The sequence below is a fragment of the Gobio gobio genome (assembly GCF_949357685.1).
Source record: "Gobio gobio genome assembly, chromosome: 7".
Taxonomy (NCBI): domain Eukaryota; kingdom Metazoa; phylum Chordata; class Actinopteri; order Cypriniformes; family Gobionidae; genus Gobio; species Gobio gobio.
This window is the reverse complement of record NC_137103.1, coordinates 9,376,185-9,520,363: the sequence shown is the minus strand read 5'-3', so window position 1 is coordinate 9,520,363 and position 144,179 is coordinate 9,376,185. Positions and strand designations below refer to the sequence as shown.

At 40.6% G+C, this 144,179-nt stretch overlaps 2 protein-coding genes across 3 annotated transcripts; one reads left to right on the top strand and one right to left on the bottom strand.

Moving 5' to 3' along the window:
- The first annotated feature begins 88,922 nt into the window (after positions 1-88,922).
- On the top strand, positions 88,923-104,038 carry hnrnpa3 (heterogeneous nuclear ribonucleoprotein A3). Its single transcript, XM_079821887.1, has 11 exons — positions 88,923-89,005; positions 90,082-90,204; positions 91,937-92,083; positions 94,285-94,495; positions 95,032-95,121; positions 95,259-95,345; positions 95,461-95,514; positions 98,246-98,380; positions 98,615-98,761; positions 98,844-98,917; positions 103,526-104,038. The coding sequence occupies exons 1-10, from the start codon at positions 89,000-89,002 to the stop codon at positions 98,897-98,899; spliced, it is 1,056 nt and encodes a 351-aa protein (XP_079678013.1). The 5' UTR covers positions 88,923-88,999; the 3' UTR covers positions 98,900-98,917; positions 103,526-104,038.
- An 8,454-nt stretch (positions 104,039-112,492) lies between these two features.
- nfe2l2a (nfe2 like bZIP transcription factor 2a) lies at positions 112,493-138,331 on the bottom strand. Of its 2 annotated transcripts, XR_013816891.1 has the most exons (6): positions 138,081-138,275; positions 126,086-126,358; positions 117,905-118,000; positions 117,638-117,784; positions 113,174-114,453; positions 112,493-112,880 (listed from the first exon to the last, which is right to left on the bottom strand). XR_013816891.1 is itself a non-coding variant. In XM_079821777.1 (5 exons), the coding sequence occupies exons 1-5, from the start codon at positions 138,120-138,122 to the stop codon at positions 113,245-113,247; spliced, it is 1,767 nt and encodes a 588-aa protein (XP_079677903.1). In that variant the 5' UTR covers positions 138,123-138,331; the 3' UTR covers positions 112,493-113,244. The 2 variants fall into 2 exon arrangements, 1 of the variants encoding a protein (XP_079677903.1); XM_079821777.1 differs by having other exon boundaries at positions 112,493-114,453; positions 138,081-138,331.
- Between the last annotated feature and the right edge of the window lie 5,848 nt (positions 138,332-144,179).

The following is a 144,179-nucleotide window of genomic DNA, read 5'->3' as shown; positions in this document are numbered from 1 at the left end:
ACACAAAAAAAAACAATTTACAGTTTCAAATGATGTCTTACTCTTATCTGTGTGACCATAAATGTATTTTAAGTATTTTAAGTTGTTTCCGCTGTTATAATGAGATAAAATAATTTGGCATTGGGCCGATTTGTGCCGTGGAAGTCTCACTACAGTCCAGTGATGAAATATGTGTGTCCTGTTAATGGGAAGCCTCAGGTGCCGCTTCACTCGCCGTCTCCTTGTGGAAAGATGAAGTAGGCTCTTCTTCTCCTTCACGCTCATCTTTCCGTGATTTCTTGAAAAAGTGTAATAATGAACATTGTGCATCCGCCATTGTCACCGCATGCTCATGAACTCTCACATGCAGGTGAAACTAATCTAAGTTTTATTTTTCATTATTCTATTTATTTTGTACTTTTATAACACAAGAGATGCTTTTCAGTTTTGTAGTGGATTGTGACCAAATACCAAATACTCTTTTGCAAGAGTGCATTCTGTTTGCTTCGTGCTTAATAAGAGGCTGTACTGGGACTAAATGCCACTAGGTGGAACAAACTGTAATTTGCACTACTGTCTGTTCAAAATAAATTAAAAGAAACCTAGCATTGGGGATTTGAACCATGACCCCAAAACCAAGGTACGTATAGAACTGTGACTAGACAGCAAAGTTATGCTGCCTTGTAAGATACTATAAGAAAGCATTGCATGTATACTTTGTGGATAACCCTTGCGACAAAGAAGTGTGGTTAATTGGTATTGAATGTGCACTTAGTGTACTTCAACCTTAAAAGTGTATTTTCTTAAGTTTACTCAAAGAGAGTACACTTTAATAACTGTTTTTAAGACAAATAAGTAGTAAAAAGTGCACTTTGTAATAATGTCAAAATTTTACTTTAAAGTGCATTTTAAATCATTATGTTTGAACATACTAAAGCACATGTAAAGTACTTAATTATAATTTTAACTGTAGTGTGATATTTGATATTACATTTAACATTTTAAATGTACTAAATTGCAACTGCATCTTTAAAAATGTGTAATTACAAATATTTTTCAATAGTAAAGGAATTGATGTATATTTTAGTTTACCATAAATGCTTGTCAGTATATTTGGCAGTACACTTTAAATGTAAAATGAAATTACAGCAACACTTTAGTTTAGGGTCCAATTCTCACTATTAACTATTAGCTTATTAGCATGCATATTACTAGGATATTGTCTTTGTATTAGTACTTATAAAGCACATATTAATGCCTTATTCTGCATGATCATATTCTACATCCCTTAATCACCAAATACCTTAATTTAACATCTATTTTACTAACTATTAATAAGCAGTAATTAGGAGTTTATTGAGGCAAACATTTTAGTTAATAGTGAAAATTGAATCCTAATCTAAAGTGTGACTGAAATGACATATAAAAATGTGCTTATGTCCCACTTAAGAGGGTCAAAAAGCAAGTTCAGCTAATAGCATTCACTGTAAATTTAAACTGCATTTTTATTTATTTGCATTTAACATGCTATTAAGTCTCTGAAAATATTGCATTCAGTTCACACTTAAGTATATTCGGTTACTCTTAATTCCGATGGTCCAATTTAGACATTTACTAACTTTGCAACTACAGGTCAACTACTAGTCATTAGACTATTCGTAGAGTGTAGTAGACTGTTAGGGTTTGGGTTAGCAGAATAAGTTGACATGTAGTTGCAGAGTTACTTATAGTCAGTGATGTCTGTTGAGGAGCATCAAAATAAAGAGTTAGCAGATATTAAGCAGACAGTCACTAATACTCTAATGAAAGTTAGTTGACATGTAGGTGCAAATTAGGATAATGTTACGTTGGAATAATGTTAGGTATAATCTTTTTAAAGTATATTATTTCCATAATAATACTCTTTTTAAAGGTATGCTGAAATGTACTTCTTTTTCCCAAGAGAAGGCAATGCCAGAATGCACTGTGGCATCATTTTTAATCCAAAATGTTGAATGTGTAGTAATATATGATTCAAGCTAGAGAGAGATTCGCAAGCCTCAGGCGGCGAACATGACATCGTTATAAGTGAAGTAATTTAATTGTGACACCATAAATCACACTGTTGCTCTCTTTGTTTTAGTCCTCAGTGATACTGCAATCCAATTAAACTAATTGCAAGTTCTGTGTTTTTATTTTATTCTGTAATTGGACATTAGAACCTGGGAGCATATATCTTGGAGAGTAATTATTTATTTGAAACACCTCTTAATATGCTAATGTCTTAAATTAAACTGCTGTCGCAGTGGCAGTAACTGGAACAATAAAGAATATTGATTTAGAGAGATTCTTGTCCAATCTTGGATATTATGTATCCTGGTGGGGGCATAGCGATCGTTGAACAGGGAGAGAAGGACATCAGGCCAAAGGGGGTCGTTATAGGGACTAGCCACCAGGACGGTCCCCGAGAAATAAATGTTCCCCTAGGGCCGTTCTCATGGTTGCATTCGCACCAGCAGTAGAAACTCTGAAGTGACCTAAGCCGTCATTGACGTCCTGCCACTCTGGTTGTTGTGTGGGACTTTTATTTTGATGGCACTGAGAAACCAGAGCCTGAGCACACAAAGCTCCCATTCTCCATCTTCATTGGTGTACGATCTGTTTAACAATCCTATCTAATATGTTAAGAAAATAAACAGCATGAGAAAAAGCATTATAGCGTTTTCCGTGTGGTTGATGCCCAGGGTTGCTAGCTGAGCAGAAATACATAATCATGTTTCGCTTGGTCCCTTCAAGGTCACGTTGGATTTCCTCCTTAGCGTAAAGGTTGAGAAGTGCCTGGACTCCGACGTCGGTTCATCTATCTCCGTTTTCCATGTTTGTGAAGTAAATATATATGCTATAAACTGTTTACACAGCTTTTTACAAATGGCGGGTGCCAGTCATCGACGGTTAAAAAAGATAGACAACACACCTTCACTCTCTTCCATTGTAGAAAAGTGAAGCCGCCAATGTCCCAATATGCCGCTGACAGACTCGGGTCCCGAATCAGCGCAGTAGTGCGCGTCAAGTGGAGCCGTGGTATCAAGGCCCCGGCCCCCACACTCCCGCAGAATTGATTAGCACAGTACAATGCATTATGTAGGTGTGAAATAAACAGTTATGGAAATTAAAGTTGAAGCTCCAATCTCCTGCCAAAAAATCCAGAAAAGAGTCAGTTGGTGACGCTCAGAGAAGCGTCAATCTCACCTGTCAATCATGACGTCACACTCCCATTTTTATAGAATCAAATAGCTACTTGAACACTTGCAAAAACTACCTAAAATAACAGAAACCTGGGGGTGGATAAGCTATACTGGGTCCAGCCACCTGGGGGCGATCGAAACGTTTTGGCTTCACTTTTCAAGACTTGTGCAGCACGCTTGGTGCTGGTGTTTTGCATGCGTTCGGCCAATCAACGTACACTTACGTCACTGTGTTGGGTTAGACCTAGGGTGCGTCTACAGTGCATTTGAATTGGAACTTACTTCGTGACAGTTATAAAAGTAAGTTCTAATTAGCATGAATGTGTGTAGTATGAATGTAATCTGGACGTTCTACATCCACTATGACGTCTTTATCATGTGACCTACCAGCTTTAGTTCCTTCGCTTCACTGCCATTCATTAATCCTCTCCTGTGGCTTCATGGGATAGTTAAGTGTCCATCGTATGTCCACTTTAGAATCTCACCACAAGTACATTTACATTTATGCATTTGGCAGACGCTTTTATCAAAAGCACCCGTATTACAGGGACAATCCCCCTGGAGCAACGTGGATTGCCTTGCTCAAGGACACACTGGTCGCGACTGCTGGGATCGAACCAGCAACCTTCTGCATATAAGTTCAGTGGTTTACACTACTCGGAAAAAACACTGGTCTCGCAAAGCCAGACTTTCAGACTAACGGCAGAAGGTCTGGACTCCTGCAGCTTTCATTGGTTGAGGGCTTCCCAGAGGCTTTGACTGACATGTGAAGCAACCAATCACAGTTTGTTTAGGGGCAAGGAAATGTAACATCGATGTCCCTACAATAACAGACCGGTGTGCAAAACTCTTGGATGTATTTTAAAGAGTCTATGACGCAAACTTTACATACTTTTAAAAATCCATCGTTTAGTTGATCCTGATAAGCACTTCCTTCTTCCGCGAGGGGGTTTGGCATCACGCCCTCTTTGTTTCCAGACGGACCGTTCAAGAACGCGAAACACACTTCTCCTGGAAATCCAGTAGAATTCAACCAATCAGATGATGGCTGTGAAACTCCGGAAGTCTTTGCAATTTTTTGGGCCATATGCATCAACGGTCCGTGGGCATGACGTCTGAGGCTGAGACTAGACCCTACTCTGAAGTAGCAGCTTATTTAGCCCCACAAAAAGTGTTCCTATAACTAAAATAATTTCCAGTTCCTGTGGTGCGAACCGGCTAAATGCATGTACTTCTGCCAATAGTTAAAGGAACGATGAAAGCGTTCCTCCAGTGTGAAAGCCCCTCAAGAGAAGAAAGGATCTATAACCTAAAAGTACTGTGTTGGTATCATGGTAATATGATGGTTTCAGATGATGGTATACTCTGACATAAGCCAGGGTACTCAATGCCTTAATCCCATGACAAAATTATGTAACCCCTTTGCAGTCTTCTCAAACAACAAGTCAAAAAAATAGAGATCATGTAAATATCGAACTTCAAGAAATCAAAACCAAAGTTTGAATTGCCACAATGCATTGTTTTGTGTATTGAACATTAAAACATACACAGGAATTCTTAACCCATCCCTGCTCCGATCATTAAAACTTCCTCCTAGAACTGGAGAGTTGCCATGGTAACATCTATCCAATTATGTGAGGTCAGCTAGCATTGTCTGTCTTTCCAGAGAGAGAGAGAGAGCGAGAGATGAGGAAAGAGAGACATGAGTATAACAAATACAAAGCTAGATTATTTTTGTGTGATTTTCCCGCTGAGCAAAAACTTGTATGTGCTTTACGTTCTTCAAATGTTATGTTTTGAGGAAACCGTCAGTGAGCTGCTCAAGTACTGAACTTCACATTAGCATTGCCACAGAGATGCCAGACAGAATTAGCTATTGATTAGCACAACAATGTGAGATAGAAAAGGAGAGAGAGAAAGGCTGGCGCCAAAGAGGAGGAAATGTTCCTGTGCTGCGATTTACTGCATGCTGGAGGATCTCAACAGCCTACAATCCCCACTGGAGCCAATTTACACACACAGGACACACACACACAGTGTCTGCAACAGTCAATAATGGAAATTGGATGCCCCTCTACATCGCCATGGCGACACCCCCAACTCCTCATTAAAGCACCTTGAAAGTTTTAGGCCAATCCATGATCCTGATAGATTTCCAATGGAGCCGAGAACCTCACATTGCCAAGGAATTTTAGACAGGTTACCTATGTTTCAGAATTAAAGACACTTTTAAAGGGGACCTATTATGCTTCTTTTTACCAGATATAGGCCTAATATAAGCCTCAGGTGTCTCCAGAATGTGTCTGTGAAGCTTCAGCTCAAAATACCCCGCAGATAATTTATTACATCATGTTGTAAATACACATTTTTGAGTGGAAGGAAAAACATGCTGTTTTCGTGCATTTATCTTTAAATGCAAATGAGCTCTGCCCTATCCAGAAGAGGACGGAGCCTGTACAGCTCATGCCTCGGATACTCTGCCAAATACTAAAACCTCTGTGTGGTTTTGATGATCATCTATATCACGCTCACGTGACATTGCAGTTCTTCATCATTATGAAAGTTTATTATCTGCATGCGTTTTAAAGCCATATTAGTCTAATCTTCTGATATATATTGTTTTCTGAGCGCACACACCCGAAGCACGCACACAGAAAGATGAATGTCAGGCAGCGTGTCCAGTGAGTATTAAATGAAGTTCTCTTTCATGTCTTATTGCGCTTAAACTGTCAAATACACACAAGGTTATGTCAAAAGCACACAAAATGCACACAAATACAGTTGGTTAAGTCTGTGAACGTAAACAGCAGGGAAAGAAATCACGTGTATAAATTAGATCTGTGTATTAAAGTGACAGCTGAGTAATATACAGTACCTACTATTATATCTGCTGTTAATATGAATCAAAACAAAAGATAAACAGGAAATCGCTCACTGCTCTTGACTGAATAACTTTAGTAGCTTTAATAAGAACACATTTCTTACTTGAATGCTCTGACGAGGAGATAAACATGACTGTGTACAGCTATCTCAGGGGAGGGGCTATGTTAATAGGGTGGAGTCTGTGCCAGTCGTGGGCGCAGCAAGCAATGTGATGTCACATTGGAACACATTCCTGAATGGCTCATTCTGAGACACCGTTTCAGATTTATAGGGAAAATAACAAATGGAGAGGATAGATTTTTTACCACAAAAGGGTGACTGTGTACACACACTGAAGACATAATAATTATCTTTAAAAACAATATAAAAGTGAATTTTGCATAATAGGTCCCCTTTAAAAGGTCAATTATTGTCCTCAAAAATGATAAAAGATTAAAAAGATTTCCCTCTGATTTTAGGGATAAGTTATGGATAAGGTTAGGACTAAACTTCAACAAAACATATCTTACTTGGGAAAATCACAGTGACCCCGAAAGAATGCAGGTTAAAGTGTTTAAATGCCAGGCAAAATTGAGGTAAAGGGCAAAAATCAGTGTCAGTCAGTTTATGCTTAAGCTGGAATGTCCAATGAGAACAAATTTTCAGTGGATTTTGTTTTGCTAATTATATTGATCATACTGAAGATTAGGGATCTGAATACAGGGAATCTGTACAACATACTGGAATGATAGCTCATATCATGCAGCCTGTTGAGGTGATGGGGGCTGTTGATACTTTTCTGAGCGATCAGACTTATCTTAACCTAGCCGAGGAAAAATAATATTAACCAGTTACACAACCTTCCAAAAGTTTGGGATCTAAATAATTGTTTAATACTTTTGAAAGTGTCATATGTTAACCAAGTTACATGTATTGTTTATATTATATTATATATCCTGTGAAGAGATGACTCAACTCCTGCGAGGACTTCAGATGACCATCACCTGTGAAGAGACGTCTCCAACTCCTACGAGGACTTCAGATGACCAACACCTGTGAAGAGACGTCTCCAACTCCTACGAGGACTTCAGATGACCATCACCTGTGAAGAGATGACTCAACTCCTGCAAGGACTTCAGATGACCAACACCTGTGAAGAGACGACTCCAACTCCTGCGAGGACTTCAGATGACCATCACCTGTGAAGAGACGTCTCCAACTCCTACGAGGACTTCAGATAACCAACACCTGTGAAGAGATGACTCCAACTCCAGCGAGGACTTCAGATGACCATCACCTGTGAATAGACGACTCCAACTCCTACGAGGACTTCAGATGACCAACACCTGTGAGGAGACGACTCAACTCCTGCGAGGACTTCAGATGACCAACACCTGTGAGGAGACGAATCCAACTCCGGCAAAGACATCAGATGACTAACACCTGTGAAAAGACGACTCCAACTCCTGCAAGGACTTCAGATGACCATCACCTGTGAAGAGACGACTCCAACTCCTGCAAGGACTTCAGATGACCATCACCTGTGAAGAGATGACTCAACTCCTGCAAGGACTTCAGATGACCATCACCTGTGAAGAGATGACTCTACTCCTGCGAGGACTTCAGATGACCATCACCTGTGAAGAGACGACTTCAACTCCTGCGAAGACATCAGATGACCATCACCTGTGAAGAGACGACTCCAACTCCTGCAAGGACTTCAGATGACCATCACCTGTGAAGAGACGACTCCAACTCAGGCGAGGACTTCAGATGACCAATACCTGTGATTAGACGATTCCAACTCCTACGAGGACTTCAGATGACCAACACCTGTGAAGAGACGACTCCAACTCTTACGAGGACTTCAGATGACCAACACCTGTGAATAGACGACTCCAACTCCTATGAGGACTTCAGATGACCAACACCTGTGAAGAGACGACTCCAACTCCTGCAAGGACTTCAGATGACCATCACCTGTGAAGAGATGACTCAACTCCTGCGAGGACTTCAGATTACCAACACCTGTGAATAGACGACTCCAACTCCTACGAGGACTTCAGATGACCAACACCTGTGAAGAGACTACTCCAACTCCTGCAAGGACTTCAGATCACCATCACCTGTGAAGAGACGACTCAACTCCTGCGAGGACTTCAGATTACCAACACCTGTGAGGAGACGAATCCAACTCCGGCAAAGACATCAGATGACTAACACCTGTGAAAAGACGACTTCAACTCCTGCAAAGACTTCAGATGACCATCACCTGTGAAGAGATGACTCAACTCCTGCAAGGACTTCAGATGACCATCACCTGTGAAGAGATGACTCAACTCCTGCAAGGACTTCAGATGACCAACACCTGTGAATAGACGACTCCAACTCCTACGAGGACTTCAGATGACCAACACCTGTGAAGAGACGACTCCAACTCCTGCGAGGACTTCAGATGACCATCACCTGTGAAAAGACGACTCAACTCCTGCGAGGACTTCAGATTACCAACACCTGTGAGGAGATGAATCCAACTCCGGCAAAGACATCAGAGGACTAACACCTGTGAAAAGACGACTCCAACTCCTGCGAGGACTTCAGATGACCATCACCTGAGAAGAGACGACTCCAACTCCTGCAAGGACTTCAGATGACCATCACCTGTGAAGAGATGACTCAACTCCTGCAAGGACTTCAGATGACCAACACCTGTGAAGAGATGACTCTACTCCTGCGAGGACTTCAGATGACCATCACCTGTGAAGAGACGACTTCAACTCCTGCGAAGACATCAGATGACCATCACCTGTGAAGAGACGACTCCAACTCCTGCAAGGACTTCAGATGACCATCACCTGTGAAGAGACGACTCCAACTCAGGCGAGGACTTCAGATGACCAACACCTGTGATTAGACGATTCCAACTCCTACGAGGACTTCAGATGACCAACACCTGTGAAGAGACTACTCCAACTCCTGCTAGGACTTCAGATGACCATCACCTGTGAAGAGACGCCTCAACTCCTGCAAGGACTTCAGATGACCATCACCTGTGAAGAGACGACTCAACTCCTGCGAAGACATCAGATGACCAACACCTGTGAAGAGACGACTCCAACTCCTGCAAGGACTTCAGATGACTATCACCTGTGAAGAGACGACTCCAACTCCTGCGAAGACATCAGATGACCAACACATGTGAAGAGACGACTCCAACTCCTGCAAGGACTTCAGATGACCATCACCTGTGAAGAGATGACTCAACTCCTGCAAGGACTTCAGATGACCATCACCTGTGAAGAGATGACTCAACTCCTGCGAGGACTTCAGATGACCATCACCTGTGAAGAGACGACTCCAACTCCTGCGAAGACATCAGATGACCATCACCTGTGAAGAGACGACTCCAACTCCTGCAAGGACTTCAGATGACCATCACCTGTGAAGAGTCGACTCCTGCGAGGACTTCAGATGACCATCACCTGTGAAGAGACGACTCCTGCGAGGACTTCAGATGACCATCACCTGTGAAGAGTCGGCTCCTGCGAGGACTTCAGATGACCATCACCTGTGAAGAGTCGACTCCTGCGAGGACTTCAGATGACCAACACCTGTTAAAAGATGACTCAACTCCTGCGAGGACTTCAGATGACCAACACCTGTGAATAGACGACTCCAACTCCTACGAGGACTTCAGATGACCAACACATGTGAAGAGACAACTCCAACTCCTGCAAGGACTTCAGATGACCATCACCTGTGAATAGATGACTCCAACTCCTGCGAGGACTTCAGATGACCATCACCTGTGAAGAGACGATTCCAACTCCTGCAATGACATCAGATGACCATCACCTGTGAATAGACGACTCCAACCCCTGCAAGGACTTCAGATGACTATCACCTGTGAAGAGACGACTCCAACTCCTGCAAGGACTTCAGATGACCATCACCTGTGAAGAGATGACTCAACTCCTGCAAGGACTTCAGATGACCATCACCTGTAAAGAGATGACTCAACTCCTGCGAGGACTTCAGATGACCATCACCTGTGAAGACACGACTCCAACTCCTGTGAGGACTTCAGATGACCATCACCTGTGAAGAGATGACTCAACTCCTGCGAGGACTTCAGATGACCAACACCTGTGAAGAGATGACTCAACTCCTGCGAGGACTTCAGATGACCAACACCTGTGAAGAGACGAATCCAACTCCTGCGAGGACTTCAGATGACCATCACCTGTGAAGAGACGACTCCAACTCATGCGAGGACTTCAGATGACCATCACCTTTGAAGAGTTGACTCCTGCGAGGACTTCAGATGACCATCAGCTGTGAAGAGACGACTCCAACTCCTTCGAGGACTTCAGATGACCATCACCTGTGAAGAGACAACTCAACTCCTGCGAGGACTTCAGATGAACATCACCTGTGAAGAGACTATTCCAACTCCTTCGAAGACATCAGATGACCATCACCTGTGAAGAGACGACTCCAACTCCTGCGAGGACTTCAGATGACCATCACCTGTGAAGAGACGACTCAACTCCTGGAGGACTTCAGATGATCATCACCTGTGAAGAGACGACTCAACTCCTGCGAGGACTTCAGATGACCAACAGCTGTGAAGAGACGACTCCAACTCCTGCGAGGACTTCAGATGACCAACACCTGTGAAGAGACAACTCCAACACCTGCGAGGACTTCAGATGACCATCACCTGTGAAGAGACGACTCAAACTCCTTCGAGGACTTCAGATGATCATCACCTGTGAAGAGACGACTCCAACTCATGCGAGGACTTCAGATGACCATCACCTTTGAAGAGTTGACTCCTGCGAGGATTTCAGATGACCATCACCTGTGAAGAGACGACTCCAACTCCTTCAAGGACTTCAGATAACCAACACCTGTGAAGAGATGACTCAACTCCTGCGAGGACTTCAGATGACCATCACCTGTGAAGAGACAACTCCAACTCCTGCGAGGACTTCAGATGACCATCACCTGTGAAGAGACAACTCCAACTCCTGCGAGGACTTCAGATGACCATCACCTGTGAAGAGACGACTCCAACTCCTTCGAGGACTTCAGATGATCATCACCTGTGAAGAGACGACTCCAACACATGCGAGGACTTCAGATGACCATCACCTGTGAAGAGATGACTCAACTCCTGCGAGGACTTCAGATGACCATCACCTGTGAAGAGACAACTCCAACTCCTTCGAGGACTTCAGATGATCATCACCTGTGAAGAGACAACTCCTGCGAGGACTTCAGATGACCATCACCTGTGAAGAGACGACTCCAACTTCTTCGAGGACTTCAGATGACCATCACCTGTGAAGAGACGACTCCAACTCTGTGGCGAGGGGGGCGTGGTTTAGCGAAGTCTGCGACGGGAGAGAGAGTCAGAGGACGGGCGGCACGTAAATGGATCAAGCACAAATGATGAACACCTGTCTCTTGTTGCAGTAATTGGCGTGGAGAGAGTATATAGACTGGGAGGAAACGAGGTCACAGGGAGAGAGAGCTGGAGACGGAGTGACAGACTGGGACACCGTCTCCAGCTCTCTCTCTCCCTGTGTCCTCGTTTCCTCCCGGTGTTCATCATTTGTGCTTGATCCACTTACGTGCCGCTTGTCCTCCGACTCTCTCTCTCCCATCACAGACTTCGCTAAACCACACCCCCCCTCGCCACAAACTCCTTCGAGGACTTCAGATGACCATCACCTGTGAAGAGACGACTCAACTCCTGCAAGGACTTCAGATGACCATCACCTGTGAAGAGACGACTCAACTCCTGCGAGGACTTCAGATGACCATCACCTGTGAAGAGACGACTCAACTCCTGCGAGGACTTCAGATGACGCAGCTCTGCATCAACACACACCCATGCTCATTTCTATATACCCTAATCATTAACAACATGTATTCTTATTTCACTTATTTCTGTGCCTTAATTTAATTATTATATTGATTAATAATACATTGTTAGCTAATCTGTATGCTTTGTATATGTGCTTTTCTGAAATACCTAACGTGGACAAATCACTTTAAATTGTAATGTAGACACATGCATTTTCTGTGAAGCTTCTTTGAAACTATATGTATTGTGAAAAGCTCTTTACAAATAAATGTGAATTGAATTGAAATTGAGTGGGAAAAATCATTCCGTAACCAAGAATGCTGAAAAGGTGGGCGGTCACTCTTGCATCTGTATTCTTTTTGGTGCTGCTCATGGCGCAGAAACACTGCACCTTTAAAAACAAAACTAGTACTGATACAGGATACAGTAGTGGCACACTCAGATGTGGGGCTGAAATCATCCATGGCAGGCAGTGAGCACTGATGCCATCAAATACAAGCATTACTGCTAAATTACGGCTCCATCATCAGTGGCGCAGTGACAGCTTCATAAACTTTGATTTAATCAGATGGGGGAAATTGAAGCATTATATGAGATAATGTACGGCTGAGCGGTGATATATCTGCAAGACTGGCCACCCACGACTCCTATCAGAATTCATTATGTCCTCGCACTGGACACCGCAGCAGCTTTTAACACCTAAACATGAACCTCATCCAAGAAACACTGAAAGAAGCGGGAGACAAAGAGAGCGATCGACACAGAAAGAGAGAAAGACAAAGTGTGTGTGTGCGCATTAATTAATTCAGGTTGAGACCAGTCTGTGCAAATTGGAGCGTGATGGAGACACTGGCCCCTGTGCTGCCGGGGTCAATGTCATCCCTTTGTTTTTGTCTTCTAATGCAATCAATGAAGTTCTTCCACTATCTATTGAAAGTCAAAGTGGACATATCTGCCGAGCGGCTGAGGGCTCTGTCAGATAGGAGAATCAAGCCCATATTTCTTACAGTCATGTTGTGCCCGCGCTCAGTCTCGTCTGTGTGCGCTCGCTCCTAATATACAAAAGGATCTATTGAAATATGCATGAGGGCCATGATGGCAGCTCTAAAAATACTCTCAGATGGGGAATACATCGACAGCCCTGTCATTGAGCTCTCCTTGAGATACAGCATCACACCTGATCCAGCGAGACTGATCTTTCTCCCTTATTCCCAGCACTCTCTCTGTCAGAAACACTCTGTCGTACATGAATGCATAGGGCAAACACACACATGAACACACTGTGGCTCTGTTCCAAATACTTCTGAACTGCTGTCCATCTTCTAAGGAGCCTTATAAAATCTCTTGAAACTCCTAGCGGTCACTCGAACACTAAACAGCCATACAAATCGACTAACACTTAAGTAGGTCTCAAGTACATCTTTATATGTAATGTCATAATTACTTATATTGTCTTTGAAATATGGTCAAATAAAATCTACTTGAATGTTATTTCTATTGAAACTTGTACTTGTAAACATGTATTTATTTGTATTTAAGTATATTTGTAATTACACATTTGTGAAGTCAATTTAGTACATTTAAAGGCACAATAAGTATGATTTTTGGATTAAAATATCTAAAAACCACTGGAACTATGTTATATATTTTGTTGAATTGCGTACTTACATTATCCCAAATGTTTCCAACAACGTTTAAATCCAGAGAAATACGTTATTTTAACCAGTGTTATGGACCTTCGCCTGTCAATGACGTCATATCCGCGCTACCCTTGATTTCCTTAAAAAACATGGAAACACCAAAGACGCATTAATACATGATGTGTTTTATTAGACAGGTGAGCAACTGTTTGGATCATTCATTGACAAAAAACGAATAATTGTTATACAGCGCAACAAAGTTAGTCTTATTGTTTAAATCGCTTTAGTCATCTTCTTTTTATTAATATGATATTCTAATATGGATCTAGATTACTGCAAAATGCAACAAATCTCTACCAGCCACCAGGCGAATGTTATGATGTTATAACATAACTTTCAACTCACTCAAATGTATTCAGTATGATTGTTTTAACCATTTAAAACAGCACTGCGTTCCCCAAAAATACAACGTCAAGAGCGGAAGCGGCGACTGCAGCATAAACAGAATAAAAGTTCAGAGACTTGTTTTGCGTAAATCTCTTAGCATTAAGATTCAGGGATCCATTTCAGGGAACTTTGATAATGTCATGTTGTAAATAAGTACATGTAAATACCTCAACAATGTCGTAATTACCAGTGGGAAAATTCATTGAGCCCCAACTTCCCAATTTGTCTTGATAGAAGCTACACAATAATTTATAATTTAGTTGAATTTACTTTGCATGCATCATGTACTGTTGGGGAAGAGAAAGAAACATTAAATTGCCTTACTTTTATTCCGACCAATATTGCAATTGCAATTTTTCTAAATTGTAAGAAAGAACTTCCAAGTAGGAATTTCCCAGAAAAGCAACATTAGATTTATATTTTGCCCAAACGTATGGCTATTATAAGGCATCTTAACAGGCTTCAGGAGCAGCCACTCGCTCTCCTACAGGCGCTCTCCAGTCCCCCGTCAGATGGACTCTGTTAAAGGCGAGCGCCGCTGCGAGCTCCCCTACAGCGCAGGCTGGGTTTCGGCTCCGGTAACACCTCTGTAATTGGGCTGATTTTTCCGGAACCGGTGTGAAATATGCCTGTGTGAGTTTAATAAGTTCCAGAGTGTGTGTCTGTGTATGCAGCTATTCCCCTGGTGCAGCTGAGAGTTCACCAACATTCATCACCTCCGTATCCAGCAACACTCAGCTTAAAGCAGACTAATGCCTTCCTGCTCCTGTGGCCCCTCAGTTGCCCGCACATCCAGGCCAACAAATAGGCCTCTAATAGTTATCTATGGAGCCCCAAATATGCCTCTAATAGTTATCTATGGACCCCCTCGCACCCAATGAAAAGTCACATTCATTTCGTTGCTCTATCCAGTTCGGGGCAAGTGGATCAATTGAGGCAGACTACGAATTCAGCAGGTTTACACAAACTATCAGCTGTAAAGCTGAGCTTGAGTGATTATCTGGCTTTGCCTGACGTCACTCTGAACTCATTACAGCACCCGTACTGGAAACTACAACCTTGGCACATGACTATGCGTGCTAATGGCCCTCAGATTGATTTTTAATTAGTAACACTTTTAGATCAGGGCCAATCACATTGGCCTGTTTTGCATAACTAATCTGCGAGTGAGGGTGGATATTCGTGGGAAGTTGAGGGAGGCTGAAAGTTTAAGACTGAACTCATCTTCAAGAGACAAGTATGACCACTTTCACCTTCAGGCCAAATCTGGACCTGTTCCAGTGAGGAAAGAAGACAATTAATGCTCCTCCGGCCCATAGAATAGGTGCTCATATAAAGGACAAGAGATCCGAGAGATGTTTCTATATTGTTGTGACATGGTTCGTACATTGCAAGATACTGGAAATGTCAGAGTGACTGGTATTGTCCTTCTTAAAAAGAGAATCAAGTACAGACACTCTTGAGAAAAAGAAGTACACTTAAAGGATTAGTTCACTTCCATCTCATCCAAGATGTTCCTGTCTTTCTTTCTTCAGTCGAAAAGAAATAAAAAATTTTTGAGGAAACATATTGTTACGGTTCTGGGTGGCTTAGTAAGCACACGACGAAGGAGGTGAGGAATAACAAAGGTTTTAATCCAAACACAGACTTAGAAGGCATAGTACACGCTCACACAGACATGTGTAGACAAACAATAACCGACAAAGGACTGAACAGAACAGGGAGTATAAATACACAAGGTAATGGAGGGAACTAGTTAGACACAGGTGGAGTTGATAAACTAATCAGGGATAAACGAGAACAGGTGAAGACAAGACAAACGTAACTGTAACACATATAATACGCCATAAAGTGCATATCATATGCACGCGAAAAACAGCATACCATATGCACGCCAAAACTCATTTTGGAGTATACATTCTACGAGATTGCACACTCGTATTATTTATACGCATGTTCGTGAGATCGGGCTCCACAGTCACTCCCACGAGCCACTTTGGCGGGTTGAATTTTATTGTAGTCTTCTCAAAAGCCATCTGTTATAATCGCGTTCCGCATTATAACCAATCACACGTGATTCTGTTGAGTTTATGAATGCAATGTCTAATAATGAGAGGCGTTCAGATTAGCCAGGAGTTTTGTTCAGAGCGCGCTCTCACTCACTGAAATCTGCACTCAAAGCCGAGATAAACGTAGGATGTCCGCAGGAGATTAATTCGTCATACAGTGGTTGACTGTTTTCTGACACAGCAGAACCACAGCGCATCTGATATGACTGGCATAATGCTGGCTTGATGTCCAATATTCGCAAATTTAGGGACCATCTCTAAAGATATAACATTGGTATACACATTTCTCACTACAATTAAATATGAAGAGAATGACTTAGTCATAAAACTGACTTTAAAGTGTTTATCTGGGTGTCAGGTGTGATGCACACCTTTTAGATTTTTGATATTTCATAAAATAAACTGTCAAATCATATGAAAATATGGATATGCATTTCACTAGGATACTGTATTGGCTCATACACACAATATGCTAGATTTAAATGCTTCGTAGCTCAATGAACACTGTTGACAATTTTGCTTGAGAATATACGTATTTACAAAGATTATATTTGAGATTATATGTACACCCGAAAAAATTGTAGGCCTATTTTCTTTTCAGACAAGCAGCTGTTCGTGTTTCTCTGTCTAGATTAGAGCTTTACACATAACCTTATCAGAGCTAAATAGGCCTATTTGATGACCTGTCATGTTATATATTTCATGTAGACTTGATTTGGGTGTGTCTAGTGGTCATTTACATATAGACAACAACATTGCGTCCAGTGAAAATGCCGAGTGGCTAGTAACTTTGGAAAACCACTAGCCACAGTGGCTGGTGAGCAGACAAGTTAATGTCAAGCCCTGCATATAATGTATTTAAATGGAAACCAACTGGTTAAAGGTCCAAATCAATGCGGTTTCAAAGGAAGGGCTTCAGAGGCTCTGCATGATCCCAGCCCAGGTAACACGGTCTCACTCCTATTCGTCACATACTGACGCTTAGTCAGTTCTCTTGGGCGTCACTTTTTAATGCACAGAATACCCCTTTAGTGTCGTTTTTCAACGTGCAGTACTCCATTGATTTCAATGAGAAACCTTTGGCGTCATATACAGGCGCATTGGGCATGGTTATCGTCATGATGAAACTATATATTGGGTTATGATTTTGCCATTATGATATGGAGTGTGATTCTCAATTTAATCAGCCAGCATTATTTTATTTACATTTATTTTCTTTTTTCATCTTCTCAGTCGGTCTTCTCCCTGGTTCTGGCCGGTCTCTCCACTAAGGCTCCCCCCTCCATCGGCTCCACTGTGGGCCTTTATCAAGGTTCTGCTCTGGGTCATCTTCTGGCTCCTCCCAACATCATCTCCTCCCTGGTCCCCTTCTCATTGTTTCATTGTCTTGTCTTGTTCTGTTTAATTTCTAGTCATGGTCTCTTTGTCACTGTTTTGCCTGTGTTTCATTAATGATCTTTCCTTGTGAATTTAAGCCCTCAGTTTTCTCACGTTAACATTATAGAGTGTAGTTTTATTGTTCTCAATGTTTAATAAAAGTGATTATATCGTTCATTCTGCATCAGGTATCTCTTCTGTTGGATTTCCTATAGCTTATTATGGAATATTATAATAAGAACTCCTTTTAAAAGTATGCTAAAATCTACTTTTTCACAAAAGCAGAGCACTTTGCAGATGTGTTTTGTTGACCAGTAAAAGCAGCAGCATTCACTACCTCTGCTTTAAGAGTCAGTTTCCCTGAAGATTACAAGGGGCGCTAGTGATATTTGAGAGGTGTAGTTTGTTTCTCAGGAGGCTGAGAGTCTCTTTGAGAAGATCAGGTTATCAATAAAGGAAGGAGACTCAGTAACACTCATTTATTACAGTAATGAAGTAACAAATCCAATTACTTTTACAGGACTGTTAGAGACGCTTCATACTATGATGCTGGAGCAATAGGCTACTATGTGGCACTCAGTACAGTTTTGCCAGATTTAGCCACATTGTGTTTGTTTAGCTACAACTGTTCAGTTTTAGGATTAAATAAAATACAATTAAAATATAAAGGTTTCAACATTGTAGAGTGACCAAACACTGCATAATCATTATTTTAAATGTATCATTGTTTGCGAAATGCGAGCTGTCAAAAGTCTTCTTTTCAAATGATATGATTAAATATATATCATTCAATAGTTCCTTTATGCCAGGGGTGTACAAACTTTTTTTTAAAGGGGGCCAGATTCGATGTTGTGGACACACCCGGGGGCCGGTCCCTTTTCTATTTTATATATATATATGTTTTGTTTCTTGGGAACATGACAGATTTGATAAAAGCTTGAGCTGACCTGACAGTAGAGTATAGCTTGTGATAGGACACAGATGTAAATGTATAGATATTTAACAATATCTGTAAAACTTTCATCAACCAAAATGTTTTAATTGGTAAAATTTTAATATTATTATAGAGTTAGAACTCTATTCTTATTTAAATTAACGAGTACTCTATTTAGATCACCACAGGTAAAACCACACTGCAAAAAAAGCTTTTCTTCCTTAGCATTTCTGTCTTGTTTCCTGTCCAAATATCTAAAAACTCTTAAATCAAGATGCATTTACTAAGGAAAATGACATGCACATTTTTTTTCTTGATTTCCGGGGAAAACAAATCTAAATTAATTGAGTTTTTGCTTAAAACAAGCAAAATTATCTTCCAATGGGGTAAGAAAAATAATATTTTTTCTGTTTAGGCTGTTTCCACTAGATTCCAGAAAATTCTGAAAAAAAAGATTTTTGTCTGTATCATGTATGCCAGATTTATGCAAATTAATCTGAAGGGAGTATTGCATTCATACCACTGTATATGGGAATGGGGGGGGGGGTGGAAATTACATAAAAAAGGTCACATTCCTCCATTCAGATTCATTTGAATAAATATTGCATACATGATCCACACAACAACAAAAAAATCCAGTATTTTCTGGAATCTAGTGGAAACAGCCCAAACTGTCTGCAGGGTGCTAGAGCACATAGGGCCTGAGTTACACACTTTCAAAAATGAATTTATAACCCCAAAAAATAAAAAAGCGTCTCTTTTTTGGGGGGGATATTACTGCTCAGACAACATATACTTACATGTTTGCCACTTTTAGCAGTGTTTTATGTAACTTCAAAGGGTTTCCTGTAAAATGACACCACAATTGTGTATTTAGAGACCACTGTATGTGGGTATGGGAAGCTTTTCAATTTGGGGAGGCCAAATCCAGACGGAAATGGTGGTACCAGAGTAATTTAGGGTAAATAACTTACTTTTTGTGTAAAACAAATGATGCATATCTCCAGAAAGTAGAGACTCTAAGCTTTCAAATGGCACCACAAATTAGCTCAGAGCTCCTCCAGAGACATTTAACATTGAAAGTATATACATGATGATGTCATTCCAAACCCTGTAAAGGGTCCGCAGAGTTTAAGTGGTTAATATTTATGAATTTAACATGTGTGTTTAGCATTATGACAGGAGTAATCTAAATGTAGATCTAACCTCACATGCAAATTAGTGATGCCTCTGGCAACATCAAGAAAAGGCAAATGTAATTTCAGACCAGATGAGATGAGCCTGTGCAAATGCACGCATATGTGGTTTTCCTAAGTGTTTTTTTGTTGATGAATAAAGTATTGTTGTAGAGTCACACTCGCACAACCCATCAGAAGTGTGTATTTGTGATTCAATAACAGAAAGTGTGTCTCAGATTAACTATAAAGAGGAAGAGGTCAGTTCAGAGCAGGACAGTACAAGGTCCCTCATGAGTGACTCTTGACAGAGTATAAGAACACTGCTCAGATTAATCCTAATGGTCGATAAGGTGCTGAGACCCTGTTTCAATGGGGTAATAAATGTGCTCCCTGATTCCTCTTCAGTGTCTCCACACAAAGGCCAGAGCGGTTTTAATTTAAAAGGAGTGGGAGGACACAGGGACAGAGAGAGCAGATAGAGATAGATTCTGTCACAGTGAATGTACCGGGAGAGAGTAAAGCTATTCTATCCATCACATCTGAATACATTCAATTAACTCCCACCAAACGTACAGTAGCAGGTTTCTCCTCTTCACACAGGTCTTCACCGTCTCCCTCGCTCGCTCCACTGCTCTCCTAATTCAATAAAAATGCAAATATGGACAGTCAGGAGAAGAGGAGAAACGATCAATGGCAAAGAAACATTTTATAGCCCCACTGTCAGACTAATGACCGCTGGGCAATTTTCTTCAGAAAACAGTGAAAGACATTAGCATATCATCTCCTGAGATTATGAATGCGTGCATCTATGGTGGAATTTAACATAAATTAGACATTTGTTGAATTAATCGTGTCCATACAAATTTATATTTGGAGTTGAAAGTGAAGTTGAATCTTGAAATGAAATGAACCTAGATTCATATTTTTCCAAAACCATGTAAGCTACTAAATTATAGTGAACAACCCCTTCCAAAAATGACAGTAGTTTAATGGTACATTGATGTATCAGATGGTAATTATGCCATAATAATTTGATATATATCATAGCACTGTTTCTGGTTTCTGTATTGCTTGTTCCTTTATTTTCAAAGATATGTTTTATAACCATAGACTAAATTAATACTTTGATGCAGCAAGGATGCATTACATTGATCAAAAGTTAATATAAAGACATTTATCATGTTTCAAAAAATTATATTTCAAATAAGCTGTGATCTATTAACTATGATTTTTGCCTCAATAAACTCCTAATTACTGCTTATTAATAGTTAGTAAGGTAGTTTTTAAGTTTAGGTATTGGGTAGGATTAAGGGATGTAGACCACATGTCCTCCAACCAATACGCCGATATAGGTTGTTTGTCACTTCCCTGAAATACGACCCATAGGAGCGTTTACTAAAATTGCGCCCCTATCGACAACAGGACACTTTCATTTTAATTCATGAAATACAACTCATAGGAGCGTTTACTAAAGTTGTGCCCCTATCGACAACAGGACACTTTCATTTTAATTCATGAAAAATTACCCATAGGAGCGTTTACTAAAGTTGCGCCCCTGCCGACGACAGGACACGTTCATTTTAATACATGAAATACGACCCATAGGAGCGTTTACTAAAGTTGCGCCCCTACCGACGACAGGACACGTTCATTTTAATACATGAAATACGACCCATAGGAGCGTTTACTAAAGTTGCGCCCCTACCGACGACAGGACACGTTCATTTTAATACATGAAATACAACTCATAGGAGCGTTTACTAAAGTTGTGCCCCTATCGACAACAGGACACTTTCATTTTAATTCATGAAAAATTACCCATAGGAGCGTTTACTAAAGTTGCGCCCCTGCCGACGACAGGACACGTTCATTTTAATACATGAAATACGACCCATAGGAGCGTTTACTAAAGTTGCGCCCCTACCGACGACAGGACACGTTCATTTTAATACATGAAATAAGACCCATAGGAGCGTTTACTAAAGTTGCGCCCCTGCCGACGACAGGACACGTTCATTTTAATACATGAAATACGACCCATAGGAGCGTTTACTAAAGTTGCGCCCCTACCGACGACAGGACACGTTCATTTTAATACATGAAATAAGACCCATAGGAGCGTTTACTAAAGTTGCGCCCCTGCCGACGACAGGACACGTTCATTTTAATACATGAAATACGACCCATAGGAGCGTTTACTAAAGTTGCGTCCCTACCGACGACAGGACACGTTCATTTTAATACATGAAATACGACTCATAGGAGCGTTTACTAAAGTTGCGCCCCTATCGACAACATGACAATTTAATTTTAATACATGAAATACGAGCCATAGGAGCGTTTACTAAAGTTGCGTCCATATCGACAACAGGACACATTCATTTTAATACATGAAATACGACCCATAGGAGCGTTTACTAAAGTTGCGCCCCTATCGACAACAGGACACTTTCTTTTTAATTATATGAAATACGAGCCATAGGAGCGTTTACTAAAGTTGCGTCCATATCGACAACAGGACACGTTCATTTTAATACATGAAATACGTCTCATAGGAGCGTTTACTAAAGTTGCGCCTCTATTGACAACAGGACACGTTCATTTTAATTCATGAAATACGACCCATAGGAGCGTTTACTAAAGTTGCGCCTCTATTGACAACAGGACACTTTCATTTTAATTCATGAAATACGACCCATAGGAGCGTTTACTAAAGTTGCGCCTCTATTGACAACAGGACACGTTCATTTTAATTCATGAAATACGACCCATAGGAGCATTTACTAAAGGTGCGCCCCTATCGACAACAGGACACTTTCATTTTAAATCATGAAATACGACCCAAAGGAGCGTTTACTAAAGTTGCGTCCATATCGACAACAGGACACGTTCATTTTAATTCATGAAATAAGACCCATAGGAGCGTTTACTAAAGTTGCGCCCCTATCGACAACAGGACACGTTCATTTTAATTCATGAAATACGACCCATAGGAGCGTTTACTAAAGTTGCGTCCATATCGACAACAGGACACGTTCATTTTAATTCATGAAATAAGACCCATAGGAGCGTTTACTAAAGTTGCGCCTCTATTGACAACAGGACACGTCCATTTTAATACATGAAATACGACCCATAGGAGCGTTTACTAAAGTTGCGCCTCTATTGACAACAGGACACGTTCATTTTAATTCATGAAATACGACCCATAGGAGCGTTTACTAAAGTTGCGCCTCTATTGACAACAGGACACTTTCATTTTAATTCATGAAATACGACCCATAGGAGCGTTTACTAAAGTTGCGCCTCTATTGACAACAGGACACGTTCATTTTAATTCATGAAATACGACCCATAGGAGCGTTTACTAAAGGTGCGCCCCTATCGACAACAGGACACTTTCATTTTAAATCATGAAATACGACCCAAAGGAGCGTTTACTAAAGTTGCGTCCATATCGACAACAGGACACGTTCATTTTAATTCATGAAATAAGACCCATAGGAGCGTTTACTAAAGTTGCGCCCCTATCGACAACAGGACACGTTCATTTTAATTCATGAAATACGACCCATAGGAGCGTTTACTAAAGTTGCGTCCATATCGACAACAGGACACGTTCATTTTAATTCATGAAATAAGACCCATAGGAGCGTTTACTAAAGTTGCGCCTCTATTGACAACAGGACACGTCCATTTTAATACATGAAATACGACCCATAGGAGCGTTTACTAAAGTTGCGCCCCTATCGACAACAGGACACGTTCATTTTAATACATGAAATACGACCCATAGGAGCATTTACTAAAGTTGCGTCCCTATCGACAACAGGACACGTTCATTTTAATTCATGAAATACTACCCATAGGAGCGTTTACTAAAGTTGCGTTCCTATCGACAACAGGACAATTTCTTTTTAATTATATGAAATACGACCCATAGGAGCGTTTACTAAAGTTGCGCCCCTATCGACAACAGGACAATTTCTTTTTAATTATATGAAATACGACCCAGAGGAGCGTTTACTAAAGTTGGGCCCCTATCGACAACAGGACATGTTCATTTTAATTCATGAAATACTACCCATAGGAGCGTTTACTTAAGTTGCGTTCCTATCGACAACAGGACAATTTCTTTTTAATTATATGAAATACGACCCATAGGAGCGTTTACTAAAGTTGCGTCCCTATCGACAACAGGACACGTTCATTTTAATTCATGAAATACTACCCATAGGAGCGTTTACTTAAGTTGCGTTCCTATCGACAACAGGACACTTTCTTTTTAATTATATGAAATACGACCCATAGGAGCGTTTACTAAAGTTGCGTCCCTATCGACAACAGGACACTTTCATTTTAATGCTTTGTTTCCTTTTATTTGCAGGGTTTTGCGTAGCTCAATTGGTAAAGCATTGCAAAATACAACATCATGAAATCATGTGATCATGCAATCATAAAGTGTATATACACTATAAATCACTGAGTAGGTTTAGGGGTGGGATGGCTGTAGTTGTTAATAAAATATGTTTTTGCTAAATGGAAACATGACAAGTGGTGGTAAAAAAAGTCCACACATTGCATTTAAATGAACACGCATTTTCATTGATTTCATGACGACAGACGTAACACGACACTGTCATTATTTTTACGGCAGCTAGAGGGCGCCAGCTTTAAAATGTAAATAAAGATTGTAATAAGGTGCTTGAAAAACGACCTATAGAGTCTTTTTTTTTTTTTTGGAGGACAGTCTGGATGTAGAATATGGTCATGATGAATAAGGAATTAATATGTGCTTTATAAGTACTAATAAACAGCCAATATCCTAGCATGATAATAAGCAGTGTGGGGGAAAGTTACTAAGTACAATATTGCTTGTCTCTCCTTTAAAAAGTAAATAATTGAGTTACTTAGTTACTTTTGAAGAAAAGTAATGCGTTGCGTCACTTTCACGTTACTTTTTCTCACCTGGGCTGGGCTGGGCTGGGCTTGTTTGTTTATTTTTTATAACAAAAAAGTTATATTTTTGTGCAAATGTAAAGACCTGTTCACACCACAATTTAAATAATAAGCCTCAAGCTGAGGTAAAAATGCAAATTCACACATGTACAATAGAGGGCGCAGCTCAAACGAACCTTTCAGCTGCTGCCATTCTGGATAATGGAAGAATAGGACGCAGGAGAAAAAAGTTTAACACTTAAATTCACCAATAAAAAAACAACAAATCTAAAGTCATTTTTGCTCATGGTTTAAATGAATCATCGAAGGTTAACAGCAAGACATTGGTCAATAAAAGTATAAAATATTTGTTTTATTTAATGTTGAATAATTGGAGGTTTGCATAGTACTCTGATTTTGCATTTGACTGATTTTATTCATTTTGAGGAGTACTGAATCTTTATTGTGCAAGTGAGATGAAGATCTCTAGATCTCTAGATGAAGTGAGTCTAGATCTACAATTCACACAAAGCCTGTGCACTTACTCTCGATTTCTCTCAACATGGGGACAGGACAGCTGTCAGTCAAATAAATGTGAAAATGTAACTTGCGTTATTTTGCAGATATTTTGTTGTAAATTTTGTCGAAATGCGTTACTTTACTAGTTACTTGAAAAAGTAATCTAATTACGTAACTCAAGTTACTTGTAATGCGTTACCACCAACACTGATGATAAGCAACTAGTTAATAGTGAGATTTGAACCTTACACTAAAATGTTACATGATTTTCTAGTCATCAAAGAATCCTGAAGAAAAATGTATCAGCTTCCACAACAATATGAACATTACAACAATATCACATTTACAGTATATACTTTACATATTGTTTAAAAAAAAACAATATTTAGTTCTTCATGTACTAGTAGAGACTGGGACATTGGAGATGTGGTGTGGTGGATCTCTACGCTGTAAAATCCTTAATGTTGGAACACCTGGGCTGAGGTCATGTGACTGTGTTGCCAGGGCAATGAGAACAATGGGAGTTCACCCATAGCCCATTTGTTATAATGCGTTGATTCTCACCCATAGTTCGGCCAGCGTCCCCGGAGTGTCGTTATCGGGCGGTGAGCCATTGACCTCTGATGACTACTGGAAAACCTTAGTCTTAAGCAGAGTAATCAAGGAAGAGTCATTGATCGGCTCTGTTCCCCAAGTGGGCATCTGGCCAAGCAGCTGCTGATTATTCAACTCATCAAATCTTTATTAGTAAACAAAGCACAGTCACATCGCCAATCTATAATTATTCAGCACAGAGTGGTTATTCATTCTGTAACTATCATCATGTGGTGTTTATGGAAATAGTGGATTGCAGTGAAAACAGGGGTACATCACAATTTAACCATCAAGCTAGGATCATCAACAGTGATCCTTATCCGATCAGCCAGAAATCATGGTTCACGTGGTTTACTGTCTTTGATGGCCAGCTGGCCACATTGCAATTACACGGACATGTAGGTTTGCGTTACACAACATCAGGAGCTGAGCATGCAGGAAAACTTCTCGTCCTTGTCATTTCTAGACTGGACAATTGCAATGCTTTTGTGGCTGGACTTCTAATCAAACCTCCACAAATGATCCAGAATGCAACAATGTGTGGGTGCCCTGTGGTACCATCACAGAGAGGCACAAAACCCTATCCGGAGAGCTGTATACTCTTTGAAAAAACACACTAAAAGGACTCTGCCAACAAGCAGATGCCTTCTCTGCCTGCGTGTAATGACATGACTTACTATATCAGCAGGTCTCAATAGCCCATATTCGTCTTTTAAAAGGGGAAACCGAAATTAGGACTGCAGATGCAAACCGTAAACAAAGCTTGCTTAGCATTTTAAATATCAATTATGTTGATCACTCCAGGCAGCTCATGTTATGAAAATATTTGTGCGATGCTCAGGTAATGACGTAAAATTAGAATAGCCTTCTGTCTGTGCCGTCTTGACTTCTTTGCTCGCTTTCATAACTTTTGAAGTTCACTAATATAACTGTAGTATAACATCTATAACATACTGAATTCTAAATTCGACTGGAAGCCAATGGAGGGATGCTAATACGATACACTTGCATATATACTTGCATATTTCCTAGTCCCAGTCAAAAGCCTAGCAGCAGCATTTTGAACTAACTGCAGAAGTGAGGCATGAGAAACACCATGATACAATGAGTTACAATCTGTACATAATAAAGCATGCATAACAACTCCCAAATCATTAAAAGACAAAAAAGGATTCAATTTAGCAAAATTCCTTAATTGGAAGAAACCACCTCTAACCACTTATCAAACTTGAACTCAGCATCAAAAATAACACCAAGACTCCTTGCTCCTTATGTACCTTGGATTTAAAGAGGTTTGGATTTAATTGAATAATTATATGGATTTAATTGATTAATTATTTGGTTGAACTTGGAGGGCCAAACACTATCAATTCATTCAGGTGGAGGAAATTGGATGCCATCCGCTCCTTAATATCATTAAAAACAACCAAAAAGGGACTGCAGAGCCAAATTATCCCCCAACTTTAAAGGGAGATAAAGCTGAGTGTCATCAGCATAAAGATCATAATATACTAGGGGTGTGACGAGATCTCATGCCACGAGATCTCGCAAGACTAAAATGTGACCGTGGTGGAGGATTTGTTGTTCAGCACCACCGCTCCCTATTCACAGAGTACGCACGATCGCGAAATTGAAAGTGAAAGTAAACGCAAGTGTGCATTCAAAAGTATCTTGCTTGAAGAATAATTTGGTCTCTAATTGCACTTTGAATATTGAGTACTTTGATTATGGTTGCACTTATTGTTTGCACTTGATCTACGACCAATTTGTAGGAAGGAGTTCAGTTAGGAGCTCAAAAGTTGTAGAAGCTTATAAATCATGTGCAGTTCTAAGGCCTGAAGAGACAATCATACATGGAAGAAGCCAGTCATTTGAGTTTGTGGCAAAAACCTTTTACAGTGCTTGAGTATTGTTGTTTTTTACTGCATATGATAATTCATACTCAGAAAGTAGAACTGAAATGACATTCATTACAAGATGATGAGTTAAAACATTTCAAATGCACCTGCAGACTATTTTTCTAGTCATGGATTTCATCATTGAGGATTTCTTATACTATGTAAAAATTTTGTCTCGTCTCATTCTCGTGAACCCAATCTTGTGTCACTTCTCGTCTCGTGAGATAAGTCTCTTGTCACACCCCTATAATATACATTATGTTTCTGACAGATATCAGCCAAAGGAAGCATGTAGATGGAAAATAAGACTGGACCCAATATCGGCCCTTGAGGAACCCCGAATTTCCTAATTCCACAGAAAAAGTTTTCCCTGAAAGATTCAAGGCAACCAATTAAAAGCTTTTCCTCAAATCCCTGCCCAATGCTCCAGAAAAATATCATGTACTATAGTGTCAAATGTCAACCTAACTCCTGAATCGACGGCCAGAAACAGAAACTAGCTCAATAGATGCTTATCAACGGACTGGCATTGGCCGACAGCGGACTGTTAGCTTGGTGTGTCACAGCCCTTAAATCCCTCCCTGTTGTAGCTTGTACTAATTTAACCCTGTTATGCCCACTAATTTCAATTTAACCCTATTTTATTTTTAATTATACTCTTTATTTTTATCTTTCAATATTTTTATTTTATTAAGGCTGTCCGGGTGGAAGAGGATGAGAGACGGGGAGCGATAAATAAGTGGGGTGGATAAACCATAGGTGGATGACTGATTCTGTGGTAAATGCAACGTGATTGAAATTTTGAGAATTTTGAGATATCACGTGGGTGAGGAGGCCGTGCTGTGAGCCGGTTAAAAACCACAGAAGCAGACAGCCAATATGGGGAAGTCCTAAAGTAAGTGTACTGTCTAAACTCACAGTTACCTAACAAATATTTTTTAAGTAAACCTGACTCTCCATTTTCATCCACAACAGATAGGGGTTTTTCATCTTTTTTTATTTATTTCTTTTCATTCCTATTATAATTGTTTTAATTCACTTACGAATATTTTTATTTCATTTCTGTGTTAAGCACTTTGAATTGCTACTGTGTATGAAATGTGCTATACAAATAAACTTGCCTTGCCTTGCCTTACTATTCTGGACAACGTTTGAAACTTTGCACTGTACTTCTCGTATTATTTCCTCCTTAAGATGAATTAGTCGTTGTATTGCTCATTTGTAAGTCTCTTTGGATAAAAAAGTGTCTGCTAAATGAATAAGTTAAATGAATGTTTCTGTCTCCGTTTCATTACAGGGTCTGAATCAGGGATGCGAGAACCAGACCAGTCTTAGGGGGTTTTCTCACAAGGGGGTTTGCTACATGAGGTCCAAATCAGAGTGTGATTATTCCTGAAGCCCCTCACAGTATTGGCCTGGATTCAGATTTAATTCATTGTACCAAACCCCGATGCATTTGTGTTCATCTCACAAAACCAAAAACATGATAGAAAACATAACACAGGTCAATACATGAACGATACTTGGGTCTACTGCAGAGGTTCCCAATCCTGTACCTGCAAAGTTCAGCTCCAACCCTGATCAAACACAACTGAACCAGATTATTAAGATCTACAGGCAGTTGTGTTGGATCAGGGTTGGCGCTGAACTCTGTAGGTAGGTAGATCTCCAGGAACAGCATTGTGCATCCCTTGTCTCTCCTTGTTTATACACACCACATGAAGGTGGTTTTCTGATGCTTGTAAGCAGAATCTTTTGAGGAGAAAGCTGACTCCAAGCCATTCTGTTTGCAATCTGCACGATGTAACTGCACATTCACTCTTGCTCATATCCAAGGTAATGCATCACCACTGTCATCCCCTACATGTGTTTTGCAGAACTAATGACGTCGTCATTTGCTAAAATGTATACATGTTACTTTGCTTCCTGAACAAGTGTGCACATTGCAAATTGTGCTACAATTCCAGTCCAACCGAATTCAGATCACCTCATACAGGTAGTCTCTGTGCCGCGGTGCACTCCTCAGTCAGCATGACATTACCAATTTTTCATGCAAACCATGCTCTGCTTCAAACTAAACTGCCGGTGAGAAAGCACCCTTAATGCCAGAACCAGAGTGTGCTGGGGGGTTTTGTCTTCTCCCCAGTCAGCGGCTCTTTGCTCATCCTAAATTTGTCACCAATAGCAGTTGCATTATTTTTATGCCAACTGTGAACCACACCGGAGTCCACATGAACCGTACCTCAGACCAAGGAGGTCTATAATACCTGCAGAAAGCAAATAATTGGGATCCCCATTCATCTCAATGTCTGTTGCAAAATTTTGTGGCCTACATTGTGCCATCTATACTCATGGGCACTCCATTCATCTGATCCAGGTTTGCTATGAGGCTAATCACTCTGAAGCCATAGGAAAAAGATATCCTGACAAGCTAACCATGCTGATTGGCAATCCTTGTCCTGCTTTACGCCCGGTACACACTGTGCAATTTTGGGCTGTCCCAGACAAAAGATGACTAATTTCTGTGGCCGTGGCTCCTAAACACTGGTCCTACGTCGTACAGTGAGAGACATTCAAAGACGCCAATTGTCACACTCGTGTGACCAAAGATATCCTGCGATAATTTATCTTGATCATCTCACAGTGTGTTTGCTGCTACAACCTACGTCTACTGACTAGCCAATAAAAATGCTTTATGAAATGGCGTATTGATCAATGCCACATGGCGCTTAAACTCACAACTACTCACCTCAAACTCCATTAGCAAAATTGGCATGCCAAGTTGGCCTTTTTTCCCCAGCCATGACCGCATCCATATTCTCCTCTTTCAGTTCCTCGTCTTTTTATCAGTGCACATAAAAAACACAATTGCCAAAGTGCGATTCATCTTGCTCTATTTGTTTACCACTAGCGCATGCTGATGACGTTTTATTCTTCTATATTAGCTTGCGTCGTAGGCTACGATTCAATGTCCTCATCGTACAGTCTACAAATACTGTATGTCATACCCAAGTTTATTAGATCCATGTCCTACAGTGTGATTTGTAATGGCCTTATAGGATTGCAGAAATTCCACAGTCTGTAGCAGGCATTGCACATTCCCCCACACTCTTATCTGACACACTGAGCTCAGTCGAGCTCTCTCCTAATGAGCAGATGATCTGAATCAGGTGTGTTAAATATGGGAGACATACAAAATGTGCAGAGCGGTGGGTCCCTGGGACCAGGATTGAAAACCTCTGGGCTATAGAAGACCTTCAGACACTGGTAAAACATATACTATAACATTGTGATTTATGTGTCAGAATACATTATCAAAAGATGCTTTTTGTCCCCACACCGGTGTAGATGTGTCATCTACCAAGCAGGGGACTGTGCAAACCAGCCAAACCTTGACCTCTTTGCCCCGAAATACTTTATGAACGTAGTTTTCACACCAACCAAATGCACCAATCTTTGATGGGAAACACTCTGAAGTCCACAACAAATGCCTAAAAACAACAAGTGAGTCGATCCAAACAGGTTCTTTCAAAGCCTTCGCCGATTTCCCCGTGAGTGTATATGATTACTCTACAGCACATCTGTCTGCGTCCCTGCACGAAATCAATCTGGCTGCTTGCCTTATTATTTGATGGTGAAATAACCTCTTCCCCTTTACTTGATTGCATGTGGTTATTGGAAGTTGAAAATATAGCACAAGTAATTACAAACCTCATCCATAATACACTTAAACCGCATCACTGCTGGCCCGAGAGCTGAGTCTATCGCGGAGCTTCCCGGATCTCTGAGCGGTGATGATGAGTGATTGTGTGTTTTAACCCTCTGAATTTCTTAGGGAGCTGCGCTACGGCTGCACTTATTGAAAGCAGAACGGGTAGACGAGTAATTAAAGCCCTGCAAACGGCAACGAGGATGAGCCCCAACCGCTCGACTGAGGCCGCGGCATGAAAAATTGCCCCTCTGCTATTTCAATTAATCAGTTGTATTTGGCGTAATGCTGTTTGACGTTGGCAGGGGAAATGTCCTCCGGGAGGGTTCGGCCATTCTCATTGGATTGCGTGTGCATGTGCGTGACTGTGCCGATCACATGCCAATGACCACACGTGTGATATTAAGCATATGTAAGTGCCAAAACCGACAATCTCTTTTGCTTCATCAAGGCTCTCTCGTTGGGCTGAGTTGATTATGAAGGCCACACAGCACAGCACCAAGACCTGATTAACCTTCCAGTGACTCTCCGGCGTACGGCGGTGGACACAAACACCCCCTCACCCCCTTCCCGTCTCCCTGTGATAAATGAAACAATGGAGGAATCCAATGGCCCAGCAATTACCAAACACCTTGGACACACTCACATTTTTCAGCTCTGTCAGAGGCTTGTCTTGTGCGGTGGGTTTTCGCCTGATCTCCGGCGGCTCTTCGCTCTTCCTAACTTTGTTTTTTCTGATGTAGATTAGATCTGCCACCCCATTACAGATTCATTTTCCTAATTTTTCATGTCTGCACCGCGCCCCATCTGTGGCTGGCTGATAATTGTGAGGACCAGCCCTGGTGATTAGCATCAGCAGAATTAATTACAGCCGCCATTAAGGCTGCAGGTTGCACTCGGTGATCAAGAGAAATGAACTTCCTCCCAAGCCTCTAAATCATCTCACCTTTGGCCCCTTTGACAGAGGCACGCCCCACTCTCACCTCCTAAACACAACACGAAACACACACAAACATACACACAGGACCTCACACTTGGCGCATCCGTGGCAAGCGCGTCAGCTAAATGCTACACACGCGAGTGCGCTCGCACCCGGAGCTCATTAGAGGTGTCCTCGTGTGTATTAGCTCCAGCGCGGTGCGTTCGGGTTGAACCGAGTGAGGGTTTGAGTTTGGGCCCCTCTACAAGTTGGGAGCAGGGCCCTGTTGTCATGGACACAGAGGGCATGGGAGATGATGATGATGATGGCTTTATTAATGAGCCAGGCACCTAAAAACAGCACTTGGAATATTAATGATAAAATACGGCTAGCTTGGATAGCTTGGCATGTTGTCACAATTCACTTCTTTTGGGGTAAATAAAAAAAAATACACTGTATTAATGAAACTAGGCCACATATGTATACTAGACATGTGACATTCATGTGGGAAAAATACTTTTCACACTTTATATTAGGTGTCTTTGTACCATGTACTTACATTAAAAATAATAATCGTTAGGTACAATGCACTTTGTGTTGTAAAACACTTGTGCTCCAGTTGAGGTGATACGGGTAAGTTTGGTGGTATGGGTAGTTTAAGGGTGGGTTAACAGGTAAGGGAAGGACAACAGTGTCATTATAGATGTAGTTACAGAAATTAATTACATGCATGGCTGTCTCCAGCTATGAGGTCACTGAGGTCCGGACCTCTGTATTTTCCTGAGGTGTAAGTAGTAAATGTTGTAAAGTTATTGGCTAATATTAACACTACTTTAGTGCTGCAAGGATATTGACACCACCAATATCTTTTCATCTCAGCTGTCATTGGTCTGTCACCGCTCGTCAATGTCAAAATATTTGAGATGACCAATCAAATCAAAGTAAGCGGGCTTCGCAGCGCAAGTCGCGCAATGCTTCATCGGTCATAAAGTGCGAGATTTAGTAGAGAAGTAGTTAAACCAAATATTTCATATTTGACAGCTGTTTTAGGATAGAGATGGTAAACGACCGCTAAAATAATTAGGCAAACTAATACAATTTTGTTTAATCTTGCCTTTATGAATAAAAAAATAGGCCTATATAATTTACGTGATTCGTGTAATGTAATGATTAGTGATTGTCAATGTGTGAGGACAAGAAACTTTAATGAAGCCGTTTTCATCATATTAGGTATAAGATTAATATTGAATGTATACATATTGTTTATGAATTTAATACAATTATTTACCTAGCATAATAGCCTTCAGTAAATTAACTTAAAAAAAACATAGGCTAAATATCAGTTGACTATATGATTGCTTTCTTCACTGACAAAATGAAAATGAAAAGACTATCAATCAAAGTTCACTGACCCAGCGACATGGTTTTAAAGCTATTTCTTATCCATATTTTTGGACATATGTAGATCATTGCCAATTAACCCCCTTAACAAAATTTTGGACCTCTGTGATTATAAAACCCTGCCTACGGCCTTGATTACATGCATGCATTTTAAAAATATAAATACACTGTAAAAAACATGCATGTACACATTAAAGTGCATTGTGACAAATAATTAATTAAAATATTAGTGCATATTAGTTCAAAGCACTTAAAGGTCCGCTGAAGTGCCTTGAAACGTGCAGCATTATTTAATGTGTTCACTGAAACAGGAAGGCAGGGCGGGACATATCGAACAGCTTTTTTAAACAGCCAATAGCATTTAGTTTATATCACAGCTCAGCCTGAGCCATTGTGCTCAGTAAAGCCTCCGTTTCCTCCTAATCTCCTCCATAGCTGTCGTGTCTCTGGACCGACTCGATCACATGATCCGCTCTGTGCTGTCGTGACTCTGGACCGACTCGATCACATGATCCGCTCTGTGCTGTCGTGACTCTGGACCGACTCGATCACATGTTCCGCTCTGTGCTGTCGTGTCTCTGGACCGACTCGATCACATGATCCGCTCTGTGCTGTCGTGTCTCTGGACCGACTCGATCACATGATCTGCTCTGTGCTGTCGTGAGTCTGGACCGACTCGATCACATGATCCGCTCTGTGCTGTCGTGAGTCTGGACCGACTCGATCACATGATCCGCTCTGTGCTGTCGTGACTCTTGACCGACTCGATCACATGATCTGCTCTGTGCTGTCGTGACTCTGGACCGACTCGATCACATGATCTGCTCTTTGCTGTCGTGAGTCTGGACCGACTCGATCACATGATCCGCTCTGTGCTGTCGTGAGTCTGGACCGACTCGATCACATGATCCGCTCTGTGCTGTCGTGACTCTTGACCGACTCGATCACATGATCTGCTCTGTGCTGTCGTGACTCTTGACCGACTCGATCACATGATCCGCTCTGTGCTGTCGTGTCTTTGGACCGACTCGATCACATGATCTGCTCTGTGCTGTCGTGACTCTGGACCGACGCGATCACATGATCCGCTCTGTGCTGTCGTGAGTCTGGACCGACTCGATCACATGATCTGCTCTGTGCTGTCGTGAGTCTGGACCGACTCGATCACATGATCCGCTCTGTGCTGTCGTGACTCTTGACCGACTCGATCACATGATCTGCTCTGTGCTGTCGTGACTCTGGACCGACTCGATCACATGATCCGCTCTGTGCTGTCGTGTCTTTGGACCGACTCGATCACATGATCTGCTCTGTGCTGTCGTGACTCTGGACCGACGCGATCACATGATCCGCTCTGTGCTGTCGTGACTCTGGACCGACTCGATCACGTGATCCGCTCTGTGCTGTCGTGTCTCTGGACCGACACGATCACATGATCCGCTCTGTGCTGTCGTGACTCTGGACCGACACGATCACATGATCTGCTCTGTGCTGTCGTGACTCTGGACCAACTCGATCACATGATCCGCTCTGTGCTGTCGTGTCTCTGGACCGACGCGATCACATGATCCGCTCTGTGCTGTCGTGTCTCTGGACCGACGCGATCACATGATCCGCTCTGTGCTGTCGTGTCTCTGGACCGACTCGATCACATGATCTGCTCTGTGCTGTCGTGTCTCTGGACCAACTCGATCACATGATCCGCTCTGTGCTGTCGTGACTCTGGACCGACACGATCACATGATCTGCTCTGTGCTGTCGTGACTCTGGACCAACTCGATCACATGATCCGCTCTGTGCTGTCGTGTCTCTGGACCGACGCGATCACATGATCCGCTCTGTGCTGTCGTGTCTCTGGACCGACGCGATCACATGATCCGCTCTGTGCTGTCGTGTCTCTGGACCGACTCGATCACATGATCCGCTCTGTGCTGTCGTGTCTCTGGACCAACTCGATCACATGATCCGCTCTGTGCTGTCGTGTCTCTGGACCGACGCGATCACATGATCCGCTCTGTGCTGTCGTGTCTCTGGACCGACGCGATCACATGATCCGCTCTGTGCTGTCGTGTCTCTGGACCGACTCGATCACATGATCTGCTCTGTGCTGTCGTGACTCTGGACCGACTCGATCACGTGATCCGCTCTGTGCTGTCGTGACTCTGGACCAACTCGATCACATGATCCGCTCTGTGCTGTCGTGTCTCTGGACCGACGCGATCACATGATCCGCTCTGTGCTGTCGTGTCTCTGGACCGACGCGATCACATGATCCGCTCTGTGCTGTCGTGTCTCTGGACCGACTCGATCACATGATCTGCTCTGTGCTGTCGTGACTCTGGACCGACTCGATCACGTGATCCGCTCTGTGCTGTCGTGTCTCTGGACCGTCTCGATCACGTGATCCGCTCTGTGCTGTCGTGTCTCTGGACCGACTCGATCACATGATCTGCTCTGTGCTGTCGTGACTCTGGACCGACTCGATCACATGATCCGCTCTGTGCTGTCGTGTCTCTGGACCGACTCGATCACATGATCTGCTCTGTGCTGTCGTGACTCTGGGCCGACTCGATCACATGATCCGCTCTGTGCTGTCGTGTCTCTGGACCGACGCGATCACATGATCCGCTCTGTGCTGTCGTGTCTCTGGACCGACTCGATCACATGATCTGCTCTGTGCTGTCGTGACTCTGGACCGACTCGATCACATGATCAGCTCTGTGCTGTCGTGTCTCTGGACCGACACGATCACATGATCCGCTCTGTGCTGTCGTGACTCTGGACCGACTCGATCACATGATCTGCTCTGTGCTGTCGTGTGTCTGGACCGACTCGATCACATGATCCGCTCTGTGCTGTCGTGACTCTGGACCGACTCGATCACATGATCTGCTCTGTGCTGTCGTGACTCTGGACCGACGCGATCACATGATCCGCTCTGTGCTGTCGTGTCTCTGGACCGACTCGATCACATGATCTGCTCTGTGCTGTCGTGACTCTGGACCGACTCGATCACATGATCCGCTCTGTGCTGTCGTGTCTCTGGACCGACGCGATCACATGATCTGCTCTGTGCTGTCGTGTCTCTGGACCGACTCGATCACATGATCTGCTCTGTGCTGTCGTGACTCTGGACCGACTCGATCACATGATCAGCTCTGTGCTGTCGTGTCTCTGGACCGACACGATCACATGATCCGCTCTGTGCTGTCGTGACTCTGGACCGACTCGATCACATGATCTGCTCTGTGCTGTCGTGTGTCTGGACCAACTCGATCACATGATCCGCTCTGTGCTGTCGTGACTCTGGACCGACTCGATCACATGATCTGCTCTGTGCTGTCGTGACTCTGGACCGACGCGATCACATGATCCGCTCTGTGCTGTCGTGTGTCTGGACCGACTCGATCACATGATCCGCTCTGTGCTGTCGTGACTCTGGACCGACTCGATCACATGATCTGCTCTGTGCTGTCGTGAGTCTGGACCGTCTCGATCACATGATCCGCTCTGTGCTGTCGTGAGTCTGGACCGACTCGATCACATGATCCGCTCTGTGCTGTCGTGTCTCTGGACCGACTCGATCACATGATCTGCTCTGTGCTGTCGTGAGTCTGGACCGACTCGATCACATGATCCGCTCTGTGCTGTCGTGACTCTGGACCGACTCGATCACATGATCCGCTCTGTGCTGTCGTGACTCTGGACCGACTTGATCACATGATCTGCTCTGTGCTGTCATGACTCTGGACCGACGCGATCACATGATCCGCTCTGTGCTGTCGTGACTCTGGACCGACTCGATCACGTGATCCGCTCTGTGCTGTCGTGTCTCTGGACCGACACGATCACGTGATCCGCTCTGTGCTGTCGTGTCTCTGGACCGACACGATCACATGATCCGCTCTGTGCTGTCATGACTCTGGACCGACTCGATCACATGATCCGCTCTGTGCTGTCGTGTCTCTGGACAGACTCGATCACATGATCAGCTCTGTGCTGTCGTGTCTCTGGACCGACTCTATCACATGATCCGCTCTGTGCTGTCGTGTGTCTGGACCGACTCGATCACATGATCCGCTCTGTGCTGTCGTGTCTCTGGACAGACTCGATCACATGATCTGCTCTGTGCTGTCGTGACTCTGGACCGACTCGATCACATGATCCGCTCTGTGCTGTCGTGACTCTGGACCGACTCGATCACATGATCCGCTCTGTGCTGTCGTGTGTCTGGACCGACTCGATCACATGATCCGCTCTGTGCTGTCGTGTCTCTGGACCGACTCGTTCACATGATCCGCTCTGTGATGTCGTGTCTCTGGACCAACTCGATCACATGATCCGCTCTGTGCTGTCGTGACTCTGGACCGACGCGATCACATGATACGCTCTGTGCTGTCGTGACTCTGGACCGACTCGATCACGTGATCCGCTCTGTGCTGTCGTGTCTCTGGACCGACACGATCACGTGATCCGCTCTGTGCTGTCGTGTCTCTGGACCGACACGATCACATGATCCGCTCTGTGCTGTCATGACTCTGGACCGACTCGATCACATGATCCGCTCTGTGCTGTCGTGTCTCTGGACAGACTCGATCACATGATCAGCTCTGTGCTGTCGTGTCTCTGGACCGACTCTATCACATGATCCGCTCTGTGCTGTCGTGTGTCTGGACCGACTCGATCACATGATCCGCTCTGTGCTGTCGTGTCTCTGGACAGACTCGATCACATGATCTGCTCTGTGCTGTCGTGACTCTGGACCGACTCGATCACATGATCCGCTCTGTGCTGTCGTGACTCTGGACCGACTCGATCACATGATCCGCTCTGTGCTGTCTTGTGTCTGGACCGACTCGATCACATGATCTGCTCTGTGCTGTCGCGACTCTAGACGGTCTCGATCACATGATCTGCTCTGTGCTGTCGTGACTCTGGACCGACTCGATCACATGATCCGCTCTGTGCTGTCGTGACTCTGGACTGACTCGATCACATGATCCGCTCTGTGCTGTCGTGTCTCTGGACCAACTCGGTCACGTGATCCGCTCTGTGCTGTCGTGTGTCTGGACCGACTCGATCGCATGATCCGCTCTGTGCTGTCGTGTCTCTGGACCGACTCGATCACATGATCCGCTCTGTGCTGTCGTGACTCTGGACCGACTCGATCACGTGATCCGCTCTGTGCTGTCGTGACTCTGGACTGACTCGATCACATGATCCGCTCTGTGCTGTCGTGTCTCTGGACCGACTCGATCACGTGATCCGCTCTGTGCTGTCATGACTCTGGACTGACTCGATCACGTGATCCGCTCTGTGCTGTCGTGACTCTGGACTGACTCGATCACATGATCCGCTCTGTGCTGTCGTGTCTCTGGACTGACTCGATCACATGATCCGCTCTGTGCTGTCGTGACTCTGGACTGACTCGATCACATGATCCGCTCTGTGCTGTCGTGACTCTGGACCGACTCGATCACGTGATCCGCTCTGTGCTGTCATGACTCTGGACTGACTCGATCACGTGATCCGCTCTGTGCTGTCGTGACTCTGGACCGACTCGATCACGTGATCCGCTCTGTGCTGTCGTGACTCTGGACTGACTCGATCACATGATCCGCTCTGTGCTGTCGTGTCTCTGGACCAACTCGGTCACGTGATCCGCTCTGTGCTGTCGTGTGTCTGGACCGACTCGATCGCATGATCCGCTCTGTGCTGTCGTGTGTCTGGACCGACTCGATCACATGATCCGCTCTGTGCTGTCGTGTCTCTGGACCGACTCGTTCACATGATCCGCTCTGTGATGTCGTGTCTCTGGACCAACTCAATCACATGATCCGCTCTGTGCTGTCGTGTCTCTGGACCGACTCGATCACATGATCCGCTCTGTGCTGTCGTGTCTCTGGACAGACTCGATCACATGATCTGCTCTTTGCTGTCGTGACTCTGGACAGACTCGATCACATGATCTGCTCTTTGCTGTCGTGTCTCTGGACCGACTCGTTCACATGATCCGCTCTGTGATGTCGTGTCTCTGGACCAACTCAATCACATGATCCGCTCTGTGCTGTCGTGTCTCTGGACCGACTCGATCACATGATCCGCTCTGTGCTGTCGTGTCTCTGGACGGACTCGATCATATGATCCGCTCTGTGCTGTCATGACTCTGGACCGACTCGATCACATGATCCGCTCTGTGCTGTCGTGACTCTGGACCGACTCTATCACATGATCCGCTCTGTGCTGTCATGACTCTGGACCGACTCTATCACATGATCCGCTCTGTGCTGTCATGTCTCTGGACGGACTCGATCACACGATCCGCTCTGTGCTGTCGATTTTGGACCGTCTCGATCACATGATCTGCTCTGTGCTGTCGTGTGTCTGGACCGACTCGATCACATGATCCGCTCTGTGCTGTCGTGTGTCTGGACCGACTCGATCACATGATCCGCTCTGTGCTGTCGTGTGTCTGGACCGACTCGATCACATGATCCGCTCTGTGCTGTAGTGACTCTGGACCGACTCTATCACATGATCCGCTCTGTGCTGTCGTGATTCTGGACCGACTCGATCACATGATCTGCTCTGTGCTGTCGTGTGTCTGGACCGACTCGATCACATGATCCACTCTGTGCTGTCGTGTGTCTGGACCGACTCGATCACATGATCAGCTCTGTGCTGTCGTGTGTCTGGACCGACTCGATCACATGATCTGCTCTGTGATCTGTGGCTGGAGCCGTCTCTTGACGCTGGTCTGTGGCTGGAGCCGTCTCTGGATGCAGGTCTGCGGCTGGAGCCGTCTCTGGACGCAGGTTTGCATAGATGTCACCTTCCTCCACGACACCCACAGTAAATGTAGAGCCGCTCACCTGAAGGGCATAGTCAAGGAACTCACTCAAGGACCCTCGAGGACCATCACGGATCAGTTTGGTTTGTAAGTGTTAGTTGAGTCCATAGCAAAAAAAGTCAATCAACATAAAGTCCGGGAGGTTGGTGGTGTTTGAGATGTTCAGAAAGTCTCTGATGTGGTCCTCGAGTGAGTGAGTTCCTTGGCCTAGTTGAACAAGGGTGATTGCTGCTGGATCCATTGTTGGCGAAGTCTTCTGTAACGTACTGCTCTGAGATAAAAGGTAGAAGATCCAAATGCAGCTTTATTAAAGGGTAATCCACACTCGTAGTCATCAAACAGGCAAGAGGTCATAACATTTAATCAGTCCAATAAGGCAAACAAGGCAAGAGAGACAGGCAAACGGGTAATCCACGGAACAGGCAAGAAATCCAAAACCAAGAGACAAGAAACCAGGGAAAACGCTCAGAAATGCAGTGATACAATTAACAAGACTTCGCAGTGAATGAAAGAGTGAACATGGTTTAAATAGGCTAGGGTATTGGAGTAATGAGACACAGGTGTAAACAGTGAATGCTAATGAGTCCGGGCAAAGGATTATGGGTAATGTAGTTTGTGATGGAGTGACAGGTGGTAATAAGGGGCACTCTCACTGGTGATTGTGACAGTAGCCTACATGCGCACTGTACAAAAAAAGGTGCTTTAAATCTCTTGACAAACTAAAAGAAATAAATGACGTGTATGTATTCAAAATAAAATATATGATCGCACTGAATGTCAGTATTAAGTCCACGTGTCATGCAAACAAGAACCTATTCCACAGGTCGAGAGCTGTCGTTCCAACCACAATTTTACAAGGCTGTTTGCGATTGTTCATTGGAACTATGGTCTCGGGAAACACAGACTCGTTGAACTATGTTGATAACGATGGAACTTGTGACCATAGTTGACTAACGATGCTTTTGCATATTCATTTAATCTTGCACAAACAATCTAAATTGGTACGTTTCTAGTCATTGTCTGTGTTTTATATGTGCCTTATAAATACTTGCCCTCTGTAGCTACTGGTCCATTACCTGGTGCTCTGAAATTCAGTGACTAAGCCAAGGTAAAAAAAGTAAAGTGTTACAAAGAGCCAACATTGTGACAACAACGGTAGAGTTAAGCCATGGTAAGTAAACAAAATGTTTTCTGTAAACTGTAGACTGATTTAATAGTTAGGTGAAGTTTGATATCTGGCAATAATTGTGACCTGTGGCATGCTACAGACTATCTTTACATTAGCGCTTTCACTATGATAACAGTAGATTGCGTTTTTTTTCTGACCCCATGCTTCGCGCGCACCCAACCAAGGTTTTCGATGTTTACAAACATTGAAGGGGTCTATTGGTGGCAGATGAAGAAACTATTAAAGCTTCTTGTAACACTACTATATTGCACAGGTATCGGTATATCCTATACACAATCATTCAGATCTTTAAATTACAACTTCGTAGACACCAAACATGCCATACACATGATTTTGTTAACCATAGTATGGAATTCTGAAACATAAATCCAACAGAGATTAACACATAGATCAAACCCTATAAAAACAAATGAGATGGATATACGTTTATATATTTCTCAAGTGGTTATATATAAGCTATATGGGTTTAAAATGGTTTCTTTGTAAAAAGAATGAAGTGGGTGTCACAGCTCTCTGCAAATTCTTTTGGGTCATAAACCTTATCAGTTCCCATGTGTCCTGTAACCAGAGGCCTCTTCTTGCTCTTATGGGTCTTTTGGGGGGTGGGTCCATAGACCTCAGAGTGAGCTTTAAAGATTATTTGTTAAATTGGACAAATAATTGTGTCTGATTTGTCTCTGTCGCTACACCTTGTATTCTCTGTGTACAAGTGCTGTTTTGTTAATTTCCCTGTTTTGTTAATTTTTTTGTCTGTGATTATTAACATTATGCATGCAAAGAGTTTATGTTTCTCCTGAGATTCTCCTACATTAAAGAGGATTTTGACTGAATTCTGATATTCTTCATGTTGTCTTACCAGCAGACCGTTACCAAAGACTTTATATATAGGAAGAAGATGCACTCTGATTGCTTAGGAATGAGAGAGAGAGAGCAACGCCCAATATGGTGAATAAGCCCCGCCTTCTAAATCAAAGAGCCAATCGCTGATTAGTAAAGTTATGCATCACTGCAGCTGCCCCGGTTGCTATAGAAACAGGCAGTGTTTTGATACGCGCGTTTAGGACTGCGCATGCGCAGCTTTGTGAAGGCTGAAAAATGCATTTTCTTCTCATGATTCGAGCATTTAGAAACAGAATTGGCAGATTTAATTGGTGATTTCAAATATGAAATTTAATTTTAAATTTAAGTTTTTGGAGAATTTTACGTTTCCCCATTCAAAGAGATAGGAGCTGCACTAGCATGACTGAGAGGCATTTTCAAGATGGCCGCCGAGTGAAATGACTCATGTTAAAGGGACTTTGACCGTTACACATAGGATGCTGTACTTACAGAACATACTTTTTTAATGGTCACAAAGTTCATTCTTCATCAAATGTAGTACCTACTCAGACAATATGTCATTATGGATGTAGCTATTGGCCTAACTTTAGGCTGTCTATGATTGCCAACACATCTAGTGCATTAACGAAGAATTCACATTATGCGCAGACACAGTTTATCAGGTTATACAGAATATCAGCTATTTTACAATGGCTTCAAATGTGACTCATTCAATCAGAACTAAAAATTTAACTATCGGTTGGTTTTATTACCAGGACCCCCTGAGAAACTGAGGTAAAAGTATTAAGAATGAATTACTTAATTTATTTTTAATTTGTTGTTTAATCTGTTGAAAAGCAAATTCACAGTGACAGGTCTTCAAATGATAAATGACTCTGAATGACGTAGCGGCTGTAACAGAGTGTTGCAGAATCTGTAAGGTACGGTGTGTAACTGTGTGTGTGTGTGTGTGTGTGTGTGTGTGTGTGTGTGTGTGTGTGTGTGTGTGTGTGTGTGTGTGTGTGTGTGTGTGTGTGTGTGTGTGTGTGTGTGTGTGTGTGTGTGTGTGTGTGTGTGTGTGTGAGAGAGTGATGTATTTGTAAGTGATGTTAATGGCACGGCCCTTGGGCCCCGCTGAGAGCTCTATGGAGCCGGTGCGGAGTAAGATAAGCAAATTGCGGCTGGATCACACTGACTTGTCAAGGTTAAGCAGAGAGACACAGCAGCAGCTGCAGCTCTGATTACTGAATTACACACACACACTCGCTCTCTGGCCTTCCTCTCACACACACTGACAGAGAACGCTTCGGCACGGTAATCCACAGGAGCCTAATCGTCACTGGTGGGTGTTATCATTAAAATGAATGTGATTTAGTTGTTCAGGATGAGACGGGATGCTGAGCGCCTCTGAAATCTCTGCCAGTGTACTGAGAGAGGAGTACAATAAAACACACATGTGTGATTAGTGTCAGCAAAGGACTTTATAAAGCTGCATCACACATTTCATAACACACACACAGTAGAGAATTAAACCAGTGCCAGAGTTACACTGCACGAACAAGGCTGAGAAAATAATAGAAACACATCAAAACAAGGCCGTCAATAGACTAAAATAATTTAGAATTTGCTGAAATTGGTTTGAAATTAATATAATATACATTATACGCTTATTATAAATAAACATTTCCAAAGAATGATTTGTCCATGGACTGACCATTACTGCTATGGAGGGAATCTAACTTAATCTTTAATGTGTTCATCAGACTGTAAGGGGGAATAATCGTCATGTAAGCAGCTCGATCTGTGAAGCAGCCTCGTATTCCCAAGCCGGAGCATTCATCAAACCAAATGACTCTCATCAGAAAGCTGCCAATAAGGTTATGGATCCCCGACCGATTGTAACTGTTTCCAACAGAATTGTTGATGGAACAATCCATTACTGGTGATTGTATTTTTCCAAACAACACTGCAAAGACAAAAAGACAAAAAGCAACGACATACACTATATTGCCAAAAGTATTGGGACGCCCCTCCAAATCACTGAATTCAGGTGTTCAATCACTTCCATGGCCACAGGTGTATAAATCAAGCACTAGGCATGCAGACGCTTCTACAGACATTTGTGAAAGAATGGGTCGCTCTCAGGAGCTCAGTGAACTCAAGTGTGGTACCGTGATCGGTTGCTAGGCCACATAAAATCATAGTGCGTGGAAGTCGGCAACTTTCTACAGAGTCAATAGCTACAGACCTCCAAACTTCATGTGTCCTTCAGATGAGCAATATAGTGTAATTTCCAGTGTTTAATTCCTTTTTTGAGTCACAAATACTAAGAATTGGTTCGTTCTTCAAAACTTCTCTTTTTGCATACTGAAGAAAGTTGGTTCGCAGCAGCATAGGTTAGTAAATGGTTTTCATTTTTAGGTGTACTAAATTTGTATTCCTTCAAGCAGACAAAAAGGGAATTAAAGAGGTTCTGTGCAACTAAGAAAAAAAATGCAATATGACAACTCTATGTGCATGTTCTGTTTTTGTCTCTCTCCCTCCCTCGCTCCCTCGCTCTCCCTAGTGTTATCAGTCTCCTCTCCGGCAGCACAGCTGTGTGCTGATTTAAAAGGTTAACAGACTAGTCAGCAATTACACTGCACTGTGCAGTAAAACACAATTACATTACAGCTGAGGACAAATGCCAGGCACTCCATTCAGAAGAGAGAGAGAGAGAGAGTCACTACACCACACTGCTCTTTTGTGTTTCCGCAAAGACTCAATCATCTGCATATACATGTACGTGTGTTTCATTGAGGGAGAGAGAATGTAGAAACTCGTTTGGTAACTTTAGTAACAGAATCAGTATTTTAAAACAGTGGATCTCAGCTGAAAAACACCTTAAACTGGACTAAGGTGGTTTGCTGGTCAGTCTGACCAACCCTTGTGAAAATTTATATATTTTTAAAGAATATATATGTTTGGCAGCGGTTATTTAAACTAAGTGAATATTGTGATATATTCTATTTACTCCATGTAAAAGTAGCAGTTCTTTTCAATATGTGTAAATAGTAATTAGATGCTATTTATACTTTATTTTGACAGATACACTATTTGCACCTCAGTATTGTTGTACATTAACAGGATGTAATAATAACATAGAGTGTAAATTATTATATTTATTAAAAATATTAAATGGATGCCACCTTAATGGGACAATAAAAGCCTTCCCTACACCGACCCCTAACCCAACAGAAAAATGCTTTTTTTTTTATTAAACATTTCGTCAGGCAATTTATTTCCACATTTAGAACCTTTTCTTCATTTTTATTGAAAGTAAATGCCTTTCCGATGTGATATGTGATGGGAAAAGAGAGAAAAGCAAGTTTGGCAAAAGGCGGATGCAAACCCAGATCGATCGCATCAAAACCGGCAAAAGGCGGATTCGAACTGGGGTCGATCGCATCAAAACCGGCAAAAGGCAGATTCAAACTTGGGTCGATCGCATCAAAACCGGCAAAAGGCGGATTCGAACTTGGGTCGATCGCATCAAAACCGGCAAAAGACGGATTCGAACTTGGGTCGATCGCATCAAAACCGGCAAAAGGCGGATTCAAACTTAGGTCGATCGCATCAAAACCGGCAAAAGGTGGATTCGAACTTGGGTCGATCGCATCAAAACCGGCAAAAGGCGGATTCAAACTTGGGTCGATCGCATCAAAAGTGGCAAAAGGTGGATTCGAACTTGGGTCGATCGCATCAAAACCAGCAAAAGGCGGATTCAAACTTGGGTCAATCGCATCAAAAGTGGCAAAAGGTGGATTCGAACTTGGGTCGATCGCATCAAAACCAGCAAAAGGCGGATTCAAACTTGGGTCAATCGCATCAAAACCAGCAAAAGGCGGATTCAAACTTGGGTCAATCGCATCAAAACCGGCAAAAGGTGGATTCAAACTTGGGTCGATCGCATCAAAACCAGCAAAAGGTGGATTCAAACATGGGTCGATCGCATCAAAACCAGCAAAAGGCGGATTCAAACCCAGGTCGATCGCATCAAAACCGGCAAAAAGCGGATTCAAACTTGGGTTGATCGCATCAAAACCGACAAAAGGCGGATTCAAACTTGGGTCGATCGCATTAAAACCGGCAAAAGGCGGATTCAAATCTGAGTCGATCGTGTCAAAACCGGCAAAAGGCAGATTCAAATCTGGGTCGATCGTGTCAAAACCGGTAAAAAGGTGGATTCAAACTTGGGTCGATCGCATCAAAACCGGCAAAAGGCGGATTCAAACTTGGGTCGATCGCATCAAAACCGGCAAAAGGCGGATTCGAACTTGGGTCGATCGCATCAAAACCGGCAAAAGGAGGATTCAAACTTGGGTCGATCGCATCAAAACCGGCAAAAGGAGGATTCAAATCTGGGTCGATCATGTCAAAACCGGCAAAAGGCGGATTCAAACTTGGGTCGATCGCATCAAAACCGGCAAAAGGCGGATTCGAACTTGGGTCGATCGCATCAAAACCGGCAAAAGGTGGATTCAAACTTGGGTCGATCGCATCAAAACTGGCAAAAGGCGGATTCAAATCTGGGTCGATCGTGTCAAAACCGGCAAAAGGTGGATTCAAACTTGGGTCGATCGCATCAAAACCGGCAAAAGGAGGATTCAAATCTGGGTTGATCGTGTCAAAACCAGCAAAAGGTGGATTCAAACTTGGGTCGATCGCATCAAAACTGGCAAAAGGCGGATTCAAATCTGGGTCGATCGTGTCAAAACCGGCAAAAGGTGGATTCAAACTTGGGTCGATCGCATCAAAACCGGCAAAAGGTGGATTCAAACTTGGGTCGATCGCATCAAAACCGGCAAAAGGCGGATTCAAACTTGGGTCGATCGCATCAAAACCGGCAAAAGGCGGATTCGAACTTGGGTCGATCGCATCAAAACCGGCAAAAGGAGGATTCAAACTTGGGTCGATCGCATCAAAACCGGCAAAAGGAGGATTCAAATCTGGGTCGATCATGTCAAAACCGGCAAAAGGCGGATTCAAACTTGGGTCGATCGCATCAAAACTGGCAAAAGGCGGATTCAAATCTGGGTCGATCGTGTCAAAACCGGCAAAAGGTGGATTCAAACTTGGGTCGATCGCATCAAAACCGGCAAAAGGAGGATTCAAATCTGGGTCGATCGTGTCAAAACCTAGTTCCATGAGTCTTACTCTATGACTACACCACTGAAGACGTTGAAACACTATGCGTCTTTTTTAATATTGTGTGGTCGCATGGACACGGTCCATGTCCTGCTTAAAATTGTTTATTTCTCTGGATTTAAACTTTTTTGGAAACATTTGGGATAAAGTAGTCAACAAAATATATAACATTGTTCTAGTGGTTTTTGGATATTTTGATCCAAAAATCTTACATATTGTGCCTTTAATTTTTCATTTTGCATGATAATCTAATTTTGAAGTCCAATAAAATATCTAGGATCTGAAGCAAAACTGATATAAAGCATGTCTCACACACACACACACACACACACACACACACACACATGATTCACCTTTAACCACCAACACTCAACAAATCACCACTCAAGACTTCATAACTTCAGAGGCCGCGTGCGTGTTCAGCGTTGCGTTCAAGCGCGTGTGGTTTCCCAGACCAGTGGGCACCAGGACGGAACAGGCCCGGTACGGGGGTCTGGAGTGTGTCTGCGGGACTGCTGAGGGTCTGTGTGCTTTCAAAGATCCTTCATGAAAGAGGAGAGAGGCTGTTCATTAGGGAATCCTCCCTGTGTGAGAGCTGCGGTCTCAGCGGCTGATTTATGATTCACCGCCGCTCTGCTCATGCTACGCTAACAATGCTCATTAAAAAGAGGATGTCATCACTCTGCGACACCGCGGGAGTCATATGTGTCACATGCATCCTCAATACAGCGAACTGCTGACCAATACCGTCCACAACATCCTGTAAATCTGTCATCACGGCCTCGGCCACGGAAACACACACACACACACACACACACACACACAGAGAGAGACTATTAAACTGCAGTGATAGAGGATCAGAGGTTAATGTGGAGCTGTTTGCTGGTGTTTAGTGTAGAATTAGAGGATTTTACTGCGGTGTGTGTGTGTGTGTGTGTGTGTGTGTGTGTGTGTGTGTGTGTGTGTGTGTGTGTGTGTGTGTGTGTGTGTGTGTGTGTGTGTGCATTCATGTTTTAACTGTGTGGCAAGGATCCAATATTCAAGATTAAAAGGAAATGTAAAAATGCACTTACTATAGAGTTGTGTTTATGGTTAGTTACTCTATAGTTAGTACAAGTGTGAATAGTGAAATAGTGTAAGTGTGAACTGAATGTACTGTTTCCAGACACTTTATTGCATTTTTAAATTCATATGAAATGCCATTCGAGTGCTTTTGACCCACTTAATTACATATTTAAATGTGATTTCATAATGAAGAATTCATGGTAACTATGTATGATAATATCTTTTCTATTGAAACTTGTACGTCGTGTATTTGTAGTTACACATTTGTAATGATGAAGGTGCAAATTATTTAAAATATATTTAAATGTAATATCAAATAGCACACTAAATCAAGTGCTTTACATGTGTTTTAGTATGCTAGACAACACACAAAATAAGTGCACTTTAAAGCATGCCAAAAAGAGTATTAAAACATACTCTTTTAAAATGTACTTTAAAGTGCACTTTTCTACTAAAGTGTGTTTAGAAAAGGGAAACTCTTTAAATTCTCTTAAATTACCATTTATCTGATTAATATTATATACTTGTAAGATTTGAAATGCGTCACAAGTGCACATTCTTTTTGACAAGGGTATTAAGAAATCAAAACCTCATGTTGTAAATATGTTTGTAAAAATTGTATAGTTACAGCCCTATTGTGTGTGTGTGTGTGTGTGTGTGTGTGTGTGTGTGTGTGTGTGTGTGTGTGTGTGTGTGTGTGTGTGTGTGTGTGTGTGTGTGTGTGTGTGTGTGTGTGTGTGTGTGTGTGTGTGTGTGTGTGTGTGTGTGTGTGTGTGTGTGTGTGTGTGTGTTTAATGTTGAGGACAGTAAGCAGCAGTGTTGTTGGAGCGTTTTTAATAAGTAATTCACATGTTAGGTGTTTTCTGAAAAGAGTCTATGGCCTGGTTTCGACAGTGACTGTGAGTGTTTGACTTTCTCTCTGGTTCCTGGTTGGAGGTTTGGGCTCTGGGATCTGAGCAGACCTGCTGCTGTACACTGAACAGATAAGCAGCACAGGACAAGATAAGAGAGCACTGCCAAAGCAGTCACACACACACACACACACACACACACACTCATGTCCAATTCGCTATCTTTGTGGGGACGCTCCATAGACGTAATGATGTTTATACTGTACAAACTGTATATTCTCTCCTCTTACTAATCCTATCCCTAAACCTACCCATCATACACAACTACAGGCATTTTACATTTTCAAAAATGCTCAATCTGTAAGATTTATAAGTTGTTTTCCTCATGGGGACCGAAAAATGTCCCCACAAGGATTTCGGAAATTGCCATCTTTGTAGGGACATTTTGTCCCCATAATGTAGGGTTTAACAGGACACACACACACTCAAACAAACACATGCATACTCACACACTCACTCACTCACACTAACAAACACACACACACACACACTCATACACACAGGGGGAAAAGGTGTCAAAATTGTACCTTTAGGGGTACAACAGCTTGTCACTGGGGCAGTAAAAGGACATCTTTGAAAAATTTTCACCACAAAAAGGTTCATAGTAGAATCCAAAAGTGATTCTAACTTACACATTTTAGTTAACTTTATTGTAAAAAATCTAGTAATCTGTACTGTTCACATAATATTCCTTGTTTACTCAGAAAACCCAAGTTCAGATTAATTGATTGGTTTGAGTGCCATTTTGTCAAGCAAAAAAACAAAAAAAAAAAACATTATGGTGATCAGTGTTCACTTTGGTCGGGCACTTGGAACAATCATATCATTATAACTCTGTTCCTATTGATGCAGTGATACAACAAGAAGTTATTTAGTTTCAAAGGTAGAGAAGTAATTAATAGTTTGCTTTTAAAAGTTGACCTTGCTTTTTTGATTTAGTCAGAAATTAAGCTCACCTTTTAAAATTAACCTGTAATGTTTCCCTTTATGTCGTATAATGATCATTTACAATTTTATTGCTAATGCTTACGTCATAAACACATGTGAAACTGTTAATCGGGTTGATATAATGCCTCTGTATTTGTAATAATATCTTGCAGTTGATCATGGTTGAGTCACACACACACTTCAGCATTCAGCAGAACACAACAATGGTAACAACAATGGTAGCAAGTCAAGAGTAAATCTAAAGTTAAGATCAAGTTCTCTCTACAGTTCTTTTTTAGTTACTAGAACTCTTGTGTAAGTAAACTACTAACTAAACATGTGTTAGCACAACATACTATTCCTATTTCACTTTACTTGGTTTTTTAAGGCAATCGGTTTTCTTTTTTAAGTAAGTCTAATTAATTCGATTTTACAGTGTACATATTTGTACTTTAAAGTACTAACATGCACCTTTTAGGAGTAAAAAAGATACAAAGATAAAAAGATGTACTTTTAAAGGTACAATTTTGACACCCTTTTTCCCTGTGTGTACTGACACACACATATTCACATTCACTCACTCACACACACACTCACAAACACACACACATACACATACACACACGCACACATACTCTCACACACACACTCACAAACACACACTCAAACACGCATACTCACACTCACACACACTCTCACACACACAAACACACACACACACATACTCACTCTAACACACGCACTCTCACACACACACTCAAAACACACACACACACACACACATACTCACACACTCACAAACACACACACACACACACACACACACACACACACACACACACATGTTTGTTTTTGTGAAATGTGAGGACATTCCATAGGCGTAATGGTTTTTATACCGTACAAACCGTATTTTCTATCCCCTTACACTGACCCTGCCCCTAAACCTACCCCTCACACACACACACACACACACACACACACACACACACACTGCCCCTGCCCCTAAACCTACCCCTCACAGGAGACTGTGCAGTTCACTTTCTGTGAAAAAAAACTTGTTCTGTGTGATTTATAAGCATTTTGAAAAGTGAGGACATGGGGAACGTCCTCATATTTCACCCTCTTTTTGTAATACCTGTGTCATACCCATGTCATTATACACATCTGTGTCCTGATATTTCACAAAAACATGCCCACTCAAACACGCATACTCACACTCACACACACACACACTCAAACACACTTGCACACACAAACACACACATACTCTCACACACAAACACACACATACTCACTCTAACACACGCACTCTGACACACACATATTCACACTCACACACTCAAAAACACACACACACACACACACACACACACACATACTCAAATACTCACACACACACACACACTCAAACACGCATACTCACACTCACACACACACACACACACACACTCTCACAAACACACTTGCACACACAAACATACTCTCACACATTCAAACACACACATACTCTAACACACGCACTCTGACACACACATATTCACACTCACTCAAAAAAACACACACAAACACACACACACACACACTCAAACATTCACAAAAACACACACTCACACACACACACTCAAACACGCATACTCACACTCACACACACTCAAACACGCATACTCACACTCACTTACACTCTCACAAACACACTTGCACACACAAACACACACATACTCTCACACACACACACAAACACACACATACTCACTCTAACACACACACTCTGACACACACATATTCACACTCACTCACACACTCAAAAAAACACTCTCACACACACACACACACACTCACAAACACACAAACATATACTCAAACACTCACAAACACACACACTCAAACACGCATACTCACACACACTCTCACAAACACACTTGCACACACAATCACACACATACTCACACACACACTCAAACACGCATACTCACACACACACACACACACACACACACACACTCAAACACGCATACTCACACTCTCACAAACACACTTGCACACACAAACACACACATACTCTCACACACACAAACACACACACTCAAACACGCATACTCACACACACTCTCACAAACACACTTGCACACACAATCACACACACACACACACACACTCAACAGACAGCATAAACCCTCTTTTCAGCTTCTTCAGACAGGATCATCCTCTGGTTGAAATCCACTCCACAAACCCTCAGAATTGTTCACAGAAAACACATTTTCTGCCTGATATCTGATCAGTTTTACGGACATTTCCTTGAAACGCAAAAGACAAAACAATGCAATGCGTAAAAAGTCTCTATGGAAAATTCCTTCATATTACAGTAGCACTTTTACATATGCCACTAACAAACACCATTCAAAGACTGTTCAGCTGTTATTTAGTCATTCGAAATTATGTAATTTTTTCAGTGTAACACAAAACATCAAGCTGCTCTTTTCCATCCAATGAAGCTGAACTTTCAAACTGTTACAATCGGTGAAACGAGACCCAGTCCTGGTGTGGATCAACTTCAGTCATATGTGTCCGATGGCACCATCGACAGATCCTGCGATTTTACGCATTTGTTGTATGGAAAGAAAGTTGAAGATTTGGAAAGACATGCGAGTAAATGATGACTGCATATGAATTTTTGGGTGAACTGTTCAGCCCTGCACCAGAACTCCTGAATATACTGCAAACAACAGACTAACTGAAGCTATAAATTATAATGCAGGAAAAAAAGAATAACAGAATAAATAACCAGAGACACTCTTTTTTGCATACCAATGACAGGCTTTGGCTTTATAGTCCATGTTTCTTTTCTTTTCTTTTACAGTTTTTTACGATTGTTTACACACTAAAATTAAAATTTCCACACAATTAGCAAAACTTTACTCCAATGAGCAAAACACCTCCACAGATTTGCACAACATTACACACAATGTCTGCTTCACCCTTTTTGCAAAACATTACACACAGTGATTTCTTTTTTTTTTTTTACATAGGATTGAGGGTCGAGGACACCAAGGATGGAAGGGCCCTATGTTTAGTCGTGCACAAGAGGCCGCCATTGTGAACATGGTTTTGGCCAATAATTGTATCAGGCTACGAGAAATCCAAGCCAATATCATCAATGATGACAATATTTTCAATAACATCCAACGAGTCTCTCTGTCAACATTAGGTCGAATCCTAAAGAAAAATCAAATAAACATGAAGCAACTGTATCGGGTACCATTTGACAGAAATTCAGAGAGAGTGAAACATCTGCGCAATGAGTATGTGGAGGTATGCATTGTTCATCTGACTATGGCGTGGTATCATGCACTGCTCATAATGCTCTGTCACAAAAAAAATACTGTGCTATAGATATTGAATAGCATCCTATTTTCTTTAATGTGTTTCAGAGAGTCTTGCAAATGGATGCTGCTGAAATTCAACATGAATTTATATATGTGGATGAGGCTGGATTTAACCTTGCAAAAACAAGAAGAAGAGGGAGAAATGTAATTGGGCACAGGGCAATCCCCAATGTGCCAGGGCAGCGAGGGGGTAACATCACCCTTTGCGCTGCTATCACACAAAATGGGGTCCTCCACCACCATGCAAATCTGGGACCCTATAATGCAAATCTGATACTTGCATTTCTTGACCGATTGCATGAGATTGTCACAGCATTACACCAAGTGGACCAGATGTGGTACATTGTCGTTTGGGTCTCATTTCATCGGGCTGCTCTGGTCCAGAACTGGTTCCATGATCACCCTGATTTTGAAGTTTTATACCTTCCCCCATACTCCCCCTTCCTGAATCCTATAGAAGAATTTTTTTCAGCGTGGCGGTGGAAGGTATATGACCTGCGGCCTTATGACCGTTTGCCCCTCATTCAGGCCATGGAACAGGCATGTGATCTTATTGAAGCAGCTTCAGTGCAGGGGTGGATTCGTCACACAAGGCGATTCTTCCAACGGTGCCTTGCCAATGAAGACATAGCCTGTGATGTTGATGAAATCTTATGGCCTGATCCAGCCAGACGGAGAGATGGATAGTTGCAGTATTCTTGTTGCTTTGAGTTTTCTTTCATTTCTGTTTACTTTTACTTTACTTTTCTTCAGAGTCAAAGTGTATGTACTGTAATTCATGCAGTAATTTTTATTTGTCTATAGATTTTATTTGTTTACAGTAATTGATATCATTGTTGGTTGATTACTGTAACTTACAATACTGTAAGTATTGAAATAAATACTTGAAATATTCAGTCTGCAGCATCAAGTGTTGTGCAGTGCAGTAAGGTTATAGTAGGCCTACAGTATTTGTCTACATTCTCCTATCTCAAAACAAATCATGAATAATGTTGTGAGTTTCTCACTATTTTTTGTCACCTAAATGATCTCTTACATACAGTAAGAATGTCTGGCTAAAAATCGTTTTTTTTTTTTTTTACAAATGTGTTTTTTATTTATCACAGCAGTGAGAAACTGGCTGCAATAGTGTATGATCATTGATGACTGTGTTGGTTAAATGAAAACAAATAGCATTTTCACAAATATGTGTATATGTTTTGACTGAAGTGTGTCATTTTTCAAACAATCTAGGAATTTTGCTAATTGAGTGTGGTGTTTGGATAATTGTGATTATATTTTGACAAAAAGAACTCTGTTTTCAAAATTGCGTGTAAACAATTGAAAAAAACTGTAAACGTGCACTTCTTCTTCTTCTTCTTCTTCTTCTTCTTCTTCTTCTTCTTCTTCTTCTTCTTCTTCTTTCTCTGTAGTTGCTTGGGAATCCAGAAAGAAAAAAGGCAGAGAAAGTTGAGCGCGCCCCAGCCACATGTGTTGTGTTGTGTGTGCGGGATGAGAATTAGGGGGGAAATCAATTCAGATGCTAATGAGAGCGTCTCTAATTTATTAGCTGCTGAGGAATGCGTGTTACATTAATTCCAACTGTAAACAATTATTTCACCTGAAGATTTATGAGCATGTGGGGCGGCTGCGATGCACACACAAAGCAGCTTTTCATAACGCCTTCAAAGCGTGTTACTTTTAAGATAAGATTAGCTTCCCGTTTTCAATAAGCCTCAAAGGTTTTTGAGCGTAATATTGGAGTCCATCTATTACTGTCAGACGCTCGGACTCCACGACTCTGCTCAAACCGATGTGCGTTTCCTCATGTCTGCTATTGCGGGGAACCTCTGAGGTACAATAAGACTTTCGTGAATGAAAAATTGATTCTTAATTTCATGTGCGATGGTAAACTTCTCCAGCCATAGTGTGCTCCAGCCACCCGTGTTGGGTGGAGGCGGTGTGATCAGGCTGCCCTCTACTGATCCCCACAGGAACTGCACTTCCACAAAACACACGCCATTTTGAGAGCTATCACCTTTCAGACTATCTAATTAGAGGATTTTATAATTGCGGTTTAATCATTTTCAAATTATCGCATTCAATTATCACATTTAAACCTCATGTGACGTGGTCTCTTCATCCGTTTTCTATAGAGCTACATTGAATTAATATGATTCTTGAAGATGCGGGGCAAGTTGTCACACGAGTGAATTTTACTCCAGTGAATAATATATGTACGTTATTTTTGAAAGTCACCATCTGTATAGGCACATGGCTTAAATTCTCATCAAAGCTATTTAACATTTCAAACATTTTTGGAAATAAAAAAAGCTTCATTGAACACGTGGCCTTTTGTGACAACATGCCCCAATAGCAATGCATGCAGTTAACTCTCAATGGGAAAATGCTTTTGACACTGATTTGACAAAATTATATATATGCTAATGCTATATATAGAATCAATAACCACTCGTTTTGGAACACTCCTTTTTGCATATATATATATTTACATTTAGGCTATATTTATGTGTTTGACAGATGCTTTTATCCAAAGCGACTTATATTGCATTCAAAGTACACATTTTATATTTTTGCTTTCTCTGGCAATGGAGCCCATAACCTTGGCGTTCCTAGCGCTATGCTCTACTGTTTGAGCTACAGGATATATATATATATATATATATATATATATATATATATATATATATATATATATATATATATATATATATATATATATATATATATATATATATATATATATATTAGTGCTGTCAAATAAAAGTATGTGTTTACATAACGTATGTTCTGTGTATAATTATTATAAATACACACACATGCATGTACGTATATATTTAATAATGTAGCTAAATAGGCTATGTATACAGTATATACATGCACATATTTCTTACATATGTAAATGCATATGTAAGTATAAAAATATACATACTAATTATACATAGTACACACACTGTGATTAATCGACTTGTATTAGTGTTGTCAAATGGATTAATCCAAAATAAAAGTTTGTGTATGTGTATTATTATTATGTATATATAAATACACACACATGTATGTATATATTTAAGTTTTTTTTTTTTTTTATATATATATATATATATATACAAAATATTTATATTTATATAAATCTAAGATAGATTGTTAGATGCAATCTAGCATCTAACATAAAAATATTTGTTTTAACAATTTATGTGTATATACATTATTATATACATACACATGATGTAGGCTACACACACACACACACACACACACACACACACACACACACACATATGCATGTATGGGTGTGTGCATATCACTGATAAGAGACAAAAACATGTTTTAAAATGTTAAAAATAAAAACTAATACTACATTATTAAAAATTTGTATTTTTGTAGACGATGGTCTCAGATAATGAACCCTGTAAGGGAACCGGTTCGTTTGTACATATTTTTTCTAAAAAATTATATTTATTCAGTCCATAACTTAATTTGTGTCAACTCCGTCAGACACACTAAAAAGCATGCTAATTAAATTTAATCCATCCAAAAACAATGTAAAATATTCCGTTATGTAATACTGGTGTTCAGTAAAGGATCTAAATCATAAAATACATTATCTGTTTATTTTTTGTTTGTTTTCACACTATTATTAACAACCCAGTTTCTGACTTCCTTAATTCTCCTCCATCCTTTTAATATTAAACAAATATCACCAATGTTCTTAGGTAATTAAGACATAATATAATGTGGTTCCATTGATGTTTTTACATTTTTACACAATAAATTGAAAAAAAAAATTACTTAAAATTAACAAAAACCTTCACCTTCCAGTGTAAAATACTGACGCGTTGACAAATACTTACGGTGTTGACGAATACTGACAGGTTGACAAATACTAACGGTGTTGACAAATACTGACGGGTTGACAAATACTGACGGTGTTGACAAATACTGACGGTGTTGACAAATACTGACGGGTTGACAAATACTGACGGTGTTGACAAATACTGACGGGTTGACAAATACTGACGGTGTTGACAAATACTGACGGTGTTGACAAATACTGACGGGTTGACAAATACTGACGGTGTTGACAAATACTGACGTGTTGACAAATACTGACGGTATTGACAAATACTGACGTGTTGACAAATACTGACGGTATTGACAAATAATGACATGTTGACAAATACTGACGGTATTGACAAATACTGAAGTATTGACAAATACTGACGTGTTGACAAATGTGTTGACAAATACTGACGGTGTTGACAAATACTGACGGTGTTGACGATGTTGACAAATACTGACGGGTTGACAAATATTGACGGTGTTGACAAATGTGTTGACAAATACTGACGGTGTTGACAAATGTGTTGACAAATACTGACGGTGTTGACAAATACTGACGGTGTTGACGATGTTGACAAATACTGACTGGTTGACAAATACTGACGGTGTTGACAAATACTGACGGGTTGACAAATACTGACGGTGTTGACAAATACTGACGGTGTTGACAAATACTGATGGTGTTGACGGTGTTGACAAATACTGACGGTGTTGACGGTGTTGACAAATACTGATGTGTTGACAAATACTGACGGGTTGACAAATACTGACGGTGTTGACTAATACTGACGTATTGACGGTGTTGACAAATACTGACGGCGTTGACAAATACTGACGGGTTGACAAATACTGACGGTGTTGACAAACGCTGACGGTGTTGACGGTGTTGACAAATACTGAGGGGTTAACAAATATTGACGGTGTTGACAAATGTGTTGACAAATACTGACGGTGTTGACAAATACTGATGTTGACAAATACTAACGGTGTTGACAAATACTGACGTATTGACGGTGTTGACAAATACTGACGGGTTGACAAATACTGGCGGTGTTGACAAATACTGACGGATTGACAAATACTGACGGTGTTGACGGTGTTGACAAATACTGACGGGTTGACAAATACTGACGGTGTTGACAAATACTGATGGGTTGACAAATACTGACGTGTTGACGGTGTTGACAAATACTGACGGGTTGACAAATACTGACAGGTTGACAAATACTGACGGTGTTGACGGTGTTGACAAATACTGACGGGTTGACAAATACTGGAGGTGTTGACAAATACTGACGGTGTTGACGGTGTTGACAAATACTGACGGGTTGACAAATACTGACAGTGTTGACAAATACTGACGGGTTGACAAATACTGACGGTGTTGACAAATACTGACAGGTTGACAAATACTGACGGTGTTGACAAATACTGACAGGTTGACAAATACTGACGGTGCTGACAAATACTGACGGTGTTGACGGTGTTGACAAATACTGACGGGTTGACAAATACTGACGGTGTTGACAAATACTGACGGTGTTGACGGTGTTGACAAATACTGACGTGTTGACAAATACTGACGGTGTTGACGATGTTGACAAATACTGACAGTGTTGACGGTGTTGACAAATACTGACAGTGTTGACAAATATTGACGTGTTGACAAATACTGACGTGTTGACGGTGTTGACAAATACTGACGATGTTGACAAATACTGACAGTGTTGACGGTGTTGACAAATACGGACAGTGTTGACAAATACTGACGTGTTGACAAATACTGACGGTGTTGACGATGTTGACAAATACTGACAGTGTTGACGGTGTTGACAAATACTGACAGTGTTGACAAATATTGACGTGTTGACAAATACTGACGGTGTTGACGGTGTTGACAAATACTGACGGTGTTGACGGTGTTGACAAATACTGACGTGTTGACAAATACTGACGTGTTGACGGTTTTGACAAATACTGACGGTGTTGACGGTGTTGACAAATACTGACGGGTTGACAAATACTGACGGGGTTGACGGTTTTGAGAAATACTGACGGTGTTGACGTGTTGACAAATACTGACGGTGTTGATGTGTTGACAAATACTTACAGTGTTGACGTGTTGACAAATACTGATGGTGTTGACGTGTTGACAAATACTGACTGCGTTGACAAATACTGACGGTGTTGACAAATACTGACGATGTTGACAAATACTGACGGTGTTGACGTGTTAACAAATACTGACGGCGTTGACAAATACTGACGTGTTGACGTGTTGACAAATACTGACGGTGTTGACAAATACTGACGTGTTGACGTGTTGACAAATACTGACGGCGTTGACAAATACTGACGTGTTGACGGTGTTGACAAATACTGACGTGTTGACGGTGTTGACGTGTTGACAAATACTGACGGTGTTGACAAATACTGACGGTGTTGACAAATACTGACGGTGTTGACGTGTTGACAAATACTGACGGTGTTGACAAATACTGACGGTGTTGACGTGTTAACAAATACTGATGGTGTTAACGTGTTCACAAATACTGACGTGTTGACGGTGTTGACAAATACTAACGTGTTGACGGTGTTGACAAATACTGACAGTGTTGATGGTGTTGACAAATACTGACGTGTTGACAAATACTGACGTGTTGACGGTGTTGACGTGTTGACAAATACTGACGGTGTTGACGTGTTGACAAATACTGACGGTGTTGACAAATACTGACGGTGTTGACGTGTTGACAAATACTGACGGTGTTGACAAATACTGACGTTGTTGACGTGTTGACAAATACTGACGGTGTTGACAAATACTGACGGTGTTGACGTGTTAACAAATACTGATGGTGTTAACGTGTTCACAAATACTGACGTGTTGACGGTGTTGACAAATACTAACGTGTTGACGGTGTTGACAAATACTGACGGTGTTGATGGTGTTGACAAATACTGACGTGTTGACGGTGTTGACAAATACTGACGGTGTTGACGTGTTGACAAATACTGACGTGTTGACAAATACTGACGGTGTTGACAAATACTGACGGTGTTGACAAATACTGACGGTGTTGACAAATACTGACGGCGTTAACGTGTTCACAAATACTGACGGTGTTGACAAATACTGACGTGTTGACGGTTGACGGCGTTGACAAATACTGACGGTGTTGTATATATACATATATATATTTGTTGATATGTTTGAAACCAACTTGAGCATTTGGACTTTTGACTCAAAACTTTCCGACTGCTCTGTCATTTGACAGCTAGTCTTCCCTATGGATGAATATTGTGTTTTCATATAATAAACCTTCATCAGAGATGTGCAGCGTATGCTGTGTCTGGAGAGGTGATCTGAATGTGATGCAGATGACTAATGAAGTTTGTTTGATGACTCAGTGAGAGTCAGTGGGATGGTGTTAAACGGCTGTTTGCCGTCCTCCTGTGTAGATGTCAGGAATGGGAGAGGAGGCAGGTGTTTCTGCTTTATAAAGAAGCTTTGCTGAAGAGGCTGTTTGACACGGTGCGGGTCCGCAGAACCATTTCCTAAAGCAACCCGTCTCCTTCCCTTTACTGCCCTCATCAGTCCTGCACAAGCGCGAGGCTGCAGCCTCCCCTGCCGACGCTAAAAGATGAATGTCTGTTATTGTTTGTGTGATGACAGAGTGTTTCAATCAGGTCCTGTGCAGAGCTAGAGCGCTGAGTCAGTTCCTCTTCCATCGATCCATCACATGGCCTGCAGCCGGCAGGTGTAGTTGCTTTCTCCCTGGGGACGCAGGAAACACCTGCCCTGCCCGACTCTCCTCGCCTCTCCTGGTTCAACGGCACAGCGGCCGCAAACTGTCAGGACAGCACTTTCCTGCTCGTTTGTTGTGCTTGTACAGGTATTAAGGGAGTGAGGTGGGATCACGTAATTTCAGGCTGACTCTGCCAGCTTTTATAGGGGTCCTTCCTATTACGCAGTGCCTTCTGAACTCTGTAACATTCACAAAATGAATATGCATGTGTTGCAATTGTGCTGCAAGAAAGTATGGCACAATTTAATTGTATCATCCTTTAAATTCTGTCAAACAGGAGGGAATGTTTAAAAGTGAGTATAAACCAACTGCTAACACAAAAATCTATTGTTAATACTTGCCAAATTATCTAATATTTTAATGATGTTGTTTTCCCACTGAAATTATGTAATTTCCTGCAGGATGATGTCAGAGAGTGCTGCAGGAAAGACATACACTATATTGCCAAAAGTTTTGGAATGCTTGCCTTTACATGCACATGAACTTTAATGACATCCCATTCTTAATCCGTAGGGTTTAAAACGGAGTCGGCCCACCCTTTGCAGCTCTAACAGCTTCAACTCTTCTGGGAAGGCTTTTCACAAGGTTTAGGAGTGTGTTTATGGGAATTCTTGACTGTTCTTCTAGAACTTTTGTGAGGTCAGGCACTGATGTTGGACGAGAAGGCCTGGCTCTCAGTCTCCGCTCTAATTCAGCCCAAAGCTGTTCTATCGGGTTGAGGTCAGGACTCTGTGCTGGACAGTCAAGTTCCTCCACACCAAACTCACTCATCCATGTCTTTATGGACCGATGCTTTGTGCACTGGTCAGTCATGTTGCGACAGTAAGTAACAGTAAGCCGTCCCCAAACTGTTCCCACAAAGTTGGGAACATGAAATTGTCCAAAATGTCTTGGTATGCTGAAGCATTAAGAGTTCCTTTCACTGGAACTAAGGGGCCAAGCCCAACCCCTGAAAAACAACCCCCACACCATAATCCCCCCTCCACCAAACTTTACACTTGGCACAATGCAGTCAGGCAAGTCTCGTTCTCCTGGCAACCGCCAAACCCAGCCTTGTCCATGGGATTGCCAGACAGAGAAGCGTGATTGGTCACTCTAGAGAACACGTCTCCACTGCTCCAGAGTCCAGTGGCGGCGTGCTTTACCCCACTGCATCCAACGCTTTGCATTGCACTTGGTGATGTACGGCTTGGATGAGCTGCTCGGCCATGGAAACCCATTCCATGAAGCTCTACACACTGATCTTGAGCTCATCTGAAGGACACAGAAGTTTGGAGGTCTGTAGCTGTTGACTCTGCAGAAAGTTGGCGACTTCTGCGCACTGTGACCCTCAGCATGCGCTGACCCCGCTCTGTGATTTTACGTGGCCTACCACTTCGGAAGTGATTGAAACACCAGAATTCAATGATTTGGAGGGGTGTCCCAATACTTTTGGCAATATAGCGTATTTTTGTACGCTAATACCCAGAATTAGCATTTAAGCTAATTTTTTTAAGCTTTTATTTGTTTTGAAAAAGGCGGGACCACAGAGGTTGTCCGGACATTAATCAGGTAAACTCATCAACTCATTTTCACAGCCTCATACGTTTAATTATTTATTGGCATAACAGCCTGGTTGTCTGGAATTGTTCTTGGTGAGCTAAACTACAATTATAACACTGAGAAAAACATGCAAAAAACATATACATATATGCATATATATCCCAAGCATTACAAAGAATGAAATACTGATGCATAAATACCAGAAGAGTTAAGAGCATGAACCATCCTACAACAAGTGCTGTTCAAGAAATGTGCAAACTTGGTTTTAATTGATCTAAGTCATCTGCCTGAAGGAAGAGGAGTTAAAAATGTCTTGCCTGGTGTGTGGGATCTCTGAGAATTGATAGACCTTTTCTCTGAAAACGTGAGACACAAATGTTGTCAATGGTAGAAAGGTCACAAACTATGATCTATGAGGCAGGCCGCACTATATTATGAATCTGACTTTTTCTGCTGGACTGTGGAGCTGCCAAACCACACTATTATTGAGAAAGTCAGCACACTTTCTATCACAGCTCTATAAAACCTGGACATACCAGCTTTAGACAATCCAAACTTTTTCAGCTGTCTTAAAAAAATACAGTCTCTGGTGGGATTTATTAATAATGCCTATCAAGTCATTGGTTGTTTCAAGTTAAAACTCTCAACATTTTCAATGACCTGATCATTAGTTAATGGCATAACAGCATTTTTTCCCAGCCGCAAGTCAAACACCATTTCACCAACATCCAATTTCAAATTATGGGTGTAACTCTATTCAATCAATGTCGATACCTCCTTTCTATAGTCAGATTCTGTTATCAAACCAATTATTGTAGTGTCATCTGCAAACTTGAAAAGTTCAACTGATTTACTGTGCGAAACACAATCATGAGTGTACATGGAATATAATACTTGTGACAAAACATAGTGTGGCGAAGTTGGCGAGCGAGAGACGTGGGAGGAGCGAGCGAGACCGGTGCGTGATTGAGGTCTGCCTCTATCCACCTGCGAGGCACACCTCGAGTCCTCCCATGAGGGAGCCCGGAGGCATATAAGGACGAGCGACACCAGTGAAAGACGAGAGAGGACCAAGCAGGTGACGCTCATTCTCGATCAGGCACTGGTCTCGCACGCTCCTCCCACGTCTCTCGCTCGCCAGCCTCGCCACACACAGCCTTGTGACACTCCCATACTTATTGTTCTAGGGCTCAAAATCTTGTCGTTAATTTTGACTACTTGTGATCTATTCTGCAAAACAATCCAGAATCCAAAGAGCAAGGGAGTGATGAACCTCCAATTGCTCTAGTTTAACAGAGTTTTGTATTAAATGCAGATTAGAGAAAAAGAGCCCTTGCATAAGTGCCAGGAGTTTCACATTGTTGCAAAATTGACAGAAGACACAGAGCAACAGCATCGTCAACCGACCTATTAGCCTTAAAGGCATTGTCTTTATAATCACACTCTTGCTAACTTTTCTAACTCAAACTTTTTGTTTCTCAATAAAGACTGAAAGAGTTGTAGGATGCTTAGTGGCTACTAAAGGCTAATATAGTGCATATATTTAGCGAAAGAGTTGATTTCTCTAGTGAACTAACAGCCTGTGGACACTGAATGACTTCTGAGGTAAATGTAATGCTACGTGACATTGTTTACAAGCTGTTTTAATATTGACGCCTTTCCACCAATGAAACACTGATTACATGATGACAATATGATACGTTTCAGTAAGATGCAATGTATCCTCGACATACCTTAAGATATTATTTCATGTTTATTCTTTAGGAAGAGAAGATCTTGCGTGCGCCGCGGCTGCTTGAACTGACGCGCCTATACAGTGATCATTCACGCCGTATTAAAGATCGTCAAAACAGCATTTATCGTTTGAATTTCGTGATAATGGACTGAATACTTAATATGTTCGTGTGGGAACTCGGATTGAAGTGTGTTCCAAGCTTAAAGGATTAGTTCACTTTTAAGTAAACTTTTGCTGATAATTTACTCACCCCCATGTCATCCAAGATGTCCATGTCTTTCTTTCAGCAGTCGAAAAGAAATTAAGGTTTTGAATGAAAACATTCCAGGATTTTTCACCATATAAAGAACTTTAATGGGCTCCAAATGGTTCAAGGTCCAAATGACAGTTTCAGTGCAGCTTCAAAGGGCTTTAAACGATACCAAATGATGAATAAGGGTCTGATCTAGCCAAACCATAAGTTTCTGCGAGAAACCCAGCAGTATTTATGCTATTATTTTACCTCTTATCAGACGAACGTGATCATCTCTGAGCTCAGCCATTACTTCCGCTAAGTGAGGTCAAAATATGAGCGTGGTCATAGATTTATCGATCGTAGATTCCTCTTTCTATTGATCCGTACAAGCGCTAATGAGGCATCTACGTATACATCTATGACCACGCTCGTATTTTGACCTCACTTAGCGGAAGTTATGGCTGAGCTCAGAGATGATCACATTAGTCTGATAAGAGGTAAAATAATAGCATAAAGACTGCTCGGTTTCTCGCAGAAACTTATGGTTTGGCTAGATAAGACACTTATTCATCGTTTGATATCGTTTAAAGCCCTTTGAAGCTGTACTGAAACTGTTATTTGGACCTTGAACCGTTTGGAGCCCATGGAAGTCCATTATATGGAGAAAAATGCTGGACTGTTTTCATCCAAAACCTTAATTTCTTTTCGACTGCTGAAAGAAAGACATGGACATCTTGGATGACATGGGGGTGAGTAAATTATCAGCAAAAGTTTATTTAAAAGTGAACTAATCCTTTAAAACAAGCCAACTGTTAACTGTGAAAGATTGCATTCAGAACCCGTGCACCGAACCGAAAGCCCTGTACCGAAACGGTTCGGTACGAATACGTGTACCGTTACACCCCTAATATATATACATTTAGACCACTTAACTTAGTGATTGCGCTTAGGATGTGAAGAGACTTTCAATCAGCATAACAAAACATGTTTCTGGAACAAATCGCCTACTCTGCCTTTAACTAAATTTAGAAGAATATGTGGGCATGTTTTATGCAAATTACTGACTACAGGTACATTGCCTCTCATTTAGGATCATCCGAATTCATTAACATTAGAATAAAGTTACAAACCAATTCAGGTGTATGCATAAAAGCACAAATAAACCACTCAGACACTTGAGAATGAGACTCAGTATTGGCATGTTTTGTTTGAAATCCGATTAGAGAGCCGTGGTAGAAACGCCTGGGATATTTCTCAATTGGCCTAAATTAGTATTTTCACTTTAGAAGCTATAGTGCAAAATGAAAAACATCCAATCAAACCAAAGTAATGAAATTACAGTCCACCCCAAATTTGCTTAATTTTGATAAAAGAAAACGAACTAAGATGATCCGTTAAGATTGAGTGTTCAGTATTTTAACACATACTATGGGGACTTTAAATGTTTAGCATTAGAGGAACGACCCCTGGAGATGAACACGCATAACCCTGCTCGCTCATCACAGTCAGAGATGATTTTACTTGACAACGACTTCCTAAATGAATAGCCAAGCAAAGTAATTACATCTGAGAGAAGGGTGCGTGTGCGGACCGGGGGCGAGGAATCGCGACTGAGGCTCCCTGCAGTCAGCAGAGCTTTATTACAGTGCAGTATTGATGTCCCCTTCACAAACATCAATAGCGCCGCTCCATCTCCACACGCCGCTATCTTCAACAGCAAACTGTGCGGCCTGCCTTTGAAAAGGACGACCCTCTAGCTATGACTAAATTATCGTTTTTAGACATTTCTGTTTGTGCAACATTTTCCTCTACAGTTATTCATCACGTCTTCGTCAGTCTGTGGCATTTATTAGAGCTCTGGGAAGAGGCTTTGCTGTAGCGCGGCTCTGTGTTCACGGCCCGTGGCGCGAGCTCATTATCTGTCAATACACTCCAAAACCACAACGGAGATATACAGTAAAATCAACTTGGATTGTATTCAGAATTATGCCAGTCCTCTTGACAGTGAATCTATAGGGCTATTGTTTCATAAAGAAACAAAGAAGGGCCTTGAGATCTGAAACCTATACTAGCTTTATTGTCACATGCGAAACATTCATTGAAAAATTCTATTGGCGCACGAAAGAATCATTTGTTTCTCAGAGAAAGCATTTTTCATACAAGTCAGGGGAAACATTAAATCTGTTCCAAAAGCTAGTGAGCTGCCTAACCAGTTGACCAATCAAGAAACACTACTCCAGCCGACCAATTAGAGCACACCGTGTTTTTCAGAAGGAGGGGCTTCATAGAGACAGGAACTAAACAGAGCTTTACTGACAGACTGCGAAGAGAGGAGCTGCAACAATGGGGAATAAAAGTGTGTTGGATTTACATGATTTAATTGTGAACATCGCCCCCACATGAATCAATTAAGTCAATCAAACATAATTTGTTCATGTAACTTCCACATCATGGAATGAATACAATTAAAGGGTTAGTTCACCCAAAAATGAAAATTCTGTCATTAATTACTCACCCTCATGTCGTTCGACACCTGTAAGATCTCCGTTCATCTTCGGAACACAAATGAAGTTATTTTTGTTGAAAGCTGATGGCTGAGAAAGGCTTCAGATAGGCCTCCATTGGCATTCAGTACATTTACACTCCCAAGACCCATAAAAGGCACTTCAAACGTTGTTACAATGTCCATCTTACCACAGTGACTCTACAATAATTTTACGATGCGACGACAATAGTTTTTGTGCGAAAAAAAAATCAAAATAACACCTTTATCCAACTTGTCTTCCGTGTGTGCCTCCACGACGCATGCGCGAGAATATGACGCAGATCCGGCGTTCGGACACATGACCCAGAAGCGATTTGTTTACAATCAGAGGAAGACGCGTGTGTCTAAGCTGTTGAATTCTACATTGATCATGCTTTAGGTCTCGGTGTAGTTCTCAAAATGGGGCTTAAGTGTGCATTTCATGGATTCCCGAACCCCGGGGCTACGTCATATTCTCGCGCATGCGTCGTGGAGGCACACGCGGAAGACAAGAACAAGCTGGATAAAGGTGTTATTCAGATTTTTTTTTCCGCACAAAAACTATTGTCGTTGCATCGTAAAATTATTGTAGAGTCACTGTGGTGAGATGGACATTGTAACAACGTTTTAAGTGCATTTTATGGGTCTTGGGAGTGTAAATGTACTGAATGCCAATCGAGGCCTATCTGAAGCCTTTCTCAGCATCAGCTTTCAACAAAAATATCTTCATTTGTGTTCTGAAGATGAACGGAGGTCTGACGGGTGTCGAACGGCATGAGGGTGAGTAATTAATGACAGAATTTTCATTTTTGGGTGAACTAACCCTTTAAGTAGTGAATTTTAAATGGTTCCCTGACATGATTCAGGCATTCAATTTCACATATTCATTCATTCACTTTAATTTCATATACGTTAATATTACACAACTGAGTTATAATACTGCACTAGCTAGTTGACAAACTTTAAGCTAGTAATAACACACATTAGCAAATTAAATACCAAGCGTTAAAAGCCCCATCGGCTAAGCCGTTGTGACATTAGTTGTTTTAGTCCACAGGAGGACTAAAAGTTAGGACGATTCTAAGGGCCCACGCACTTTTAGGGCCCCTAGAGATTGGTTTTATTAGTAGTAACAGTACTAGAAGTAATGTAATAGAACTTATAAATGTATAATCTACCAAAGAGTTACAAATATAACAAAATTATGGCTTATTTCTGCATTTCCGGCAAAATACACTCACGAACCACTCACGCTCACAGGTAAAACGACATTTGCTCAAATCCCATTCCAATATTTCTCTGTATTGTAGGCTACTGTACTTGTTGCAGTCATTAAGAAAAGGTATTTAGTTTTATTTTATGTTTAAATATTATAAAGTTATTTTTTATGTCTAACTATGTTGTCAATCTATGTTGATTATGAAAAGTGAACAGCATAAGTGAGAAAGGACACATCATAAGATGCGCAATGCCAGGAGACATAGAGTGGGTCAGACATGATTTTGACCACTTCATTAAGTTCTGTTTTGTAGAAAGCCTTTCTTTAAAGTGAATTTCGTTTTGTATAAATTGTATCTAAATTTTAATCAATGCCAATTTCATCAGCCAATTGGGGCATTCTGGGTTGAGCGAGCGGAGCTTAATTGGTCAATATTATTAAATTGCAGACAAAAATTTTGGATAGCTAGGTTGGTGCGGTAGGGGCCCAACATCATATTCTTTCAGAGGGCCCAAAATTGCTAGCGGCGCCCCTGGGATTAAGTAAATTATATTTAAGTGGATTGAACACAATCAAATTAAGTTAGGACAAAATGTATAACAATAGTGTTGCTTTGGCTCATTTTAACTAAGCAATTTGAACAAGCAGTGCAAATATTTTTAGTGTATGGGGGAAATAAGTTTTGGAACATTCAAGCATGAAAACCTATTTTAGTAGAGTCCAAACACAAAATCAAGACCTTGTAAAAGGCCTATTTAAAGCCGCGTTTCCACCCAGGAACTAGGGACTTTGGGGTGGTACTCTGTGTGTTTCGACCGCAGAGTCTGAAGTTCTGCATAAAAATATTTTTTTGAAAGGATTTAAAGGATTAGTTCACCCCAAAATGAAAATGTCCTGATAATTTACTCACCCCCATCTCATCCAAGATGTTCTCTCTTTCTTCAGTCGAAAAGAAATTATTTTGTATTTTTTTATATGAAGTATTTTGAAGAAAACATTCCAGGGTTTTTCATCATATAATAGTTTTCAGTTGCAACCAAAATGCTGAAGGTCTAAATAAATGCAGTTTTAAAGCGCTTCGATGGGCTCCAGAGGCTCTGCGTGATCCCAGATGAGGAATAGGGTCTTATCTAGCGAAACGATCGGTCATTTAAAAAAAAGATATTTAAAAAGATAAAAAGATATAGAAAGTGGGGGAAAATACTATATGGTAGTCAATGGCTGCCGAGATCAGCTTGGTTACAAACAATCTTCCAAATATCTTCCTTTGTGCTCAGCAGAAGAAAGAAATGAATACAGGTTTGGAACAACTTCAGCGTGACTAAAAGATGACAGAATTTTAATTTCTGGGTGAACTATCCCTTTAAGTCATCCTGCATGCCCCTTGAAAGTTTGTTGAAGCTCTCTAGTAGGCCCCAGGCCCCTGGTTGAGAACCACTACTCAAGATGCCTCAGTTTGACCAAAGTCTCTGTTCAGGAAAGTCATTTCATTTGGTGGCCATATTTGCAACACTTCTTTTGTGCATCCAAGACCAAGTCCTATCTACGTGATTGGGAAAACTACTAGCCAAACTCACATTCAAATAACATATTTCAAACCAGCAACAAAATGTGTCCCATAAATGCTGTTTCTTATGCCCAAATAGCATTAAGAAGCTTATAAAAAGCTTGGTTAGGCCAACAGTGAGGAGGCTGACTGTTTATATTGCGAATGGCTCTTATATTTTGCGTTGCACTTTCTCCTTCATAATAACCAGTGTTGCCACAGTTACTTTGAAAAAGTAATCTGATTACTGATTACTCCTTTAAAAAGTAACTTAGTTACTTTACAGATTACTTGATTTTAAAAGTAACTAAGTTAGATTACAAGTTACTTTATTAGTTACATTCAGCAGTTGCTGACAACACCCCTGCCGCCTCAACATAAAAATGACAACCGTTTTTTCCAACACTCACTTTATTGGAAGTGCATTTTTAACAGTAACATCAACAATATATCTCCTGACATTTTAAATTGAAATTAAAAAATACTTCCTTAAAAAAAAAAAACATGTTTTAATAAAAAATTAGTCTTTCTTGACTTCACTTCACAACATAAATACTCTCCCTGAGACGCAAGAAGAAAGCAAAAATATATATTTTTTACTAAGGAAAATGACAAAAATAGTAACTCACAGTGACTTGGATAAATTACTTTAATCTGATCCCTGGTTTGGAAACAGTAACACGTTAGATTACTCGTTACTGGAAAAAAGTAGTCAGATTAGAGTAACAGGTTACTTAGTATGTTACTGGCATCACTGGTAATAATATAATGAACCATCTTGGCATTTCTAATGTCTTTGGGCCAGATTTACAAACAGCTTGCTCCAGCGCAAACCCTCTTTTGCTGTTAAAAAACAACTGTCAGGATTTAATAAAGACACGCAGTGAAACATTAGCGCTGAAAAGCCGTGGAAAGGGTTAATTATTTTTGCGGCTGATCTGATTGCATATGCATTTGTATGACTTTCCATTTCAGACGCAGTGTTTATGGGAGGAGAGTATTTAAATGAATCACGTGAGGTGATTTACTAAGGTTTGCGCTTGTCAATTTACTGGTGTTTGCGGCATTATTTACCGCCCAAAAAAAGCATGTCTTAAACCAGATGCTAATTGTTAGATTGCGTTGGTCATTATGATCTGCTGCGTCTGTGTTCGTCAGTAGATCACACGCAGAACTGTCCACTCCATCGGCCCTTATGTGGGATTGAACTTTCACACTAATTTGCCCTGTTTAGTAAATCTGGCCCTTTAATTTTGGCCAAATATGCAACATTGCCTATACCTTTCATGAATTAGGCCATTCAAAATTTAAATTTTTCACCCAAGATGGCAGACAGAGTTGAGAAAAATGTAGTCACATATAACTGAAGTATCCCAAAAAAATGACTGTTGGTGAGCTATATGTTTTTATGCATTTAAATGCGCAGTGTTAGCTTAGCGACGTGCTAACATCAAACTCTATTGGAATGAACTGTGAGCCTCTTTTGAGTAATAAGGAAAGCTATTTAGTGTGGCGTACAGTTGCTGCCAGTCACTTATGAGGTGTCATTTCGGTTATGATGCTTCCTTTGAAAGCAGATACCTAGAAGGCAGCCACCGAACTAGTGTTTGAGCAAGCAGTCCAGCATTTAGCCAACGGTCTGTTCCTTCATGCTAAACACTCTCCGCGCTGCTATTAACAGCGACAGCTGAAGGATTCGTGCGGCGCTCATCGCTGCGGGCTCTTGGCCTCGGAGAAACACCATGCAGAGCTGTTTACGAGATTCTGGGACCAAGATCGCGCTGCTGCTTGAATTTCCATAAACTCTCCAAGCTATTCAGATGTGTGATTTAATACCCACTGTTTAGCCAGATGGCACTGGACATATTTCAATGCATAATTCACATTTTATTTGTATCAATAGAGAATAGGCTAATATACATTTGGTAGCAGCCAAGCAGTCGTTTTTCGACAGATTACATGGCAGGCTTCGCTCGACGCGCTATATTTTCATCTCATAGCAAAAGTAAACAAACAAATATTAAATAATGTGATTTGCTAAAGCCAGACAGTTTGAGACAGGGAAAGACTGGAGCTAGTTGTCACTCAGGAAAGTTGTGGTAAGAGTTGAACAAAGGTGATAAATGTTGGTTTTTCAAACACAAAACTCTCTTATTAGGCAAATTCCAGTATCGTAATATTTGTGTAATGCCATTTGGTTAACAATAAAATCACAATGACAGACAAGAGTCAACTATGATGAAGGGATAAGATCATTTCCATATTTGGGAATGTCAGATTGGGGAATGTTACATCATTTTTCAATAAGTTATCATGTTATGCTTTTAATTAATTACAGTTCCTGCTTAGCTAAACAATATTTTTTGCATATAATGTCCATTCTGATTCATTGTTTTGTTCCAAATAAAGCCTAAACTTTGCTGAAAAGTCATGAATACTGTTAAATCAGTAGTGACAACTTACCCCGTAGTGTTACAACATGTCCATGGAGGGGTTAAATGTCTACCTTTTTTTTTCTTTCTTGCGCAATAAAGTTTGAATTTTAAAATGTTGTTGACTTAAATATGTGACTATAAAGAATTTTTATTAAAAAAATTTAGTCCAGTCTATAGCCTGTTGTAGGAATGCCAGTGTAAATGTGTGCCAGGCATGGAAAAAAAATACTAAGTCCGAGCCTCCAGGATCATTGTGAATAACAGTCCTGATTCTATTTTGGTTGGGTGTGATTTACGTCCAGCTTCCTCTATGTGCTGTGTGAGGAAACAGATGCGCGGGATTGTGCTTTTCCTCAATTCCTGGGAGAGAGATTCTGGCCCGGACCGATTCAGGCTCCTGACTCTCTGCTCTCGTGAGAGAGGGTGGTAAACTCTACTTATATTGACTCTTTGGTTCCCTTCTCTGCAATTCTCCGTTTCCTTCTGGTTTCCACTTGCGTATGTCCGCGTGGGCCGCTCGGGCTTCCCCCCGATCAGCGCGGGACAGGGCAAGGTCAACAGCGCCCGCCCGCCCGCCGATGACGTCAGCAGTGAACGCTACATAGGGCACTACACACATATGGAATGAATAGGCAGCGAGTTCGAACACACCCGCCGGACACAGCGGCCCTTTGATCAGGGGGATGTAGGTCTGCGGGTCAAGCGGCGTTGTGATCACTCCAACAAATGCGTATCATCGACTGTGCTAATGAGCTGTGAGGAGACGTCTTCAGATCGTGCTCCAGCTCAAAGGCTGAAACTAGAAGGATGGTTAGGGGTCACTGACGCTTGATTTCATGATCCACAACAACAAGAAAATCTATGAAATGTGAATTTTGTTATACTTCTTATCACAAGTCAAAAGTATGCTACTATTTAAATGCTTCTCATTACATGATTGCTAGGCTTCTCTTGCTGTGCTATATTTTCATCTCACGTCAAGGCATAGCAAAAATATTGAATAACATGATTTGCTTTGAGATGGGCCTAGCTATGTCACACAACATGTTCTCATGAAATGCGTATAGCACGAATTGTAGGCTATTTATCGTGCGATTTATATGCCAACATGTGTTTTTTGGGTTTAGTGGTGTGGGTTACGTGCATATAACACGTTATTAAGTGCGATGCACATGAAAACTGTGTAACATATGCACGTAAAAACTACACACTAGCACAATAAATACAATTTGTGCTAAACATACGCATTTTCATGAGATCAGGCCGTGTCAGAAGTTGCAGGAAAGTTCACTCAAAAAAATAACTCATTGGACAAACTCAATTTAATCGAGGGCAGGTTTTCCATCCAATAAATATGTGTAGCCCCAACTCATAAAATGAGTGCAATTAATGCAATGAAATGTAATCGAGTTGGTACAACTCAATTTTATCAAATACAGTTGAAATTATATTTAGACACTTATAACATGACTTTTTTATACTTGTCAAACTTAAATTAAAAACTTTCATTGGAAAAGCAATTATAAGCAGTTTCATTCATCATCATCATACTGTACATATAATGAAAATATAAGAAAAGACTGTCACTCCAGAATTTAGCATAGATCAAAAACATTACAGAAAATCCCCTAATGTCCAACATAACTGAACATTAAACACTAACATTAACTAAACACATCTTTCCCTTTACTTGAAAAACACATAAAATAACACTTTAATTGACTTTCCTAATGGAGTCCCTTGCAAAGCATGCTGGGAACTACAGATCCACTGCCCAGTTAGTTATGTCAACACAAATATTTCATGTAGTTTTAACACAAATGAATTAAGTTAACTTTAGTTTTAAATATATTAGGTTGATTGAACACAATTAAATTAAGTTGTGACAAAATTAGATATGTTTAAGTAAAGTGAACTGAATTTAAATGTGTCATATCTGGGGCCTGAATACATTTTTTTGAGTGTTGTCACAATACCTATATTTGTAAGAGCTGAATGCAGATGATATACAAAAACTGCTGGGTTGTTTTAAGCCAAATTTGGGTCAAATTTGGACATATAAATTTAATAAAAAAAATTAACCCAACGGCTGGGTTTGTCCATATTTGACCCAAATTTGGGTTAAAACAACCTAGCATCTTTTTAGAGTGTTGGTTTCAACTCTTAGTTCAAAACTCTCATATAATGATTCAGATTCCAATATCTTAATATTTTATTGTAAATAGCATTTGGTTAACAATGAAAGACAATAAAATCGCAATTACATAATTCAGACAAAGAGTCAATGATGACGGAAAACTGAAGATTTCCAGAGGTTTAATTAATTAGGCCTACAGTTTCAGTTTTGCAAAACAACATTGTTGCATATAATATTGTCCATTCTGATGATTGTTTTGTTTAATAACCTCTTCATTTAGCATAAACTTAGCTGAAAAGCCATTAAAAAAGTTAATTAATTTAAATGTTGTGGAAGATGACGTTTAGGGCCTATTACTAAACCTGTAAAAGGTATTCTTCTCAAATCAGGTAAGAAAGATTAGGCTGTTACTAGTTTATTATTATCAAATATTCATTATTTTGCATTTAAGGTGCACTGGCACTTATAAGGCTAATTAATGTCTTTGTTTTCTTATTTGTCAATGACAAATCCAGTATAAAGTTCAGTTTTCGTGGATAAGAGCGCCATCTACAGGAGGATTTCAAAACAACACACTGCGGATTCAATGATGTGTGTGAGCTCATTAAATCACTATGGTTGTTATCAGTAATCCATATGCAATATGATCTTAGATTCTTTTTAGTCACTTATTCTTCATGTTGCAATAAATGCATGCTACTTTTAACATGATTTGTAATTCATTATTTTAGAAAATGTTGAAAAACCTTACAAGCACCAGAGGTCTTGCTAGTTATTCACCTCATTTATATGCCTTGCTTACTAAACCTACCTTTGCAATACAAAGTCATGCCATTTGACGGGACTATAAAGAAAATATGAAAAGATAAACTTATGTTTAGAGTGGGTTTTCCAAATCACACGTTGCATTTATTGAGTTTATAGCTACAGTTGTTTTAAAAACATCTGCATGTGTAGTACATATCCATGCAGATACTTTTTCATAGATTTTCAAAATATGGAATGGTCCATTTAACCATATTATTCCATTTCTTTGGTAAACATAATCATATGCAGACAGTGCTTTTATAATGAGTTCTTCAGAACTGCAGCAATGAAGGGAAAGTATGTTTGTGAACATGTTTAGGAACATAAGCACCTATTGTTTTTGAATCATGGTTGCACATTATGCTCAATCAAGGGCTGCGTCCAAAACCTGGAAAATGCTGCCTTCGGAGGGCACGTTTCAAGGTCGGAAGGCATCAAGGCACGTCCAAATCCAATGTTAGCTTCACTTCCTGTCTCCTGAGAGACCTTCATCTGATTGATTTTTGAAGGCAGCATATATGTATCCTTCACTGCCTTTGATATCCCACAATCCTGCGTTCCATTCTGTGACAGTTGAGCTGGGAAAAAAGAAAGATGGCGTCTGAAAGTTGTGTTTGCTGGTCACTTTATGTGTAAATGTACGTTTTTGTACCAACATTTTCCACTTCTGATGTCATTTCTAGCAAGAAATTACTAATGTAGTAATTAAAGGGTTAGTTCACCCAGAAATGAAAATTCTGTCATTAATTACTTACCCGCATCTTCAGAACACAAATGAAGATATTTTAGTGTAAATCTGGTGCTCTGAAAGGCCTCCATTGGCACAATGGCACGGTTCACTCTCAAGACTCTTAAAAGGTACTAAAGACGTCGTTACAAAGTCCATCTCACTACAGTGGTTCTACAATAACTTTATGAATCGGCGAGAATAGTTTTTGTGCACAAAAAAACCCCTAAATAACGACTTACATAGTGATGACGATTTCAAAACACAGCCTCATGAAGCTTCAAAGCGTTATGAATCAGTGAGTCGAATCATGATTCGGATCGCGTGTCAAACTGCTGAAATTTGGCGATTCAAACTGCTGATTCGACTCACTGATTCATAACGCTTCAAAGCTTCATGAGGCCGTGTTTTGAAATCGTCATCACTATATAAGTCGTTATTTAGGGTTTTTTTGCGCACAAAAACTATTCTCGTCACTCCATAAAGTTATTGTAGAACCACTGTAGTGAGATGGACTTTGTAACGACGTCTTTAGTACCTTTTAAGGGTCTTGAGAGTGAACCGTGCCATTGTGCCAATGGAGGCCTTTCAGAGCATCAGATTTACACTAAAATATCTTCATTTGTGTCTGAAGATGAACGCAGGTCTGACGGGTGTCGAACGACATGAGGGGAAGTAATTAATGACAGAATTTTTTCATTTTTGGGTGAACTAACCCTTTAAATATTTGTTTAGTTCTCACCAAAGCTAGCTCTCTCTATTTTGCTGTAGATCATAAACGGTTACACTGACTCAGAAGTCTGTCTGAAATTAGTTTTGTGAGGTGCCTTCAAGCACAAACGCTGCCTTACAAGTCATTGTCTGATAAGGCAGCGAGGCAACGAGCCACTGCCATAGGTTTTTGGATGCAGCCAAGAGCAAATGCACAGATTGTCTGTGTAAAATGACTGACGATCAGATGAGCTCGGCCTACAGCTCCACCTGCTGGACATAATGAGAGTCTATCTGATTTAGGCTGGACTCTTCATTTATGCACTATAATAGCTGTGCAAGTGATCAGAGCATGACAATATTGGCTAATTGTTGATTCAGAGATGACTGCAGGGTTTTAATGCTTACACAAGAAGACCCAGGCCAGGCTTCTAACTGATGCTGGTTATAGATGTAGGATTTTTTTAATCTACAAAATGAATGTCAACCTTTTTCTCTTTAACATACACTCTCAAAAAAAAAAAAAGAGTACAAAATGTTACCTTTTACGGTACAAGTGGCCTTCACTGGGGTGGTACCCTCAAGGGTACATTTTTGTACCTCTAAGTCAGGCGTAGGCAAGTTTCGGTCCTAGAGAGCTGATGTCCTGCAGAGTTTAGCTCCAACCCTAAGCCACCATAAAACTCATGGCTCCCAGCATGCATTGCAGCAAGTATGTCACCATTGTTGAGATTCATATGCTGATTTGATATCTGTGTGCGTCTAAACTTTTTTCACCTTCTAATGTATTTAAAAATCAGAATCCAGAATGTCTGACCTGTGGCATTCAAATATTGTTGATGAATATTATTTAGTAATGTTTTTAGTCAGTGATGAGTTTAGTCAAACATTTTTCTTCATTATAATTTTTGTTTATGGCTTCTTTTTATTTTGAACAGATTATGTGTTTGGTTATCACTCTATCAAAAACCACAAAAAACATAAAAAGCCAAGAGTCAAACGGTCCAACTAAAGAAAACACTGATCGCCATAATGGTGACCAATCATTTTCAATAAAACATCAACATCTAAACCTCTGTTAATGCTCAATAAAAGCTTCTATAGACGTCTTTCAGGGTTGGAGCCAAACTCTGCAGGACTGCGACTCTCTAGGACCGAACTTGTCTACCCCTGCTCTAAGTAGAGGAACACTATGGTATAATTGTACCAATTGTGTACCTTTAAAGGTACAGTTATACGTTTTGTTCAACAAGGAACAAAATTGTACCTCTACAGTACCTTTTTTTCTGAGAGTGTGCATTACTGTTGCTGTAAGATTTTTTATGTTTTTGAAAGAAGTCTCCTCTGCTCACCCAGACTGCATTTATTTGATTTATTGCAATTTAAAATAGCTGTTTCTATGTCTTCATAGTCAAGTCTTCAGTCTTCAGTGTCACATGATCCTTCAGAAATCATTCTAATATGATGATTTGAACCATTGTTGAAAATATTATTGCGGATATTATCACGATTCCTAGGTGAACAAATCACTGAAAAGAACAGATTGATTTAATTTATTCTTGCTGAAAAACAAAGAAAGCTATTCAAATCTCCTGTAACTTTTGCTATTTTTATTGTATGCAACTGGAGAATGACTGGACTAATGTATTTGCTGAGAATCAGCTATTTTTACACAAAGCACCTCACTTTTTCCTCTAAAACAGGTTGTGATAATGTAACCAGCTGAGATAAAAAAAAAAGTGAAGATGTTAAAGGGGTTTTCAGGTCCATCAGAGACGCATCCTCCTCCCTGGAAAAAGAGTCCGGAGATTTATTTAGAAGACTTGCTGAGCGCAGCTGCTGCCACACAGAGCCGGCGTTACATAATTCATTTACTTTTAAGAGGATATAAAACTTTGGTTAATTATTGCCTTAAGTGCTGTCCTAAAGAAGATCGCGTCTGAGCCGTGAGTGACGTCATGAGACGACAGGTCAGGCCTGTCATAATTCAATTTTGGGCTGCATCAGTATTTTTATATCTCTTCATTTAATGATTTTTTTTAGCTAGTTGTGTTCAGATGGCAAAATACACCTGCAGGACGTTGTTTTATTGTGATTATTTCAGCATAAATGTTATGAAAAGTGAATCGCTGCAACTGTGAAATGACTTGTTAAAGGCCCTCTCTCAGTTTTACAGGGGTCCTCGTTCAGGCAATTATTTCACCAGTTAGAAAATACGTTCAGTCAGCAGCTCAGGGCCTTTGGGACCCCAAGCATGTGATGAGGTTATGAAGCAGTCAGCCTTATGATGGTGTGTGTGTGCGTGCGTGTGTGTGTGTGCGTGCGTGGGATTTGATGCATCCATTGTCAGGCGACTGTCAGCTCTAAACTCTAACAGAAAGGTGTATGATCAACAGCTGAGTGGTAGATCTGACAAAGTGTGCCAGCAAGAAGTCACACTCAAGACATCAATCATACTACATCTGCACAGCTCAGATACTGAACAACACACGAGCAGCCCACAGACAGTCACCGGCGCTACAGTGTGTGTGGAGATCTCAAAAGACCCAATGGATCAACGTCACCACACACTCAGGAATGAAACGAGAGGCAAAACAACATAACAGCAAAAGAACAACATAATAAAGTGCCAGAGGGTCACATTATATCTGTTTTGGCTGTATTTGAAAAAGTTCTTGATGTTTCATTAGGCCTTTGGGTTCGTCAGAACATAGTTGTTTATTGACGGGATTAAAGTCACTGTGAAATCTAAATTGACTGTTTAAATGGAATATTGCAGTGTATATTATAAATGATTTAATTAATGTGCCTCGTAATATTGAATCAGAATATCTTCCCCTCCCTCTTGCAGTCTCTCTTCTCTGATGACGAGGGCGGGGCAACATGAGATCCACCAATAGCAAACCAATTCCCCACAGACAAAATCAAGCCCCGCCCTACATTTGTTCTTGTTTGCGACTTTCACTCGGATATGTCACAATAAGGAAAAAAACGATGAGCGTAACTTCCATTAAGTGGTTATTCATCTTATAGCTACATGAAACTGTAGCCTATTGTTTGCCTTTCATTTATGTTCAGATTATTCTCGCATTATTAAAAATAATTAATTATATGAATATACAAAAATATTATGAAATGACTGCTTGCTGAAGCATTTTGTGTATTTCCACATGACGTTGCTTCCACCAGGTCTTATAATTACTATTTCACACGGACACAAACAGTCACTGTGTCCGAATATGCCTACTATAGTATAGTATGTGAAAAACAGTATGTGAGTAGAGTATTAGCCCATGTCCGAATGCATAGTATTCATAAACCAGTGAAAAGCACCTGATGATCTACTTCTTCTGGTGAGATTCTGAAGTCCGAATACAATGGGCATTCCTTTCATTTAAATGGCATGAGACTTTGTGAATCTATTGGTATACTTCATACTTCAATGCAATAAAATTGCTAAAAAAAAAAATTATATTAATTATATAATAAACCCAAAAGCAAAACACGTGAAAAGAACTATAAAAGGGAGTGGAAATGGCAATTGAGTGCTCCTCTGCTTCCATCTACTGGTTATAGTGGTCATTTCATGTCATTTTCATGATAAAAGTGTGTTTGTTTTCCAGCAGGTGAAAGAAATCCTCCACTAAAGCATGGCACATTTTCCATCTTCTTTCTAAATGTAAATTAATTTTACTGCACAAATGTAGAGTTAAAAAATAATAGTGTATTACCCACATATTGTCAATCTAGAGACCATTACAGTAATATAACGTTTGTCTATATTCTTAATGAATATTAATGAATATTAGCTGGTTATTTAAAATTATTAGAAATGAATTCAGTGTTCAGGGATTGGCTTGATAGGTAGTGTAGAACCAACTGTATTGTTAATGCATAAAATAAGCATTTTTGTCAGTCTTCTATGCATAGGTTTCTGTACTTCTGAATGGGCTGAGGCTGGGATTTAGTGGGTTTGAAAAGTGAAAGTATTTTATGAACGTATACTATATGTGGAGAGCATTCACTCAGTATCGTTATCTCATTTTTGACTGAAGTGGCTTTTAGAGGCTTTTGCATCTGCACTCTTCAAATATTCATATATCGCCCCTGTCGGATGCATTATCCTTTTACGAATCTAAAAATTATGTTAATTTCAACCCAATATCAAGGGAAAACATGACTTTTTTATGAAAATGTATGATTTCTTTTTAGGGGGGAAAAAATCTAAGCGTGAAGGTCCACCCTTAATCATAACTGTCAGTGGGACATAAGTAGATTGTACAAAAAAAAACACAAATGAGATTGTACAAATTTATACAAATTAGCCACTTTTTTCTTTAGCCACTTTTTGTCTTTTTTTTCTTTTTCTTCAGATTTCAGATTTGCCAAGAGATTATGTTGGTATTACCAATGGTGTGAATTGAAATGTTAGCATATAAAGCTTACTATTTAAAAAAAAAAAAAAGGCATGTGAAACAGTACACAGTATGCTATGACAATGTTTCAAACTGTAGCTACACTTTTGTCACATGATCTCATCATGTTTATGCTGTAAACATGGGAACGCCTAATTTGACGTTCCCTGTCAGAAGTGACCTGTAAAGTGTAGCTGTTATCACCAAGATCATCACTATAAGATCAATAAAGCCTATGATCAATCATATCCAAAAAATAAACAGCTACAGAACCTGTGCTAATTGAAAGAGAACAAAAGATTGATTATTTGGTAATAACATAACAAGAGATTTAGCCGAATCCTTGCAGTCGTATTCGATTTATTTTTATTTTTATAAACATAGGCCGAAACAATGTCCATAATAGACCTATATCATAGGTTATAAAAACAATATAAATAATAGGCCTTGATTGGAAACAGTCTTGACTGCTGTTGCCTTCTGATAAACCGTGTGTCCACGTACTGACCTCTGAGAGAGAAGTCTAGAGCTCTTGCTTTATGTGTTCACAACTGGATACAGCTGTTAAAACAGTGTTATTGCTGGAGAACAGGAGACCTGAGCTGCATTTCTCTCGGCTTGAGTGACGCTGACACTTTTATAGCACTGAATGGACTGTTTACAATCAGAATAAATCAGATTATCACCCACAGACATTAGATAAAACGATCCGCGAGACTCATTAAAGGTCACAGTGTTCGGCAGAACATAATGTCACCCTGTCCAAGAGCTTTTAGCTGTTTAATTAAGAAACAAATGAGCTGGAACTAACATGCGTTTACCAGTCCAGCATGTTGCAAAGAGAGATAAAGAGAGAGAAAACCTTCCTCTTCCGTCTCTTCTTTTAACTATAACAAAATATGCGTCTCTAATAAATCTGAATCAGACATTTGCCAATAAATAAAAGTGCTCTAATATTGAAAGTGAGAGTGGCTGTTTTATTATGCTAGTATTTCATCTGTCACATTGTGGTAATGATGACACACATTATAACCATCTCATAAAACTGCTATAAATCATCATACACCCCTGCATTCACTCTTCTGCCAGAGAGCTTTTTGCCAAGGCCATTTACGTCGATTTATTCAACTATTACAAGTAGGATGCTGCGTACATGTTAAATGACTTTTGTCATATTCGTTCAAACATGACGACGTGATTCGAAGCTCATGGATGGCCAGCAGGTGGCGCACTGTACCCTGTTTTCATGGCCTTTTTTATGATCAAACTCGTGTGTAAAACCAGTCTGACTGCATCTTTTCCGTGTTCTGTCAGCACAGGTCTCGTGAATTAGTCTCCACACAAACTGATTCTGTGATTGGTGGATCATGTCAGTGAAACTGCGTGATGAGGTGGTTAGTTGCATATGAATGTACTTCCCTAACTTCACTTTCTAAGTATATTACGTAAGTAATTACTTTCTAAGTAAGTAATTGTAGCATCATATTATGTAGATACCGATTGTCGAATGTCCTCATGAACACAATGGAAGAATATGTACAGACATTGCTTTCTAGAGAAAGTCTCTATATCAAATATCAAATAAGTGGCATTTCTCTTAAAGGGATAGTTCACCCAAAATGAAAATTGTCATCATTTACTAGCACCCATGTCATTCCAAACCCGTAAGACTTTCTTTTTTTTAGGCTTTTATTCACATATAAACATTGATCAGCAAACATAAATAGAAGCTTAAGTGAACCTGCTTGACGCATGAGAACAAAGCTCATTGGTTCTTGAGGAAGCTCAAACGTGCTGCGTAACACGAGAATGAACCTCATTGGCTCTTGAGGAAGCTCAAACGTGCTGCGTAACACGAGAATGAACCTCATTGGCTCTTGAGGAAGCTCAAACGTGTGGCGTAACACAAGAATGAACCTCATTGGCTCCTGAGGAAGCTCAAACGTGATGCGTAACACAAGAATGAACCTCATTGGCTCCTGAGGAAGCTTAAACGTGCTGCTTAACACGAGAATGAACCTCATTGGCTCTTGCGGAAGCTCAAACGTGATGCGTAACACAAGAATGAACCTCATTGGTTCTTGAGGAAGCTTAAACGTGTTGCGTAACACGAGAATGAACCTCATTGGTTCTTGAGGAAGCTTAAACGTGCTGCGTAACACGAGAATGAACCTCATTGGCTCTTGAGGAACCTCAAACGTGATGCGTAACACAAGAATGAACCTCATTGGTTCTTGAGGAAGCTTAAACGTGTTGCGTAACACGAGAATGAACCTCATTGGCTCTTGAGGAAGCTCAAACGTGCTGCGTAACACGAGAATGAACCTCATTGGCTCTTGAGGAACCTCAAACGTGCTGCGTAACACGAGAATGAACCTCATTGGTTCTTGAGGGACCTCAAACGTGCTGCGTAACACAAGAATGAACCTCATTGGTTCTTGAGGAAGCTCAAACGTGATGCGTAACACAAGAATGAACCTCATTGGCTCTTGCGGAAGCTCTAACGTGCTGCGTTACACGAGAATGAACCTCATTGGCTCTTGCGGAAGCTCTAACGTGCTGCGTAACACGAGAATGAACCTCATTGGCTCTTGAGGAAGCTCAAACGTGTGGCGTAACGCCAGAATGAACCTCATTGGCTCTTGAGGAAGCTCAAACGTGATGCGTAACACAAGAAAGAACCTCATTGGCTCTTGCGGAAGCTCAAACGTGCTGCGTAACACGATAATGAACCTCATTGGTTCTTGAGGAAGCTCAAACGTGATGCGTAACACAAGAATGAACCTCATTGGCTCTTGCGGAAGCTCAAACGTGCTGCGTAACACGAGAATGAACCTCATTGGTTCTTGAGGAAGCTCAAACGTGCTGCGTAACACGATAATGAACCTCATTGGCTCTTGCGGAAGCTCAAACGTGCTGTGTAACACAAAAATGAACCTCATTGGCTCTTGCGGAAGCTCAAACGTGCTGCGTAACACCAGAATGAACCTCATTGGTTCTTGAGGAAGCTCAAACGTGCTGCGTAACACAAGAATGAACCTCATTGGCTCTTGCGGAAGCTCAAACGTGCTGCGTAATCCCAGAATGAACCTCATTGGCTCTTGCGGAAGCTCAAACGTGCTCCATAACACGAGAATGAACCTCATTGGCTCTTGCGGAAGCTCAAACGTGCTCCATAACACGAGAATGAACCTCATTGGTTCTTGAGGAAGATCAAACGTGCTGCGTAACACAAGAATGAACCTCATTGGCTCTTGAGGAAGATCAAACGTGCTCCGTAACACGAGAATGAACCTCATTGGTTCTTGAGGAAGATCAAACGTGATGCGTAACACAAGAATGAACCTCATTGGTTCTTGAGGAAGCTCAAACGTGCTGCGTAACACGAGAATGAACCTCATTGGTTCTTGAGGAAGCTCAAACGTGCTCCATAACACGAGAATGAACCTCATTGGTTCTTGAGGAAGATCAAACGTGCTGCGTAACACAAGAATGAACCTCATTGGCTCTTGAGGAAGATCAAACGTGCTCCGTAACACGAGAATGAACCTCATTGGTTCTTGAGGAAGATCAAACGTGATGCGTAACACAAGAATGAACCTCATTGGTTCTTGAGGAAGCTCAAACGTGCTGCGTAACACAAGAATGAACCTCATTGGTTCTTGAGGAAGCTCAAACGTGCTGCGTAACACGAGAATGAACCTCATTGGTTCTTGAGGAAGCTCAAACGTGATGCGTAACACAAGAATGAACCTCATTGGTTCTTGCAGAAGCGATTCTGATGCCGATTCATATGAATACGTTTTACAATCTCTTTAAAGCAGCACTAGGTAGTTTTTGCTCTCGGGGTCCCCCTACAGTTGGGAAACAGTATTGTCCTCTACTACTGTCGTAAACTGTCATTCTACATCAGTGGATGCATTGCACGTCCTTTTGTTGACATGACAACCATGATAGCCCTGAACACTGCGGGAGGAGTTCACCTGTCTATGGAGTTCACATGCAGGTGTTCTGCTTGCGTCGCGTGTGAAATGTCTTCATCCCAGGTACAGTGGCATATGTTCAGCATGTCATACGATTATAATTTCATGGGTTTTATTTTTTTCAAACGCCAAATGATCGCGATGCTCACGTTTACAAGCCAGCGTCATTATAGTAGCCTAGTCTATTGTTTCCAGTTTTACAGAATCTATATGATACTTCAATTCAATGTTTGAGTGGTAGGTAATAACCATATATCGTCAATATTATAATATCAAGCTACCATAGATGAATCTGCAAATGTGAAAAATCAATTTGCATTATAGCTTGAGGCAAGACAAATAAACCAATATCACAGACATGTTAGGTATCCTAAAATATGATTTTGTACGTCTTATCATATGTATTTCCTTGCAAGAATGTAGCCCCTCCTCCTCCAGCTCACGCCCGCGAGCAAACGCCGGCCCAATGTTGATCCTCGTCCTGCCTTTAATCCGATCACTTTCTCGTTTACTCTTTTTGCTTTCCTCCGACAAAACCTTTGCTTTCTTATTTTTCTGTGCTGCTTCGGCCATGACTATAACATTCGGCAAACAAATAATAGTTTGGCTCGCACGTCCGAATTTAAGGAAGTGGGGGTGGTGGTGGAAGTGACGTATATGCCATAAAGCAGTCGAATTTTGTAGTTCTTTTTTTCTCGGGTTACTACCCGAAACCCGAAGTTTAAAAGTACGATTAAAAATGATACAGACCCCGTCAGGCTATGGCAGACGTGTCATTCAACCTATTGTAAGTCGATGTATCATCACAAGAGGTTTCAAAATATATTATAAAGGTTGAAAAGTTACCTAGTGCTGCTTTAAGAATTTTTGATGGGTCAAAACTGTCAATGGAGGGACAGAAAACTCTCAGATTTCATGAAAAAAAACTTAAATTGTGTTCAGAAGATGAACGAAAGTCTTGAAGGTGAGGAATTAATGACAGAAAAGACATTTCTGTGTGAACTAACCCTTTAAAGAAAGCTATTGCAGGCACATCCTTTCACAAGATTAAGTTTGTTTTAGTTTTAAAACTTAGATACAACATGGAACCAATGAGTATTGTGTCACGTTGTGTTAGTGTGTTTAGACCAGTTGGAAAGTGAAATGAAATGATGAGTGAGAGTTGGGTTTATAGGGAATTCTTTGTTGTTCAGTTTTCTAACTGTATTTACAGTCATTTCTAACCCAATGTCTATGAGTCACAGTGTTGGTACACAAACACATTCACACAAGGACACTGGACCTGTTTACAGTCACAACTGCAATTTTGCAGGCGTTTAGGTTGCGTCATCTCAATTATTGGTCAGTTATGTTGTCATCAACAAAACATACAGTGTCCAGACAGAAGTTGAGATCAATTGTATACAGTGCCATTGTGTTAATACTACTAGTTTAATTATTTATTTATTTATTTTATTCGTACGTGATGCATTTGTACAAACACATGTTCAACTGATCACATTCCAAATATTCCAAAAATCCGGAACAGGACAGAACCGAACAGGATCACATTTAACCTACAGACATAAACGGTAAATGTCCCTGAAATCTGACTGGTTGATTGGAATGTTGTTCCAGGAACATGTTGTACTAAGTGAAATCACGTTCACTGATTATGTCCAATGAATGTAAACGGAAATACAATTCACAATGATGTGTTCCGTAAGGTGCGTTAGTAATCAGTCTATCAACTGCATGAGTACACATCTAATTGTTCTAGAACATGCTTATGCATTCCTATACACTACATCACCACAGTCAGATAACGGTAAAATAGTGGTTTCAACAAGATATTTCTTGACTGACGTAGTAAATGGAGATCTAGTTCGATATAAGAAACTATGGGCTCTTTCACACCTAGCTTGTTTCGTCCAGATTTTCGGACTTTTCAGTTTGGTCCGAATCAAAATTGTATGGTCAGTCAAAGTTAAAGAGCTAAGTCAAATTCCAAAATATTTATAAGAAGATACCGCTTCAAGATTTTACCAAGTACAGAGCACAACAAGCACAGCTGATCCAACGTTTTGTGTATCGTCACCTTCACCTTTTATCTCAAACAGCAGGTGAGTTTTCAACAATGTTAAAATTACAGTGCCCTCCTCTAATATTTGGCACCCTTGGTAAATATGAGCAAAGGCGGCTGTGAAAATAATCTAATTATGAAATAAATATTTTTCTCCAATGCATGTTGGAGGTTGCATGTTTTCTCCAAGCATGTTGGCCAATTATTGGCACCCCTAGTAAAATACCTCTGTATAGCTATATACAGAGTAATCCCATATATAGTATATTCCCATTCATATTTACCATTTTTTTTGCGCACAATATATAATAGCGTATTTCATAATATAATATCACATTTGGGATAATATGAGTATACAGGTCAACAAAATATATAACATTATTATAGTGTTTTTTAATATTTTTTATCCTAAAATCTTACACATTGTGCCTTTAAATGGCATTTGGCCTCAAATAGTTGTATGTAGAAGGTTAACTGACTAACTGTTTCAAGAAATATAGGGCTTTGAGTTATTGTAGTTCAAAACATTAAATATAGTCAAAATTCCTCATAAACTTGTCTTGATTCTAAGGCCAAGTGCACACTTGCTTCTTGCCCTTGAAAAATCAGTGGTTATGTACTTATTTACTTACTTATTTTAGGAATAAACACTGCTAGCAAACACCTGCCCGCCAGTGGACGTTAGCACTAAATCACCTCAGCTAAGTCAGCTAACCCTTCAAATATAAGATTTTTTTTTTTTAATTAACGCTGTAATTTTTCCATCATCAAACAAAACTGAAAGAATACAGCCTACTTCTTTTAACAGAAAAAGTGGTAATGCTGTAGCCTATTATAGGCTAATAAAAATTAGCAATGAAAACATAACTGCTAATATTAATATAGCCTACATTAAATTATATTAAGTATATTTATAAGTATATTATAAGTGCCAACATCTGGCAACAGTTTAGTGGAAGTGTGTGTATCATATATTATGTCAATTATTAGTAAAATCAGTGTAGCCATGACATATTATCTTCATTATATAATGCATTATATAATGATTATATAAATTATATAATGAACGAGTGCATTATAAATCCCTCTTCCAAACCGTGTTTTTGTCTTATCCTGAATCACGGTACGCCTAAAATAAGTGTTTATATTGGGTCTATTTTTGTCTGAGCGGGAAGAGAATCGCCGCGGAGTAACGAAGTCCCTGAGTGACTCGTCATACATAAACAGAGAAGTAGCTCCGGCTACAATGTTCTTCCGCCCGACCCATGCAGTTCCATACGGAAGTGCCCGGATGCGCCTCCAATGGCCGAAGTGTGACATTACATCAGCGCTTTTTTTCCGCGTGGCGTGCAGACCGAGGGGGCGCAAAAGCTGCAGAATGGAGGTACCAATTTAGCAATATTCCTGCTATTATATGGAGTCCGGAGAATGAATAATAATACGTATCTTATGTGGGTTTATTATTGTGGCTTGGTGTTAAGAATGGTGCATTCTGCTGTCATGTTGAGCCAGCCGTGTGTGTGACCGAGAGCAGATACTGAATGCACACCGTTAAGGCGGATATATTACTATTTTCAAACGAAATACGAGACTCTTGGTGGTACAGTTACTCTCTTAAACACCTAATGCGTGCCAGACATGGACTCATGGTTCAGTTTTTAACGTGCTGCTAATGTTTTGGTTAGGGAGCGGGTTGTCGAGCAGCGTAAACAAAATATCGACCCTGTTGTTTTGTAAACATGTCAGTATAAAACACAGATGCAGGAATGTAATGTTTAATGTGATTATTAGCTCTAACAATATGGAGGAAACATTAAAAAATAAATCTAAAATGGCGCTGAACTCTTTGGTATGGAATGTTCTAGACGCTTCTCCTCAGACGCCGGTTTATTTCCAACCGTCTCCTCCTGAATTTAGGTTTATCTCGGAATAATGCGCGTGTAATCTTTGAAATTCGTTCACAGACACTGTATTCCTTTAGATGTAACACACCGGGTGAATTGCGAATCTTACTATGGCGTAGGGTTAGCTCATGAATATTAACAAGGTGGTTGCGAGATAGGAGCGTCCAATCACGTACTCTAATTAATATTCATGAGACGAGCCTTAGTAGGATAAGTTAATTGGTTAACTGACAGGACCCCACCTTTCAACGCCGCTCTTTCAGCCAGTTAGGAGCGATTGGTGGGCTCACGTCACTCAATCTAATGAATATTAAATGAGCCATCACCTAATATGGCAGAAGTATTGCCTGATGCAATCAATGCTCTATCTAACAGAAACACCCACACAAAGAAAGTGGTGCATTCAATGAACATGTGTCATTATATCAGTTTTAAACAATTAACAGCTTTATAGCATTATGCAACACGTATAGGGCCAGTTTTATCTGTCTAATGATGACGCATATTTCCAACAAGGCAAAGGTTCGAGATAAGTGTGATATCTGTGTTTTCACAGGGTCGTGGCAGTAAGGAGCCGGAGCAGCTGAGGAAGCTGTTTATTGGTGGACTCAGTTTCGAGACCACAGAGGACAGTTTACGAGCTCACTTTGAGCAATGGGGCAAACTCACAGACTGCGTGGTGAGTGGCCCTCAGGTCACATGCTCTTCACTTTGGCTTTAGGGACTAATTGTATTCACTTTGCAATGAGTATGCAGCTGAAGACATCTCTATTTTTCCATTACAAAAATGAATATAATTTTTTTTAAAGTACCAGGTTATTCTCCAAAGCATCTTGTAGCATCATACCATGGTATATGAATATAGTAATTCACTGAATTACCATAAAATCATCTCTTACTATCACTAGCTATCTTTCCATCCAAAGTTGCGATATGGAATCGGAAAATTGGACTATCACATAAAACATTTGTGAATAAAGCACCATTTCCATCCCATGTGTTCAAGAGAGCAAAATCGCCACTTCCTGGGGCATTGGCGAAAATATCTGTAATAAAAATCCGAGTCCTCCATCATAAAAGACTTGATTAGGGCTCTATAAAATCCATTTAATTTTTTCCAAATTAGGTTTTATTTTCCCCCAAATTCTGTTTTTTCCATTTAAATTTTTCTGGATTCTGTTTTTTTTTTAGACTCCATTTTAATGCTTAAATAAAAAATGTTATTAATCATGTAAAATACTTGTCTGATTAATTGAAATCATAAAACCTATACAATTTTACAACAATGTATTAAAATTTGAACAAATTACATGTCTAGGGTCCTTTTATTTTTTCCTCCCTCAAATTCAGTTTTATTTTCACCAAAAATAAAATTATAATTTTTTGTTTTAAGTTTTATGGATTCCACTATAATAAAATATTAATTAAATCAAAATGCATGTCTAATTAATTGAGTTAATAAAAACAATTTATTTATTAAAAAATATAATTAAATTTCTAAAAAGTATTTCTTAATATTTAGCAATTATGTGTTTATTTTATTTTTTTACTTGCAATTTTTAATAAATTTTATTAATCTTTTAATCACATGAAATCAAACTTTTTCCAAAAAGTAAAGTTTTAATAATAATGTATTATTATTGTTATTATTACTGAGCCAAACAGAAATGATTGTTGATCATTATCGTTCTTTCTATTTATTTTAGTCCCTGAACTTTTTTGGACACATCTACATTGTCTGTAAATAAAATACACCTTTTTTCACTCAAAAAGGCCTGGAATAATACTATAATAAATGGCTATAACTTGCTGAGGGATTGTTACATGTAGACAAAATTTCATCTGGAAGTCTAAAACAACCAAGTCTAACTTTATAAAGGAAAAAATACAAACTTCATGAAGTTCTGTTTGAGTTCACAGTAAAAACACCACATTTTTGCTGCCGTTTTTCTTAAAATTATATTAATTTAATCCATTCTCAGACTAAATAAATGTAAAATTGGGAACTTCAACAACTCAAAATGTTCTTGGTCTTTAAGGATTAAATCAAAATTTTATTTTATGATATATGACGATAAATGCTTTTTCATGCACACTTTTAGACGATGGAAACACAGCTGCTGTAACATGTATGGTGCCACCACAGTGTTTTTTCTTTTTAAATAAATATTTATTATCAAAGGACCAATGAATTATTGAAAATGAATGCACCATGAGTGGCGCAGATAATCACAGCCATGCTGATATTCATGCATACAAACCCCTATAACCTTCTAACTTTATGAATCAACAACTTATAATGTCTGTCATCCAATCAGAATCAAGCATCCAAGAGTTCCACGGTACAAGTTGTTAATGCATATAGTCAGAAATACTACTAATAATAACAAACAATGATCATCTTTCCTCAGGTGATGAGAGATCCAGCAAACAAACGCTCTCGAGGTTTCGGCTTTGTGACGTATTCCTGTGTGGTGGAGGTTGATGCTGCGATGTCAGCACGGCCACACAAAGTGGACGGTCGCGTGGTGGAGCCCAAACGGGCCGTTTCCCGAGAGGTACAGTTACATTCACTTAACTTAGAGCTGCACATGGGTAATGGCATCGAGTATACACCGATCAGGCATAACATTATGACCACTGACAGATGAAGTGAATAACACTGATGATCTCTTCATCACCTGTTAGTGGGTGGGATATATTATACCAGTGGAGAACCGGCCCCAGGGTCATGAAGGACCAGTGGAGAACCGGCCACAGGGTCATGGAAGACCAGTGGAGAACCGGCCACAGGGTCATGAAGGACCAGTGGAGAACCGGCCACAGGGTCATGAAGGACCAGTGGAGAACCGGCCACAGGGTCATGAAGGACCAGTGGAGAACCGGCCACAGGGTCATGAAGGACCAGTGGAGAACCGGCCACAGGGTCATGAAGGACCAGTGGAGAACCGGCCACAGGGTCATGAAGGACCAGTGGAGAACCGGCCACAGGGTCATGAAGGACCAGTGGAGAACCGGCCACAGGGTCATGGAGGACCAGCGGAGAACCGGCCACAGGGTCATGAAGGACCAGTGGAGAACCGGCCACAGGGTCATGAAGGACCAGTGGAGAACCGGCCACAGGGTCATGAAGGACCAGTGGAGAACCGGCCACAGGGTCATGAAGGACCAGTGGAGAACCGGCCACAGGGTCATGAAGGACCAGTGGAGAACCGGCCACAGGGTCATGGAGGACCAGTGGAGAACCGGCCACAGGGTCATGAAGGACCAGTGGAGAACCGGCCACAGGGTCATGAAGGACCAGTGGAGAACCGGACACAGGGTCATGGAGGACCAGTGGAGAACCGGCCACAGGGTCATGGAGGACCAGTGGAGAACCGGCCACAGGGTCATGGAGGACCAGTGGAGAACCGGCCACAGGGTCATGGAGGACCAGTGGAGAACCGGCCACAGGGTCATGAAGGACCAGTGGAGAACCGGCCACAGGGTCATGAAGGACCAGTGGAGAACCGGCCACAGGGTCATGGAGGACCAGTGGAGAACCGGCCACAGGGTCATGAAGGACCAGTGGAGAACCGGCCACAGGGTCATGGAGGACCAGTGGAGAACCGGCCACAGGGTCATGGAGGACCAGTGGAGAACCGGCCACAGGGTCATGGAGGACCAGTGGAGAACCGGCCACAGGGTCATGAAGGACCAGTGGAGAACCGGCCACAGGGTCATGAAGGACCAGTGGAGAACCGGCCACAGGGTCATGAAGGACCAGTGGAGAACCGGCCACAGGGTCATGGGCGGCCGAGGCTCATTGATGCCCGTGTGGTCCGATCAAACAGACGAGCTACTGGAGCTCAAACTGCTCAAGAAGTTAATGCTGGTTCTGATAGAAAGGTGTCAGAATACACAGAGCATCTCAGTTTGTTGTGTATGGGGCGGCACAGCCGCAGACCAGTGCCCATGCTGACCCCTGACCCCGCCCAAAGCACCAACAGTGGCACGAGAGCATCAGAACTGGACCACAGAGCAATGGAAGAAGGCGACCTGGTCTGATGATCACGTGTTCTTCTACATCACGTGGATGGCCGGGTGTGTGTGTGTGGCTTACCTGAGGAACACATGGCACAGGTGCATTATGGGAAGAAGGCGTGTGGCGGAGGCAGTGATGCTTTGGGCAATGTTCTGCTGGAAAACCTTGGGTCCTCCATCATGTGGATGTTACTTTGACACGCACCACCTACCTAAGCATTGTTGAGACCATGTCCAGCCTTTCATGGAGACGGTTTTCCCTGTGTCTGTGGCTCTTTCAGCAGATAATGCGCCGCCACAAAGCACAAATGCTTCAGGAATGGTTTGAGGAGCACAACAACGAGTTTGAGTCCAAATTCCCCAGATCTCAATCCAATCGAGCATCTGTGGGATGTGCAGAACAAACAAGTCCAATCCATGGAGGCCCCGCCTCTCAACGTACAGGACTTAGAAGATCTGCTGCTAACATCTTGGTGCCAGATACCACAGCACACCTTCAGGGGTCTAGAGGAGTCCATGCCACAATATTAGTCATAATGTTATGCCTGATTGGTGTATTATTTCTCTCAATTATGAGTTTGTATCGCAGGAATAAATCCCTTTGTGGGAGACTACGCGCTTTGTAAGATCGTATACATGCACAAATAGACACATTACACACTAAAGGAAAACATTAAAAAGCATCATATGACCCCCTGTAAAATACCTTTAATCAAGATGTACTTTTATTATCCAGGACTCTAACAGACCTGGAGCCCATCTGACAGTGAAAAAGATCTTTGTGGGTGGAATCAAGGAAGACACGGAGGAGTATCACATCCGAGAGTACTTTGAGCCGTACGGGAAGATCGAGACCATCGATATAATGGAGGAGCGCTCGACTGGGAAGAAGAGAGGATTCTGCTTCGTCACCTTCGATGATCATGACACTGTGGACAAAATTGTTGGTGAGTTTAGATAGAAACACACACTGTCACACACTGATGGACTGACTAAGTAAATTATTTATGGCTAAATGACTCCATCTACAGCTATTAAACCAGCGTTTTGCTGATTTTTTATTAAATATTGTCCATGCAGCTTTTATGAACTGCCATTGATTGATAAATTGATATAAAATCTAGAGAATCAAAGAAATATTGATAACTGATTATGTTGTAGTCAATGTTTGAGCTTTTTGTTTTTCTATGCATTTGTTGTTGTTGTTTTGCATGGTAAAATAAAACCTGTAGCTTTTTGCTAATAATTTTATCAGATAAATATCAAGTTTAGTGTTTTGTTCTTCTCTCATATTTAAATTATTTAAAAAGTCTAGAATATTGTCTTCATATTCTGATTGTTTAATCGAACTTGTAGGTGGATTATTTTGGCCACAACTGTATAAAAGTTCAGTGTCAACTACCCATATTATGGCAAGAAATGCTTTTGGTTTTATACAGTAGCTGAGCTTGCTTTTTCAAAATGATTTTTCCTTTTTCATCAGCACAAAAATACCACACAATCAACTCTCATAACTGTGAAGTAAGAAAAGCCCTTCCAAAGCAGGAGATGCAGGCTGCGTCTAATCAGAGATGTAAGTAACTTCCTCTCCTGATTCTCCAATAGACATGCGTTCATAATAAGTTTGTTACTGTAATATTCACAGCATTGCATGTGGTTATTGTTCATATTATATATATGTGCGATGTGCTGTTTGGGATCCGTTCTCAGATCGCGGTGGAGGTGGAGGTGGAGGTGGAGGTGGGGAGAATTTCATGGGTAGAGGAGGAAACTTCGGAGGTGACAACTTTGGCAGAGGTAAGATGACATGTGATACTGTGCATCTGATCCTGCGTGTGTGTCAGTGTGTTGAGCATCGCCTCAGGTGTGAATAACGCTGTGCTAAACACACTGTACCCTGTATCTTTTACAGGAGGGTATGGAGGAGGCCGGAGTGGCTACGGAGGAGATGGATACAACGGATTTGGTGGGGACAGTAACATGATAATTACAAGATCAAAATGCATGATAACTTTGATAACAAACAGGAAGGCAGGCTGAAGCTATGGCTCAAAGTGCAAGGGTTTTAGTAAGTGAAAGGAACAAAACAAAAAGCCAGGAAACGGGTAACTTAAATGAAACAAAAACACGAAATATGAGCATGACCAAAAACCAGGAACAGAAACACGGAACAAATACAAGACAGGGATAACACAGAGGAAACCATTGGTGTGTTTATAAACGAGGCCTAATGAGGAAACTAGAAATACCTGGAACGATAATGACCTGATCAACAGCAAAACTACTGCAGGACTACAAAATGGCAACCGAAAACAGGAAACAACCCAATACAAAGTAACAATAAAAGTCCAAGTGGAACATGTGACACCTGTTTATTTGCAGAAAGCGTGCTGTTGATTTGTGGCAGATTTGCACCAATGTTGACCTGTGACCGGTTGCATAAACTGCTTAAACTTTTTAAAGTCAGTTACATAAAAAGGTAGATCGGTTTAGTTTGAATTGGAACAGTAAGAATGATTGCCCGTGTGTTAACTGCAGTCTTAACATAGTGGCGAAGTTTATGCAAAAACAATTTTTGATATGGCTGTTCTTGATTAATCAAAAGATCGGTGTATGAAAAAGCAGATAAGAACATTTCTAAAGCGGTTATAAAGTGATACAGAAAGAAGAACAAGAATATCATGGGATTTTATTCTGCCCGGCCAAAAATAAGTTGCTTTAGGGAGCTTTTACACTGGCAGTTTAGTTTGAAACCGTATATAAACACGGTTCGCCCTGGGTACCGAACCTGAGACTACCGGGAGCAGGTGCTCTGAGTTCGGTTGCACTCGAACTGTGCCACGATTCACGTGAGTGTTAAAGCAACACGGACTCGGGTGCGCAAAAGTAACCTGCACATCTGTTTTAGCCAATTATGATGTAGGGCCTATTCAGTGCAATCAGGGCAGCAGATGATTGGCAGTCCTCAAAAGAGTCTGTTTGCAAGCAGCTCGTGAACCGATCATCTCTTCCTTCTAGTTCATTGATAAGCATGAAATAAACATGAATGAACACTAAAAGAAATGTTGTTTCAACCACGGAAAGACGTCAGTACACAACATTTTTCCAAGTTCAAGTCCACCGATGTTAATCTACTAACTCTCCTGACCGCAGCAAACGTGCCCATCAGGGCTTGACATTAACATTTTTGCTCACCGGCCACTGTGGCTAGTGGTTTTCCAAAGTTACTAACCACAGCATTTTCACTGGCCACAATGTTGTTGTCTATATGTAAATGACCACTGTTCACACCCAAATCAAGTCTACATGAAATATATAACATGACAGATCATCAAATAGGCCTATTTAGCTCTGATAAGGTTCTGTGTAGAGCTCTAATCTAGACAAAGAAACACTAACAGATTTTTTTGGTGTAAATATAATTAATTCTCAAGCAGTATTTTCATCCAGTGTTCAATCAGCTTTGACATATTTAAATCTAGCACATATTGTGTCTATGAGCCCATACTGTAGCTAGCTAGTGAAATACATGTCCATATTTTCATGTGTAACTTTAGAGACGGTCCCTAAATTCACGAAAATATCGAAAGTCCAACGTCAAGCCAACTTTATGCCAGTCACCTCAGATGGTGGTTCGGCTGTGATCTTTGTTTGACACTATTTTCGCTGCTGAAAGACAAGAAAAACAGTCGTTAACTGTATGATGAATGAATCTCCTGCGAGCATCGCACACGCATCTCTGCTGTGTTGTTTATGATGAGAGCGCAGATTTCAGTGAGTGAACAAAACTCTGGCGTTTCAGCGACGACTAATCTGAACGCCTCTCATTATTGGACATTATATTCATAAGCTCAACAGAATCCCGTGTGATTGGTTATAATGCACAGCGTGATTATAACAGATGGCTTATGAGAAAACTACAATACAAAGTGGCTCGTGGGAGTGACTGTGTGACACGCCACAGCTGAAATCCACCCGCAAATGGCGGCTGTTAATGTCAAGCCCTGGTGCCCAGTGGGAAAGCCCCAACAGATCTTCTAACCCTAACTGACTCTTGCATTGGCAATACAAGATATTGAACAAAAAGTGATGCATCTCTTGAATGTTTTTCCATCAGGAGATGCATCAGTTTTTGGTCCAGATCTTGTATTGTCAATGCAAGAGTCCAGCACTCTGTAAAGTCTCCTCCAGCACATCCCAAAGACTTTCAGTGAATTTAAGCTCTGGATTCATGTGTGAAAATGACAATTTGATGAATATTGACAGTCATCCTGGAATATGGCCTTCCTACATGGTTGTTTAAGACATGAAAAGCTACACACTCATCAATTAGGGTTAAAAGAGCTGTTTCCAAACACATAACATGCTAGAAACACAATAATGGTCCAATCTTTGACTCCAAGCAGCGATTTTTTTTTTTTTTTTTTGGCCGGGCAGTGTAGATATACATAACAAATCTTCACACCTGATCAAAAACAAGGGCATCAGCAAACTAACCAACTGTCCAATAAGTTTGAAGACCTCATGGTTGAAAAGGAAGACGTCCAAAAAACATAACAACCCAAAAAATAAGCACCCAAGAAGTGGTGCAAATGAAGTCTCAATCCAAATCAAGTGCTGACTTATCACAGTCAGCCGATCAGTTACATTCCCAGAAGGCCAGAGTGAAATGTTTCTGCTTGTGTTTGCGGTGGCAGGGAATAACTATGGAGGGAGTCCTGGCTGTGGAGGGGGGGGCCGTGGGGGGTACGGTGGAGGCCCTGGATACGGTAACCAAGGCGGAGGCGGCTTTGGAGGATATGACAACTACAACAATGGCAGGAATTTTGGAGGTACATTGTCGTTTCAGCCAAGACAAATACTTGACGGGTGGCCGGAGGGGAGGGGCTAAACAAGAGGGCTCAGTGATGTCATCCAAAAAATGGAAAACGTGTGGTTATATTTTGACTAAAGATTACAAAGACAAAACTTTTTTATAGATGTGGTAGAAGAATAAATGTGTATTGAAGTCATCCTAATTGTGGCTTGTTTAGATTAGTTATGCTGAGTTTGTACCTGCTCCACAGGGAACTTTGGTGGTGGTGGTAGTGGAGGCAGCGGAGGTGGAGGAGGAGGAAATTACAATGATTTCGGGAATTACGGAGGACAACAGTCCAACTACGGCCCGATGAAGGGAAATAACTTTGGAGGAAGGAACTCAGGACCTTACGGAGGTAAAGAAAGGCCGGCGCACAGCAGGCCACACCAGAGGTGAATCGGCTGCACTGAAGCCTGATCCTGTGTTGTTGTGTCCAGGTGGATATGGCTCTGGTGGCGGAGGCGGGGGTTATAATAACTCCAGGAGATATTAACACATTAGCTGGTCTGTGGTAAGTTCAGCGCTGACACATGCTGCGTCCGAAATCACATACTGTATAGTAGGTGCTGCGTTTGGTTTGGAACGTACTTCGCGACCGTGATAAAAGTGTGTTCTCTATAGTATGAATGTGTGTAGTATGAATTAAAGTCAACTAGGGCTGTACGATTAATCGAAAAATAACCGAAACCGACATTCAGAACCTCTAACCGACGTATTTTTCCCATGTCGGTTATTTCGGTTTTCACGTGACTCCGCCCCGTCAGTCACATCAAGTGCAGTTTGCAGGCACACAGAGATGCAGGAGCGGTTATCTGTGTTTATAGATGCCCAGAATCACTATAGTCACTGCATGTTTTACACAGTTTAAATACAGGTCAGTTAATTGCCATTCTTCTTATAGCCTACTACGCACTGACACGCACACAGACGGCGCGCGCAAGCCCCGAAGCCAGATCGCTTTCACTTTCATGCTCATAAAGTTTGTCAAGTACATGCGTTTAAAGGCTTGCCAGTTTCAACATTTCAAGCGATTGTGCACTATTCAAAAACAACAATACGGAAAACTTCTCCGTTCAGTGCTCAGCTTCTGTCTGTGACACAGAGCCGAGCCGATCGCGTCTCTGACAACGCGCGCGCCCTGAAGGCAGATCTTTCACCTGCATCCTCTCAAAGCTTTGTCATTTGTATGTGGTTTAAGCCCTGCCAGTTTGAACATTAAAGCGAGTTTCGGCCATCAGATGTGTATTATGTTGAACTAATGCCTGACATATTGTGACAAATGAACACTCAGACACAAGCTCGCACATCACGCGAAGATCGCGCGCAGAAACGCAGTCTCAATGCTGTCCTGTGACTAAAGTAAAGTCACTAAAGTAGCTTAGAAACTCAACTGTTATAGTCATACATTTTAATACCTTTGAAGTAAGTACAAACCACAGCTTCATAATGAATAGAGACGGTATGAGTAATTCACACACACAATCACTCTCTCATTAATGCATTCAAATAAATGTAATATAGGCCTACTGTGTTAATTTATCTGTATCTAATGTACAACAAGCGGAAATCTGCCCCATAGACAATAACTGCTGAAAGTGAACCGTTTCCTTCAAGTATTTTAAAATAACAAAGAAATGCACTTTTTCATTAGAAAAAAAAAATCCACCTTTAATAGTAGAACATATTTACAGTACAAACCTTATCAGTGAACTTACTCAAAAACCTTATGAGAGCAAAAAAAGAAGAAGCAAAATAATCGTTCATTAATCGTAATCGAGGTCAAATGTTCAATTAATCGAGGTTTTTATTTTTGGGCAAATCGTTACAGCCCTAAAGTCAACGTACTTCATCTGTCATTATCATGTGACCTCATAAATCCTCTCCCGTGGCCTCATGGGATGGTAAAGTGTCCATCGAATGCGCACTTCCTTTGAGATTCTGCAGTAGAAGGTCATCCGGGGACTTTTCACCTACTGTTTTTCAAAAAGACTGAGGCCGTGTGTCCACCAAAGCGTTTTTTCTCGTGGCTGGCTGGCGTATTCAATTGTTTTCAATGGGAGCGGCGCGTTTTTAAAACGCCATGAGCGCGATGAGGTGTTGAGCGAGTATTTTTTTTTACTGGTCGCCGAGAGTTGAGGAATGTTCAACTTTGAGTAAAATGCAGTGCTCATCACTGTCACTTTTCACCCAGCCGTCCAATCACAGTGGAGGAAAGGCGGGACAAATACAACACCAACCAACCGCCACATTCTGCATGTACAACGGCAACAGATGAAAACAAGCAGAATAATAACATAACAAAATAATTTTAAACAAGAGCCAGAGCAAATACTTGACATTGTATCTGCATTTTTATATAGAATCAATACAGAAACAAACTATCTGTGAAATGAGATACTAGTAACACTTCCGCAGATATTCCGTATCATAGCAAGCAAACAGTCTCAACTGAAAAAACAACAGACCAAAAAAAAAACCAAACAAAAAAACGCTGCCAAAACGCTCTCAAGCGCCCACAGCCAGATGTTTTCAGCCGGCTAACGCTTTGGTGGACATGCGGCCTAAGGGTCATATGAAATCCGTTTATTTTTTCCAAATGCATTTTTTCCTGTACATTTTTCTGGATTCCAATATTTTTTTAGGGCTGTCAAAAGATTAATCGCGATTAATCGCATCCAAAATAAAAGTTTGTGTTTACATAATATATGTGTGTGTACTCTGTTAATTATTATTTATATATAAATACACAAACATTCATGTATATATTTAATATTTGCATGTATATACTGTATATACATTTATATAATCTATAATATATATAAATATAAATGTTTTATATATAAAAAATAATATTTTTTTCTTAAATATATACATGCTTGTGTGTGTATTTATATATAAATAATAATTAACAGAGTACACACACATATATTATGTAAACACAAACTTTTAGTTTGGATGCGATTAATCGCGATTAATCTTTTGACAGCCCTAATTTTTTTATATTATGAATAATATATGAATAATGGTTAAATTAAATGTTAGCAATCAAAAACAATTTGTACTTAATTGAATTCATGAAAATGATACATTTGAACAATAATTTATTTATTTATAACAGGCCCTGTGAAATGTTTTTTTCCCCTCTCAAATTCCGTTTTATTTTTACCAAATTCTATGTTTTCTGTTTTATGGATTCAATTTTAATGGTTAATAATGAAAAAAGTGTCTTAATTAATATTCATAAAACAACTAAATGATTATTTTATTTTTGTATTTCTATTTATTTCTCTATGTATTTCTATTTACCACCCCCCCAAAAAAATACTGTTTTGTATTTAAATTAGGGCTGTCAAAAGATTAATCGCATCCAAAATAAAAGTTTGTGTTTACATAATATATGTGTGTCAGTGATGCGCGGGTTGATCCAAAATGAGCGGGTGCCCGCGGCCACCCGCGGTTACCCGCGGTTACGAGTCATCCAAAAATATTTTTAATGATATTCGGGTCACGGTCGGTCGGATCGTCAATAAATCCTTATTTACCTTTTGAATGTTGAGCGTTATTAACTTTTGAATAAATGCTGACGCGGGACAAAATGCCCGATTTCCCAAAACGTTGAGCTGAGCAATGCCATTGTACCATTTTAATAGGCTACTTTTAAACGCATTTAAAGTCAGTTTTATGTATTTTCTGAGAGGGGGCGGGATTTTTGTTGGGAAAGTCGGGGGAGAGACGCACACTTCGATTAGACTGGATAAACACATGCAGCATCTTAATTGTTAAGAAAATTAAACGAAATAAATGAATAAATCAAGCCTGTATTACATAACACTAGGCTATATCATACAGCATTCAGAAAAATAACAGTTTGCGCTCCTAAGGGCTTTCACACTTTTCCAAATGTTTTCCAAATGTGGGCTGATGAATTCTTCAAGCCGGGTCGAAACATAAACATCGCGTTCATCAATAATATGCATCTGGAGCTGAAATGGAAAATGATGGGCCGCCTCAAGAACTTCCTGCTCTCGCTGCTGCACCTCTGAGCACACCACGCCAGGGCCTGAAACATTTTCTCAATGGCCCAATGAGCTACGATGAGCATTTACTACTTTTAAAAAATGCGGGTCGGGTACAATATTTTCTTCTTTTTTTTTGCGGTCCGAGTTGCGGGCGGGTTAGTTGAAAACGTCGGTCGGGTGCGGGTTGTTTATACATTGACCCGCGCATCACTGATGTGTGTGTACTCTGTTAATTATTATTTATATATAAATACACACACAAGCATGTATATATTTAAGAAAAAAATAAATTTTTTATATATATAACATTTATATTTATATATATTATAGATTATATAAATGTATATACATGCAAATATTTCTTAAATATATACATGAATGTGTGTGTATTTATATATAAATAATAATTAACAGAGCACACACACATATATTATGTAAACACAAACTTTTATTTTGGATGCGATTAATCGCGATTAATCTTTTGACAGCCCTAATTTAAATTTTTCTTGCAAATCAAATTAAGGCATAAAACGTTAATTTTTTTTATTGTATTTGTTTTTTTAGATTTATTTTTTAATCATACAAAATAAAAACATTTTTGTCAACAAAGTGCTGGACAACAGCTTTACTGTTAAAATGAAAACATGGAAGAAAAATTGTGATTTAATCCTAAAAAAAATTACGTTTTAATGATAATGTATTATTAATGTTAGTATTATTATTACATTGGGATGTATGTCACAATTTCTTCATCAAACTCTTATTTTGACGTGAAGACCTTTTTGAGTTTCTGTGTGTTTCTGATATGACGATAGTTTTCCTCAGAGTCACGCAGAACATGCACGATTCACATTCAGTCAGTTTTTGCGGTTTAATATTCACGATTTGATTCAAGTGTACTGACCGGCTTTTGATTTATTAATCAAAAAAGTGACACATTGGGCGTTATACAGTAAATTCGGTTATGACTGCGGCCCACAGCCCGTCTTTGGCCTACTATACAGTACGGAAGCAGGCGTATTCGGACGCAGCGACAGACTCCACAGAAGTGTAACGCAGGATGATGACTTGTGATGTTTTACCGTGTGTCTGTTCAACAGGCTTCAGATCCAGAGTTAGGTGGTGGTGGTGGTGGTGAGGAGAGATGAGAGGAGTGGGAAGGAAAGGAAAGATTACTGAGAAAGATCTGCCAGTTCTAGCTCTTACCGCAGCAGAGAGTAGCGTGCGTTAGTTAGCGTGTGTACTGTACATTCCTTACTGCTGCATTTCCTTTGTGCTTTTCACTCGCCCTCAATCCCTTGTGATTTTTGTGAGCGTTTTTTGAGAGTGAAAAAATATTATGTTATCCAACACTGTCGTCAGAGTAGTTCAAAGTAACATGTTGTGAGTATGCAATATTTTGTGGCCTTGAGTATTTCATTTGGAGGGCTTTTTATTTTCTTGATTTGAAGACAGTGTCACGTGTATTTTTATATATTGTGAGCATATGTGTTGTTTATCTCTGAATGATGAACAGAGTAGACTTGATCAGATCTGAGGGCATGTAACATGTTAAACCTGTAAAGACCGAAGTCTATTTTGACCATCAGTTGAAATAAAGTTGTGTGCTAGTACGAATGAAGTTTAGTGCGTCATTGAGTGTGAAAGCGAGTGCAGCTGTGTGGCGCTGGTAGAGATCTGACCACAGCCTCCACTGGACCAGGAGCCAGTGTGTCTAGCGTCTGTTTGGGACAGGAGGAAGGCCAGTGGGGATGAGGGTTTGAGGCAGACAGAAGACGAGGAAGAAAGAGGCGTAGGAGCAGGTAAGAGTAACTCTTCTGCTTAATTTACAGATGGGAAAGCGCCGCCCGGTCTACAGTAAGTGGCTGAAAGTCTTTTCAGCGACCGGTCCAAATGGGTAAGATTAAGACGTGCAAGATACATGTGGGTTTGTTAAAGGTAAAGATATCCTCCCGTAGAGTCACGCCCAGAGATTCAGAAACTGCTGCTGCTGATATGTCCGGCTCTCATTTCACCTTACAATCGATGGAAGAAAAACCACGATTTAATATGATATACAGTACCGGTCAAAAGGCTGGACACATTTAGTATTTTTTATGATTTGAAAGAAGTCGCTTTTGCTCCTCAAGTCTGCATTTATTTGATCAAAAACACAGAAAAAAAACTGTAATATTGTGAAATATCATTACAATATTAAAATAACTGTTTTCTATATTATAAATGTAATGTATTCTGTGATCAAAGCTGTATTTTCAGCATCATTACTCCAGTCTTCAGAGTCACATGATCCTTCAGAAATCATTCTCATATGAGGATTATTATTAATCTTGGAAACTGAATATTTTTTATAACCAGTGATACTTTTCATTGATGGGATAAAAGAACAGCATTTATTTAAAATATAAATCTTCACTATATACATTACTGTTCAAAAGTTTGGGGTCAGTCATTTTCTTTTTCTTTTAATTGAAAGAAATTAATACTTTTATTCAGTAAGGATGTTAAATTAATAAAAAAAAGTGCTAGTCAAGATTTATATTTAGTCATCAATGAATCTTGAAAGAAAGTATCACAGGTTCCAAAAAAAATTAAGCAGCACAAATGTGTCCAACATTGATAATAATCCTCATATGAGAATGATTTCTGAAGGGTCATGTGACACTGAAGACTGGAGTAATGATGCTGAAAATACAGCTTTGATCACAGGAATACATTACACTTTAAAGGTGTCCTATAATGCCCCTTTTTACAAGATGTAAAATAAGTCTCTGATGTCCCGTGCCGTTTTTGTGTGTGTCCCTTTAAATGCAAATGAGCTGCTGCTCCTTCTAGAAGAGGGCGGAGCTTCAAGAGCTCATGTTAGCAGCTCTGATGACCTCACGCAGACACACACTGAAAATATCAGAAACTGTTCAGACTTTTATGTTCAAACCGGTCGGACAATGATGGAGAGACTCGAGAAGAAGAGACAACATGTAGAATGAGACGGGACGTTTCTGAATGGAGAGTTGATGAATTTATGAGTTAATCTTCAAGTCATTGATTAGCCTATTCTGTCATGATAATCTATAAACTGCTGTAGGATGCACAGAGAATATCTGCTGATGAAGAGAGAACAGGTGTAGTTTAGTTTAATTACGGTTATAACTCATGTTGTCGTCTTGCTTTATGTCATGCTACAGCGTTTGTGTTCGTACTGTATTGCTATAAATGTGAAAGACGGATTGAGCGACTCCCAAATGTGCTCGACTACTCTTCCTCTTCTCAACATGTTCCCGGGGGCGGGGTTTATGTAAATGTTAGGGTTAGTGATGTCACTAACCCGTGAATAAGCTCATTGTAGTCCCTACCAGCCGTTTGTTGTAGTTCTTAAAAAGTGATTTCTGTAAAAGAAAATATCTCCCTTTGCTTTGAGCTTTGAGCGTTGTAACTTTGCAGATGTTGTTTCTGCTCAAACAGCGACATCACACACTAACTAAAGTTAAACAAGTCAAATCATAATCAACCACGCCTTTACTGTATATTCACACAAACAGCTGTTTTAAATTGTGACAATTTTACTTTTTTTTCCTGTATTTTTTATCAAATAAACGCAGGCTTGATGAGCAGAAGAGACGTCTTTCAAAAACATAAAAAATAGTAAAGTTTCCAAACTTTTGACCAGCACTGTATATCAAATTATATTGTGAATAAAGAAAAATAAATGGCTCATTACGCCATTTTTTTTTTTTTTGCAACATGACAGTTCTCATTACCATAATGCAAAAAAGTCAAATTTACTGTAGTGTGAAACTAATTATTCTAATATATTATAAATATACAAAATATGTATTTACATGTAGTGTTGCTATCAACTTATGCTAAATACAATAGTCTATGAAGGTGCGGTCACATTGACCGTTGTTCAGTGAATTTGTGTGTGTGAAATCCAGTCGTGTCAGTAGGAATCCTCACCAATGACGACACATTCCTCATGCAGATTTCACCACGGCTTGAAGAGAAATGTGTGACGTTTGAAAGTGAGTTCAAGTGCTTCCTACATCCCTACACTATTAAAAGTGGAGTAGACACCGAAAGCTCACTGAGATTTGACTAATCTTGTAGCATTTAGTCTTTGAGTTTCACCACACGAGGGTCAATGTGACCGCAGTTCATTCAGAGTCGATCTGAAGTCTGCAGCGTACAGTAGATTGATCAGGGGGTGGAATGTGACCCAGACTTGATTTAGTGAGGACATTCATTCACCTGCAGGAAAGACGTTCCTGATCTTAATCACTCCACAGGAGCTTCCATCAACTGTGAACATTTTTGTAGTATGTTGCCAATTATTGTTACGCACCGCCGCCAGATGTCTATACCATGACCGTGTACTGTGTATTTTTTGTGTGTGAGGATGTTTTGTTATTCAGGGTAAATACATATACAGTACCGGTCAAAAGTTTGGAAGCATTACTATTTTTATGGTTTTTGAAAGAAGTCTGATGCTAATCAAGCCTGCATTTTATTGATAAAAATACAGAAAAAATAGTGAAATATTCTAATGTAATATAACGGGTTTTCTATGTGAATATACAGTAAAATGTCATTTATTTATTTCCAGCATCATTACTCCAGTCTTCAGTGTCACATGATCCTTCAGAAATCATTCAGATATGAGGAGTTATTATCAATGTTGAAAATATTTCTTTATACCATGTGATACTTTTTCCAGGATTCTTTGAATGAAATGTAAAAAAATCATCTTTTGTAACAATAAACACTACCCTTCACAAGTTTGGGGTCATTTTTTTTATTTTTTTGAAAGAATTGAATATGTTTATTCAGCACAGATGTGATATTTGATGATAAGTAGCAGTAAAGATTTCTAAGATCTAATATCTTTACAATAAATGCTGATGAAAAGTTTGCAAAATTAATAATAATCCTCATATCAGAATGATTTCTGAAGGATCATGTGACACTGAAGACTGGAGTAATGATGCTATATATGATGTTATTTTAAATTGTAATAATATTTCACAATATTACAGATTTTTCCCGTTATTTTCAGAAACATCAGAAATCCAAACTTTCATCCGGTACTGTATATTCACACACTAAGTTTTCTAGTCTTAAAACATCACTCATAATGTCGTAATGAATATGTGCATTTCCGAATGCTGACTGTTTAATAAACTCATTTGAAACGCCCTGAGAATGTTTAATTTTCTGTGTTGTTTTTGTGTGAATGCAGTGCTTATCTGTCTCCCAAACCCGTCATGGGGACTTTGTTCCCCTGACCCCTGAATCAAGGTCATGACCATGGGTAAATGAGTAAGACACAGTTGCCCTTCATAGGTCACATGCTCGCACGCGGATGGCTTGAAACTGAAGAAATCCAACATTTAATAAACAGACCGATTTGAAAAAATCAATCATTAAGGCCTCATGGGCTCCAGGATGAGTCTGTTGACTAGAGAACACATTTAATGCTGTCACAAGAGTTCAAGTGTCATGAGAACAAAAGCATTCAGTTGAACATTTATCACCACCCAGAAGACGTGCATTAAGCTGTAGGAAAAAGATCCCGCATTGTGACGTGTAAATACGGGTCTTTGAACAGGTTGGCCCTGTTTGTGTTGCGTGACTTGCTGACAATGGAGAAGCACTGTAGTGTGCAAATAAGAGGGCTTGGTGTGTGCAAAGGTGGTTTGTGGGGGTGAAACAACTGCACTTGGTCCAGCGCGGCTTTAGTGAAGGCGGGACGCCGCCAAACCATCCAGATCTGTTGCATAACACTGGAGACCTGTGGCCAGAAAATGGCCTTTCACCCGCAAAGGCTTATGGTTTTGTTAAATCTCAAGAATCATGGTAGATGTTGTGAGCGTGTAAAGTTCGGCAGTGTTGGTGGTGAGCCAAAATATAAAGTCTGTTTCCAAGAAAACTAACAATTTGAGCTCAAAACCTTCTCCTGATGGATTATGATGTCATGGCGTATAATATACAGCGGCCTCAAAAAATGTTTGGACACTTAAAGGGATAGTTCACCCAAAGAATTAAATTAGCCCATGATTTACTCTCCCTCGAGTCATCATAGGTGTTTATGACATTCTTCTTTCAGACGAACACAATTAGAGTTATATTAAACATGTCCTGCTCTTCCAAGCTTTATAATGGCAGTGAATGGTTGTGTCGTTTTTGAATTCCATAAAGGTGCATCTGTCCATCATAAAAGTGCATCTATCATCATAATAGAGCATCTATCCGTCATAAAAGTGCATCTATCATCATAAAAGTGCATCTATCCATCATAAAAGTGCATCTGTCCATCATAAAAGTGCATCTATCCATCATAAAAGAGCATCTGTCCATCATAAAAGTGCATCTATCCATCATAAAAGTGCATCTATCATCATAATAGAGCATCTATCCATCATAAAAGTGCATCTATCATCATAAAAGTGCATCTATCCATCATAAAAGTGCATCTATCCATCATAAAAGTGCATCTATCATCATAATAGAGCATCTATCCATCATAAAAGTGCATCTATCATCATAAAAGTGCATCTATCCATCATAAAAGAGCATCTATCCATCATAAAAGTGCATCTATCCATCATAAATGTACATCTATCCATCATAAAAGAGCATCTATCCATCATAAAAGTGCATCTATCCATCATAAATGTACATCTATCCATCATAAAAGTGCATCTATCCATCATAAATGTACATCTATCCATCATAAAAGTGCATCTATCCATCATAAAAGTGCATCTATCCATCATAAAAGAGCATCTATCCATCATAAAAGTGCATCTATCCATCATAAAAGTGCATCTATCCATCATAAAAGTGCATCTTTCCATCATAAAAGAGCATCTTTCCATCATAAAAGTACATCTTTCCATCATAAAAGAGCATCTATCCATCATAAAAGTGCATCTTTCCATCATAAAAGTGCATCTATCCATCATAAAAGAGCATCTATCCATCATAAAAGTGCATCTATCCATCATAAATGTACATCTATCCATCATAAAAGTGCATCTATCCATCATAAAAGTGCATCTATCCATCATAAAAGAGCATCTATCCATCATAAAAGTGCATCTATCCATCATAAAAGTGCATCTATCCATCATAAAAGAGCATCTATCCATCATAAAAGTGCATCTATCCATCATAAAAGAGCATCTATCCATCATAAAAGTGCATCTATCCATCATAAAAGAGCATCTGTCCATCATAAAAGTGCATCTATCCATCATAAATGTACATCTATCCATCATAAAAGAGCATCTGTCCATCATAAAAGTGCATCTGTCCATCATAAATGTACATCTATCCATCATAAAAGTGCATCTATCATCATAAAAGTGCATCTATCATCATAAAAGTGCATCTATCCATCATAAAAGTGCATCTATCCATCATAAAAGTGCATCTATCATCATAAATGTACATCCATCATAAAAGTGCATCTATCCATCATAAAAGAGCATCTATCCATCATAAAAGAGCATCTATCCATCATAAAAGAGCATCTATCCATCATAAAAGTGCATCTATCATCATAAAAGTGCATCTATCATCATAAAAGTGCATCTATCCATCATAAAAGTGCATCTATCCATCATAAATGTACATCTATCCATCATAAAAGAGCATCTATCCATCATAAAAGTGCATCTATCCATCATAAATGTACATCTATCATCATAATAGAGCATCTATCCATCATAAAAGAGCATCTATCCATCATAAAAGTGCATCTATACATCATAAAAGAGCATCTGTCCATCATAAAAGTGCATCTATCATCATAATAGAGCATCTATCCATCATAAAAGTGCATCTATACATCATAAAAGTGCATCTATCCATCATAAAAGTGCATCTATACATCATAAAAGTGCATCTATCCATCATAAAAGTGCATCTATCATCATAATAGAGCATCTATCCATCATAAAAGTGCATCTATACATCATAAAAGTGCATCTATCCATCATAAAAGTGCATCTATACATCATAAAAGTGCATCTATCCATCATAAAAGTGCATCTATACATCATAATAGAGCATCTATCCATCATAAAAGTGCATCTATACATCATAATAGAGCATCTATCCATCATAAAAGAGCATCTATCCATCATAAAAGAGCATCTATCCATCATAAAAGAGCATCTATCCATCATAAAAGTGCATCTATCCATCATAAAAGAGCATCTATCATCATAAAAGAGCATCTATCCATCATAAAAGTGCATCTATACATCATAATAGAGCATCTATCCATCATAAAAGAGCATCTATCCATCATAAAAGAGCATCTATCCATCATAAAAGAGCATCTATCCATCATAAAAGTGCATCTATCCATCATAAAAGTGCATCTATACATCATAATAGAGCATCTATCCATCATAAAAGAGCATCTATCCATCATAAAAGAGCATCTATCCATCATAAAAGAGCATCTATCCATCATAAAAGTGCATCTATCCATCATAAAAGTGCATCTATCCATCATAAAAGTGCATCTATCATCATAATAGAGCATCTATCCATCATAAAAGAGCATCTATCCATCATAAAAGTGCATCTATCATCATAATAGAGCATCTATCCATCATAAAAGAGCATCTATCCATCATAAAAGAGCATCTATCCATCATAAAAGAGCATCTATCCATCATAAAAGTGCATCTATCATCATAATAGAGCATCTATCCATCATAAAAGAGCATCTATCCATCATAAAAGTGCATCTATACATCATAATAGAGCATCTATCCATCATAAAAGTGCATCTATCCATCATAAAAGTGCATCTATCCATCATAAAAGAGCATCTATCCATCATAAAAGTGCATCTATCATCATAATAGAGCATCTATCCATCATAAAAGAGCATCTATCCATCATAAAAGTGCATCTATCATCATAATAGAGCATCTATCCATCATAAAAGTGCATCTATACATCATAAAAGAGCATCTATCCATCATAAAAGTGCATCTATCCATCATAAAAGTGCATCTATCCATCATAAAAGTGCATCTATCCATCATAAAAGTGCATCTATTCATCATAAAAGTGCATCTATCCATCATAAAAGAGCATCTATCCATCATAAAAGTGCATCTATCCATCATTAAAGTGCATCTATCCATCATAAAAGAGCATCTATCCATCATTAAAGTGCATCTATCCATCATAAAAGAGCATCTATCCATCATTAAAGTGCATCTATCCATCATAAAAGAGCATCTATTCATCATAAAAGTGCATCTATCCATCATAAAAGAGCATCTATCCATCATAAAAGTGCATCTATCCATCATTAAAGTGCATCTATCCATCATAAAAGTGCATCTATCCATCATTAAAGTGCATCTATCCATCATAAAAGAGCATCTATCCATCATAAAAGAGCATCTATCCATCATAAAAGTGCATCTATCCATCATTAAAGTGCATCTATCCATCATAAAAGAGCATCTATCCATCATTAAAGAGCATCTATCCATCATAAAAGAGCATCTATCCATCATTAAAGTGCATCTATCCATCATAAAAGTGCATCTATCCATCATAAAAGTGCATCTATCCATCATAAAAGTGCATCTATCTATCATAAATTATTTTATGGGCCATTATAAAGCTTGGAAGAGCAGGACATGTGTAATATAACTCTGATTGTGTTTGTCTGAAAGAAGAATGTCATCACACTTAGGATGACTTGAGGGTGAGTAAATCATGGGCTAATTTTAATTTTTTGGGTGAACTAACCCGTTAAACTGGAATAATGTCACTACATCTGATAAAATACCAGACCACGTGGTATCCGCAAAACAATGTGATTTTTCACTTTTCACCTTTACTTGTCACAATACTTGTCTGTCTTCATTTTGAACAGTATTGCTCGTGTAGTAGACATGTTGTGACATTGTTCTCTAAAAATAGGTCACCTCTTTTGATATTTTATATGTAACCGATTTTGACTTCCTTATGCCTTATTGTACATATCCACTTCCTCCTCCATTCTCATCACAAACCAACTTCCATTCAAGACGTCACTGGTTTAAATATTTATTTAATATAAAGCCATAAAGTCAAGAGATAAAATAGCAATAGAATAGTAAATCAAGATATAAAAACTGACATAAGTGCAGACTTCAAATGATCACAACCATTTTTAGCATACTAAAACGTGATCTATTTATATACAGTACATTTGTTCCTATCTCAATAGCAAATAAAGTATAAATGTATTTACAAACCATACAGGTCAAAGAATCTCAGAGAAAATATAAAGGAGTACAAAATCCAACAGAGATTAAGAATATTAGGAAAGTAGAATACGCAAAACGTATATAATAGTTCTGCCATTTCAACAGTTAACGTATAAGCAAAATACGCTCCTATTTAGTTGTTTCTTCTGCGTAAAACTTACACCGTGTCCTAACCAGTCGCTCATTTTTGGACCAATGCTGCACAAATAAAAGCCAACTGACTGACAAACTGTCCTGTTGCTAGTTAGGACAAACACACTGACGCAACCAAACTGCACCAAATCAGAACATACTTGATGTTTACATGTGCAGCAACATTTTGGACCAATGGGATTTCATCGTGGGCGGAGCTACCCACCACTGTCCTGCTCAAAGAGCTGCCAATCGACTGATCAACTGTCCTGTGGCTGGTTAGGAGGACGAGCCTTTGTCGCTTTATTGCGTCATGCCTGGTTAGGACACCGTGTGAGCAAGAGAAAAGCAGTACCAAAAAACAGAAGCAAGTGTGGAAGGAGAGAGAAGAGAAAACAGAGCTAGTTCTTAACGGGAGTCTTTTTAAGGCGAGGAACGAGGAAAACCGTGCCGTCCGCGGTGTGCTGAAGGGAGAATTCGTTGGGCGAGAAAGGCTTGCCCTGCTCGTCCCGAAGCATCCCGAAGACCTCTTGGTACAGGGTGCTCAACTGCTGCTTCATCTCTCTCAGACTGGTGCTGCGTTCGCTCTTCTCCTTCTTCAGGCGCTCCTTCTCCTCCTTCAGCGAGTCCAGCTCGTACTCCAGGCCCACAATGTTCTCCAGCTTCCGCTTGCGGCAGTTTTGCGCCGCCACCTTGTTCTTGCCCCGCCGGCGGATGTCCCTGACGAGGGCCAGTTGGGCATCGTTGAGCTGGTGTTTGGACATCATCTCGTTGAAGTCGTCCACGGGCAGATTGATGATCATGTCCACGGTAAACGGGATCTGCAAGGCTTTTGCCCTCTGCTCGTCACGGGAGAGCCGGGCCTCGGAGCGCTTCTTCTGCTTGTCTTTGGTGAAGGGAGGTTTGGAGTAGCCGCTGGCCTCCGCCGGCTCCGTCTTTGGGTTCTTCGCCTTCATCTCCTGTTGCTCCGCGGAGGACTTTTCCGAGAGAGATGCGTGAGCTACGTCGTTGAGGTAAACCAGCGGGAATATCTCGCCGTAATCGGACTCCGTGCTTCCCGGACTGCCGTCCATCTCTTCGGAGTCGGAGTCGCTGAAACCGAAGGATCCGTCCCCATTCAGGGACTTCCCCGGAGAGCTCATGCGAGGGCTGGAGTCCAGCGACAAGCCAGAATCAGAATCTGGGAATTCCCCTATAGTTTCTGGGTTTCCTGAGCTGAAGTTTCCGGGCGAGAAGCTCTGCAGATCCATGGGGTTTACAGGAGGATCGCTGGCGATCTCGGCCAGATTTCCTCCGTCGGATGCGAGAGGAACGCTGTTCACTTTGGCCTCCATCTCGGGATAAAACAGCTCGTTGAATTCTTCCGGTCTGAACTCGGCTCCCACGTCCGGGACGTTCAGACTCATCTGGCTGAGGTTGGGCGACACCATATTGTTGAAGGATCCGTCATAGGTGTTGATGTATTCAGGAGGACACCCCTCTGTCTGGGCGGACGAGAGATGGTCCATCCCGGGCAGGTATTGGCTGTAGCTTGGGTTCTGTGCTTCTCCCGAAGGTTTCATATATCCATCCATATTCAATGTCTCCTGCATCTGCATGTTGATACACTGCTAAAAAATACAAAAGAACAGAGTATGAGCACCATAATCCAATGTGAAGACTCATATGAGACAAACGGGTTACAGTACGAGTTGGGATAAAAGCATTGTTACACTCTTTCACAATAGCTGCATTACCATTACCCTTCAAATTGCGCACATTTAAATGACGAATTAGAGGTCAACCGATTCATCGGTTAATATCGGTTATAGGAAAAAACCCATGCCGAAAGTTGTTCCGGGTTGCGTCTGGGTTGCTGGAGCGGCTGAGAAGGGTCCACTGTCATCATACAGTACGTGAGCGCCCTCTAGTTTGCTGAAAGAACAGCAGTAGCCTATGTTTGCAGTCAAGTCTAATGCTGCATTCACACCAAATGCGAATAGAGCGTCAAAATCGCGTCTACCACGTCTAGTTTGACGCTTGAACATTTTGAATCCATTCGCGCGTGAATTGGACGCGCGTATAAATTGAGCGTTTGAAGCGAAATAGACGCGCGTTAAAGGGCGTCAAACGCGAATTCGCTTCAAACGCGTGAATGCACAAAAAGCACCACTCGCGCATAACGCGCATATCGCGCAAGACGCTCAATTCACATCCAATTCACGTCATTCGTGCGAACTGGACGCGCGAATGAGGCGGAATCGCGTCCATCGCGCCGTGCAAAATGCGTCTATCGAGCCGCAGGACCTCCAGACGTGCGTCAACACGCCTTTCCATTGACTTAACATTGAAATCACTCGCTCCTGACGCTCTATTCGCGTTTGGTGTGAATACAGCATGAGAGGGCGCTAGCATTACTAGTACCTTAAGCGGTTAAAACAATGTGACAAAAATACACGCAAAGCCGATCCAAATGTATAATATCATGATTGTTATCATCTAATTGATAGTTTAGCTGTTCACTTATGCATTCATTAGCCGGCGAAGTTATCGGTAAAATCCACATTCCTCTATTATGAATTGAAAATAAGCCCAATGGAAACGCGTCAATTCCGCAAAAACTCGCATATATCACAAAAAAAGTTTTATGCTTTTATGTTTTCATGCATGAGGTGGTTTTTTACAATACGAAAAAGGAATATTTTGCAAAACTGCTATGGAAAGGGTTAGGGCTATTTTTTTCGCATTTACAGGTCACCTGGTGCACGTAAAAGTCACATGATCATTCATTAGAGATGGCGCGGTATGTTTAGATGACGAGACATTATTTGTAGAAACTGGAGCAGTCGCTACAAGAAGCCTTACTGCATTACACAACTCAAAAAAGGTTGATCTGTTCATCCAGAAATTCTGAATCCACAGTTCCTCCCAGAAACGCCTCATAGGAGGTGCTCCCAAGTATAAAGGCCTGTTCACACCGGGACGATTTTCGTGCGCGTTTAATGCGACATTTAACTCCTCGTGACTAAACAAAGGGCGCCAATGTGAGGGTTCACACCGACGCGCAAAACGGCAGGCGTAATAGTGTAATTTTTAAAAAAACGCCATGGGTTAGTTTTTTTGTTTTGACACAGCACGTTAAAAACTGGCTGACCAATGAGATCGCCGCTTTTGTTCACGTGGCTGGAGCTTCTGAAGTTACAGTTAAACACCACTTGGTGGCGCTCAAGCACAAAATGGTCTTGTCGAGCACACATTGATCCGACGAAGAGGAAATAAGTAGACAAAGAAGAAGATGAGCTGCTAATGCTGCTTGCCAGTTAGCAAAAAGTGTGTGAATGGTTTTGGCAAGTGCGTAAATACTGTCTCTGTTCTTAAGCGTAAAGTGCCGCAGCTCCACCTTGTGTAGCGGGAGCGCCATCTACTGAATTTGCACGTTCACTCGGCGCATCGCCAGTGAAAATCGCTTGGGTGTGAACACAAAAACGCGCCGATAAACGCTGGCGATAAGCGCACGATAATCGTCCCGGTGTGCACAGGCCTTAAGGGGCTTTGGATAAAGTTTGGATAACACGCCTACGTCTCCTTCGATTAAAAATAATAGTAAGTGCGGTGGCTGCGATTATATACGTAAACCGACCAACATCTGATGCCATGATTTTTAGAACGACTAGTCGCATAACATCGGTTTATGGAAACCGTCACTTCACAACAGTTTTTTATTGACATTTAGAAAATAACGCAAATGTTTTCAGCAAATCTGTAATGGAAACCAGGCTATTTTCTGGCAGAGTTACAGTTGCTTGAACTTTTGAGTGTTTCTACGCTTGACCTGCTCGGTAACGATGTAGCTTGATGCTTCAGTGCATTGGGTAATGTTGACGTGAGTCATATGAAAGGACCTTAACTTTAAACCTTTATGAAGTATACATCCCAAGCTGCCTGTCAGACCACAGCATGAGCTCAGAGAGGGTCATTTGGGTGTTGCTCAGTAACAGGGTTGTTTGCACCTTTCTAAACCACAGCTGGTATACACCAGAGTACAGCCTCTCTCTGGAAATCATGTGGAAGCAACATGTCCTCCAACCAATATGCCTATATAGGTCGTTTGCATATTTCCCTGAAATACGACCCATAGGAGCATATACTTAAGTTGCGCCCCTATCGACAACAGGACACTTTTATTTGAATGCTTTGTTTCCTTTTATTTGCGTCATATTTCAGGTTTTGCGTAGCTCAATTGATAGAGCATTGCAAAATACAACATCATGTGATCATGCAATCATGGGTTCGATCCCAGGGAACACATGCTCATAAAGTGTATATGCACTATAAATCACTGGGTAGGTTTAAGGGCGGGGTAGGAGTAGTTGTTAATAAAAAAATATTTTCGCTAAATGGAAATATGACAAATGGTGGTAAAAAGTCCACACATTGCATTTATGAACACGCATTTTGATTGATTTCATGACAACAGATGTAACACGACACTGTCATTATTTTTACGCCAGCTAGAAGGCGCATGACTTTAAAATGTAAATAAAGATTGTAATAAGGTGCTTGAAAAACGACCTATAGAGTCAGGGTTTTTTTGGAGGACAGTCTCTCAGGTTTCATTAAAAATATCTTTATTCGCATTTCAAAGATGAACCAAAGTCTGAGTAAATTATCCCTTTAAGATTGCATGTTAACCTTGGAGATCCTGTTGGCCGGTATGTTTATTTGAAACTGAGTATTTTAAATCGCAATGTAATATACATTTTTATTGTGTTGCCTAGACAGGGTGTTAGGTGAGGTCTGGTTTAGGGCTCATACCTGCAACTCTGGGAGTGAGAGCAACTCCATCCAGGCTTGATCTATTGAGCCTGGCAGCAAAGGATTCTGGGTAAAGGCTGGGATGTCTGCGGGCATCATGAGATCTGTTGAAGGTGGAACGGAGACATCCAGGCAAGGCGGGGCTGGCTGCACAGACAACAGAGAAGAGAGAGAGAGACAATTAGACTGAAGTGCACTGACATGTATAAGTGTTGTGTTGCCAAGAGGTGTGAGGTGTTACATGGGCGATATATATCCCGCAATTACCTCAGCCGGCTCATCTAGTGGAAAAGTCTCAGCCAGGAGCTGCATGCACTCATCGAATGACAGGGCATCACCACTTTGTTCTGCAAAAGCCCCGTTCTGCAAGTCAAATACATCCCAATAAAGCCAATGCATCTACACACAGAGCAGGACACGTGCAAGTAAATGCTGATTCTTTGACAGTTCTCGAAACTTTGAGTTAATCGTTAACAAAGAACATCTATTATCTCTGGTTACAGGTAAAGTGGAAGTGTGTATTGTGTAGATGTGGATTTAAACTTCTGTAAATTTAATTATGTGTGCTCTGGATGCATTACTTTAAGGCTTTTTTACATGTTTTATACAAGTCACAACAATCATTGGTAATCAATGTTACGCAGATTCGGAATTACTTTAGTTTACAAACATTGAAAATGAAACTTGAATGTAATGTCAACTAAAAATAATGTTGCCATTGGATGTACCCAGAGTTAATGTTGAACATTAATATTTCAACTACACTTCAGTGGTACGTCAATCAAATTCCTGACCATTGCAAAGTTTGGGGGGAAAAAAACTTAAAATATATAAAAAATGACACCTGTCCAGCAGTTGAGTCACTTTTTTTTATTTAATAGTTTTACACATTCAAAGAGATACAAAAGATCATTCTTTAAAAAGTGTGACATAAAGGACCAAAGCACTATAACCTTTAAAGATATAATTCATTAGTCCTATCTACAAGTGGTCCGACGGTTCAGGTTTTAAAAATCTGGCTTACATCAGCCTACTGCCTCTTTTCCTTTGGGCTCTCTGAAAGAGAAAGAGAAAGCATGACGTTACTCAATACTGTTGACATACAGTCACATTCAGCTAAATCATTCACTATTTTAAACCGCTCTCACTATCGTAAATCTATGAATGCTTCAATATCACTGCGGTTTCTACAGTTAACATTAACAATTGGAAGCGCTATGACAATTCAAGTTTATCGCCCTGACTAAACACACCAGAACCAGCGAATCAAGGTCTGTAGGATTACTGTGCTGGAGGAATAAACACCTCTGAGCTTAACTAGAACTATGCCAAAGTCGGTCCTGGATGGCCACTGTCCTGCAGAGTTTAGCTCCAGCTTGCCTCAACACACCTGCCTGGAAGTTATTAGTACAGGGGTCTTCAAAGTCGGTCCTGGAGGGTCGCTGTCCTGTAGAGTTTAGTCCCAATCCCAATGAAACACCTAGTAAGACCTTGAGTAGCTGGTACAGGTGTGTTTCATTGGGACTGGAGCTAAACTCTTCAGGACAGTGGCCCTCCAGAAGCAGGATTGGACACCCCTGATATAAACTATATCTCAGCTCATGTTTCCTGAAACTTCATTTATCCTATAGAATAATAGAGCGTAGGTTTTTCCAACGACAATTTCTTTAAAACTGCAGATTCAAATTGTGTAGACCTTTCTCTTTAAATATCACAACACCACACATGTTTATGAGAAAGCAACTGACATGGCTATTGTGTTTCAGTGGGAACAGGCTAAAAACTGAATGGAGATTGGTTACATTCCTCACATTTAATACTGATTCTGGAATATGAATTTGATTGATTACCTGATAAAGCAGTAATCAGGGAGCACGAGGAGGTGCTTCTCATTCCTTTGACTGTCCATCCTCATCTGCTTCACTCCAACTGAAGGCAAGAATGCAAAGTGCTGTGCAAGCAAAGAGTAACTGATGAAGGCGTGCGGCTGCGTCCGAAATAGCACTGAGTAGGTACTGCATTTGAATTTGTTCTTGCTTTGCGACCATTAAAAAAGCACATTCTAGATAGTATGAATGTGTGTAGTATGAATGAATTCCAGACGTACTTCATCCGCCATGTGGTTACTGTCACGTGACCCAAGGCTTCAGTTGTGTCGCTTCACTGCCATTCATAAATCCTCTCCCGTTTGCTGGTCCTCAACATGGGATGCTGGCTGATGGTTTGCTGGTCCTCAACATGGGATGCTGGTTGATGGTTTGATGGTCCCCAACATGGGATGCTGGTTGATGGTTTGATGGTCCTCAACATGGGATGCTGGTCGCTGGTTTGATGGTCCCCAACATTGGATGCTGGTTGATGGTTTGCTGGTCCTCAACATGGGATGCTGGTTGATGGTTTGCTGGTCCTCAACATGGGATGCTGGTTGATGGTTTGCTGGTCCTCAACATGGGATGCTGGTTGATGGTTTGCTGGTCCTCAACATGGGATGCTGGTCGCTGGTTTGATGGTCCCCAACATTGGATGCTGGTTGATGGTTTGCTGGACCCCAAAATGGGATGCTGGTCGCTGGTTTGATGGTCCCCAACATTGGATGCTGGTTGATGGTTTGCTGGTCCTCAACATGGGATGCAGGTTGATGGTTTGCTGGTCCCCAACATTGGATGCTGGTTGATGGTTTGCTGGTCCTCAACATGGGATGCTGGTTGATGGTTTGCTGGTCCTCAACATGGGATGCTGGTCGCTGGTTTGATGGTCCCCAACATTGGATGCTGGTTGATGGTTTGCTGGTCCCCAACATTGGATGCTGGTTGATGGTTTGCTGGTCCTCAACATGGGATGCTGGTTGATGGTTTGCTGGTCCTCAACATGGGATGCTGGTTGATGGTTTGATGGTCCCCAACATTGGATGCTGGTTGATGGTTTGCTGGTCCTCAACATGGGATGCAGGTTGATGGTTTGCTGGTCCCCAACATTGGATGCTGGTTGATGGTTTGCTGGTCCTCAACATGGGATGCTGGTTGATGGTTTGCTGGTCCTCAACATGGGATGCTGGTTGATGGTTTGATGGTCCCCAACATTGGATGCTGGTTGATGGTTTGCTGGTCCTCAACATGGGATGCTGGTTGATGGTTTGCTGGTCCCCAACATTGGATGCTGGTTGATGGTTTGCTGGTCCTCAACATGGGATGTTGGTTGATGGTTTGCTGGTCCTCAACATGGGATGCTGGTCGCTGGTTTGATGGTCCCCAACATGGGATGCTGGTCGCTGGTTTGCTGGTCCTCAACATGGGATGCTGGTCGCTGGTTTGCTGGTCCTCAACATTGGATGCTGGTCGCTGGTTTGCTGGTCCTCAACATGGGATGCTGGTCGCTGGTTTGCTGGTCCTCAACATGGGATGCTGGTCGCTGGTTTGATGGTCCCCAACATTGGATGCTGGTTGATGGTTTGCTGGTCCTCAACATGGGATGCTGGTTGATGGTTTGCTGGTCCCCAACATTGGATGCTGGTTGATGGTTTGCTGGTCCTCAACATGGGATGCAGGTTGATGGTTTGCTGGTCCCCAACATTGGATGCTGGTTGATGGTTTGCTGGTCCTCAACATGGGATGCTGGTTGATGGTTTGCTGGTCCTCAACATGGGATGCTGGTTGATGGTTTGATGGTCCCCAACATTGGATGCTGGTTGATGGTTTGCTGGTCCTCAACATGGGATGCTGGTTGATGGTTTGCTGGTCCCCAACATTGGATGCTGGTTGATGGTTTGCTGGTCCTCAACATGGGATGTTGGTTGATGGTTTGCTGGTCCTCAACATGGGATGCTGGTCGCTGGTTTGATGGTCCCCAACATGGGATGCTGGTCGCTGGTTTGCTGGTCCTCAACATGGGATGCTGGTCGCTGGTTTGCTGGTCCTCAACATTGGATGCTGGTCGCTGGTTTGCTGGTCCTCAACATGGGATGCTGGTCGCTGGTTTGCTGGTCCTCAACATGGGATGCTGGTCGCTGGTTTGCTGGTCCTCAACATGGGATGCTGGTCGCTGGTTTGCTGGTCCTCAACATGGGATGCTGGCTGATGGTTTGCTGGTCCTCAACATGGGATGTTGGTCGATGGTTTGCTGGTCCTCAACATGGGATGCTGGTCACTGGTTTGATGGTCCCCAACATTGGATGCTGGTTGATGGTTTGCTGGTCCTCAACATGGGATGCTGGTCGCTGGTTTGCTGGTCCTCAACATGGGATGCTGGTCGCTGGTTTGCTGGTCCTCAACATGGGATGCTGGTCGCTGGTTTGATGGTCCCCAACATGCGATGCTGGTTGATGGTTTGCTGGACCCCAACATGGGCTGCTGGTCGCTGGTTTGATGTCCCCAACATGGGATGCCTGTCGCTGGTTTGCTGGTCCTAAACATGGGATGCTGGTCGCTGGTTTGCTGGTCCTCAACATGGGATGTTGGTCGATGGTTTGCTGGTCCTCAACATGGGATGCTGGTCACTGGTTTGATGGTCCCCAACATTGGATGCTGGTTGATGGTTTGCTGGTCCTCAACATGGGATGCTGGTCGCTGGTTTGCTGGTCCTCAACATGGGATGCTGGTCGCTGGTTTGCTGGTCCTCAACATGGGATGCTGGTCGCTGGTTTGATGGTCCCCAACATGCGATGCTGGTTGATGGTTTGCTGGACCCCAACATGGGCTGCTGGTCGCTGGTTTGATGGTCCTAAACATGGGATGCTGGTCGCTGGTTTGCTGGTCCTCAACATGGGATGCTGGTCGCTGGTTTGATGGTCCCCAACATGCGATGCTGGTTGATGGTTTGCTGGACCCCAACATGGGCTGCTGGTCGCTGGTTTGATGTCCCCAACATGGGATGCCTGTCGCTGGTTTGCTGGTCCTAAACATGGGATGCTGGTCGCTGGTTTGCTGGTCCTCAACATGGGATGTTGGTCGATGGTTTGCTGGTCCTCAACATGGGATGCTGGTCACTGGTTTGATGGTCCCCAACATTGGATGCTGGTTGATGGTTTGCTGGTCCTCAACATGGGATGCTGGTCGCTGGTTTGCTGGTCCTCAACATGGGATGCTGGTCGCTGGTTTGCTGGTCCTCAACATGGGATGCTGGTCGCTGGTTTGATGGTCCCCAACATGCGATGCTGGTTGATGGTTTGCTGGACCCCAACATGGGCTGCTGGTCGCTGGTTTGATGGTCCTAAACATGGGATGCTGGTCGCTGGTTTGCTGGTCCTCAACATGGGATGCTGGTCGCTGGTTTGATGGTCCCCAACATGCGATGCTGGTTGATGGTTTGCTGGACCCCAACATGGGCTGCTGGTCGCTGGTTTGATGTCCCCAACATGGGATGCCTGTCGCTGGTTTGCTGGTCCTAAACATGGGATGCTGGTCGCTGGTTTGCTGGTCCTCAACATGGGATGTTGGTCGATGGTTTGCTGGTCCTCAACATGGGATGCTGGTCACTGGTTTGATGGTCCCCAACATTGGATGCTGGTTGATGGTTTGCTGGTCCTCAACATGGGATGCTGGTCGCTGGTTTGCTGGTCCTCAACATGGGATGCTGGTCGCTGGTTTGCTGGTCCTCAACATGGGATGCTGGTCGCTGGTTTGATGGTCCCCAACATGCGATGCTGGTTGATGGTTTGCTGGACCCCAACATGGGCTGCTGGTCGCTGGTTTGATGGTCCTAAACATGGGATGCTGGTCGCTGGTTTGCTGGTCCTCAACATGGAAAGCTGGTTGATGGTTTGCTGGTTCCCAACACGGGATGCTGGTTGATGGTTTGCTGGTTCCCAACACGGGATGCTGGTTGATGGTTTGCTTGTCCTCAACATGGGATGCTGGTTGATGGTTTGCTGGTCCTCAACATGGGATGCTGGTTGATGGTTTGCTGGTCCTCAACATGGGATGCTGGTTGATGGTTTGCTGGTTCCCAACATGGGATGCTGGTTGATGGTTTGCTGGTCCCCAGTATGGATAGTGGGTGTGCTGGTGGACCAGCATAAGGTATGTTTTGCAAACTAGGACCACCTTGAAATGCTGCTGTGCTGGTGAACCAGAATATGTTATCTTCTGGGTACTGGTATGATCCCAGCAAGACCCCAACAAAACTCATGAATGTCTTACATATCATGTTTTTTTTAGTGTGTTCATAGTTAAATAAAGACCAAGAAAATTGTCCAATTAATTGTAATAAATTATTTAATAAACACTTTATGCAGGTTACATTTATAGGCAGAGTAAAAATGAACACTGCTCAGTTTTCATATGGCCCATATCTACAGAGAGTAAAAGTAACACTGAAGCAATGTTGCAGTTAGTGAAAAAAAACTAGATTCACTCTACAAGTGATGATTAACCATTAGTGATGACACCTGCGGTTAACAAGCAGAATCACTGAAGATAAGAGGAACAAGAAGAACAGAAAAAAGAAGAGTCAACCAGAAACACAACAACTACAACTGACTCACAGCCATTCGGCCTTAGATGAAACCAACTGCTAAAATCAGTCATATTTCACCAGAGGGTGCTTAAACAACTCCAAACACATCATCAGCATGTTCACTCATTATAAACCTGCTTTATTTCTTTAAAGTCTGTTTGTTTATTTATAAAGTCTGTTTGAAGTCACCATTATGGTGATCAGTGTTCACTTTAGTTGGGCAATTGGCCCTTGACTGGTTGAATGAATTCTCTTTCAGAAACTGTTGAAAGTGCATGCTATCACTATTGACTACAATATTTCTTGCTCCTGACTCAATGACAAACCTTTTACTATGTGCAGTTTTTGAATCAGTGACTGACAGATGGATTTTGATTATCATATGCCATTATATGCCATTGAAAGAGCTCTTCTCATTACCCCTGTTATTGAACACAGCGCTTATGATTATGACATTTTTCAGTTTTTATATCTCTAAATGTTTTTGTTTTCTGTATTTGACAGTGATTTGTGTACAGATCCTTTGAAACAGCAGACAAACCCTTTGAAATGTTTCACCAATTTGCATTTTTACTTTGTTATTCAAAACTTCAGATGGCATTGATTAATAATGGTGCACCAGCTTCACCAGCTCTGGTTTGCTTGAGAACAGCGTGACTATGCTGGTCCACCAGCTAAACTAGCAGAAACCCGCATGGAGTTTATGCTGGATTTTTCAGCAGGGCTGTTGGCATTCTGTTTTTTCCGCATACTATATAGTAGAGATTAGGGAAGTATTCGATTTCAGACGCAAGAATGGTCTAAACGGGACACAGGACTCATGCTTGCTTCTGTTTGTGTCAGTTGCACTTTAAGAAATCTGCTAAATGTTGTTGGAACATTTACAATGGGTGTTCAAAGGCCCACCCATTAACCACGTTTAGGATGGATTAGAACAAATCAGGTAAAGCCTGATTTTTGGAAACACCCCACTGATCGTGGAGCATAGCATTCCACAGAGATACTTACATGACCTTGTGGCCAACAACAACAAATCAATAGCTGTGCAGAGCGATCAATTCAAAAACATACAGAGCCATCTGCTCCATAATAGCTTGCAGTACTTTAATGTTGTACACCGATCGGTCTGAGCAGCGCCACTTCAAGTCAAACAATCCTACTGTTCGTTTAATATCACTGTCACCACTCGTGTGGCTTTCATCAAAATTTGCATGCTGATCGACCATACTTTAAACATTGAAATGTCAATCTCAACCAAAAGGATGGTTTGGATCAAAACTCAACATTGTCAATGTCACCTTATTATCTTGGCTGCCATTCAAAATTCATAGATTTCCTTATGATCTCCAACATTTCTCATCAAATGAGCTGAGCTATCATTTTATCGCTGTAAACTTTTACTCTGTGTGAACAATTGTCTCATTTGTGTCTACATTCATTTCAGTAGGAACTATATTATCGGCCACGGCAAAGAACGATAACATTCATAACTTCAAATGCTTGAGGTCTTTCAATGTTTTTCAATGTTTTTATCATTTATCAGCTGGGGAAAAAATCCAACCATATCGTTCCTCTGTGCCGTTATCGTTATAGTTGATGGCTAGACTATTCTCATAGAATTAGAACGATCGCCATTGGTGTGAAAAATAGTTTGCTCCATAACTTTATGCCACGGTTATGCACGGAAAACTCGCATCGTACAAGATTGAAATCACGTAGTACATCTGCGACACACGCACGTGCCTCTGGGAAAAGCAGGTCTTCAGTGTCCTCCTATCCATGTTGTGTTGGGATTGTTTGCAAGGGTCCATTTCGTAGAATTGCGTTTACCCAGAAGCCTTACCTCCCGAGTTCCTGTAATTATGCCATAGTAGCAGTTACCAAGCAACTAGGCAGCTGCACCCAGTAATATGAGCGGAGGGTGAGGCCTGTTGAGCACCTGTGTGTGTGTGTGTGTGTCTGTGATAGATCTCATGGGATGGACTTGTGCATGCGTACCTGTGCGATTTCGCCATTTGCTGTGTTGGTTTGCGTCAGAGCGCCGCTGGCCGGAAGGCTTCGAGGGACAAACTCTCCGGTCTCCTCATCCAGCTGGAGTTGTGCGAGGAAAGCCTTCTCCTGCTCCCGCAAATGCTGCTGCCGCTTCTCCTCCTCCTGCTCACGCTGACGACGCAGCTCCACCTCCTTCTGTCTGTAGCTGAAATCAAACACTTCCCTCCCCGCGCCCAGGTCCACGTCCTGCCTCCACAGGATATCTATCAGCTCCATGTCCTAGAGAGAGATAAGAGAGAGGGCATGAGAGCAGCTGTGGGGATGCAGCACACACTCCTGACCACACCCTGCCTGCCCAGGAGGGATTAGGAGCCCAGCCCTCCTCCAAACGCCTCAGATAAGCAACGACAACACAGCGTGAATAATACATGCTTCTTCTCCTTTTTCATCCCATCCCTGGGAACTACCAAATCATACACCCACACACTCTGTTAGTGTTACTATAAATGTTAGTGGCAGATTTAAAGGTCAGCTCAAAACTCGAAAGCAAGTATTATTCATATTTCTCTAACTAAAACACTCATATGGTCTGTATGTGGGACGTTGACATGTCCTGTGTGACCTGACTAATTTTAAAGACAATTTTTTAAAACATTGACAGAATACATGGGATATTTATTCTCTGTCACACTGCAAGACCTTTTAAAATTACTAGTGAATTGAAAATGTGTTTAAAATGAAACTAAATGATGGTGACCAGTTGGAGCATATAAAATATAATCTTTTTAAAGACATCCGTGGTCATGTTATACAGTATATCAAATACCATTCATATTCAACTATTTATGTAGCTCTCACACTTCTTTCTAACTGCATACCCTAAACTGGAGTTTTATATTTTGTGGTAAAACACGGCCTGTTTTCTAGAGAAGTGCACAACAAAGATCAGGAGGAGTGAACAGCGGCTCCAACCAATCAGCAGCCGAGAGTGAAGCGCCACCCGTCATGTTGTTTTAACTACAGAGATCAGGGTGTTTGTCTGATGCAAGGACAGATAACTGAACATCTAGACGGCGTCCTTGTCAATGGCATGTTGATGTGACATTGATAGACCAACAGGAATAATAAGAAGCATTATTTAGATGTGTACACTTTTCCTTTTTTTAAGGTTTCTATTATGTGCAGTTGTGGACCAGGGTTATTAAAGTTAGTTAACTAGAATTATAACCACAGAAAAAAAAAACCTTTCACTACTTGAAATAAAATAAACTGTAAGTGAAACTAAACCCTTACAAGGTACCATTTCTCATTTTTGATTTAGCTTAACTTAACTAAAAACGCTAAAAATGAATTAAAAATGTCAAACTCTGACTTAACTTAAAATGATGACAGAAAATGTATAACACTAAAATTATTCTAAATATGAATAAACACTATAATAGTATCACAATGATTCTAAAACAACACTGTGGTGGACAGTAACAAAGCATTGCTTTGTATTATTAAGAGTTCATATATTTTTTAAGTATCTTGTTTTTCATTTTGGAAAACTTCCCAGGCATAATACAATACTATTTACTCCACTACATGTCAAAATATATGATTCCCTGTACCCAGGGGCGGCCCTATGAAAGAATATGATGTTGGGCCCTGTACCGCACCAACCGATCCAAAATCTTTGTCTGCAATTTAATAATACTGACCAGTTAAGCTCCGCTCGCTCAGCCCAGAATGCCCCAATTGGCTGATGAAACATTGATTACAATTAACAAAACGACATTCACTTTAAAGAAAGGCTTTCTACAAAACAGAACTTAATGAAGTGGTCAAAATCATGTCTGACCCACTCCATGTCTCATACCTCATGCTGTTCACTTTTCATAACCAACATAGAAGACATTAAAAAAATAACATTATAATATTTAAACATACATATGGAACTAAATACATTTTCTTAACAGCTACAACAGGTATAGTAGCCTACAGTACAGAGACATTTCATGTTGGAGTGGTTCATGAGTGAAGTGTTTTGCAGATTTATGTACTTTTTGGGCACTGATTATGTGTGACAAGCTCATCATTTAATGTGAAATGCCTTTAAACGGTTTCAGAAGTATTGCTAATTTGTCTGACTAACAGTCCTGAACTAGTCCGGCGATGAGTCCACCATGTCTGACGCAATACTGACATTTCCAGACAGAATAAAAAATAAAAAAAGAGTCTGTCTGTATTACAAAAATATGCTAACAATTACCTAGAAGGAAATGCATTTCAGCATCTTAAAGTCACCCTGTGGGGAAAATCAAGTTTTTAATGTTGTTTATATGTCCATGTGGTGTTTCTAATATGCTTAAAGACAAACCATGAGCAAACCAAGTCAACATTGCTGAGTATTTCTCTTTAAAACTGCAGTGAACCAAAGACAGTCTCAAAAACACGGTTTGAAATCGCCTGTAACCAATCACGTCAGCGTGTGGGCGGGCTTTAGCATATCATTAACTATTCTCTGAAGCAGTGGGCGGAGTCTCAGAGAAGTCAGTTATCCCGCTATATTTTTCTGTTGATATGAAAAATCAGTTACATTTAGCAATACAGCAGGTGAATTATGTATATGATGTATATTACGATGTTATGATGAACTTTATGCCTCTCCACTGATGTTCTGAGTTGTTTCTAGGATGCTGACTGATACTGAAGACATGAAAAACATGGTTTGTGTAACATTAGCAACACATTATTAGCTGTTTGTTGACTCAAGCAAAGGCCAATCATATTAATTCCCGTCATGTGTCTGACGTTGTAAAGAGCGATACCTCTGTGCAGCGTTTATTACAGTAAAGTTGAGCGAGTGGATCTGAGAGCTGGTGCGAGTGAGTGGAGGCGGAGCTCATTTGCATATTCATGAATCCGCGAATACTAAATGAAGCAAGGGTGTAGAGTTACATTCAAGCTATTTTAAGACATGAAGAAATATTTTTCACAGGAAAAAACGTTTAAATGTGTCATTTTGGTGATCAAAGATGAGTTTTAAGGGATAAAATGATGTGTGATAAGTGATAAAGTTTAATTAACCTGAAATTACTAAAAGGTAATGTATAAGTATGTATAAGTTATTTCAACTTAAATTACATCAAACTGGCTTAAAAATTAGTTTAATCTTATATAACTTTAAATACTTAAGTACATTACACTCTAAAAAAAAAGTCTCGTAACCATAAGGGAACCTTTTTTAGTGCTATATAGCACCAATTTTGGTGCTTCAGTGGTTCTTCAGAGGTGCTATATAGCACCTTAGTCAAAGAACCGGTGAAGAACCTCTGAAGAACCGGTGAAGAACCTCTGAAGAACCGCTGAAGAACCTCTGAAGAACCGCTGAAGAACCACTGAAGCACCAAAAATGGTGCTATATAGCACTAAAAAAGGTTCCCCTATGATTACGAGCCAAGAACTATTTTTGGTGCCATATAGAACCTTTTTTTTTTTAGAGTGTAACTTGTATAACATAAAAGTTGAAAACTTGTTGTCAAAAGTTGTTATCGAATACTTAATAAAGCGATATATTGACAGATTAATAGCGTGACATTTGGCCATTTTGAGATCCTTGTCATCAGATTTAATTCAGGCTTGTATTCCCATGTATACACTGATAAGCGCAGATGCATGGAGCACATCAAATATGGTAAAACAGAAGCTGAAACGATCACGCTTCATCGGTTCTCGCGCATGTTTGAGCTTTGTTTGCCATATTTGATGTGCTCTATGCATCTGCGCTTATCAATGTTTATATGCAAATAAAAGCCTATAAAGCGATCTCTCTTCAGAAGACTTTATTTATTTTACTATCGCTTTTGCAAGCATTCAAATTTTGGTTTTGCTTTCAAATGGAGGGACAAACATATCTCAGGTTTCGTTTAAAATATCTTCATTTGTGCTTCGAACATAGTCTTTCAGCTCGGAAACGATGTGAGGGTCAGTATTTTCATTTTTGGGTGAACTGTCCCTTTAAATTGTTAATCAGCCACTCTGCACTCGAGTGCTATAATGAGAAATGTTGTTCAAATGTTATACATCAGCAGATGAGACATTATAAATGCTGGTCATTAAAATTCTTCCCAGGCTGGGAGGCAAAAATATTTATGAAACCTTGGCCTCAGACTTTCTTGATTGATAGTTGCAGAAACTCAATTCTCTATTACATCAACAGTGTCTGAGATATGGATTACTTAGTCTTTAACCTCCTCTAGCATTTATTTACAGAGCCCAAGCTTTGCATAAACGTCTGTATGTGTCTGTTCGTGAGGTCAGAAACACCATGTGACTGGAGATCTGGAGAAAATCAGCTTCCCGTATAGCTGCAGATCACAAGGCCCAGGGGACTAAACAGAGAAGAAGTGTGTACTGACAACAGAGGAACTGTGCCGCTTTTTCAGGAACCAATTCTCTTTTGCAATTCTGAATCAGACATCAGCCTTGACATCACAGCAGATTTTACAGCGCAACTAAATACGCCATCAGAACTAACCATGAATTCATGATTGATTTAAATTATATAAAAACGATTCCATAATTAAGTGGGTCAGACAGAGACATGTAACAACATGCCCATCTCCCTCACACACACACACACATCCTCTCCGGATAACTCCAGATAACAGGCGGGGGCGGAGCCACAGAGATGATGAAACATACAAACAACTGATAAATGGGCCGCTCTCACGAGAAGACGGATTGGACACACACACACACACACACACACACACAATGTATTTCTGATTGTTTAGTTCAGATGTTTTCTTTCTAACCATATCCTGCTACAAAAGCATTTATATATGCTATAAATCAATGACCGTTAAAAACAAAACAGGAACAGTTCATCCAAAAATGAAAATATTGCGGTTTATTGGTATTATCATTATAAAGTAAACTATTATTATCTTCAGTTCCTTCTCCGCTGCAATATAACAAGACCAATTAAGGATAGTAAGAGTTGTTTCCAAGCACAAACGTAACAAAACATTTGAAGTTAAAAAAAGAGTAAGTTATATATTATAAACTTGTAAAAAATATTAAATACAATTATAACATTTTAACATATTTGTTAAATAGCTTTATGTAATGTGTTTTTGTTAAGTCATGTTATAATATTGTTTTGAACTGCTTGTTATTTACAATGGTTACTATTGACTGTTTTCATTGTTTGTTTTGGGGGGGTTTCAATATATGAGGACATGAACAGATGAACTTCATCTCCAGAGCTGCTCTGAGAAGCTCTTCACCGTTTCATTTGAGGAAAACAACAATGGCAGCCCCTACGGATGCGGTGGGAATATACAAAGAATGTAAAATAAAAGTCTTCTCTTGCCTTATGCGCCATTTTTTCTCCTCCGTTTCCCTCAAATAAGCAGGAGTAAGCACCTTTGGCGATAGAAATGATTGTAAATGAGCATAAGTCCCGTATGGTCCGCCATGCTTTGTTTACATCGAGCTATCGCTCAGGCAGTTTGACTTTTCCTGGAGCGCTACAAAGTCGTGAGTCGTGGTTTGAAGTTGTGACTTACGGGCTCAAAAACGTGCCTGGAACGCAGCATAAAACCGAAAGATCTCCACGGCAAACCGTCAAAATAAAAGACCGGTTTAACTAAACATATTAACTAAAATAATAGTATTATTTCTAAGGAACACCATGCAACCAAAATATTGTTTCGTCCATGTTTTACATTTTTACAGCATTTTATTTTAATATTTTTGTTGTAAATGTATTGTTATTTTGTTATTTGATTACATTTTAAAAGCTTGATTAAATTATTAAAGTTGATATAAATTTGTATTAAATCATAAAACACAGAATCCCCCAAAATAATAAAAATAAAACGGAAAACACAGAATTTAGGGGGAAATAAATTGATTTCATGCAGCCCTTAAAGGGATAGTTCACCCAAAAATGAAAATTAGCCCATGATTTCCTTCATCAGCCAACACTTTACTTTATAAAGTTTTAAATATGGATATTTTTCTTACACAAACGCATTGATTTGCTTCAGAAGGCCTTTATTAACCCCCAGAGTGGCATGGAGCAGTTTTATGATGGATAGAGGCATTTTGTATGGACTTCAAAAACAGAGCAACTATTACTGCCATTATAAAGCTTGGATTAGCCAAGACTTTTTTAATATAACTCTGATTGTGTTCGTCTGAAAGAAGAATGTCATAAACACCTAGGATGACTTGAGGGAGAGTAAATCATAGGCTCATTTTCATTTTTGGGTGAACTATCCCTTTAATAAAACGAAGCTACTCTGTGAATTTTACATTCATTCTCAAGGTCAAATATGTGGAAATCATTTCCTCCCCCATTAATGGTGAATGAGTATCATGATAAACATTAATATTATATGATAAGGAAAAAAATATAGTGATAATATATATTTTTTTGCCCTATCGCCCAGCTCTACCTAATATTAAATAAATGTAAAAATACAACTTCAAAATCTACACAGACATATTAATAAAAGAAAACATTAAAAAAATACAAATTTATTAAAATGAACTAGAATAGAAAATATGAACATAAAATTTCATAAAAAATATTAAGAATAAAAATAGTATATCAGTAATACTGAAGTAAAATGTTTCAATATTTAGTGTTTGACAGAAAGAAAACAATAATAATATGTGGCCTGGATGACATGAGGGTGAGTAAATGAATGGAAAAATAAAGGACATTTGTTGATGAACTACTCGAATTAATTGACAATTACCATCGCACACCTGTTGGCAATAGATATGTGCGTAGGAGAAAAGGATATACACGTGTGTGTGCCTGATGAAGGTCATGAGACCGAAACGTTGCTAGTAAAGGTTTGTGATAGTCTCTGTGAGTATCGATAGCGTGCGGGATTTCCTTTTATTTATGATGAACACCTGTAAAATACCAAAGGCTCGAGTGGAAACAGTATTTGCTGAATATCATCCGTTTGGTGATCCTGTTTTTGACCTGATGTAAGAAAGCCTGTGCTCAGGTGATGATGATGAAGCTTGATCACATGGTTTTGTATTAAACATCTGTCGAGTATGTTATGTTCATAGGTGTGATTGTCGCAGCTGCATTTGATGTCACTGTCAGAGCCGATGGATGGTGGGATTGTATTTAGAGTGAAAGAGAATATCCAAGACACACCTTTACTGCATAATTAATGGCCAAAGAGTTGTGATCATTATCCAGGTTAATGGAAACGGGAAACCAGAGCTGTTATTAAAACGGCAAAGTTTCCCTATAAAGCAGAGATTATTTTTCACGCCTCGCTTCCTGTTCCTCTATACAGACGCGGGAATGTGGAATATACCGCTGCAGGAACAAGAGAGCAGCTTGTTCTGTTTTATTTTCAGGCAGGTGCTGCACGTAGTCAATGTCCAAACCGGTTTACCAGCACAGGTGAACACTCAAAAAAGACACCCAAACGCACAACTACTCAGTGCTTTTGCTGTCATCTACGACGGGGATGATTGGGAATGTGATTCAGATGATGAATACTCAAAGAAATGACGGAGCCCTGCTGTTTACAAAAAGCTCGGGTGATATTTTATTAAAGGATTAGTTCACTTCAAAATTAAAATGTCCTGATATTTTACTCACTCCATCTCATCCAAGATGTTCACGTCTTTCTTTCTTCAGTCGAGAAGAAATGACTTGTTTTGAGGAAAACATTGCAGGATTTTTCTCCACATAATGGACTTCAATGGGAACCAACAGTTGAAGGTCCAAATCAAAGGAAGGGCTTCAGAGGCTCTGATCCCAGACGAGGAATAGGGTCTGATCTAGACAAACCATCGGCCATTTTCTAAAAAAAAATAAACATTTATTATACTTTTTAACCTCAAATGCGCGACTTCGGTGTTGTGCTTCTTCACGGCGTATAACGTCATCACATCGGAAAGGTCACATGACGTATGTGGAAGTACCGACCCAGTGTTAAAACAAACGTGCACAGACTAAATCAAGCGGCCTTTACAAAAATAAAGGTAAAACAACATGAGATGGAGTTTTTCGGCACTGGGTCGGTACTTCCACGTACGACATGTGACCTTTCTGACGTGATGATGTCATACGCCGTGAAGAAGAACAACTCCGAAGTCGCGCATTTGAGGTTAAAAAGTATATAAATGTTTATTTTTGTTGAAAATGTCCGATGGTTTGTCTAGATCAGACCCTATTCCTCGTCTGGGATCAGAGTCTCTGAAGCCCTTCCTTTGAAACTGCATTGATTTGGACCTTCAGCTGTTGGTTCCCATTGAAGTCCATAATGTGCAGAAAAATCCTGGAATGTTTTCCTCAAAAAACTTCACTGAAGACAGAAAGACATCAGTGAGGTTGGAATTTAAAGTGAACTAATCCTTTAACACAAAAGAAAAAAGAAAAATGTAATATGTCATTTTTCGCCGTTAGAGGTCACAGCTTGACGACTCCCGCAGACGAGCGCTTACCCGTAACCAGAGGTGGGTAGTAACGAATTACATTTACTTCGTTACATTTACTTGAGTACATTTTTTGGGTAACTTGTACTTTTAGAGTAGATTTAAAGATGGGTACTTTTACTCTTACTCAAGTAAATTTCTTGTGAAAAAACTGTACTTTTACTTAGTTACATTCGGTGGCGTTCCTCCGTTACTGTCAAATAGTAATAATTATATTATATATATTAAAATAAGTGAATAACTTTCGCAAGTCTCGCGAAACGTTGGAGAGGCTGCTTCGCGAGAGGTTGCTACGCATCACCCGCTTATAATTAGCGCGCGTTTAGTCGGAAGATGTGAGCTACGGGAGGCAGATTGCCCGTGGCCTCAAGTTCAGTCTATGTTTTCACTCCAAGATGTCAAAAAGAATAGTTTCATAATGCGATGCATGTTGTGTGCACCAAAACGAACTGACATCTCTCAGCATACAAGAATTCCACCCTGAAAAGAACATGTAGCGGTAAGTGTCACAATGGTGCCTATATTTGAACACTATTAACGGTCATTTGGTAACTATGGGAAATTTTCCCTTATTATAATACTATTTCACACACTGTCCGAGTGTTTTCCTCATATGCGCTCTTGTGCAAGCAATGAATCGTTTGAATCCTCCAAACAACACACGTCCACAAACAAACGTTCACATCTGCACATTTACATATCCTTTTCTTCACAAAACGAAACAAATTGAATAGCCTAATGTGACGTCTTGCATTTATACACAAATCCGGACAGACACCTGTCTGAAGTGTAGAAAATACATACAAATAAAAACGGTATTGTATTTTATTCCTACCTAAAGAATAGCCTATATACTTATACAAATATAAGAACAAAGTATGTTTTAAGAAGAGCTCTAGTTAGCCCAGCACACCATTAATTTACACTGTTTAACCATTAATCACACACACACACACACACACACACACACACACACACACACACATATATATATATTATATATATATATATATATATATATATATATATATATATATATATATATATATATATATATATATATATATATATATATATATATATATATATATATATATATATATATATATATATATATATATATATATACATATATATACATATATATATAAGGTTCATTAGCTTACATTAGTTAACATGAACTAATAATGAACTGCACTTATAAAGCACTTATTTATCTTTATGTTAATTTAAACATTTACTAATGCATTATTAAAATATTGTTAACATTAGTCAATGCACTGTGAACTAACATGAACAAACCATGAACAGCTGGATTTTTATGAACTAACGTTGACAAAGATTAACTAATGCTGAACAGAGGTGTTGTTCATGGTTAGTTCATGTTAACTAATACATTAACTAATGTTAACTAATACAACCTTATTGTAAAGTGTTACAGAGAGGTGTGTGAAAGCTCTCCAAGTAGCCTGAAATTCAGGGTTTTCGCTTATCAATCAGATCGAAAGTAACTAGTAACTAACTACTTGAGTAGTTTTCTCATCGAATACTTTTTTACTCTTACTCAAGTAAATATTACGATTGTTACTTTTACTTTTACTTGAGTAAATATTTCAGTAAGTACTTGTACTTTTACTTGAGTACAGATTTTGGCTACTCTACCCACCTCTGCCCGTAACGCGGGTATAATGTTTTATTTCTCCGGATTTAAACATTCTTGAAAACATTTGGGACACAAGTCAACACTGTTCTAGTGGTTTTGGGATATTTTAATCCAAAAATCTTACATATTGTGCCTTTAAATGTGTACTGTGGGCATCAGCACAAACATTTATACATACAGTTTTGGGAACAGCTAATAATTTTATTAATAACACTTTATTACAATATAGACTGCCGAACAGATCATTAGGTAGTCTAAAGCACACGGCACAATCATTAATCTGGTGTCATTGATTATGTTTGATAAAATCTCATCTAACATAAAAATAGCCTAGCATGAAAGGCTGTGAGTTTTAAATGCGTCAGATATCTGTATCTTCATAACACTTAGGTTACACTTTATATGTTGTTAGCCATTCTGGTGTGCGTGTGTTTCATAAATGTCGTCTGTTTAATTTGAATGTTGTATTTACTGTTTCTTCATATTTACAGAGACAAAAAAACAAGAGAAAATAAAATAGCTCAAATAAAGCTTGATCTTCTGGAGGTCAAGTGCTTTCTTTCACTGACCGTTTGTTTATAAAAAAAAATATTTGTACGAATTTCAGGCCCTGTGTTGAGTTTGTACACAGTAAAAAATTACTGTAATTTTACCAGTAAAAGACAGTAAAATGCTACAGCAAAAACCCATTGGTTAACAGTAAGTACCGTTTTTGGAAGTAAAAATAATTTTAAAAAAATACAGTAAAATCATAATTTTTTCTGTGACGGATCACATTTGATGGGTTTTCATTTTAATTATTATGTTTTCTTTAGTTTTTTTTGCTATCAGTCATGTACATTAGGGTTTTATGTCACATCTTATGTTGTTAAATGAATGTGTATGGCATAATTTTAGTGGTGTGTGTTATCATGATGGTTTTTTGCTTCTATATATTAATATTTCCCTGTTTGACTTTCTCTACACCAGCTGTGTTGCTATGGTGGATGTCTAAAAATATAAAAATAAATAATAATATAAAAGATCTCAACCTTGATTCATATATTTGCATGCATTCACTGACAACACTACCGATCTGTTCAGCATTATGTAATGTTTGTCAAAGACATAAAGTGCTATCAAAACTCTACAAAAACATTTTTTTCAGCATAGGTATAAAGAATGAAAGTAGCACTGATAGAGATTAAACTCTTAAAGCCGAGGATCACTTCTTTACGTCAGGACACAAGGATAAAATAAACAGCCACATTCCAGATTGGAGCCGCCTGCTATTGTGCAAGGCGCCGGTGAGCGCGCATGCGCAGAAGCGCGTCTGTCTGCTGCGGGATCACACGCAAAAACATCAAAGCGCAACGACACATCTCATGACAGAAGTTCAATGGAGTGCCAGCTTCGCTTCCCATCACTGCGATATGTTTATACTGGGATTTCGATGTGTCTTCATTCCTTTCGTTCTTATAGGACGGCCCGCGTTCAATGACTATGCAGAATTGTGTGTGAAAAGATCAGAAACGAGAGGAAACGCCTTCTCAAACACGGACTATACATATAAAAACGACGCTTCAACTATTCCACCATGTCATGAGTTAAAGAAACTAACTAAATAGTCTCGTATTGAAACTTTAAAACACGCGAGGCTATTAAAAAAGTCACATGGAAGTGTGTGTGTGAGCGTGTCTGTGTGTCTTTGGTAACATACATGACAAGAGCAATAAATACATCACATAAGACGAGGTTCAAAGGGCAAATGATGTAACATCATAGCCCAAATTACATTTTAGTAGCATTGTAATACTATTGAAATAGGCTACTGTGACATTGTTATAACATTAGTAACGCAAATAATTATTATTAAATATTATTTACCTGTTGGCTTGGGTGCATTTTAGGCAATTCAATCTCCATCATCTTGTCTGAGAGGATCTCTCCCCGTCCGCCGTAACTCCTAATGTGATTTATTTGTTTGTAATCCTTCACAGCGAAATAAAATGTGGCTTAAAAATAAATACGTCCGATTGTCGTTGCTATTCGCTGCACTTCAGAAGGAAATGCTGTGTCTGTGGAGTTATGAAAATATACGGAAAGCCCCAGTCATTTGATGGCCCCGCCCACACTCCACGCTGACCAATAGGAAGCGCTTGCTGAGCTGTTGCGTTCTACGCCCCCTTTTATCTTCCGACTCGTGCTGTGTAAACCTCCTGAATGTGAACAGAGCTAATTATTTTAACTAATATTTTTCGTTATCTTAAAAAACACTGATAACATTGTGTATACTGTATTACTTTAACATAAGTATTCTACATTAAAAAAAAAAACGAAATTTATTTGAATTTTTAAGGGTTATATATGTTCAAATAGACTATGTTGTCATTTATTTAATATATATATGAAACCCAATGGAGTTAATCAACGCGTTTTGTGACAACTGATCCCAAAACCTTCCCTCAGGAACGTTCCGGGAAGCAGGGACTGTATTAATCTGGGAAGTCATGTGAGATTGCAGCACCTGCACTTTCGCTGGGCCTTTAAAGGGACACGTACGATCTGAAACGCAATAAGAGCACATGATTTGAACACACCTACAAACTCGCGTGACCTGCATGTGTGTGTCTGTCTGATAGCGACACCTGCTGTTCGGCACTAAGCCTTTCATTTCATGTGAGCCGTTTTCACATGCAGTGTAAACTCTTTAAACCGCAGTTTAACCACTAAATCAGTTTATAATCCTACAAAACGTTAAACTAAACATTAAAATGTTGCTTAGGTTAAGGCAAGACAGCCCAGGTGAATAAGGTACAACAAAATGAACTAATAGATATCACCATGCTTCCCCATTGATTTCATTAAGGATTGCAAACATATTAGTTTTCTGAAACGTTCTATTTAAATATGCAAATTAGTCTAATTAAATATGCAGTAATTTGCATCCATTTCTAAGACAAAAATCTGAACATAATTCTTGTTTTGGAAAATACTATCAAGAGCCAGGAAAAAAAAAAATATTATATATAATTATATATAAACAAACTCCTCTGTTAGAGGAGCTCAGAGAACTCAAGCGTGGTGCCGTGATAGATTGCCACCTGTGCAATAAGTCCATTCGGGACATTTCCTCACTACTAAATATTCCACGCTCAACTGTTAGTGGTGTTATAACAAAGTGGAAGCAATTGGGAACAACAGCAACTCAGCCACGTAAAATCACAGAGCGGGGTCAGCGCATGCTGAGGGTCGCAGTGCGCAGAAATTTCTGCAGAGTCAACAGCTCCAGACCTCCAAACTTCTGTGTCCTTCAGATGAGCTCAAGATCAGTGTGTAGAGCTTCATGGAATGGGTTTCCATGGCCGAGCAGCTCAGCCAAGCCCAACATCACCAAGTGCAATGCAAAGCGTGGGATGCAGTGGGGTAAAGCGCGCCGCCACTGGACTCTAGAGCAGTTTTCTGGAGTGACCAATCACACTTCTCTGTCTGGCAATCCCATGGACGCATGGGCGTCGGAACCATTGTGTGTGGGCGGGACAAGACCCACCCACTTTTTACGATCAATGATATTGGACCCACTCACTTTTATCGTCTGTAATTCAGCACACGTCTGTTTACCTACCCCTAACCGATAAACACTTATTATTAAACACATTTAGATGCTTTATTTCCACTTTTCTAATATTTTCTTCATTTTTATTGAGAGTAAATGCCTTTCCGATCTGATATGTGATGGGAAAAGGGAGAAGAGTGAGTTCGGCAAAAGGCGGATTCGAACCTCGGGTTGATTTACGTCAAAACTTGATGCTGTGCGTCTTACCGCTACACTATTGTTGCTCTCCATGATGTGGTGATTTCCGTAATTTTGTCTCGCCCAACCAGACGTTTAGCAAACAAGGCGGTATATTTGTACTTAATGTAAATGGTATCTACTCCAGTAAATTTTTTCTGAGAGAGGATGCATTGTGGCAAGTGTAAAGTTTGGTGGAGGGGGGATTATGGTGTTGGTTGTTTTTCAGCGGTTGGGCTTGGCCCCTTAGTTCCAGTGAAAGGAACTCTTAATGCTTCTCCAAGACTTTTTGGACAATTTCATGCTCCCAACTTTGTGGGAACAGTTTGTGGATGACCCTGTCCCAACATGACTGACCAGAGCACAAAGCGTCTCCATAAAGACATGATGAGTGAGTTTGGTGTGGAGGAACTGGACTGTCCTGCACAGAGTCCTGACCTTAACCCGATAGAACAGCTTTGGGATGAATTAGAGCGGAGACTGAGAGCCAGACCTTCTCGTCCAACATCAGTGCCTGACCTCACAGATGCACTTCTAGAAGAATGGTCAAAAATCCCCATAAACACACTCCTAAATGAAGCTGTTAGAGCTGCAAAGGGTGGGCCGACTCCATATTAAACCCTACGGATTAAGAATGGGATGACAATAAAGTTCATCTGCATGTCAAGGCAGGCGTCTCAAAACTTTTGCCAATAAAGTGTATGAATATAACTGTAAAGTTTGGTGTATGTAAAGCTGCTGAAGTGGATATTTCTGACTGCAGGAGAAAAAAACCTTAAAGATATGTGTACTATAATTGAAATCTACAGATGCAAATAGATAAATATACACTTACAAGTGTATTTTAGATGTTTTCTTCCCACTAGTCTGAATAAACACTTTATGAAAAGCCAAAACGCCCAAAACCTCAAAATTGACAAATGCATGAAAAAACAGTATTTCTGCCTGTAAATTGATAACTGATTATGTGAGTAAATGATCTGTCTGCACTTATGGGATGTGTAAAGGTTTGAAATGATCACCTGACAAAGGCTAGCCTATAATTACTTTTGTTAAAAGTTCAACCGACATCGTGACACTGGAATCCAACTGTTAACTGAGTGCAAAGTATTGTGTGTAAGCCACTGCAATACACTGCAAACCCAACACTCAAAATAATGAATTGGTTTGAGTACGGCCAACTCAAATTAAACAAATTAGTTTTAAATTTGATGAGTATTCAGATCTTTCTTTTTCTTTTGAGTTCATGAATCTGACACTTTTTAAGTAATATAAACTGTTTCATTGTTTTGGATTTTATGAACTTGCTTCTTTTAATTCAGACAAACTTAAATTTAATCGAAACAGGGCTATTTCCCAGCATGCTTTGCCATGGCATTTGAAAGGGAGAGTAAATGCTAAAATTAAGTTTTATATGTTTTATTGCTCACAATTAATGTTAAATATGTGATAGAGTTTAAAGCTGCACTATGTAACTTTTCCGTCCACTAGAGGTCGCCTGTTCAAAACAACGGCGTAGTTTGATGACGGCAAGTTTGAGCGCAGAATCTTGGGACATGTGGTCTTCACCCTCAGCCGGTGGGAAAGAATCGGGATAGGACTCGGGCAGAACTCATGTTGATGTGATTCTTAACGTTACTGAGGCGGAGCAGGAGCGAGTGTTGTGGAGCTGAGGAACCGCTGGAGTGATTGTTAATAAGATGAACGCAACACACGCCTCGCGAGCAGCGGGACTTTTATTATGAAGCCACAGTCGCCACTTCCGCTCCTGCGCTCATGAGTGTGAGGAAACGCAGCTCTGATGATCATATTAGACTCATCTGAGTGTGTTGATGATGGGATGGCGTTACTCTGTGTGTTCTCTCAGCGGCTGCTATGACACTTGTTCACACTGCAGTGAGAGTAAAGCGTTTCTGCAGAATAAAACCGGAAACCGAGGATAACGCAGATATGATGTCATCGACAGGCCACGCCCTCACACGTCCCGGTTCCTCGGGTAAAATAGCAATTTCTCACGATTTACAAATAGTTGGAAACATTTGGGATATTGTAAGTACTCGACTGAACAAAATATATAACACTGGCCTAGTGGTTTTTGAATATTTTACTGAAAAAATGATACATAGTGCAGCTTTAAAGGGTTAGTTCCCCCAAAAATGAAAATTCTGTCGTTAATTACTTTCCCTCATGTCGTTGGACACCCGTCAGACCTCCGTTCATCTTCAGACACAAATGAAGATATTTTAGTTGTAATCTGATGGCTCTGAAAGGCCTCCATTGGCTCAATGCACGGTTCACTCTCAAGACCCTTAAAAGACACTAAAGACGTCGTTACAAAGTCCATCTCACTACAGTGGTTCTACAATAACTTTATGAATCGGCGAGAATAGTTTTTGTGCGCAAAAAACCCCTAAATAACGACTTACATAGTGATGACGATTTCAAAACACGGCCTCATGAAGCTTCGAAGCGTTATGAATCAGTGAGTCGATTCAGCAGTTTGAATCGCCAAATTTCAGCAGTTTGGCAGTTTGACACGCGATCCGAATCGTCATTCGACTCACTGATTCATAACGCTTCGAAGCTTCATGAGGCCGTGTTTTGAAATCGTCATCACTATATAAGTCGCTATTTAGGGTTTTTTGTTGCGCACAAAAACTATTCTCGTTGATTCATAAAGTTATTGTAGAACCACTGTAGTGAGATGGACTTTGTAACGACGTCTTTAGTGCCTTTTAAGGGTCTTGAGAGTGAACCGTGCCATTGAGCCAATGGAGGCCTTTCAGAGCCATCAGATTTACACTAAAATATCTTCATTTGTGTTCTGAAGATGAACGGAGGTCTGACGGGTGTCCAACGACATGAGGGGAAGTAATTAATAACAGAATTTTCATTTTTGGGTGAACTAACCCTTTAATGCTTTACCAATTATTTGCTGAATTAGCTGGTTATAGCTAGTTTAATTTCCACTTCTAATGTTTTGAGTTAAGAGCAATTCAAATGAGCCAGTTCTGCTAACTTAAACTTTGAATTTCTTAACTTAAAACATTTGATGTAACTGATTACCTCAGTTTTTTTGAGTTTTGCCAACTTATTCGGGTTTACAGTGATTTCATCAGCTATGGGCAGTTTTGGCCCTCGGGACTTTTAAAAAGTAAACATGTTCACTATCTATCTATCTATCTATCTATCTATCTATCTATCTATCTATCTATCTATCTATCTATCTATCTATCTATCTATCTATCTATCTATCTATCTATCTATCTATCTATCTATCTATCTATCTGTCTGTCTGTCTGTCTTTTTATCTATCTATCTATCTATCTATCTATCTATCTATCTATCTATCTATCTATCTATCTATCTATCTATCTATCTATCTATCTATCTATCTATCTATCTATCTATCTATCTATCTATCTATCTATCTATCTATCTATCTATCTATCTATCTCAGGAGCTGACACGTGTCTTATGAACCTCCCTGAATCTCCAGCACTATCAGATTAACTAATTTACTAACTAACTAACTTAATTATTAACTAACCCACTGTTCTAGTCTGAACCCCAGTCAGTGCCTGAAACCAGCAAACTGTAGTTCTCTCCCCCCGAAGCGCGTGCGTGTTTGCGCGCGCACGATTGGCAGCTCCACGTCGACATTCTTCCAGCTGCTACACGGACACGGACGCGGCGTGGAAGCGCTTCATCCACAGTCAGCGCGAGCGTCATCTGCCCGAGCACCGAGCGGACTCCTCCGGGGCTCCTGACTGAGGCGAGCTCGGCGTTTACCCGGAGCGCTTCTTCTCCAAACGCACTTTATTCAGTGTCGACTGGCCGTCTCGTGCTGGGAGTTGCAGGTATGTTCTTTGAGTTTTTCCCTCTCCTCTGGAAGTGTGCATTGCGCTCACGGACTGCGCGCGGACGCTTCTAAAACACTGTCACGTCGCCACTCATTGATCTATTCACCCGCTGGAGCCTTAAAGTAACTTTGGCAGGAGTGGAAGTTTTCCTATGGAAAGTTGACTAAATGCCTGCGTGCAAATGCGTGACATATGGCATCCCCAGTTTCCCCTTTCTTAACACTGCGACTTCTCTTTTAGTTTTGTGTTGAGTTGAGATCTATTCCAGGATGACAAACTTTTTTTTTCACTAATGCACTGCTCCAAATTTGGACCCTTTTCGACACGTCA

What these genes read in the sequence shown, in the direction of transcription:
- hnrnpa3 (XM_079821887.1), top strand. An exon ending in AGATGGATACAACGGATTTG is followed by an intron (nt 95,515 to 98,245) that starts GTGGGGACAGTA and finishes TTGCGGTGGCAG; the next exon opens with GGAATAACTATGGAGGGAGT. An exon ending in CAATGGCAGGAATTTTGGAG is followed by an intron (nt 98,381 to 98,614) that starts GTACATTGTCGT and finishes CCTGCTCCACAG; the next exon opens with GGAACTTTGGTGGTGGTGGT.
- nfe2l2a (XM_079821777.1), bottom strand. Translation starts at nt 138,122, where the DNA reads ATGATGGAGATTGAATTGCCTAAAATGCACCCAAGCCAACAG. An exon ending in AAATGCACCCAAGCCAACAG is followed by an intron (nt 126,359 to 138,080) that starts GTAAATAATATT and finishes ATCTCTCTCTAG; the next exon opens with GACATGGAGCTGATAGATAT. An exon ending in CAAATGGCGAAATCGCACAG is followed by an intron (nt 118,001 to 126,085) that starts GTACGCATGCAC and finishes TTTGACTTGCAG; the next exon opens with AACGGGGCTTTTGCAGAACA.